Source organism: Pinus tabuliformis, chromosome Q (genome assembly GCF_031772625.1).
Source record: "Pinus tabuliformis cultivar Carrire ecotype Pingquan chromosome Q, CPIR1, whole genome shotgun sequence".
In the NCBI taxonomy this organism is placed as follows: domain Eukaryota; kingdom Viridiplantae; phylum Streptophyta; class Pinopsida; order Pinales; family Pinaceae; genus Pinus; species Pinus tabuliformis.
The window spans coordinates 954,205,521-954,349,699 of NC_142296.1; positions in this window are offsets into that span (position 1 = coordinate 954,205,521).

Below are 144,179 nucleotides of genomic sequence, written 5' to 3' on the forward strand. Positions count from 1 at the left end.
ATTCCAAGAAATAGAATCTCCTAAAGTTAAATAGGACCCTATCAATTGGATAATTCTCATAATGATCTTTCCAGTAGTATGTGGAGGCCCAAAAATGGACTTCAGGATCAAAAGATATGGCTTGTTGAAGTTTCCCTTTGACAATCAGAAAACAAGGAGAAAATGCTTAAGTGTAAAACCTTGGGTCCCGGCACATTGGCAATCCCGTAAATTAGAAGTCTCGACATATCGAAGGTCCCACACATCGAAAGTCCATGGCGTATAGTATATTGGCGATCGCGGGTCCACGAAAATCATAGATCAATGGTCACACTCATAGGAGCATGGCATATCAGCTGGGTGAATCAGCGATCGAAGATCACACATTAGGGTTACATCGCATATTGGCGATCACAATTCATAACATCATGGCCTATCGACACTTCGCTCATTATGGTTATGATAAATCAGAGGTCTGGGTTGAAATCAACGATCACAACAGCACAAGACATGTCGGAAATCGAAAATCAACAATCTTAAAGTGATCACAATGAATAAATTATGGGAAAAGAGTGTCGATGGTGTTAAAATGTAGGGAAAGGCCGAAAATAATTTAACAAAGAAATTCAGTGCAAAACCAAGTTTAGGCAAGCCTTTTCTCTCTCCTCTAGGGGGCCATGTTGCAGATTATTATTGCATATGGTAAAGACATGATGGCATTGATGTCAATATCACATGGCATTGGGGAGGACATGTGGCCTTTTCAATGGTCCATAAAGGGAATATCTGGGTGACACATGTCACCACTCAGGAGGTGCCACGTGGCATGATGACCTCACATCAACAATTGTAAATTTGAGGTTGAGGCTTATCGAAACTTTGTAACACAATGCACATGTGGGAAAGTATGATAAAGGGGCTCCGATAAGGGGGCTAGACCACAGTCACATAAAGAGCTGAGGAACCAAGGGGCTAAGAATGGAGGGTGATCGGATATCGAAAATCGACGCTTGCAGTGTGTTGTGCATCAAAAGGGAAATCATCGATTGTTAACATCCGATTGGGGGACTCTAATAAGGGGGCTAATCCGCGATCACATAAAGAGCTGAGGAACCAAGGGTTAAGCACAAAGGATGATCAATGATCACACATTTCAGGAGTATGCACCAAGGACATTAATAGGAAATCGTTGATTTTCTGACCTCTAATATTTGGCCAAGCACCAAGTCACAACCCCCCGATCATATGAGAATAAAGACAGAAAGGGTCTAAACCAAAGGGAACCAAAGGAAATTGAGATTTGTTGTTCTATAATGTTTCTTAGCGTGAAAGTCCTGATACAACGATGCCCCAATAGTATGGTACAAGGCTTTGAAAGTGGATGGGTCGGTAGTTGAGACATTGAATGAAGGCATGGTGCAGTGGTAAATTAGTATGGGGACTGAAGAAGACTTAATGCCTTAGCATGGAGATCCACCCAGTCATAAATGTAAAGGAATGCCTGGACAAGCTCTGCTTCTGCTCTGTGACAAGCAAACACAGTCGATCGCTACGAACTCCAGAGAGTGGTGAAGCTAGACAATTATGGTGAAAGTGACAAGAACCAGCCGAGCAATAGGAAAGGCACATCAATGTAGAGATGTGGCCTGATCAAGGGGCTTCACAGGTAAAAAAGAAGGACATTTTCCTCCATCATCATTCAATTTCCCTTGTTTCTATTTTATGTTATTTCTATTTATTCTATAGTTTTTATCTATTTTCAAGAAACAAATTGAACCCTTTAGAATCATTTTGGGCAGCATAGCTATCGTACACCGAGACAGCTAGTCAATTAGAAAATTGGATGCTCAGGCTAAGATATTTTTGTAATTAATTTTCTAGCTCTCCCTCTCCTTATAAAAGGGAAGAAGAAACACTCAATATAGGTTCAGGAATTTCGCACCTGTAGTGGTCCAAATTCTGTGATTCCACTTTGGTTCTATGAAGCTTGTTCATGGGGGACTCGGGCTATAGATGGTTGAATGTAAATGGACTGGTGAATGGGACTCATTTCTAAGATTAATGAAAATATTTGGTGATTCCAATCATGGAAATGCGTAGTATGTTTCTCCTTTGCAAATATCATTTCATATATGTTTTATTTCTCTGAAATAGTGTGATGAAGTCACAAGTTTCACCCTTGTTCATGATTTTTTATTTTTTATTAAGTAGTAACAGTGCCCATGTTAGCTACATATTTACCATGTACCTGTAATAGGAACAAATTTACATATGCTTTTGGTGAGAAATGTACCCATGAGCTATATAGGATGAAACCTTAATTCACACTCCACTCTTTCTGCTCTTTCATCTCCTTCCTCTTCCATATTTCTGTCAGGATATCATTGCTTAGGATATTGTATTACAATCAGCCCTACACACCGTATCCCCTCCTCCCTTTCTTCCTATTCACTTTACTATAATGTCAATATTAAGATTGCCTGTTGTTGTGTGTCGGCCACTAGAAATAGACATTTCTCTTTGAGGTTGGCCCGATTTACCCCCTGAACATTTGGATCCATGTGTTGGATTGCGTTTACCTTAATGAAGGCCTATTGGACCAAGACTCCTTTATTATTTTTTTAATAACGTAGCAATTGGAGTGCAATACAAACCCCTCATTGATAATATTCCATGCTCTCCTCTCTTTAAGATGTCCTACACATTGGTCTACAATCAACCCAGAGGTTACCTCTGGGAATATTTCTATATCACCCAAAGAACTTGTGTTATAGGTGCTAGAAAAAGCAACAATATCTTTCTGGCGCCGTTGACGGGGAACATATTAGAACATTTTTCCATGGGTATGCCAATTTTTACATTCCCTCTATTAGGAGAGCAAGGGAAGTTTGGGTTGAAGACCTTTCACCTTGGTGACTCCACTGTTTCAATTTTATGGTAAACATACTGGTGACTCTACTATCCATATCTCTATTTGATCGTCTTGGCTTTCAAACAACCTCATACTCACTCTAATGCTAAAACAGCCGAAAAATTTCCCTACATTTGAACTTGAAATCACCAACCTAGGAAGGTTTTCAAAATGGCCATTCCTGAATTACTGGACAAAACAATTTCCCCACTAGATTTTTCTTCTATTGCTAGTTATCCTAATTATGCCCCTTCAGTTCATGAATGGAATACCTATTTGCCTAGATTCAGTGGAAACATAGATAGAAGGCCTGACCAACACCTCAAAGATTTTCATGAATGCATGGAACAATAGGGTATTTTTCTTGAAGATATACAAATGAAAATTTTCATGTATGTTGAAATATGGCAACAAGAATATTCCAATTTAATTTGTCCTTGAATTAAATTGTGAATTAAAATCTAATTTAGTCTTAACAGCTACTTGGAAATAATTAATTAAATTATTTTAAATTAATTAGTTGGAGAAACTAAAGTTAGAAGTCTTTCTGAATTCATGCAAGAGTTATCCCTTAAATTAAGGAGATAAGATTGAGTTATATTTGAGTTGTAATTAGTTAACTCAATTTATTGAGTTAAGTCTAGTTAAATTTGTTCCAAACTGTTTGAGGAACTAATAGTGTGTTAACAGTCAGTTGATGCATTAATTCACTCAACTAGTGCTACTCCAGTTAACTGAAGATTCCCTCATCAGAAACTCATGCATGTATATTATGAGAAAGACCCAGTTGAGATTAATTTTCAAGGACAGTGTACTATCAGTTCCATGTGTTTTATCATGGAGAAAACTCATGCATGTAGTTAAGGATTTATCCTTGAGGATTGCGCAGTTTTGAAGGCTTTATTTTCCACTTGGTAATAGGTAAATCATCCAGAAGGAACAACACAAGGAAATAGGAGCTTGGAGGGTAGAGTGGAAGGCTAGAGAGAAGCCAAGATTTCCTGTGAGCATCTATGAGGATTGTATTGAGAGCTAGTTAGCTGTGAGAACTAAGGCTTTGTATAATTCCTATGTATTTCCACCATGTATGATAATACAATAGTGTGGGGTTTTTATCTAAGTATTTCCCCAAAGTATTTTCATGTGTATTGTGATACCGATTCTTCTTCTTTTGGTTATATTGTTCAACTTGATCTTTAAGCTTCCGCAAATTGATAGTAGAAGTAGGTTATAGTATTCTGCTTTGATTTATATTGCATTATCGGGTTAACCTATCACATATTTTCTACATGGTATCAGAGCTGTGAATAGTATACCGAGAAGATAATTCGAAGTTTGATGTTCAGGGTTACAGGTGAAAATTGAATTCATATCATACTTCAAGGTTGGCCAATGGCGTTCTATGGGTTGAGACTCGAGTCTGCCTTGGAAGGTAGCTCGAATTACATAGCATGGAAAGATAGAATGGTGGTTGTATCAGAAGACAATGGCTTGAAGGAATTCATTGATCAAGAAATCCCAAAGCCTGCTTCAACTAATGCACAAGAGTTGGCTGAGTGGAAGAAGTGTGTGGCGAAGGCGAGATGGATCATCCTTGAGGGAGTTTGAGACCATATTGTCTCGAGTCTCCATGGGAAGGATACTCCATTTTTGATGTGGAAGACATTAAAGGACCTCTACTGGAACAATATCAACCTGAGGAAATTGGAACTCAAGGATAAGCTTCGAAGAATAAAGATGGAGAAGGGCGATACTATTTCCACATATTTGAACAAGCTCATCACTTGAAAATATGAGCTTGGAAGTGTGGGAATAACTACTATCGATGATGATATGGTGAGCCTTTCTCTCCTTGGACTTCCAAAGAGTTGGAATAGCTACCAAGGCTCTATGAATGGAAGGGAGAAACTGTCGGATTGGGAATGACTGTGGTCGGATCTTATGAAGGAGGAGCACATGAGATGGTTCTTCATCCAAGAATGTTGATGAAGAAAATTTTGCCTTAGCAAGTAAGGCAAGGAACGGGAAGGGGAAGGCTTCCCATTTTAAATCGAATTCTTCTCATGGAGGGAAGAAGGGTGACATGTCTAAAGTAAGATGCTTTAATTGTCACAAGATGGGACATTATGCGACTAATTGCCCAATGAAGAAGTCCAATAAGGGATCCTCAGAAGGATTGGAAGGTGAGGCATTAGCCTCTCAGTTCGAAATGAACTTTACCCTCATCGCATGCCTGGTGTCATTGATGATGGGTTGTGTCTGGTATCTTGATAGTGGAGCCTCATTCCACATGACCAGTGATAAAAATTTATTCAGTGCCTTGGAGGAGAAAGACCTTAAGATGCACATAAAGATGGGTGATGATGGAAGGTATGGTGTTTTAGGAGTGGGCACGATTGCTTTTCAGAGGGAACATGCAGATCCTCTCACTTTAATAGATGTGATGTACATGCCTGGACCGAAGAAGAATTTGGTATCAGTCATGATGTTGGAGGACAAAGGCTACGATGTTGTCTTTAGTAAAGGAAAGGCGCTCCTAAGACACATAGCCACGGGTCAGACCAAGAGGATAGGGATTTGGGTGAAGAATCTATATAAACTAGAGGTAGATGATTGTGCAGCATTGAGTACGAAAGCAGAATTGGTGCAAACCCAAGACATTGCTGAGTTGTGGCATAGGTGGTTGGGCCATTTGCATCATGGGGCTTTGAAGATAATGCAACAGATATCTATAGGACTTCGTAAAGGTAAACTTGAGCAAGTTGACACATGAAAAGGTTGTACCTTGGGAAAGTACACCAAGTCTTCCTTTCATGATCGAGACAGTTGCGCAAAGGCTATCTTAGAGCGAGTTCATACTGATATGTGTGGACCATTCTCGACGACATCCATAATGAAGCAAAGGTATTCTGTGATTTTCATTGATGATTATTCTTGTAAATGTTGGATTTATTTCATGCAGAAGAAGGACCAAACTTTCACAAAGTTTTTTGAGTTCAAAGCTTTGGTTGAGAAAGAGTCAGGGAAGAAGATCAAGGCCTTGAGAAGTAACAACAATGGAGAATGTGTCTATCAAGAGTTTAAGGAATTCTATGTAGCGGAAGGAATTAAATGAGAGTTGACGGCACCTCATAATCCACAGAAGAATGGGGTGGCCGAGAGGAAGAATAGAACTATTGTAGGGGCATGACGGGCAATGCTGCATGACCAAGGCCTACCACTTCACTTGTGGGCTAAGGCATGCAACATAGTGGTCTATTTTCAGAATGAAAGCCCGCATCGCATACTTGGGATGAAGACACCAAAGGAAGCTTTCTTCGGTAAGAGACCAGATGTGGGTCACTACAGGATCTTTGGCTCATCGGTATATTGCCATGTGACAAAGGATGCATGGAAGAAGCTTGAGCTAACAACAGATTTAGGGATATTTGTGGGGTACGCTGATACACCTCACAACTATCCGGTGTGCTTGCCTACCATTCAGAGGATAATGATTCGCAGAGATATTAAGTTTGATGAGCAGAAGGCCATGTGAGTTTCCCTTGAGAGGGAGCTCTAACTATAGGCTATGGAGGAACTGTTGGTTCCTAAGGAGAAGGAGCCTCAAACTGATGCGGAGTAGCTGCATGTTGTGGTTCCAGGAATGGAGACATCCAATCAAGAAGAGTCTTCCAGAGATGGACGAAAGCGTGCAAGAGAAGCTGACAGATTCTTGGAGGATGCGAGATAGAATGTGGGAGCACCATATTCTCATCGCAGATAGAGGAGGTCACCTGAGAGGTACACTGGATACATGACCCTTTCTAGGGAATGTGTTAAGACCAAGCCATCTTCCTTTGAGGAAGCAATGCAGCAGCAGATTTGGGTTAATGCTGTGGTGGAGGAGTATCACTCCATAAATCGTAACAGTTTTTGGGACGTAGTTCCGAGACCAGAGAACAAGTCAGTTGTGAGTTCCCATTGGCTTTATAAGGTAAAGCAAGCTGCTGATGGTAGTGTTATGCTCTTAACTTGCAAGACGATACCAGAATACCAAATATGCAAAGAAATATACCCAGAAAATAGAACAATGAGAAAGAACAACAAGTATTTTATTATTCAGAAAGCAATGTTCACTTGCCTCTTCGAGGGGGCAACCTCCAATAGAGCAGAGCTCAATACAAAATAAGACATGATGTTCCTCGAGGGGAATCTCTATCCTTTATATAGTATTCATACATGAAATACCATGGGGTAATACCATGGTTCTTATTAATATCATCTATCTAATACCATGGCCCATTTGCAACTAACTGTGGTCCATTCATTAAATGCAGGTTAACCACTTACAATTATTAATATGGGCTTTATTGACTCTTTACTTAACTATAACTATGACTCGATCCTATTACATAAATAAGGGGGTTAGGGTGGGACCCTAACATGCCCTCCCCCATAAGAATAGCCTTGCCCTCAAGGCTGAAGTTGCGGAAACTACTGAAGAATAGTGGCTAGTTCCCAGGTTGCATCTTCCAGAGAGGTGTCTTTCCACTTGACGAGGACTTCCTTGATCATGTGGCCACGCAGGTGTCATTCTCGTGTGTCAAGAACCTATTCAGTTTGGAGCCAGATTGGCCCTTCTTCATCTAGTTCAAGTAGACTGGTTTGAATTCTGCAATTGTTCCCAATCACTTCCTTGAGGCATGAGACAAGGAAGACGGGATGGATTTTTGTAGTGGGTGGCAAAGCTAGCTTGTAGGCAACTTCTCCAATGCATTGAAGTACTTGATACGGTCCATAGAATTTTGGAGATAGTTTCTGACAACCCTTGGCTTTGAGTGATGTTTGCTTATATGGTTGCAGCCTAAAAAATACCTGATCCCCTTCTTGAAATTGGCATTCTGAGCGATGTTGATCTACCTATTGCTTTATGTGGTTTTGAGCCTGATGAATATTCTCTCTAAGGTGGGCTAACATGGTTGTGCAGTTCTGTAGGAGTTGATCCAATACTTGTACCTTCGAGCATCCCTTGATATAAGAAGTAGGGGAAGGAGGGAGTTGACCATAAAGTACTTCATATGGAGTCATTTTGGTGGTGGCATGTTAGTTGGTGTTATACCACCAATCAACTAGAGGTAACCACTGTACCCAGAGATGTTGCTTTTTTGAAGTGAAACACTTAAGGTAGGTTTCCAAACATTTGTTGACTGCTTCAGTTTGACCATCAGTTTGTGGATGATAGGAAGTACTGAGTTGTAGTTGGGTACCTTGTAGCCTGAAGAGTTCCTGCCAAAAGTTACTAGTGAATACCGGGTCACGATTAGACAGAATGGAAGTAGGCATGCCATGCAATTTGAAGATCTGATCCATGAAATATTGAGCAACCAAAGTCGGTGTAAAAGGGTGGGGTAGGGCGCAAAAATGAGCATACTTAGAAAGTCTGTCCACAACCACCATGATGACTGACTTATTTCCTAACTTTGGAAGACTTGTAATGAAATCCATAAAAACCTCCATCCAGATTGAGGTCAAGATGGGCGATGGCTGTAATGTGCTTGGGGATTTGACTGTTTCTCCTTTGTGGCATTGACAGACATCGCATTCAGCTGCAAAAGTAAGAATTTTCTTTTTCATGCCTGTCCAAAAAAATGATCTTCGAGTGTGAACATACGTCTTCTGAAAGCTTGAATGTCTTGCAGTGGGAGATGAGTGCAACTCCGCCAAAATGTGGCTTTTGAGGGTGGATTTTGGTGATATTATGACTCTGTCCTTGTAGCAAAGAATCTCATCCTGCCACAAGTAGCCCACTGTGGAATTTGGATCTACCTGTAATTGATTAATGATTTGGGAGAGCCAGGGATGTGAAAACCATTCCTTGCAAGCCTCTTCAATCCACTCTAGAATGGGAAGGGAAATTGCGAGCAAGGTACTTTCCTCCTCAAATTGGCAGGATAACACATCTGCTACAATATTTTCATGCCATTTCTTGTAAATGATCTCATAATCATATCCCAGCATCTTGGCAAGCCATTTATTTTGTTATTGTGAGGATAGGCATTGCTCCAAAAAATATTTAAGGCTTTGATGGTCTGTGTGGATTTGGAAACGTCGCCCCAATAAGTATGGTTGCCAAGTATCTACTACATGTAAGATGGCCATCATCTCCTTCTCATAGATAGATTGTCCCAGATTCTTCCCACTTAGTTGTTGGCTCATGAAGGCCAAGGGTCGACCTTCCTACGTTAAGACTGTCCCAATACCCGTACCCAAAGCATCACATTCAATCACAAAAGATTTGGTGAAGTCGGGTAGTGCTAAGGTTGGAGTGGAACACATGGCATGTTTGAGAGCTGTAAAGGACTGTTGTGCTTCATCATTCCAGAGGAATGAAATTTTTTTGAGGAGTTGAGTGAGGGGCCTAGCAATGCAACCTTAATTGTGAACAAATTTGCGATAGTAGCTTGTGAGACCCAAAAATCCTCTCAGGCTCTTCAAGGTCTTAGGTTGAGGCCAATCCTGCATTGCCTGGACCTTTTTGGGGTCTACCTTGACACCTTCACGCCCCACAATGTGGCCCAAATACTCAACTTCTTCCATGCCAAAAGAACACTTGAACATCTTGACAAATAATTTATGCTTGTGGAGTAGTTGTAAGAGCATATCTACATGTTGAAGATGTGCAGCCCAGGTGCGACTATAGATGAGGATGTCATCAAAGAAAACAAGGACAAACTTTCTGAGATATGGTTTGAGTAGGTGGCTCATAAGGCTATGAAAAGTGGATGGGGCATTACAAAGACCGAATGGCATGACTAAGAACTCATAATAGCCTTCATGAATTCAGAAAGAAGTCTTTGGAATTTCTACTTCTTTCATGCGAATTTGGTGGTAACTTGAGTGAAGGTTGAGCTTAGTAAAGCATTGAGCCCCATTTAGTTCATCCAACAAATCATCGACAACCGGGATGGGAAATTTATCTTTGACTATCAACTCATTAAGGGCCCTGAAGTCTGGAAGTCTGGATACATATGCCATTCCCCATCTTTCTTGAGCTCCATGATCACCGGCGATGAATAAGGACTAATGCTGGGACGAATGACACCTGCTGCCAAGAGTTCCTTGATTATTTTTTCTATTTCATTCTTTTGGGCGAACGAATATCTATATGGGTGCACATTTGGTGGTTGGGCCCCTGGGACCAAAGTAATGCTATGATCATGTTCCCCTCTCAAGGGTGAAAGCTCATGAGGCTTGTCAAAGACTGGCAGATGGTTGTTTAAGATCTATTGCATCTCAGGATGAATATGAAGAGAATTGGGTTCGAAGACCTGGATGGCATTAAATTGAGCTATAACTCCATGGTGGCCCTTTTTTAACAATTGTTCCATTTGATGTGAGCCGATGATAGAGGGAGCTCCCGCCTGAAGTCCGCAGAGGGTATGTGTGTGGTTGTTATGCTTAAAGCTCATATATAACTCCTGGAAATCCATTGTGATTGGGCCAAGTATGCAAAGCAATTCAGCACCAAGGACAATGTAGCACCGTCCCATGTGTATGGAAAACATGTTTGTCTTTAACTGATAATCCCCCATTTGAAGCTTGACATTTTCACAGCGGCCTTCACATTTCATTGTTCCCCCATCAGCAATTTGGACCTAGAAGTTAGAAACTGCTCAGACAAAACAATGCACTTCTTCCGCAACTCTTTGATGGATAAAATTATGTGTACTTCCACTATCAATCAAGACTACTACTGGGCAATGCTTAATAAAACCTCTGATTTTGATAGTTTGAGGTGAAGAAATCTCTGCCAAAGCATGCAGCGAGATAACTGGTTCTTTAGGTACATTGTCCTGCTGGTTGTCCTCTTCTTCCTCCTCTGGTTTCTCAAGTGGTGGGGCTTCTTCCGATGTACTGTGATCAGTAGCATCAATTTGAAATAATTTGGGCTCCTTGCATTTATGCCCAGGGGAGTATTTCTCATCATTGTAGTAACATAATCCTTGCTTTCTTCTTTTCGCCATTTCTGCTAATGACACCTTTTGAACTTTGAGTGTTTGGGTAGTGCTTTGAGCCTAGGGGGGGCGACCCTTGGCGATGAAATTTGGGCGATTGGGTTGGGTCGCTAACACATGTTCAACTTCACGAGCTATCCTGCAAGCATGTAGCCATGAGCTAGGGTGGTGCAGTCAGACTTGGGCTTGTATGGATTCTTTGAGACCACTGACAAAACACTCGATGTAGAACTCATCGTGTAGACCTCCAGTGTGGAAAGCTAAGGCTTCAAAGGCTGCAATATATTCATTCACTGTGCTTGTCTGTTAGAGCTTAGTGAGATGACCCAAAAAGTCAGATTTATGGTCAAAGTGATCCATAAGATATTTTTTTGAATGTCTCCCAAGTCAAGGGCCTTCTATAGCAACGTTGATGCCATTGCCACCATTTCCATCTTTCATTGTCCGAGTACATGATACCCACACTAAGCTAAGTCACATTATCCAGGATGTAATTCAGTGTGAAATATTGCTCCATTTTTGTTATCCATGTGGCCGGGTGAGAGCCATCAAATTTATACATGTCCTGCTTGGGTGGTCACGGATGGGATTGTTGATGGGTGCCAAAGAGGTGAAGAGACTGGCTAGACTCACCCTCACTGTTTTCATTTCCAATACATGGCTCCTTGTGTGCCTCTACCTTTCCCTTAGAGAGTTGTGCATTTAAGTTTTGCAGCTGTGTCACGACCTCTTTCAAGGTTGATTCAAGGTTGTCCATCCTCTCATTCACCATAGCTTGAGCTCTAGTTTGTACCATGCACTGAGCCGATGTACTTGAAATTTGGGACTGCTTGAATTTTTTGGCACTAACAATTGAATGGTACCACCTTGCTCAGTTTGTCATCTTGATTTTACTCCGAACAGAGTTTTACTCCTTGCTTAGGAATACTGCAGTAGCTGAATCCCAGAAATGTCACTGCTGCAAAAAGTCCTGCAAAAATCATGCACAGTGGTGGGCTCCAGTATTGTAGTAATAATGCTACAACTCCTGGAGCTTCCTTCTCTAATTTTATCAACCCGGTAGTTCGTAACAAACTTGGAAGCGACGGTGCTGTATGCACAAGTATTAGCTCTTGTCGCAGCTGTCACTTGGTCAGCTGGCACAAGTCCGCTAGGGCTCAAGCCAACTTCTATATGTTCTCAGAAGAAGCTTTTTAAGTGATGAACGAAAGCTATCTCAAAGGAAATTAACCTACTTTGCAAGAATGAACTGAAAGCCAACAAAACATGGAAACCCTACTAAACCCTAATTTGACCAGCTTAATCCTTAAGATGCAATGGTGGGAATGCAAATTCTAAAAATCATGCCATTACTTCTAGTGAGATGAGATGCATGAGTCTAAACTACTTTCATCTGAAGAGAACATGTTTTTGTATTTTTGCTCAAGTGGTTGGAGTGATTAGGATTGTGCTTCTTACTGGGTCTTGACCGTGCAGGGGTAGTTCAAGGGAGGAAGGCTTGGGAAAGGTCAGGAGGAATCTGAGAGGTTCCAGGGGATCCCTAACATCATTCCACAGAAGTTCACAACGTTCAGGTGCCTGGCAACCGTGTTTGCAAGCTTCTACAGGATGTCTGCAGGGGATCCTACAGGAAGCTCGGGATTTCTACAGGAAGTCTGCTAACTTCTACAGGATGTTTTGCAATCAGAGGTTTGGGTGATGGAGGAGTGAATGAGATGTATGGGTGGATAGGTAGGATGAGAGGGGAGCTTGTGATGGCTTATGAACAGAGAGATGAGATGGAGAGGGGGTGTGTAAAGCTGGTTGGTCGATAGAAGGGTAGAGGCAATGGAAGGCCGAAAAGATAAAACAACGTGGATAATAGAAGAGTTGGTGGGAAAATGATCTAGCTGGGAGGTAAGGAGATGGCTTAGGCACGACTGAGAAGGATAAGGAAACGATAGAGTGGTGCTGCGCAGTGTAAATGAAACAAATCACCTCTGTCTTGCACAAAACCGAGAATTCATCAACCTATTCTAACTGTTTTATTAAAAACCAAAGAACAACAATGTAAATTAAGAGAGAAATCGTGCATGGTGCTGAAACAAAGAGTTATTGCTCAAGATCTAAATGCATGGACACTTCTACCAATGGAAATACTACTTTAAAGCTTGCATGAACATGTAAAACTGCGTTTCTTGGTGGTTGGCACGGTCTACACTCCCAATCTCTAAACAGAGGTGGAAGTGAGTGTACGATCAACCTTTTCTTGGAACTCTGATGAATTCTAATCCTCCTACTCTAATCTAAACTGCTGAAAGCACTTTATCCATAAAACTAACCTACTTAATCACATCAAGAAATTCGAATCAGCAGACTGTGTTTTCCAAATGCATGTCAAGGCAAAGAAATGAAATGCTGAAAGGAAAGACAAGTAAAAATACAAAGAAAGGAGGCCTATTGCTCTCAGGTTGGGCCCAAACCTAAGAGCTATAGCTCCTCTAAGAACTCAGAATTGAACTCAAATCTGCCTGCCTTTTATTAAAAGATCATAATCATAAGTCTAACAACATGCCAAAAATGGCTTACAAAGAGCAAAACAGGGCTATAGCTCGTGATTCAAAATCTGCAACAAAGGTTCAAAGTTCCCCATCGAAGGCTACAACCTCAATATTTATACATTATGAGGGCCAAGCTGGCCTCCTAAATTAGTGGGGCTTGGCTGTCCAACTAAAAGTAAACTGTTGTTCATGTAGAATCCATTGGCTGCCTTCTAGCTCGGTGGTGATAGTTGTTGGAGCTCGGAGTTGGGGTGGAGATCACGAGGAAGGTCATTCAAGGCTGTGGACGACCTTCCTACAAACCCGCAATGCCACCTTGGTTGTCTCCTTGCCTCCATCTGCGTGGTTTTTGCTCCATTTAATGTCAAAAAACCTGAAATAAACATGTATTAGCCACATAGGCATGATGACTGCCCTCCTTCCTACAAATAACATGAATATACTAAGAAATGATGCATAAGTGATAAAAAATGAAGGGTTGAGCAAGGTAAGTAAGCCAAATGAGCCCAAAATGTTACCAAAATTTGGGGCTCATCATCACCCCCCAGCTAAAATATTTTCTCATCCTTGAGCAACTAGTCCAACTCTTCATCCTTCATTGCCTTTACTGCCACCCTTACATCCCAAGCCTCTGTAGTAGTGTCCTCCTTGCTGATATGAAACCCAACCCTTCTGTTTACCTCTTCCCACTGTTCATTATCATCTTTCTTTGTGCTGCCTTCCATCAATCCTAGCAGCAGTGGTGGGCTTAGCTTAAGGCCAATCCAGCTGGCCTGGAGATTTTTCATGGATTTCTTATAGAGGGCCACCCGTACTAGAGCTTCCCTCATCCGAGTTGGGGTATGGTACTCTCTGATTTTCAGACTGTGGGCCAATGTATTCCATCTGCGGGTGCATGCTTGGACAACGTTCTCTCCTAACAGTCTCTCCATGTCCTCAAAATGAGCTATGGCTTGGGCCTGTTGATCCATATATCTTAATGAAGCTTGAGGGTCAGTGGACAAATGTTAGTGTGCCAAGATTAGTGCAACTGGATCCCCTGGTTCTAGTCTGATGAGCAATGGCTCATTCAGCTCTCGGTTCATGACCGCTTTGGCTTCTGCTGCTCTTTTGTCCTCATGGTTCAGCCATGAGGCAAATGCCATTAATTGCATATCTCCCAAGGCCGTATTGGGATCCCATGAAACTACATTAGGCAGGGCCAGATTATGGAGGTAGAACTCTGCTAATTTGGCCTTATCCTCTGATGAACTAGTACTGCATACTTCAGTGAATTGTTGCGGGTCTTGGAGCTGAGAGATACCTCTTTGTGCCAAGGTATTGATTTGAAATTGCAGCCATTGGTCTTTCAAGTACAGGCCATAGGATTTGGCCGGCTGCCTGCATTGTATAGCATCCATGCCCCAGCTGGCCATGCAGGCCAATTGTGCCTCTTTCTGCTGCAGCTGTTATATGAGAGCTTGCACCTCAATTTGTGCTTGTTGTTCTGCTTCCTATAGATGTGTAGTTGGCTCCCCAAGACCGGTGTCCAGTTCCGTTTTTGCCTTGCTGTTCTGTTGTGGTGTCCTTGGAGGATGTACCTGTCCCTGCCCTTAGCTCCTGTAACTGCAATCTCAGCTTTTGGTTTTCTTCCTGTAGGAACACTCGTTGGAAATTTGCCACTTGTTTAGCCATGGATAATTCACTTCTGGCCTCCTTGAGCTGCTCCTGCAAGGGACCTATGTCCGCCACACCCTTTGACTTGGCTATTTTCATCCACGTGTGTGTACGGACTCTTTCTTCCTCCAATGCAAAAAACAGTGGCACAGTAAATTTCTGAGGTATAATTTTTCCAGCCTCTAAAAAGTTGTAATATGAACTTAGACTTGGCTAAGGGCTGGGCTCTGGTATATGCTCTTTCTCCACTTCTTTTGGTGGCTCTACTTCGCCCTCCCTCGGTGGTGATGAGGGTGCTTCTCCTTCCATTCTCTCAGTTTCTTTAAGCCTGGCTAAGGTTTCCTGTAGAGCATCCTCAGCATCCTGTAGCTGAGCTTTTGTAGTCAATTGGTCTAACCTTTCTTTCCAAGTAGTTTTCTTCGGGCTCCCCCTCTCATAGGCGACTGATATCCTCGAGGGGGACCTCTCCTTGGGCGAAGTAGGGGCATCTTCGATAATGATTGGGCTGTTGGACGGAGGTTGTGGCTTGCCCGTCTTTATTCTCACACTTCTCCTAGCTTTAAAATATAGAGGGGTCTCCCTATTTCTCTTCTCCTTTGGCTTAGGAGGTGTGCTGAGGGCGGCCAGCACAGCTGCTGCCTCCCTTGCAAGAATGTCAGCTTTCTTCTCCTTGGGTTTCACTTTTTCAGGGCTTCCTGTAGAAGACCCTGTTTTAGTTAATTTCGGGCTTCCTGTAGAAGGCCCTTTTTCAGTTAATTTCGGGCTTCCTGTAGAAGCCGGTTTTGGTTTTCCTGTAGCAAAAGGTGTCACCGCTTTGGTTTGTTTTGCTGCATGAGTTTTGCTTTTTGACTTGGTTGCGGTTGCTGTCGAGGCACTTTGGCTGATGTGGACCTTCTCAGCCTTGTCCACTCTGCTTTGCAATCTTTTCTCTCTTGCCGTCAAAATGGGTGTGTCATCCTTCTCTTTGGCACCCTTTTTCTCTTGTTTCTTCTCTTGCTTTTTCTTCTGCTCCGTGGTCGTGGTCTTCTGGCCTTTTTCTTTCTTCCCTGCGGGCACTGACTCTTTCTCCTCACTGCTAGATGAACCGAGCTCTTTGGTCCGCATCTTTATATCACCATCCTTGGTCAAATTTCTGAAGACTTCCCATGAGAGAAGAACCTTGTATGTGTGGAGCGCATCCTCCACGAGGAGTTTGATGAGTCCATGGTGGGCTACCTGGTTTGGTGTGCCTTCTTTCAACTTGGTAGCACACTCAATCAGAGACTGTAGTAGAAAGTAGGGGAGACTGAGTTTGTTTTCTACAGGTAGGTCCATTTGATGCCTTAATTCCGTGAGTAACCAAAAATGGTACCCATATACAATGCTAAAACGGCCTTCACAGGTGATGTACTTCATAATCTACAGGCTAACTTCACTCCACGGTGGCAGTAAACTGGTTCTACGAACCCCATTTTTATCTTCTGAGAATTCCTCCTCTGGTGGAAAGAATTCTTTCTTAGCCTGTTGGCCCAATTTTCTTTCTTCTTTATCCCATGGTAATCCCATTGGGAGCTCAGTAACTCGGCTGATGAATTGTGGGGTGAGTCTGAGACTCAAACCCCTGAAGTTAACGGTGGCCAATGTTTTGGGTTTCAGCCTCAAAGCTTGCAAGAACTCCTCTGCCACCTCGTCGTCATAGCCCTGCAATTTGTCACAGAAGGATATCCATTGCGCTCGCGTGAAGAGCTCCACCACCTCAGGATTTTCTCTTAACTTCGCTGAATTAGTTGGTTCCCTTCTGATGAACCCACCCGGCATGGTGAAAAACTGTTGCGTTAGCTGGAGGTGGCGAATGCGGAAGAAAATTGGCCTACTGGGACAGAGCGTAGAATTACGCCTCTGTCATGCATACAATTCACGAAGCTTATCTCCCGAGGCCCTTAACACAGCTTAATTATACTAACATCCTGTAGGAGGACAATTCATGCAACGGCATACAATATTTGCAAAAATTTTCTACGACCAGACTGTAGACGTCGATTCTGCCACCCTCAAAACCAATTGCATGGAGAGTTCAAGCTTACCTTTTTAATCTGCCACCTTTTGACGTGAGGAACCCGATTTCCTGTAGAAACAGCGTTCCTGTAGAAGCAGCGCACGAATTCTGGAGGATACTGCAGTGGGTCTGCGCTCTCGGTGTTGCTTAAAAGGCATTTGAACAACCAAAGACTTGGAGTGTCGAGCTGCAGAGGGATCCGGCTGATCACTCGAGTTTCAAACGGTAATGATAAATGCGTGGGGTGGCAATCTAGCCGATTAGATTTGAATTCGGCGGAATCTGTGGCGCGGGGATGAGCTGTCCCTGTTGGACCGTTGGACGACGTCACTCCATCATTCGTCTGCGAGTTCCCTTACTGCCACATCATTCCCCGCAGATCCGCCGTCGTCACTTCTGTTAAAACTCGTTTTTCCCGACGGGATGGCTCTCACTTGTGCACTGCCCGTTCCTTTTGCCACGACCACCGCCCAAACATCCGACTAGACCACTAACTGGTTGACGTGGCCAGTCGAATGGCCATACAACTGCTCAACCCATTCACTTCACAATTGCAAACATTTTCAAAGTAAAATTCATGCAATTCGACGGAAGAAAGGGTCGAGGCACTTACCTGTGCGGCCGCAACACGATTTTTCAGGCTCTTGGATGACGATGAGTGGATTTATTTGCTGCTGGTGGATTTGCACAGGCCCGGGGGTTCATATTCACAGGCCGCTAACGATGAATTTGATGCTTCGGCTGCATGCACCCGCGTTTTCATTGCATGTGGCAAGCGCTTTGAATGGTGTACACTCTAGCGGGCTTAACTGTTACGGGACTCCTGCAGGATGTCCTGTAGCAGTTTTTCCTCCTCGGGTGCATGCTGCACGACGAAGGCAGTGGCCTCACGATCACGCTCACAGAGCTCATGGATGGCTGGGATGGATATGGTATGACATCTCAGCGTTTTTTTTCATTTTAAAAATTTCTTTCTCTTGATAACTCAATGATCTGCTTTGATGGTGCAGGTAACTTCATTGCATGTCGACAGGGGTGGTAGAAAGAGGTGACAACAGTGTGTAAGGGTGACAATAATAGCTTGCATGCATCCAAACCGATCCTTGGTCGTTAGATCTTCTCATACAATGAATTCTGGGTCGTCCCGAACTTCTACAGGAAGTTTCCAGTAGAAATACAGAACTTCCTGTAGAAAGTTTGCACCTTCCTATAGAAAGTCTGCACCTTCCTGTAGAAAGTCTGCATCTTCCTGTAGAAGACTTAAGCTGTGATGAAATCGTGCCCATACCTTGGAGAAGATGAGTATTCTTGGAGGAGGTGCTGGTGAGGTCTCCTGGCAGCATGATAAGGATCCTTGGCTTTGAGTTGAGAGACCTCCTCTCCTTCATAGAACACCTGCAACCTGCATGCATTTCCACATTATAAACTTGTTGTCCCTGTTTTTTTTGCTTATTGTTTTCTCTTTTTTTTTTTTTGAAAGATAGCAGGGGTGCCTCAATGAGGTTTTCACCCTTGCCATCTGCCTTAAGTGCCTCGGAGAGGTTTTCACTCAAGGATCTTTTTTCTTTTTTTTTTTTTTTTTTTGAAAGACAATAGGGGCGCCTCAATGAGGTTTTCACCCCTACCACCTGCCTTGGGAGCCTCAGAAAGGTTTTCCCCCAAGGATCTTTATTTTTTTTTTCTTTTTTTTTTTTTTTTTTTTTTTTAGATCTTTCAGGGTATGCCCAAAGCAGAGGCAGAACCCTTCTCTATGACCAACACTGATTTCTCCACAGTTTTGATGAATTCTTGTCTTGAGAGAGGTTTCCTGTAGATCTTCAGTTGATGCCCATTGACAAGCATGGGGATGAATTCCTCATCAATGGTCCGAATAAGAACAGATCCATTGTCATGATATTTTTCCACTGCATATGGTCCCAGCCATCTGGTTCTCAGCTTCCCCTTGAAATCTTTGTGCCTGGAGTCATACAACAGTGCCCAATCTCCTGGCTGGAATTGCTTGTCATTGAGGTGTTGGTCATGCCACACCTTTCTCTGAAGTTGAACCACTTCTAAGTGAAGGAGGGCCTACATCCGGTGCTCGCCCAATCCATTCAGCTGCAATAAGCTTTCTTGTTGTGCATGGCTGAGATCTAGGTCCAGCTGAGCTGCCATCCTCAAAGTGTTGTATTCAAATTCAATGGACAACAAAGCTTTCTTCCCATATACCAGCTCATAAGGTGTGAAGTCGGTGGTGGTCTTCCAGGTGGTGTTGTAAGCCCATGTGGCCTCAACCAGGCGATCTTCCTAATCCTTCCTACTGCTGCTCACCACCTTAGTCAAAATCCCTTCCAATGCTCTGTTGGTGACTTCCACTTGCCCATTTGCCTGTGGATGATAGGGGGTGGAAGTCCTATGCTTGATTTTGTGATGAGCTAGTAGGTCTTCAATTAAGTTGGATGTGAACTGGCTCCCTTGATCGGTGACCAGCTCTCTTGGGTAGCCAAATTTGTAGAAGATGTTCTCCCTTAAGAACTCAGCCACCTTTTCTTCTGTTGCTGCCTTGATTGCTTTAGTCTCTGCCCACTTTGTTAGGTAGTCAGTGCACACAATGATGTAAGACCTTTGCCTCGAAGGAGGGTTGATTGGACCCACAAAGTCCATACCCCACTTCTCAAATGGCTCAAGAGTCACTTGAGGTTGGAGAGGCATCTCATCCCTTTGAGTCGGTTTCCCCATTCTTTGGCATCGGTCACATTGGCTGTTATACCTTCTGACATCTTGATGAAGTGTGGGCCAATAGTAGCCTGCCTGCAGGATTTTGAAGGCAGTCCTCTTTGCTGCAAAATGTCCTCCACAAGGCCCATCATGATAGGTGAGGAGGATATCAAAGACTTCCTCCTCCCTTACATAACACCTTAAGATCTGATCAGGGCCAAGTTTGAACAGATTGCCCCCGATCCAAGTAAATGAGGCACTTTTTCTGATGATTCTGCTCTTCTCTCTTGAAGATAGGTGCGGAGGGAACTGTGCTGAAACAAGGTAGTTTGCTATATCAGCAAACCATGGAGAGAGTACTGAGATAGCAAACAGATGTTCATCGGGCATCTGTTCATCCACTATTCCATCCTCATCTGCAGACAAATCCAATCTAGATAAAAAGTCAGCAACAACATTTTCTTTACCTGGTTTTTCAACAATGGTCAAATCAAACTGCTGCAACAAAAGTAACCATCTAATAATACGAGCATTCACATCTGGTTTATTCATTAAATATCTAATTGAAGCATGATCCGTATGTAAAAAGGCTTGATAGCCAGTGATATAATGTCAGAACTTGTTCAGTGCATGGACCACAGCCAAGAATTCTTTCTCGGTTACAGTGTAATTATGTTCAACTTTGGATAAGTTTTTGCTAACAAAGTAAATGGCATATGGAAGTTTTTGTTCAACTTGTCCTAAAGCTGTCCCTATGGATTTGTTTGACGCATCAGTGTGGATGTGGAAAGGTAAGGCCCAGTTTGGACCTCTCAAGATTGGGGCTGACACCAACTTGTCCTTTAATTCATTCAAAGCCCTCTGACAATCGTCAGTCCATTTAAACTCCACATCTTTTGCCAACAGGCCAAACAATGGCGAGGCTAGCTTGCTGAAGTCTTTAATGAATCTCCTGTAATACCCTGCTAATCCTAAGAAACTCCGAACATCCCTTACCTTTTGGGGAGGTGGAACCTTCTTGATGAGAGAAATTTTGTTAGGATCCACTTGTAACCCTTGACAAGAAATGGTATGGCCTAGCACGGTCCCTTCAGTCATCAGGAATTCACATTTTTCAGGACTAAGGGATAGGTTCATCTCAATGCATTTGGTTAGGACTTTTCCCAGATTGGACAATGATTCCTGGAAGTTGGACCCATAAGGAGTGAAGTCATCCATATAGATTTCCACCGCATCATGGACCAGCTCCGAGAAGATGCTCAAGACAGCTCTCTAGAAGGTAGCAGGAGCATTGCATACCCCAAAGGGAAGAAATCGGTAGGCAAAGGTACCCCAAGTACAAGTGAAGGTGGTCTTATCTTGGTCTTCCGGGGTGATTTGGATTTGGTTGTACCCGCTAAACCCATCCAGGAAAGAGAAGAACTTCTTTCCTGCCAGTCCATCCAACACTTGATCTATGAAAGGTAGAGGGAAATGGTCTTTCTTGGTAGCTTTGTTCAGTTCTCGATAGTCCACACAGATTCTCCACTTCCCATTTTTCTTGGGAACCAACACCAGAGGGGACACCCATTCACTATCTGAGATGGGGTAAATGAATCCGGCATCCAACAGTTTTTGTAATTCTTCCTTGACAATGTCCTTAAGGGCTGGATTCATTCTCCTCTGAGGTTGCCTAACCAGTTTGCAATCCTCTTTGATGTATATGTGATGGGTACAGACCGAAGGATGGACTCCTTTCAACTCCTTATAGCTCCAAGAAAAAGCATCTAGATGACTGGCCAATAGGCTACACAGCTCCTTTTCCTGGGAAGGAGATAGGGAGGAGCTGATCTTTAACGTTCTCTCAGGGTCGAACTCCACATTCTTGACTCTGGGAGTGACAGGGTTGGTGGCACAAGGTCCACTAAGGTGCTGGCTTGGGCATCCTCCACCAATTTCTCTAAGGATAGTGCACTGGGAGGTGGATTCTGGATCAAGGTCTCAATCAAGTCATCCTCGGCTGGGGGGTCTCTTCTAGTGGTGTCTAGGGTGCACAAAGGTGCTGAGTACACCTCATCCTCTTCTCCTTCCTCCAACCAAAGTGGTAAGTCATGCTCTAAGGAGGGTTGGGTAGGAGGGTATAGGACTAGCTGCTTGGACATAGGACCATTTTTGATGGTCATGTTTCCTGCACGGCAACTTATGTAAGCATCTGCAGTGTCTAACCAAGGCCTTCCCAAAATGAGAGGGTATCCAGTAAGCTTTGCCTTTGGTTGTAGAACCAAGAAATCTGTAGGGTATTCCCAAGAGTCGACAGAGACCAAGACATCCTCCACAATCCCTTCGGGAGTCATGGTGGAGCGATCTGCTAGTTGCAGGACTGTCGAGGTCTTCCTCAAGGAACCCTGAAGATTGAGTTTGAGCATGGTATCCCTGGTCATCACATAATGGCATCCCCCAGATCAATCAAGGTGTGAGGTATGATGGTGCCATTGATGTGGACATCTACTACAGGACTCCCAGGATCTAGGTACTTTGGGCAGATGACTTGTCCTAACATAAGGTCAGACAGTTGTCCTAAGACATTGATGGTTGAAGCATCTCTCTTTCGCCTGCCTGGGTGTTTGAAACACTTTTCCTTAACCAGTTTGTTGTATATTGGCACATCCTTGAGGCTTGGAGAAGTGGTATTTTCACACACAACTGCTTGAGCTCTCCCAGAAGCTCATCCTCCTCTGGGTTGGGTTGTGTGGTGGCTGTTAGTCTCTCAGGAAAGGGTGGAATAGCCTTTGGTTCACTTTCCTATCTGTCTTCCTCGTCCTCTGGGGGAGGAGGTTGGCGATCCGGAAGAGTCTTTCCAGATCGAAGATTGATCTCCTGGATCTCCACAGCATAGGTAGGGCATGATGTTTCCCCAGTGTATACCTGCTGGGCCTGTCTATTGTTGGGGTTCAGGTTCGGTTGAGCAGACATTTGAGGTTTCCTTGGAGGAGCAGGAGGTAATGGTTGAGGTTGAACTGGCGGTGGAGGCAAAATGGGGGGAGGAGTGTTGTACTGGGGCCTCCACCCCGACTGAGGTGCATTCCATTGAGGCTGTGGCTGGGCATGTGAGTGATATGAATGAGTAGCGGGCTGAGTAGGGTACTGAGGTGGATAAGACCATGGAGGAGGCATAGACCAGGAAGGATGAGCAGGGGGACCCCAGGAAGGCATAGGAGTCGATTGGTTGGGGCTGTAATAAGCTTGGGGTGCCCCTTGCATCCCCTGCTGGTAAGGTCTAGGTCCTTGTGGCCTCCTTTGGTTGAGGAAATAGAGAGGTTCAGTGGGGGCTTCTGTCCCTTGGTACATAGCTTTAAGCCCAGGTAAGGTTGGACATTGATTTGTGGGATGGTCCTCCTCACAAACGAAACACACTTCAACCGAATGCAATGGGCATTCGTTCTTAGGGTGTCTCCTTGTACATCTAGGGCAGAAGATAGCCAAGGCCCTCTCAGCTTCTTCCTTCTTTTGCTGGATCCTGAATGTGTCAAGTTGCATGGCAATGGTTTGTCTCACCTCACTCTTAAGATCTTCTAATTGATTTGCAAACTCATGCTTGGAGAAAGGAATACCAGCTGAGACAAGGTTTCCTCTACCTCGTTTTCGGGCTTCCCTAGAGTGGTTCCTAAACACAGTGTTGATGTCCACATAAGGCAATTGGTAAATATCTCCTCCAGCTAACATGTGAAGGGTATCTAAGAGGTCTTCAGGGACTCCTCGGAGCAGGACCAACTTGATGGATTCAGGGTCAAGTGTGCACCTGGCCCATTTATAGCTAAGTTGGAACCTTTCCTCATAATCCTCTAAGGACTCATCATTTCCCGAGGTCATCCGAAAGATTTCTCCCTTGGTTTCCTTGGACCTACAGTAGTCCAGGTACTTGGTATTGAAAACTTGCTGCATCTGAGCCCAAGTGGTGATACTATTCCCAGGTAAGCCCATGAACCAACATAATGCTGCATCCTTAAGAGTTGAAGGGAAGAGTTTCAGCTTCTGCTCATCTTCAGTATAGTCATAGGTTCGACAAAGGACAACAAACTCAAACAGGAAGGTATCAGGATCTTCAGTAGTCAGTCCATGGAAGTGAGGTAGAGCGGAGGGACTAATGTTTTTCATTTTCATGTCTCCATTGGTTTCTCGGATGGGGAAGGCACCTTCTATTCTCTCATCTTCTCCTCTATTGTCAGCCATAGCTTCAGATGGGATGGTCTCTAATTCTTCTTCTGCTATAGGATCTTCGTATATCTCAGGGGGTTCACCTATAGGTTCTTCTGGATCACTGTCACCGAAGAAGAGAGAAGGGTGACTCAGTGATGTGGTGGGGGTGTTAGGTAAGAATTTGCCTGTTTTATCTCGATTCCTACGAGGCATGAAATGGAAATACTTTTTTGATTGCTTTTGTTTTTTTTCCTTGGTACCTGCAAAACTGAAACAAATTGATCTACAACTAACTATCTTGCTGAAATAAAAATGCAGAATTGAAATGAAAGCAGGAAAGAACTAATCTACTTTGCTCAAATGGAATTGCAGGAATGGAAATGCTAGTCTACGCTTGCAGAATTGAAATGCTAATCTATGCTTGCAAAATTGAAATTGTGGAATTGAAATGCTAATCTATGAAAGCAGGAAATGTCTATGCTACTTTTGCAGAATGGAAATGAAATAAACTACTTGGCAGAAGGTGAGAGTAGGAAAATAGAAGAAAAGCAACAATTACTAATACTCTGACGCTTCCCCGGCAACGGCGCCAAAAAGATGGTGGGCTCCAGTATTGTAGCAATAATGCTACAACTCCTGGAGCTTCCTTCTCTAATTTTATCAACCCGATAGTTCATAACAAACTTGGAAGCGATGGTGTTGTATGCACAAGTACTAGCTCTTGTCGTAGCTGTCACTTGGTCAGCTGGCACAAGTCCGCTAGGGTTCAAGCCAACTTCTATATGTTCTCATAAGAAGCTTTTTAAGTGATGAACGAAAGCTATCTCAAAGGAAATTAACCTACTTTGCAAGAATGAACTGAAAGCCAACAAAACATGGAAACCCTACTAAACCCTAATTTGACCAGCTTAATCCTTACGATGCAATGGTGGGAATGCAACTTCTAAAAATGATGCCATTACTTCTAGTGAGATGAGATGCATGAGCCTAAACTACTTTCATCTGAAGAGAACATGTTTTTTTATTTTTGCTCAAGTGGTTGGAGTGATTAGGACTGTGCTTCTTACTGGGTCTTGACTGTGCAGGGGTAGTTTAAGGGGAGGAAGGCTTGGGAAAGGTCAGGAGGACTCTGAGAGGTTCCAGGGGATCCCTAACATCATTCCACAGAAGTTCACAACGTTCAGGTGCTTGGAAACCGTGTTTGCAAGCTTCTACAGGATGTCTGCAGGGGATCCTACAGGAAGCTCGAGATTTCTACAGGAAGTCTGCTAACTTCTACAGGATGTTTTGCAATCGGAGGTTTGGGTGATGGAGGAGTGAATGAGCTATATGGGTGGATAGGTAGGATGAGAGGGGAGCTTGTGATGGCTTATGAACAGAGAGATGAGATGGAGAGGGGGTGTGTAAAGCTGGTTGGTCGATAGAAGGGTAGAGGCAATGGAAGGCCGAAAAGATAAAACAACGTGGATAATAGAAGAGTTGGTGGGAAAATGATCTAGCTGGGAGGTAAGGAGATGGCTTAGGCACGGCTGAGAAGGATAAGGAAACGACAGAGTGGTGTTGCGCAGTGTAAATGAAACAAATCACCTTTGTCTTGCACAAAACCGAGAATTCATCAACCTACTCTAACTGTTTTATTAAAAACCAAAGAACAACGATGTAAGTTAAGAGAGAAATCGTGCATGGTGCTGAAACAAAGAGTTATTTCTCAAGATCTAAATGCATGGACACTTCTACCAATGGAAATACTACTTTAAAGCTTGCATGAACATGTAAAACTGCGTTTTTTTGGTGGTTGGCACGGTCTACACTCCCAATCTCTAAACAGAGGTGGAAGTGAGTGTACGATCAACCTTTTCTTGGAACTCTGATGAATTCTAATCCTTCTACTCTAATCTAAACTACTGAAAGCACTTTATCCATAAAACTAACCTACTTAATCACATCTAGAAATTCGAATCAGCAGACTGTGTTTTCCAAATGCATGTCAAGGCAAAGAAATGAAATGCCGAAAGGAAAGACAAGTAACAATACAAAGAAATGAGGCCTATTGCTCTCAGGTTGGGCCCAAACCTGAGAGCTATAGCTCCTCTAAGAACTCAGAATTGAATTCAAATCTGCCTGCCTTTTTATTAAAAGATCATAATCATAAGTCTAACAACATGCCAAAAATGGCTTACAAAGAGCAAAACAGAGCTATAGCTCATGATTCAAAATCTGCAACAAAGGTTAAAAAGTCCCCATCGAAGGCTACAACCTCAATATTTATACATTATGAGGGCCAATCTGGCCTTCTAAATTAGTGGGGCTTCGCTGTCCAAGTAAAAGTAAATTGTTGTTCCTGTAGAATCCGTTGGTTGCCTTCTAGCTCGGTGGTGATAGCTGTTGGAGCTCGGAGTTGGGGTGGAGATCACGAGGAAGGTCATTCAAGGCTATGGACAACCTTCCTACAAACCCGCAATGCCACCTTGGTTGTCTCCTTGCCTCCATATACGTGGTTTTTGCTCCATTTAATGTCAAAAAACCTGAAATAAACATGTATTAGCCACATAGGCATGATGACTGCCCTCCTTCCTACAAATAACATGAATATACTAAGAAATGATGCATAAGTGATAAAAAATGAAGGGTTGAGCAAGGTAAGTAGGCCAAATGAGCCCAAAATGTTACCAAAATTTGGGGCTCATAACACAGGTATAGGAATCCACACACTACTCAGATATGGATTGTGGATCTGATGGATCTGAGAGATCTGAATGGCTAATCTAATAGATCTGAATGATGGAACTGATTTTTTTTGTGGATCTGACAGATATAATAGATTTGAATGCCTATTTTGATAGATTTGAACAGCGGAACTGATTGCTGTTGTTGCGATGAAACCCCACTTGCGAGATCTGATCTGGCAAACATTATGCGTGATCCAGAGATAGAGAAGGGAATTATAGTCTCCAGGAGTGTCAGGTGCTATAGATCGCAATATACATAAGGGTTTAACAGTAGTACTCGGCCCAATTTTTCAGGGCAATAACCAAGGAGGATCAACTATACCCTTAGTCGTACAACCCGACTACCCTATCGTACGCGTGAGTAATCTCTCTGAGTGTTGTTCTTAGTGTAATGTAGTAGCAAGACAACCAACAGTTTATCCATGGCGCGGTTTCAAGGGAGCTAGGGGGCTTCTAATATACCCAAAGGGTACTTGGAAGAAAATCCGTGTGCAGTTCTGTCTAATGCGCTACTACTCGAAGGGGTACCCATAGGGGTTATAAGGGAGTCCAACAAGCGTGACCACCTCTTTTATTTCTTGCATGCATGCCTCCCAAAATCCACAGGTTTATATGCTCAATTACAGATCTCGTGGTTTAAAGATACCGGAACACGTCTCTAGCCATTTTTTTTTTTGCTAAAAACTAGAGATCCCACCGGCCTTGGAAAGCGCTTTGATACCACTTGTTATGTTCTTAACCTGCAAGACGATACCAGAATATAAACTATGCAAAGAAATATACCCAGAAGGTAGAACAATGAGAAATAATAGCAAGTATTTTATTATTCAGAAATCAATGTTCACTTGCCTCTTCAAGGGGGAAACCTCTAATAGAGCAGGGCTCAATACAAAATAAGACACGATGCTCCTTGAGGGGAGTCTCTGTCCTTTATATAGGATTCATACATGCAATACCATGGGGCAATACCATGGTTCTTATTAATACCATCTATCTAATACCATGGCCCATTTGCAACTAACTGTGGTCCCTTCATTAAATTTGGGTTAACCACTTACAATTATTAATATGGGCTTTATTGACTCTTTACTTAACTATAACTATGACTCAATCCTATTACATAAATAAGGTGGTTAGGGTGGGACCCTAACAGGTAGTGTGGAGAAGCATAGGGAAAGATTTTTTTCCCGTGGCTTTTCATAGATCATGTTGTTGCGGTATATTTCGATAGAGGAGCAAGATGCTGACATTTTGACAAAGGCATTGTCAAAGTGTAAATTCAAGTTTCATAGAGACAGGATCGGGGTGGCAGATAATCCCTTTATTGTTAGAGGGAGTGTTGAAATATGGCAAGAAGAATATTCCAATTTAATTTTTCCTTGAATTAAATTGTGAATTAAAATTGAATTTAGTCTTAAGAGCTACTTGGAAATAATTAATAAATTAATTTTAAATTAATTAGTTGGAGAAATTCAAGTTAGAAGTCTTTCCGAATTCATGCAAGAGTTATAGCTTAAATTAAGGAGATAAGATTGAGTTGTAATTAGTTAACTCAGTTTATTGAGTTAAGTCCAGTTAAATTAGTTCCAAACTGTTTGAGGAATTAATAGTGAGTTAACAGTCAATTGATGCATTAATGCACTCAACTAATGCTACTCTAGTTAACTAAAGATTCCCTCATCAAAAGCTCATCCATGTCAATTATGAGAAAGACCCAGTTGAGATTAATGTTCAAGGATAATGTACTATCAATTGCATGTGTTTTCTCATGGAGAAAACTCATGCGTGAAGTCAAGGATTTATCCTTGAGGATTGTGCAATTTTGAAGGGTTGGTTTTCCACTTGGTAATAGGCAAATCATCCAGAAGGAACAACACAAGGTAATAGGAGCTTGGAGGGCAGAGAGGAAGGCTAGAGAGAAGCCAAGATTGCCTGTGAGCATCTGTGAGGATTGTAATGAGAGTTAGCTAGCTATGAGAGCTAAGGCTTTGTATAATTCCCATGTATTTCCACCATGCATGATAATACAATAGTGTGGGGTTTTTATCTAAGGATTCCAAAAATTATTTTCATGTGTATTGTGATATTGATTCTTCTTCTTCTGGTTATATTGTTAAGCTCGATATTTAAGCTTCCCCAAATTGATAGTAGAAGTAGGTTATAATATTCTTCTTTGATTTATATTGCATTATCAAGTTAACCTATCACATATTTTCTACAATGTATTCTTTAGAAGAGGATGCTAGAGTTTGGTATAGGACAATACCTCATGGTAGAGAGTTTGAGCCACATGCATTTCTTCTAACAATGTTGATAGCCCATGTCCCCTTGGAATCCCATATTTATTACTCATTCGCTTGATCTAAGAGAGACTTGTACTTCCTTTTTACTTTTGGTTCAGTTAGTGGTGGCACCATCTTGTCACCTTTTTTCAAATCTTTTTCCATGTCACCTTTATGTTTCATGGAGTCTATTTAGCACCAAATCAATTCCTATTATAGTATGTCATCAACTCTGTGAGTTGTACCAATAATATATTATTGATATCTGACCTATAGATGTCCCATTGATTTATTGATATGTCTATGAAATGCATCTATCTAGTAATTGATCATTTCTCATTGAATTATTTTAGTTGTTTCCAGGTCAACCATGCATGTCATGCTCTAAACAAGGGAAGTCATAAGTCCACTCATCTATCCATTCTACCCCAATTTTTTTTAGTATTTCTAGTTGATTTATACTCTCTACTTCATTTCAATGTTGAGGATTCATCATTCCCTTAACTCTAATGAATCTTCCCCTATCGAATTTGATGCCATAGACTCATATTCTTCATTAGTTGGTGATTTAGATAAAGTAGAGGGATACCTTAATTCCTTATTACTTGATTGTATCTCATGTTGTCAACTCCAACCCATCATCACATGCTAGACAATGATACACTTGACGGTCTAGTGTCTAGAGGATTTGTTATTTTACCTAAAGAAGGGGTTTCCCTTTAGGTATTCCCCCACATTCCTAACCTCAAACAGTTCATTATCCATGCTTATATGTGATTCCTTTGATTATATTATATTAGTTCCACCATTATTAAAACCCTCAACATGAGCTTCTCTTTAGTTATCTCATTCATATATTTGGAGCCCCTTCCTATTTAGTAGGGTTTCTTAGGTTCTTTTCACCCCCTCCCCTTTGTGAAGGGGAATTCAGTCCCATGTATACATATCAACAACTTTCACAATATCCATATTGTCCCCTTCCATACAAGCACATGTATGCAAGACTATGTATTTCATTGTACTATATTATAACCCTGTGATATACTATATATTCATTTTTCTCAACCCCATTCTGGTGGGCACACCATTGTATTCTCTGTACTGATTTATCTCGATGGTTATGGGTATGCCTCTCCTATCTCATTGAGATCACGTATGCCAACTTTGAGACTTTTGGTTGAAAAATGGTAACCTCCCAACAACCTCACGTATGGATCATTCTTATCATTGTGGTGACTCTTTTTCTCTCTCTTCAAATTTGTCCTTAATCTAGTGAAAGAAAACTACCATGCATTTTGGTTATACTATGCACTCCTAACCTCATACATTAGGGGGTAGTATGTTATCACACAAGAAGTGATTACCTAGACAAAATTTCCAGGATTATCGAAGTATACCCTTGTAGTATGGTTTCCCACATGAAATCCCAATTTCACATTATAAACCCATGAAAACAGTTGAAGGAACCAATTTTTGTAAGCTATTTTCATCAATTTCACTCATTTATGTGAAAATAACCCAAAAAATGAATCCATTATATATCAATTTTTTTCAATTTTTTTTGTTTTGTTTTGACCCATGGGGATTTGAACTTTGAATCTCATTGTTTACATTATACTTCATAACACAAAGATACCCAATTTAGCTACCCCCAATGGGAAGTTATGGATTTTTTTCATTAAATTAACTTGAGAAAGCTAGTTACTCATAAAAAGGTCATAAGCCATCTTTTTAACAATTTCCTCTCCTATTTAATCAAAATAAAATAAAATAATAATAAAAGATAAAAGGGGGTTATACATTGATTTGGTCTAGTAATAATTTCTTATTTTTTGTACAACATTAACTTTAGCCACTATTTTTCTATAAATATAATAGGTTTTCCCCCACATTATTTATGACCATTTCATCTCCAAAGCTTTGATCCTATGCCATTTGAACTCATACACATTGAAATATCACACCACAATTGCTACCTTTAACCATAGAAGAGAAAGATAACTATCATTTGTGAGTACAAGATTCATAATGAACCCATCCAAGGAGGAAGTTGAAAGGAGAACCTATTACTATAGAGGCCTTCCCAAAAGTGTAATTCAAGCATTTTTCTGTGCAACATAAGTCTAATTATTCTTTCTTATTTTTTTGTTTTAGTTTATTTATTTTTACTTAAGTGAATAGCATCTGTAAGAAGGGTAATCGATTTAATTTTAGATATCCTTTTGGAGTTGAACCATGCAAGAAAGTTGAAACGTCCAAAAATATGCTTCGAGTAGACACTCTACCCATCTTCAGGGACAAGATAAACTTATAGAATGATAATGAAAGAGTTATGAGGAAAACATAAAGAAGGTATGAGATCAATGGTAAAAAAACTAGCCACTGGAAATAATAATTATTATTATTAAAAAATAAACTAGAAATAAGGACTAAAATAATAATAATAATTAAAAAAACCTATAAATAAGGTCAAATTAGCCTAAGGGAGTAAAATATTAGTAATTAAAAGTAAAATTAACAAGGTGGGTAGAGGTGTTATAAATTTGAAAGAACAAATTAAAAGGAAATGAGGTTTAAATTAAGGAGAAAAAATGGGGAGGATTAAGTTGAAGCAAAGGATAAAGTTTTGATATATCAAAAAAAAAAAAATTGAGAGAAAAGGGACCCTTGAAATTTTCCATAATGATTTAATTAGGATAGGGAAAAAAAATATAAGAATGGGGGTTAAAGGAAACTAAAAGATTACAAAAATATGATAGAGAAAGAAAGGTGTGAGAATGAAAGAAGAGGGGGAGGAGGGGGGGAGAAGCAAGGTAAAAGGCTTTTGGAAAAAGAGAAATAATAGATAAGGAAAAATTGGAAGAAGAATCAAGGTAGTTCCAAGAGAATTTGGGAGAAGAATACTGATGGTAAAGTTAAGAGAAAGAGATAGAGGGAGATAAGAAGAATAATGTGATAAAGAGGGCCCAAAAAGGTCAAGAAAGGGGGAGGGGAAGACAAGTAGTTAACTAACCCAAAGAGGTTCTTAAAGAAAAAAATAGGGATGCTTCAAAAAGAGACAAGATTCAAAGGAGGAAGGAAACCAACAAAGGATGAAATGAACAAAGGGGGGAGAAAAAGGCCAAGTAGAGAAGATTAAGAGTGTAGTTGACGAATGACAGGTTTCCAAAACTGAATTAACTTATAACCATCTTCTCGATTGAATTTGTTCGGGTGCTTTTCAATTTTGATAGCTTCCCAAATGATACGATATTGGTAGTAAGAATCCGAGGCCAAAATTTTAGCCTGATCAAAGTAAATTAGATGTTTGGAGATTTGAGAGTGTTCAACATGTTATAACCTTCTCTTCTTTCCTCTTATTCTTTATATAGAAAAGGGGTTGAGGTGCATATTATAGAATATTTTGGAGCTATTTTTAGAGGATCATATGAGCTTAAATATCACATTAGACCCATTCAATAAAAAAATTCTCTAGAAGAGATTTCCATTGGTATAAAGAGGTATACAAATGGCCTCCTAGATCAAGATATAGTGACAGTCAATGTTGGGCCCATAAAATTCAAAATCTCAGAGACCCCATGGCCTTGGAATCTTGTAAGTCATTAGAAAATAAATTTCAAATATATTTGGGGATTACGGATAAGGGATTTTTCAACTATGAAAGATGGGGTTATCTACTGATGAATCCCCGTAACAGAAATTAGAGGCCTAAATCTCGGAATCTAGGGACCCCATAACCTTTTGCTAAATAAATTTTTGAAGGCATTGAGATTGAACCATTAACAGAGAAATTTCTCACAACAAAGGATCGAGGACCCTTCTCTCTCTCCTTTGACTGGACAGGTGGCAACATGTCATTGGAAAAAGGTGGCATCAACAACCACCCACTTGAAGGTGGAAATGTGGCAAGAAGTTTTGAAATTTTCAAGTACCTAAAGAGCCCATATATGAATGACACTTGGACCAATCATAGGTCAACACATGGCATTTTTGACGTCAATATGATTTCATCCTGATGACATACCTTGGAAGGTCTAAACCCCATAACAATTTCCAATTATATTTCAAAAGGATTCAGGCTTCTGGGGACTAGGGGACCAAAACACCAAGGCCTGTGGTTTTCCACCTCAGCAGTGAGGAAGCCTTAGACAACACTATTTCCATCCCAAAAGAGCCACTAAGTGGTAGTGGACCTTCCACCCACTTTCCAGATGTATACGTTTAAGTAACTACCACCCAACGAAGTAAATCATCATCCATAATGAAGAAACCTTGTCTGGGAGCATGGGGGGCACCTCATGAGATTTTGGCCCACATGGGAAGTACACTCCCATTGGAGCAGATTTGGTGTAGAAAGTTTGATTTAGGCCCACATGGTAAGTACACTCCCATTGGAGCGGATTTGGTGTAGAAAGTTTGATTTAGGCCCACATGGGAATTTTGGAGGCATATTAACAAAAAGAGGAAGGACCACTCATTTTCTCATTCATTCATCATTTGAAAAATTGTCTTTGACAAGAGCACGCTTTAGCTTAAGCCAATTATGCAAGTGTTGTTTAGCACACGAGTGTATTTGAGCAGAGATCTTAGCCCTTGCTTCGGTGGAATTCAAGTGCCATCCCAAGGAGGCAGATTTACCTTTTTCATTTCGCACTACTAGCAGGAGGTTCGATTTTCTAGGATAGGAGAAACTACAACAACGCAGGGATTGCACAGTTCTTGGTCGGGGCACGGGAGGTGGAGGAGTGAGGTGTGACTGAGGCTAAAACTTTATGTGGAGGATGAGGAAGTACTTTGAGGAATATTGTAGCTATTTTGGAGGCCTTTCGTAGTAGGAATTATAGCTGGGTCGATTTGCCCAATAGTTGACTCAATGAGGGGAAATAGGGCTGAATTTCTGAATTCAATCAATGGTGAAATACTTCATGGGTTTTTCTAGGTATTGGTGGAGAGTTCAGGATTAATTTCCCATATTTTTCTAAGCACTGGAGAGGGCCCTAGAAGCAAATATATTAAACCAGCAACATATTTTTGAGCATCTTTAGTGCAAATATAGAGAAGCATAGCAATAAATTAGAGGAGGGTATCTTATATTTGGGGCTTTTCTAGATTTCCTTGAGCAAGGCCAAGTTTATTCTTTCCAACGCCTTATTTTACACCCTTATTTGAACAATATACAGAGCTCATCAACACAGTTTTTGGTGCAATTTATGGTCGAATTGTGTGTTCACTATTTTATGGAGTTTTTTGTCTATGTTTGCTTTGCATATTTATTGTTAATTTTCCCTTAGGAACATTATAGTAGTATCAGAGCTCATAGACTCGGCATAACCTGTGTGAGCAATGCAGTCTATGACACTGAAGGATAGGGAAAATGTGACATGCCGAAGGCAAACGTATAGAAGCATAGAGAGGAAGTTGCAGATTACCCCTAACCTTGTGACAACAAATCCTGAGAGTGTAGAAGAAAACATGGGGGACAATAAGCGAGACAAAAGGAGTGAGAAAAATGACTTTTCCCATATTTTGTTGAAGGAAATGTAATACTTGTCCCGGAATATTGAAGGAATGGGCCAGAAAAATGGCAATGAAAACAAGGGTAAGTGAGGATATGGGTTTAACACTTAGCAGAATCATGCATCCCTTAATCACAACATGCCAATAATTCCAAAAATACCTTGTAGATCTAATATTCCCATGTTCCTAACATCTGGAGCTTGTGGGCAACTGGAGCATGAGGATGCACCTTATGGGGACTATTTCTTGTCGTACCAGTCCTATGGATCTGATTTTGGGAAGGTCATTACTTTCAGGGATTTATTCCAATTGAAGGGCAATAATAGGCCCAAGGGATAGAGTGGAGGAGGCTACATGCAATATATAGACTTGAAGTGCATAGTGGGGAGGTTGTTTCTCCCAAATTCCTATGGTTCCTCCAAGAGTTCATCCAAGGCATTGGTTGAAAAGATGGATGTATATTTCCAGCTAAATCAGATGATGGAGGGAGAGGAAATCAATATTTCCACATTACATCTAGAGGGGGAAGACCATGACTGGTGGTTCCATGGGCTAACCACATTGGGACATGCAGGAGTGACCAGTTATGATGATTTCACCAAAAGGGTGTTGGAGTGGTTTGACAGGAAAAATCCCGAGAAACTACTTTGGGGAGCTGACAAGGTTCAAGCAGATAGGGATAATGGGGTAGCACATATCAGTTCTGGTGGACAATGGGGCTACCCACAATTTCATTGAAGCTCAATAGTTCAGAGGAGAGGCATCACAATTAAGGAGTTTGAGAGATTCTCAGTTCTTGTGCCTGGGGACCAGACTATGCAGTGCACTTGCTATGTTCCATATTTGATAGTAACCATGGGGAACTACATGATAGATCACTTGTTTGTAGTAGATGTACCAGACACCAACGTGGTTTTGGGAGTACATTGGCTCTATTCGCTTGGCAGAGTCACGATTTATTGGAGGAAGTTGGATATGGAGTTTGTAGGGTAGGATGGAAATCTATTGTTGCTACGGGGAATGCACTCATACCCACCATAGACTGTTTCAACCCACATGATGGAGACTAAATTGAGTCATGAGGAAATTGAGTGGGTTGTGAAGTTGAGGATATTAGAACCTGGGGGAAATCCCAAACCACCACATCCACAGATAAAGGCTTTCCTATATAGGTACCCAATAGTGTTTGGAGACATACCACCAAATCAACCTCCTAAATGAGGGTTTAAGCATACTATTGACGTAGAGATAGGAGTGTATGCCATCATCACCACTCCTTACTGACATCCCAAGACATATCGAGATGAGATAAATAGGGATATCCACAAGCTATTGGTGCTTGAACACATCAGGCCCAATTCCAGCCTTTTTTCTTCATCAATTGTACTGGTGAAGAACAAGGATGTGTCCTTACACATGTGCATAGATTACTAGGCTCTCAATAAAAGGACACTAAAGAATCACTACCCCATCCTGCGTATAGATGATTTTATGGATGAGTTGAGGGGGGGGGGGGTAAATTAATTTTGAAGATTGATTTGGGGTCAGGGTACCATCAGATTCAGGTGAAAGACCAAGATGTCCCAAAGACAAAATTCTAGTGCCATTATGGGCACTTCGAGTTCTTGGTTATGCCCTTTGGGCTGTCCAGTGCACCAGCTACCTTCTAGTCATGCATGAACCACATGCTGCATGGGTAGTTGAGGAAGTTCATGATAGTGTTATTCGATGACATACTGATTTATAGCTAGACTTGGGAGGAGCACTTGTAGCACATTGAGACAGTGTTGCGCATTCTGGAGGAGCAGTAATTTTATGCTAAACTATCCAAGTGGAGTTTGGGTTGACTGACATGATCTATCTAGGTGTTTTAGAGGCTACAACCACCCTCCAAAATTTTTCATTTTCTTCATTTTGGAGCCTCCCTACTCAAATCACAACATCTCATCTTACGTTGACCTAGGTACTTGTACTTTAATTGAGTTTTATATTCTACTTCCGGCGTGTGTTTTATAACTTGCTTTTTTGTCTAACCCGCAAGCCCATATCTTGACTTGGTTTCAACTTGGTTCTATGCCAGCCTTAGTGAACTATGGTATCATTAAGGGAAACCAGCCTTGAGTCTAAGAATTGTGCAGTCCAATCTCACAGTGAGCTTTTGGCTCCATAATTGCATAGTCCAAGCTAATAGCTAGCCTTCAGCTAGGAAACTATGTAGACCATGAGAGGCAGCCTGACTCACTTAGCCCAGAAATTGCACAAAACCTTTTCCTCAACAATTGCCAAATGCATGAGTCCGTGAGTTTTCAATCCTTCCCAAAATTGTGCAATTCCCCCAGACATGCATGGCCGCTTTTTTACGAAAAAGGAAAAAAAAGAAGGAAAAAAGTGAAAAAGCATCCCAAAAATATAGGGATTTATTTTAGCAATTAGAGATACACTTGAGTTATTTTTGGAAACTCCCACTAAATATCTCTTTTTCCTAGATTTTTGGCCTTCACGTCATAAACAATAAATCAAACATAGCTCATTTTCACATTCAATCTTGCAGCATTAACATTTTCAAGGAGATATAGGAACCTTCGGCATAGTCTTCATAGCTTTTCCGACTAAGTCTTGTTTTTCTTGTCTTTTGTTGCTTTTTTGTCACTTTTGTTGGCTTGGCTTGTGAGAGTGCTCTTTTACCCGTTTTATTAAACAATAGTTGGCATTTTTATTTGTTTTAACTTTTAGAAGTGTCATTTTAAGTTTTACATTTCTTTTCTTAAGTGTCACATGCATAACCCAGTTTTGGCACTTACATTCATTGTTACTACGAGTCTCTCCACAAGCTTTATTGTTCTTCAGTTTGATTGATTCCTGCACTTTGTTTGTTTTCATACATCATCATACACTCAGATCTGCACCCACCTTCACTTACACTTTCAAATCTGCTCGTTTTCATGTTGCCATTGGGTATTTATGGGCTTCCTTGGCCCGGATCTAGGTCTTCCCAGCCATGCACTGTGTATTTCCAGATCTCAAGGCTCTGCCTTGGCTCTAGGAATTGCGCAAAGGTTGCCAAGGCCTAGCTCCAACTGTGCACTGTGTAGTCCCAAGAGCCAAACCTGAGCCTTGGCCACTGGGATTTTGTAATGTGCAGTCCCAACTAGGCCTCAACCCAACTGAACTGCACATTGCATAATTCCAGTCAGTAATACCTCCCCACTGGTAGCTGGGACCATGCAATGCATAGAACCAGTTGGTAGTTAGTCACCTTTGAGAGCCAGTATTGCACAATTATTCCCAACAGTTACGCAATTTGTTATTTGATTTGTTATTGAAGTGCTTTTGGTTTCAAGCTAATATTTGCATGCCATGAGTGTCCTCCTTGTCTTCGAGTACAACAATTGTTGAGAAACTCTCCAAAGTTATAGGTTACATAGCTTCCAAGAGAGTTACATCAAAGGATACATTTGAAAGTAGCACTAGGGAAGCAGTTGAGTAGGTGTAAATGGATTTACTAGTTTATGAAAACACTCAGCTATTTATTGAGAATGGAATGAAGTTAACGTGGCAGGAAATCAACGATTTATCTGCAGGAGACTTCAAGGAAAATCTAGAAGATCGATAGGTGTATATCAATATCCACTGGTCAAGATTACATGCAAGCACCTTACATTCCCTTATGCAGACATCATCCACTAGATTTTCTCAAACACAGATCCTGAGACTATGACATTGAGCAGTGCTAGTGGAACACATCTTGCTACCTTTAGGATAGAGAATTATCATCAAATGTATCACTTACCTCAGCCAGTGAACCACATGGATGAACTTTCCTTTGCCACCCACAACTATGTAAACACTAGGGATATTATAAAGCGCTGGGTGAAGGAGCCATCAAAGTTTAGATCCACGCCCAATCATGTTTACAAGACAAAGTCACTCAAAAAGTCCTACCAGATCTTAATCATCTTTGCATGCCGATTGTATGGTCAAGATAGCATGGAGACCTTTCCAGAGAATTGGGTAGTAAGGTTGGACCAGTTGGTGAATGACGAAAGGCCATTCAAATAGTCAGGTCTATTGGCTGTTTAGTTGAAATTCCATGTGAATAATGCCCGGAAACCATTGAAGGATGAGAAAGCGATATTCTACATGTCTGTGTACTTTCTTGATGCAATTTTTGTCCAACATCAGTTTCCTAGAATGGGTTGGATATGGACACCGTAAGAGCATGCAATTAATATTTATTGCAATTTTCTTTCTAAATGTAGCTACCGAGGATTTATGGCAAGGCTAGCTGACCATTTCATCACCCTAGTGTACAAGTTGATCTTTGAGTAGGATCCACATTGCATGTCCCAAGGAGCGATGGAGGCATTATTTAACATTGTAAATTGGTATGCCTCACACGGTGGCACCTTCATCAGGATGTTTGGTGGCACAATGTACAAGTTGGTCATGCAAGAGGTCGTATATCACATCTCCATAGGGTTATTAGCAGGGTTGCATAGGAGGAAGAAGGCACCATCGCATGTTCTTCCTTTGTAGATTGAATTGTACAAAATTAAGAGCTTGAAAGAGGCAAATGTTGAAGCTAAGGAAATAGTGAAGTTTGAGTTTGGCACCAAATATTACAATTCATATGATCCCAATGATATTTTCAAGAACCACTCTGCAAGATTGTATTATCCATTGATCCACGGGGCATGTCATCAGGCAGAGGAGGACACTTGGAGGTATTTTTACAACTACTCCAAGCTCAGTGAACCGATCAGCATAGACACAACATGGAAAGATGCTTTGTAGGTAGCAGCACCACAAGAAGGAACAAAAACAACTATAATAAGCAGTAAACCACCGCAAGATAAGTGTAAGAGGAAGATTGTTGAGAACCCAAAGGCTGAGAAAAGTTGAAAGTTGAAAGAATATCATCTCATTGAGAAAGTATATGTAGGTTTTAACCCCATACATAATTACTTGCATATGAATTCTAAAACACAAAAAATAAACAATGCAAGAGCATAACACATAAAACACATATACAGAGATTTTCCCCTAGATCCCAAAACTAGGACTACCAGCTTGATTTTTCATTATGTTTCTTTCAATGTTACAATACATCTTTATACATTCTAAAGCATCCAATACCATGGGCCGAAAACCATCATGTCCAAAACCATGGACTGAAAACCATCGTGTCTAGAACCATGTGCAAAAAATCATGCACAAAACCATAGGTAGGTCCGTCCAACCTAATATAGGGTCCAAAACCAAAATTTTCCGGGGCGTTGTCCTAGAACCCATAGAGTGGGGTTACCTGCACCCCTCAAACCCCCTGTGACTCCCCCCGCTATGCAATCAATGCAACAAAGGGGGGGATTTTCCCCCCTTCTAACCCCCGGTTAACTAAGTGGGCTAGTCATGGAAAGAATAACACAACCCAACATTCTCCCACTTGTTTTTTTCTTTCCACAGGGGGCCACAAGAAAGCTTAGTCATTTATCCAGCCCTACAATGCCCATTTTTTCTCTACACCAAGAGAATTTCTCAGAGCTCACAGATTTTGTGAATGCATCTGCAGTATTCTTCAAAGTGTCCACCTTTACCAGAAACGCCTTTTTGTCTTGTATATCCATCACAAAGTGATACTGAACATCAATATGCTTTGTCTTTGAATGATATGTAGGGTTATTTGCCAAGAAAATTGCACTTTGGCTATCACACTCTATCCTTATAGCTCCCTGTACTAACCCCATACTTGAACACAATCTCTGCAACCAAATTTCTTCCTTGCTTGCATGAGTGGCTGCCATGTATTCTTACTCTGTAGTTGATAGTGCCACTACAAATTATTTCTTACTCATCCAACTAACTGCACCTCCAAATAGGTTAAACACATACCCACTTGTAGATATTCTCTGATCCAGATCTCCATCCTAGTCTGCATCAACAAAGCCACGAATATCCAACACTCTGTCCAATTCTAGTCTTCCTTGGTAGCACAAACCATAATCACTAGTGCCACGCAAATATCTGAAAACCCATTTCACTGTTGTCTAGTGCTCCTTCCCTAGTTTTGACATAAACCTACTCAATACTCCCACTGCATGTGCAGTGTCTGGTCTAGTACAAACCATTGCATACATCACGCTACCGACTACACTTGTATATGGAACACGGGACATGTCCTCTTCCTCTTCTTATGTCCTCAGACACTATTCAGTAGATAACTTTACACCTACAGGAATAGGAACCTTCACCAGTTTACTATCCTGCATATTAAACCTCTGTAATATTGTCTCAACATACTTCCTCTGGTTTAACCAGATCTTCCTCTTTGTTTGATATCATTTAATTTCCATGCCAAAACTATAGTTTGCAGCACCAAGATCTTTCATGTCAAATTTGAAGGACAGATGGGTCCTCAAATTTTGGATAATTTCTTTGTCATTTCCAACTAACAACATATCATCCACATACAAGACCAGATAGATAACATGGTCACCAATTAATTTAAATTACACACAGTGATCTTCTTTGCTTATGGTGAGGCCAATTCCCCATATAAATGAATCAAATTTATGATACCACATCCTTGGTGACTATTTTAACCCATACAGAGACTTCTTTAACTTGCATACTAGTTCTTTCTTACCCTTCACCACAAAGCCTTCAGGTTGCTTCATGTAGATATCCTCTTCCAGATCCTCATGAAGAAATGTCGTCTTCACATCCATCTGTTCTACCTCAAAATCAAAAGCAGCAAAAATAAATAAAAGTAATCTAATAGAAGTTACCTTGGTAACAAGAGAAAAAATATCACCAAAATCAATTCTCGGCACCTGGGAATAACCTTTTTCTACCAACTGAGCTTTGTATTTCTCCACCTTTCCTTCTGCATTTGTCTTCTTCTTAAACACCCATTTGGTGCCAATGGGTTTCCTTCCAGCCGGAAACTCTACCAGATCCCAAGCCTCATATTTGTGCAAAGATGCCATTTCATCAACCATGGCCTCTTTCCAGAGTTTTCCATCCTCTGAATCTACTACTTTGTTCACTATTTCGGGATCATCATCAGTAATAGATAAATAAAAATTTGAACAGAAAGCAGATGAACTATACCTTTCTGGCTACCTTCTTTCTCTAACTGATCTTCTCACACTCGGAGTTTGTGGCTCTTCATCTTCTGAATCCTCCTCTGCTGTAGAGTCTGATTCTTCCTCCTTTAGCTCAAACTCTATATTCTCAGGTTCCTTTGGTTGGAATTCATGTTTAATAACATATTTTACCTCTCTGAACACCACTTCTCGGTTGTACACAACCTTCCTTGTTACTGGGTTCCAAATCTTTTAACCCTTTAAACCATCCTTATACCTAATAAAGATGCACTTTTCAAATTTACTATCCAACTTGGTTCATTTCTCCTTTGGAACATGTACATATGCATCATATCAAAATTCCCTCAGATGTGAAAGAGAGGGTTTCTTACCAGTCCATACCTCTTGTGGAGTCTTATCCTCCAATGCCGATGAAGGTGATTTGTTGACCAGGTAACATGTTTTCTCCACCACCTCTGCCCATAATTCTTGTCCTAACCCGGCACCACTGAGCATGTTTCTTGCTGTCTCCATCAACATCTTGTTCATTCTTTCTACTACTCCATTTTATTGAGGTGTATATGGAGTAGTCTTTTACCGTGATATACCACACTTCTTACAGAATTCTTCAAATTCCTTACTGTAAAACTCTCCACCATTATCTGTCCTCAGCACCTTTAGCTTCTTCTTTGTCTGGTTTTCCACTAGAGCCTTAAATTATTTAAACTTGTCAAAGACTTCAAATTTATTCTTAAGGAAATATATCCATGTATTCCTTGAGAAGTCATCTATAAATGATACTTAGTACACAGACTTACCTAGTGATGGAACCTTCACAGGTCTAAACACATCACTGTGCACAAGATCTAATATATGTTTCGCCCTCTTACCACTAGAGGAGAAACTCCTCTGATTTTTCTCCCCATATACACAATTTTCACAGAAATAAAAATCCAAAGAGCTATTACTCATACCTTCTACCATACCTTTACCATGAAGTATTCGAAGGCCCTTCTCTCCAATATGTCCAAGCCTTTGATGCCAAAGCATGGTCTTCTCTCCAAAGACCACTAGATTTTCTACTCCACTTTTAGGAACCACAGAACTATTGCACCCATCAATAATAGTGATACCTTGTAGCTTGTACAAAGTTCCATTCCAAAGTCCCCGCATCAATACCATTGCTCCCCCAACCATTTTGCAAGTATCCTTCTCAAACATTGTTTTTACACCTGCATCATCCAACTTGCTTACAGAACTCAGATTTCTGGCCAATGCAGGAATATGCAGAACAACAGGAAGTGTTCTAACTTCCAACTTGAAAATTCAACTTTACTTTTCCATGACCAATGATTCTAGACTTCCTATCATCCCATAAGAAGACATCACCACCATCGTATTTCTCATACTAGTAGAACCACTCGATATGGGGAGTGAAGTGAAAGGATGCACCTGAGTCAATTAACCATGCCTCATGGTCTACATGTGTACTTGAAGCAGCCAAGTACACATACCCACGTTCATCTGAGGTGGTTTAAACCTATGCAGAAGGAGCATCATCAAATTTGTTTCCTTCATCAGGAGCTTTAGATTTACATTCCCTTTTCTAGTGCCCTTCCTTTCCACATTTCTAGCACACCACCTTCATAGGTTTTCCTGGAGATTTAGATCTCCCACTTGACGAATTATTTTTGTTTCTGTTCTGGGACCATCCTCATACAGACAAGGCATCACCATTCTAGCTCTTCATATTTTTCCGTCTCATTTCCTCGTTAGCAAGGATGAGACTATTTCATCAAACTACAAGGTAGTTGCATTGCTACCTATTGCAATAACCAGACTATCCCACAAATCTGGTAGAGAACACAACAAACTAATGCACTTATCTTCATCTAAAATTTTAATGTCAATAGATGATAACTGACTTACCATAGTATTAAATGCATTCGGATGCTCTATCACTAAGTCTCCATCTTTCATCCTCAGGTTATACAACTTTTTTCGTAGGAACAATTTATTCACGAGAGACTTAGATTGGTATAAAGTCCCTAACTTGTCCCACAAAGCCTTCATCGTAGCTTCCCCTAATACATTGAGAAATACTGAATCTGAGACACACAATCATATTGTGCTCTTTTCCTTATGATCCAACTTCTTCCATTCTTCATCGGACACTCTCGTTGGTTTAGTACCTGGATCTACCAAGATCCACTGATCTTTATCCACGAACAGATCCTCCATCTTGAGTTTCCATAACTCAAAACTCTAACCATTAAATTTATCGATCTCTATCTTTCCACTACTTTCCATCTTCTTTCACCACTAGAATCGATCTCGTAGATCTCCCACTGAACAAGGTCTACCACAGGCCTGAGCAAAACCCCTCAGCAACAAAGGCGTCCCCTTGAAGCCAAAACAGCTCTGATACCAAATGTAGGTTTTAACCCCATATAGAAATTACCTGCATATGAATTCTAAAACACAAAAAATAAACAATGCGAGAGCATAACACATAAAACACATATACACAAAGATTTCCCCTGGATCCCAAAATTGGGATTACCAGCTTGATTTTTCAGTATGTTCCTTTCAATGTTACAATACATATTTATACATTTCGAAGCATCCAATACCATGGATCGAAAACCATTGCGTCCAAAACCATGGACTGAAAACCATCGTGTCTAAAAACATGTGCTAAAAATCATACATAAAACCATAGGTAGGTCCAAGAAACCTAATATAGGGTCCAAAACCAAAAATTTTTGGGGCGCTGCCCCAGACCCCATAGAGTGGGGTTACTTGCACCCTTCAAACCCCTGTGACTCCCCCCGCTATGCAATTGATGCAATGAAGGGGGGGCTCCGCCCCCCTTCTAACCCCCCGGTTAACTACGTGGGCTAGTCATGGAAAGAATATAACACAACCCAACAGATTTGGAAAAGGAGGAAAAAAGGTAACAATGCATAAAGAGAGCAGAACATAGGAAGAGAGAGAAGCAAAAAGGAAGTTGTAGGAAATAGAGAAAATGTTGAAAGAAGAGAAGGAGCTAAGAAGGATAGAGAGGGAAGAGAAGCAGAAACATGAACAAGAAGAAAGTAAAGGCGAGATGACAGAGAAAATTATGCCCATACAGGTTGAAGGCTCAAAAAAACCAATAGATGAAGAAGAGGGTGAGCAAATGCAGGTTTGGGAGCTTTCTCAACATATTGAGAAAATGGTTGAAGAAACAGACATGGAGTTGGGACAAGAGCCACATGACCAAGATACTGACCTCATGCTAAGAGGTTGTTCTCCTTTATGATGATCCAGTGATGGATGTGTACAATCTGTCATTTGATGAGTTAGCAGAGGATTGTACATGTGCAAAGAAATAATTTCCTGGATAATCATGTGTCACCTACATTTATGAAGAAAAGCATGCTAGTGCCAGATGTTAGGAAGAATCCAATCGCCATGGCCGATGCCGCTATGGCTTATGCAGGAGACACGAGCTCAAATGTCAAGTTCTTGTTAGCAAAGAATTAATAGATGACTAAGAACTTACAAGCAGCTAGGAAGAAAGCATAACAATCCGCAGGATTCGCAATGGAATAAATGAGGAAGGCGATTCTTGATGAAATATTAGCTCTTCAGGCCACCATATGGAAACTCTATGATGGATTTGTCACAATGCACAAGGAGTTTGTCCATCTTTTTGGTTTTCAGTGGCAGAGAAGAAAGATTGCCCAAACTCTTAGAGACATACACACTACTATATCCCCTGTGCAAGAATGGATAATGAGATACAAGGGAGCCTCGCTTCACTTCCCCATGATGTTGAAGCTGCAAGCAAAGCTGGACAAAACAAAGATCTAGATTTAGATCCAGAACTATGAGCAGCTCGCCCCATTTTTAGTAACATACAAGCTTCATATGCACGGTTTTTCAAGAGTTTGGATGTGATGGTGAGGATGCACAGGATATCGTCAATCGGTTCCCTCACCATAGGCAAGGAGAACAACCAATTTAGATTAGAGATTGACAAATACATGTAGTAGCTCAAGCGAGAGGCTACTAACGATGACTTGGAGATGAGCACAAAAAACATGCATAAGTACATTGGTGGTCTTGTCATACTCAATATTGTGTTGCGTGTGCTTTAGGATGAGTTGGACAAAGGTTCCATGACCATCTAGCCATGAGCTATGGAGGAAAGAGTTCGCTACCAGAAGGACACTATCAAGCAGTATGGGGACACCATAGTGTAGTGCCAAGCCTGGCACTAGTAGGTCACAAAGAGTCATCAAGTGGATGTTTCCAAGTTGGTCTTTCCCAAAACTTTCGAGTCATAGTGTTTGTCTTGTTAGGTTGTCTCTAGCCTATTTTTTCTCACATGGGTGAATGTGGAAAATGTGTATTATTTGTAAATATGTTGTAAGTGAAATTCCAAGTGTCATTAGTGGAATTTGAACAGTCACCATGTAGTGTAATGAATTATTTGTAAAGAAGTTGAAGAGTCATGAGGGTAGTCAAAGAGTGAAAGGGGAATGTCAAGGTTCACCCCACCCTTTGTTATAAATAAAACCTGATAACTCATAGAAGAGACTTTTGGGAGCCAAGCTTTTGTCTAGGCTTAGGCTTAGAGAAGGCTTGGGAGTATTGTGATGAGCCTTGGCTTCTCCACAGTATAGAGCGAGTATACTTCTTTCGAGGAGCAGGTGTTCATGATTGTAATGTTCCACTATTGGGGCTAGTGGTTGTCAATGGTGGATGTATGGATGGAACTTTCACTTATAATAATATATAACTGAGACAACACATTTTCATGCATATGTTTTTATTGTAGTTGGACTATTTTGGTTTCCTTAATGATGCATGTTGTTTAACTTATACATTTTCTTATGAACAATTTCGTTTGTATGAATCTTTTTGAATGCATGTTGCTGGATTAACCTGCAACTTTATTTTGTGGACTATTCTGCATTGCATCTTGTGATGTCATTCCCCTCATGTGTTCCTTTTAGGCTGCATACTATTACAGGCCTCTAAGGGACACACTTCCTTTTCCCTTTCATGTGTTAGAACTACCCATGCATCTCACTTAAATTGCTAAAAGGTCACACACTTTCTTCCAACTAAAGTCATCATACTTATCTCTACGTGCTACCATGGTCAAAGCACTACATTGTTAGAAAATTATATATTAAAAGGCAATGGAACACATAAAATATTGCAGAAATATAAACATAGAAAACACATAAAACAAGAGAGACATAGATATATGTGGTTCACCGAGTTTGGGCTACGTCCACGGAGAAACAACCAGTCCTTATTTTTATATTATCCAGTAAACTAAAGAGATACAACCTATAGCAGATCCGCTGTAACTCCCTCTTCGCTTTAAATCTCCTCTCTCTTCGTCACTCAGAATACATATCTTCAGATATACATAGACACAATAGAATTCCACCATATATAGCAAGGAGTTGCCTTCTAGGGAAAAAAAACCCTAAATTAAACATAACTTCTACCGTCAGATCATCCGCCTAATGAACGACCTAGATTGACTAGAAATTACTATAATTTTACAAGTAAATTTTACATCTATTCTAAGCTTTGGGGGCGTTGCCCCCAATCCCCATGCTAGGGTGGGGGGATGCAACCACCCCCCTGCTGGACCCCCCCTGTAACGAATATTTTACGGGCAGCATTGCTGTCCCATTTCAAACTGGGTCCAATGCTGTGATACCTTTGAATACAGAATATAATCAGGCTCCACACCAAACATACATTACCACCCACTGCTAGGACTCCTACTCTAAATGATCTAATTTCTAGTTGGGACTTCTTACTAAGGAGATCCCCTTAAATTTTGGCAGGTCCAACACCATCAACACTAGGGAACATCATTGGGGTGGACAGTGTAAGAGTACATGATTAGAAGATTCAAGTTATCTAGGATGGGCCAGAGCCCCGGAATGTGACTGAGATGAGGGGATTCATGGGCATCTACACTTATTACAGAAATTGTTTGAAGGGCTTCTCCCATCTAGTAACACCCCTCACTGGCTTGACAAATAAAGGGAAATTTGAGTGGACCAATACAGTGCAGGAGGCTTCTAAGCACCTCAAATAGGTCATGAGTAGCTATCTGGTGTTGGCACTTCTTAACTTCACTTAGCCCTTTGGGTTGGAGTGAGATGCATTAGGAGTGGGTGTGGGGGGCCTTTCTGATGCATGGAGGGAACCCCATAGATTTCAAGAGTTGGAAGATACTACCCCATGAGTTACTATACTCCATATATGACAAGGAGATGTTGGCCATCATGCATGCACTGGCTAAATTTAGACAATATTTGGTGGGGAACAGATTCAAAGTCAAGATAGATCACAACAGCCCCAAGTTCTTCTCGGAGAAGAAAAAGTTGCAGGAAAGGCAACAAAAGAGGGTTAGAAAGCTCCAAGAACATGACTTTGACATCGAGTATGTCAAGGGAAAGCACAATGTGGTGGCTGATGAATTTGCAGGAGGTGAACCACTCTCTATTTGATGAGAATTTCCTCAGATGGAGGGCACAACTACTAGTGGAGTACTCAAAGGATCGATTCATATGTGAGGTCCTTAATGGGTTGGTGATAGATGAACGTTACAGGGTGATGAATGAGGTAATCTACTTTTGAAACCAGATTTATTTGGTACCAAGCTCCCAACGAAGGGAGAAGATTCTAGATGTTGCCCATGACTTGCCACTAGTGGGGAACCAGGGGTCCATGAAGAATACAGGGCCATTAGAGAGTGCTTTGCATGGAGGGGCATCAAGGATAATGTTTTGACACATATTAGGGAGTGTGACACATGCCAGTGGAACAAGGGTGAGCATACACACGCCATAAGCCTATTGCAGTTGCTTCCCATTCCCGAGGGGAAATGAGAGAGAATATCAATGGAATTCATTACCGAGCTTGCCACAATATAGGTCAAGCACTACATTTACGTAGTGGTGGATCACTTGACGAATTTTTCTCATTTCTTTGCCATATCAGCCCAGTACTCAGCTTCATAGGTGGCCGAATTGTTCTTCAGGGAGGTGTTTCAGCTACATGGTATCACAAAGACCATTGCTAGTGACCAGGATAGTGGTTCATGGGTGGATTCTGGTATGATCTATTTTAGTTAGTGGGCATTAAGCTCACTTTGAGTACTACTTATCACCCTCAGATAGATGGAAATAAGGAGATAGTTAACAAGTGGTTGGAGTGCTACTTGCGTAAATATGTGACAAGTCAACAACAAGCATAGATATGGTGGTTGCACTTGGGTGAATACTACTACAACAATACATACCACATGTCCATACATATGTCACCATTTTGAGATTTGTATGGTTATGATGCATTGCATTTCACTGACATTATGTTTGGAGACAGTAAGGCCCCAAGGGCCAAGGATTGGATACAAAAGAGCCAAGACATTTTGAGGGATCTTAAAGACATCATGCGGATGGCTCGATACCAGCAGAAGCTTTATGAAAATAGGGGCAGAGTTGATAGGTAGTTCAAAGTATGGGACTTGGTCCTCTTGACGATTCAACCATATCAGTAGTCTTCACTTAAATAAAAGTGGTCTGAGAAGCTCAAACCCCACTTATGTGGATTGTATTGTGTCACTTGGAGGGTTGGGGAGGTAGCCTATGAGCTAGAGCTACCCCCGGGGAGTCCAGTACACAACATCTTTCATGTTTCTTGCCTGAAAAAGGCATTCGGACAACACGCTATAGGAGAAACAAGATTACCTCCTATGGACAATGAGGGGCATTTAGTGTTTAAACCAAAGGCCATTTTGGATACCTGGGAGAGGCATTTGAGAAACCGAGTCATCAAGGAGTTTTTTATCAGATGGAGGAATCTACCAGATGAAGACGCCACCTGGGAGGGGGAGAAGATACTTCAGTATCCTTCATTATAGTTTCTTGAGGACAAGCAACTTTTTGGCAGGGAGGACTGCAATATTCCCACTTAGAATTTTGCTAAGTGAAATATCAATTTTGATCAATTTATGTTTATTACATGGATGCACTTAGGAAAGGCGTGCTTAGAGGACCCACACATGATTTTTGGCTTAGAACGTACCCAAATATTAGAGCTGGAGGAAAAATGAGGCTTTAATGGAGCATGGGGTCCACCTCATGATATTCTTAGCCCACATGGGAATTACGCTCTCATTGGAGCGGATTTGGTGTGGAAAGTTCAATTTGGGCCACATGGGAATTTTGGAGGCATTTCGAAAAAAGGAGGAAGGAACATTCATTTTCGCATTCATTCAGCATATGTAAAATTGTCTTAACAAGAGCATGCTTGAGCTGAAGACAAGTATGCAAGTGTTGTTTAGCACATGATTGTCTCCGAGTGGAGATCTCATCCCTTGCTTTGACAGACTTTGAGTGCTAGCCCAAGGAGGGAGATTTACCTTTTCATTTCATACTACCAGCAAGAGGTTCGATTTTATGGGAGAGGAGTAGCTACAATAGCACAGGGATTCCATAGTTCTTGGTGGGGGCACTACAGTAGGTGGAGGAGTGAGGTGTGAATGAGGCTAAAACTTGGAGTGGAGGTCGAGGAAGTATTTTGAGGAGTATTGCAACTATTTTGGAGGCCTTTTGCAGCTGGAATTATCAATGGGTCAAATTTCCCAATAGTTGAGCCATTGAGGGGACTAGGGTCGAATTTCCAAAGTCAATCATTTGCCAAACACTACATGGGTCATTCTAGGTATTTGGAGGAGAGGTCAACATTAATATCCCATAATTTTAGGAGTATCAGAGAGGGCCCTAGCAATAGATCTATTCATCTAGCAACGTATTTCTGGGCGTCTTCACCCCAAAGCTAGAGAAACATAGCAGCAAATCAGAGGAGGGTGTCTTATTTATCATTTGGGTCTTTTCTAGCTTGCCTTGAGTAAGCCCAGGTGCATTATTTCTAGCACCTTATTGTAAACCTTCTTTTATAAATTAAAAGAACTCATCAAAGAAGTTTTTGGTGCAATTTATGACATGATTGTGTGTTCACTGTTTTATGGTGTTTTTTGTCTATGTTTGCTTTTCATATTTACTGTTAATTTTCCCTTAGGAATATTACAAAAACTATTAATTGATATGTTTGGATAGGGTCCCTAGGGTCAATTTTTGTTAGTTTAATTAGTTTTTGGTTAGAATTTTGTAAAGAATGTGAAGTCTTCGTGAAATGTGGAAACGGAATGCACTGTTAAGTAAGATTCAAGGGGGCTTTAGCCCCTTGTATGGGTAAGTGATAGGATGGTTTTGAGATTCACCCATAGGCTACGGGCCATGGTATTGTAATAGAAAGGCAATAAATATTTGAGTCATAGCAAGTCTAGAAATATAACTTTGGGTAAAGAACAACTGTAAGGGAAAATTTCCAAGTTAGGAAAGCTTTGTTTCTTGTACTTAGGCGAAAGGGCAAGGCTCATGTAGCTGAGTGCACGGAGACCTTGGAAAGTTTGCAACTGAGTGCACGAGCCGCTATAGATGGGTGCACAGGGTAGAAGAGTCTGTAAATTGAATGTTGAACCTAATAAAGATGATTTTGGGTTGAATCAATTGTATTTGTGCTTTGTATCTTCTTTATGTAATTTGTTTCCTATAAATAAATGTTTTCTACTGCATGAATCTATTGAATATTTAATATCTATGAATGAAACAAGTAATGAACTATTTTTGAGAATATAGTAACAAGATTCGTTATGATAACTGTTCGGACAAATAGATCTATGCGAAGGAAGATCTAGGGCTGCAAGTGATTAAGAGAAAGTCATATATCCGTCTCTTTTTTGTCTGCTAAGCATGATTGTATACCTTTGTGAAGACCTAAAGGTCAATTGCATAGAGTTGCAAGCTTGGATAGAAGGAAGGTTTAGATCTGCGTGAAGGAAAATCTGAGCTATAAGGGCCTCATAATACACATCATACAATCTCTGGATGAAAAACCTGGTTCTAGCATCCCCCAGTACTGCTTCCGGTGAGACTACAACCTACATTATGCAGGTGGTTTCCAAAAGGGCTAGAACTTAGGGTTTTTTTGGTTGGCGTGAATAACTTTGAACCTAGTTCAGGCCCCCTTAAGCCAACAAATGGTTCTGTTGTTGGGACCGAGATCTATCTAAGAGATGTGTGATGTTGAATAAATGGTTTTCAACGAAGAAAGAGATCGAGAAATGGATTGACCGAAAAGTGCACACATTTGCGACTTAAGAGAACATAAGCCCTAAATTGTCTAAGGAGCAGTGATTATAGAGATATTTGTACACAAACGAGACTGAATCATTCTTATGTTTCTTCCCTGACGAAATACATGAGTGGTTGTCTAGATTAGTAGATAGTCAAGGGACATGGAGGCTCGACGGCCCTATAGTGTGGGCTCCAGAACTGGTGCGATGTCTAGAAGAATAAAAAAGCAATATTGTGTGGGCCGTGAATCATTAGATTGATCACACACTTGGAAGTTTTGTGACTGAGTTCGTGGTTGATCGAACTATCAACTATAGTGAAGCAGAATGTAGGCTCTTCAAGGGACAACAAGGTAAGTATTTGAAATCATTGAAGACTTGGATTAAAATGTTGTTATGTGAAAAGCGGGTTATGTAATTACCTTTATGTTTGGAGCTATGAAAATTGGTAAATTATTCAGAAGAAACGAAGGAATAATCTCAGAGTACAGTCCGCTCATTGAATCCCCCTCAAGTGACGATGAAGGGATGGTGTTCACCACATCGTGAAGTGCAGTATAATTGATTAAATAGGGTATCCTGCAGATACCTCATCCATCCACTCCACCTCCACCTCCACCTCATATGCCTACACCTTCAACTCCACCTCCACCTCCACCTCCAGTGTTGGGTTCTGTTATATTCTTTCCACGACAATCCCACATAGTTAACTGGGGGGTTAGAGGGGGGGGGGGGGGGGGGGGGGCGGCGGAGCCTCCCTTTATTGTGTCGATTGTGTAGAGGGGGGACACGTGTTATGAACCCAACTCAAGAAAAGATAGAAAAGATAGATCAACGCCTTAGAATTCAGCCTCTTTGAGGGGGCAACCTCCTTTACATTACATAAATGGACAATTCTTGGATGATACAAATGAAAAAACCTCCTTTCTATATATAGGAGTCTAAGGAGTCACAATATAATCAAGCCGACCTAACAATAATAATATAAAGCCACAAAAATAACAATAGAGGGATTATATGGGGCACAAAAATAACAATATGGGGGTAATAGGGGCACAACAATATAAATAAGGGGTATAACTACAATAGTAATGGGGTAATCACTAGTATTATAGGGACCCAACATGCCCCTCTCCTTCAAAAAAGTGTTGTCCTCAACGCTTGAGTAGTTCTGGATACTTCTGCATAAAATTCTCATCCTCCCATGTGGAATCTTCAGCGGATAAGTTCTTCCACTTGATAAGATACTCTGAAATTGATCGATTTTGTAGCTGTCGAGTTCTTGTTTCTGTGACTGCTTCCGGTTCCAATATAATTTTTCCTTCCTCGTCAAGTTCTGGAAATATTGTTTGAATTGGGAGCTTGTCACCTATAACCTTCTTTAAACATGAAACATGGAAAACTGGGTGCAATCGAGAAGCTGCAGGAAGCTCCAATTTGTATGCCATAGTACCAATCTTTTGCAACACCTTGTACAGACCATAATACTTTGGTGATAATTTATTATCCTTCTTAGCTTGCTTTAGGGACATTTGCTTATATGGTTGTAGCCGTAGGAATACCCAATCACCTACATCAAAACTTATTTCACTGCGATGTTGATCTGCCTGTTGTTTCATTCTATTTTGTGCCAACACGAGGTTATCCTTTAAGATTTGGAGGACTTGTTGTTGATGTTCGATGTGATGTTCCACTACATGAACCTTAGAATTTTCTCTTAAATATGATGTGATGGATGGTGGTTGATACCCATAAAGTGCCATAAATGGGGTCATTTTTGTTGCTGTATGGAAGGAAGTGTTATACCACCATTCAGCCAGAGGCAACCATTTGACCCATTGTGTCTGTTTATCAGATACAAAGCAACGAAGATATCCTTCCAAACATTTGTTTACTATCTCAGTTTGCCCATCAGATTGAGGATGATAATATGAGCTATGAGCTAACTGAGTACCAAGACAAGAAAATAATTCTGTCCAAAAATTTCCAGTGAAAATGGGATCTCTGTCACTTACAATAATCTTTGGGTTTCCATGTAGCTTTTGAACTGTTTCCATAAATGCAGTAGAAACTGTACTGGCTTTAAATGGATGTGATAATGCAAAAAAGTGTGCATACTTGGTAAGTCTGTCAACTACCACCATGATGACACTCTTTCCCTCAGACTTGGGTAAACCTGTGATAAAATCCATTGAAACCTCCTCCCAACATTGGCTTGGAATGGATAAAGGTTGTAATAGACCCAGTGTCTTAATTGTTTCAACTTTATTTTGCTGGCAAACCATTCTGCCACAAACTTTTGAATATCTGATTTAAGGCCATCCCAAAAAAATTCCTTCTTAACCCTGTGGTAAGTTTTTAAAAATCCTGAGTGCCCTCCTAAGGGAGAAGTGTGCAATTCCATAAGAATCTTTTGTTTTAGCTGGGAATTCTTACAGAGGTATAAGCGATCTTTGTACCATAATGAATCATTTTGCCAGCTAAATGTATCAGAAGTACTGGAATCTTGTTGTAGCTTTCGAATAAGTGCCCACACTTCTTCGTCATTCTTCCATTCCTCCCTTGCTTCGTTTATCCAATCTGGTTGGATAATAGAAATGGCACACAACAATGCTTCCACATCCTCATCCTTTCTTGAGAGTGCATCTGCCACCACATTTTGCTTCCCTTTTTTGTAGATGATTTCAAAGTCATAACCCAACATCTTTGTGACCCACTTTTGTTGCTCTTCAGAGGATAATCTTTGTTCTAAAAAGTATTTAAGGCTATCATGATCCGTTTTTACCTTGAAGTGTCTTCCCATTAGGTAGGGTCGCCATTTCTTAAGTGCATGGGGTATTGCCAACATTTCCTTCTCATAAATAGCTTTGCTTAAAAACTTTCCCTTGATTGGACGACTTTCAAAAGCAATGGGTCTTTCATCTTGCATTAGAACAGCACCAATTCCATTTCCTGAAGCATCACATTCCACAATAAAGGTTTTTGTGAAGTCCGGTGTAGCTAAGACCGGTGCTTGGCACATTGCCTCTTTAAGATGTTCAAAGGCCTTTGTTGCTTCCGGAGTCCATGAAAATGAATCTTTCTTCAATAATGTTGTTAGAGGTGCTTCTATTCTCCCATAATTCTTAACAAACTTGCGATAATACCCTGTCAACCAAGAAATCCTCGCAAATGCTTTATGGATGTGGGGATTTTCCATTCCTTAATGGCTTTAATTTTGCTAGGGTCTACCTTAACTCCTTCATGAGATACAATATGACCCAAATATTCCACCTCTTGGACTCCAAAGAAACATTTGGATCTTTTTGCATATAATTGTTTCTCCTCCAATAGTTGTAGCATCCTGTCAACATGTTCAACATGATCCTTCCAAGACTTGTTGTAGATTAGTATATCATCAAAAAATACTAACACAAATTTTCTAAGGAATGGTTTGAAAATTGAATTCATCAAACCTTGAAATGTTGAAGGTGCATTGGTAAGGCCAAAAGGCATGACCAAAAATTCATAATGACCCTCATGAGTTCTAAATGCCATTTTCGGAATGTCTTCAATCTTCATTCTGATTTGATGATATCCCGAACGAAGATCCAACTTGGTGAAGTAAATTGATCCATGCAATTCATCCAGTAATTCATCAATAACAGGAATGGGGAACTTATCTTTAATAGTGAGCTTGTTGAGCTCCCTATAATCTAGACACATGCGCCATGATCCATCCTTCTTGTGCACCAATACTACTGGAGCTGAGAAAGAACTTTGACTTGGTTGAATTATACCAGCCTCTAGCATTTCTGCAACCATACGTTCAATTTCACTTTTTTGGACATAGGGATATCTGTACGGCCTGATGTTTGGAGGAACACTTCCTGGAATCAGATGAATAGCATGATCATGATCACGCATAGGTGGGAGACCCTTGGGAGTATCAAATACCTTAGAATGATTTTCCAAGAATTTTTGGAGATCTGGAGAAATAGATGATTCCAATGTGGAAACATCTAGCGAGCATAATTGTGCAATTACACCTCTTTGCTCCTTTTTTAGAAGCTTTGTCATACCATGAGAGCTGATTATATTTCCTGGTTTCCCTGCAATACCCCTTAATTCAACTTCCGTTCCTTCCATAGAAAATTTGATGAAAAGTTCTTGAAAATTAAAAGCTATTGTACCCAAGGATTGTAGCCATTGGACTCCTAGTACAACATCCGTACCTCCCATTGGAATGGAAAGCATTGGGCTAGTCAATACATATTCTACCATGGATAGCTTGATATTATGGCACTTTCCAGAGAAATTTATTGTTCCTCCATTTGCAATCATCACTTGACACTCTGGTGCTGGATATAGGAAGAAATTCAATTCTTTTGCTACCCTACAATGAATAAAATTGTGGGTTCTTCCTGAATCAATCAACACTATTACCTTTTTCTTCTTGATTTGTTCTTTTATCTTGATGGTTTGAGGAGTGGTAATTCCCGCCAATGCATTACAAGATATGGTCAGATTTATTTGTTCTTCATCTAGGCTTTGTTCCTGGAGTATATCTTCTTCTTTTGACCTTTCTTGCTCCTTTTCTTCTTCCTCTTCACAATCTATGTAGAATAATTTCTTCTCAGCACACTTATGACCTTTAGTGTATTTGCTATCACAACTGTAACAAAGCCCTTTTTCTCTTTTTTCTTCCAATTGTTGTGGTGTCAACCTTATAGGTTGTGGAAGACTAGGGGCAACAACACTTCCGTCTTTATAGTTGTGAGTGGTATGCTTCCTGGTTGCCATAATTTTGCTTTCCATTTTTCTTGCTAACCTGAATGCCTTCTCTAATGAATCAGGTTCCCAAAGGTGAGCATCATGTTGGATATTATCCTTTAAAGACCCTATGAACACATCAATCCTATGCTCCTCTGGAATATCTTTTACCCTTATGTTCAATTTTTGGAACTCCTCAATGTGCTCCATTACTGAACCCTTTTGTTTGAGACTTATCAATTGGCTAAAAAAAGTGTTGATTTTTGTATCTTCATAATGTTCTATCAATTCTTCTGTAAAAATTGCCCAAGTGATAAATTGTTTACGAGAGCAAAGCCATTGATACTGTTGTGGGGAAAAGTATCCGACGCGGATGACCCTATCCCTACTCTAAAGGTGACAGTCTTTAGCAACAACTGAAAGTAAAGCTTTGATGTTTTCCTTTATGAAAGTACAGAGAGAAGGAAGAAAAGATTAACCAACCTGGTGTCTTTCGCTTAGTCGATCCTTGTCCTCTCTCTTTGTCTCTTGTTCCCAGCTCCTTGCTCTCTTTGCCGGTCCAGCTACACACAGATCCTGCACAAAACAAGAGAGGAAACTACAAGATACAAGTACTCATAACTGATGCATGGATTAGAGTGAATCAAATATACATGTAAATACAATAGATCAATGCAATACAAGTATATAGGAGAACATGCAAAACTTTATTGATAGAAGTAACAGGGTTCTGAGAAGGTTACAACCAATGATGGCTCCAATCCAGCAGCAAGAACTCTCCTCTTCACCTCTAGTAAAACAATCACCCAATAGCTCTAACTGTAAACCAACAACACCTCCTTGCTTTACACAAAATTCCAGCCTCCCTAGACCTCATAGAAGAGCTCTATATATAAGAGAGAAGAAGAGAGGATGAGTCAGCTTGAGGCTGGCATAGAGCTGACTAGTGTCCTCTCCCTCTTCAGTTAAACTTCAGTCCTTGAGTCCACTTGGAGATCCTTGCTTACACATGGTGATCAAGTACCTCTTACTCATCACAGGGCGAATCTCATGAACCAAGTGTCAGTTTGGAAGCTTCCTGGGCAGTTGACACCTTGCAGAATGACTGTGCCACTTGGCTAATCTCGCCCAGCGCAGGTAGCCTTCATTAGATTTGACTCTCAGCGCAGGTATAAGGAGGAGCAGTTGCATTCCAGCGCAGATGCTCAGTGGAGCAGCTGACATGATCCAAAAATGGCCTGTTTTTGAGTGTTTTCAGGTGGAGAACTGATTGGAAGTGCTGTGGTTTGATGACCTTGTTCTTTTAGGGGTAAGAACAACATGTTTAGGGACTGAGGATCCCTGTAATTTTTGACATTTCATGCTCCATGTCGCGGGGCACAAAAATGTCTATAACAGTTGCCCCCTAAAGTATGAGGCCGTTTATCGGGTGAAATGCTTTATCTAGAGGGTCCGAAGTTCATTCCAGTGCTGAGGAGGCGCCCTGTAATACAATACAATACAATACATTATTTTTCATTCTGTTTTCATGATCTAGCTGAGGCGGGCATTCCCATGCTCAGCTTCATAAATACACTTTGGTACATATAACAGACGATCGTCTGATGGTAGACTGATAATTTTCTGCTGAAATTATCATCCTTTGAATAGGATGATCATCTGCTGTAATGATGTACATGACAAATGCTTTTATATTTCCTGAATATACATCGCAGCCCGGATGGATGAAACTAGATCCGGGGTCTTCAAACTCGTTCGATCTTCACTCTAAGTACAAGTCGATCCATGTGAGAATTGCGCTGAAGTCGAACATGGAAAGACATCGCTTGATTGCCGGCCAATAATGAAAACCGTTAACAAGCGCGAGAGGAATCACCGATAATGATAATGATCCTCAAGGTACTGCAGTACAATTCACGTGGCGTGAATAAAGGACTTGGCGTCGAACGCCACGCAAAATCTTCTGGTCGAAGGTCATTGATGTATACCTGTCGCCGGAAGTGAGAAACTTGCCATTGAGGCATGCAAGCTTCAAAGTACTGATGGGGTTGTTCCTAGATCAACTTCTTGGATAATGAGCTGAAGTCGACAAGAAGCGATCCGTCAAAGGAGGGCCTCAATGAATCCCACATCAATGACACGGAACGGAGCTAATGATTTTAGTGGAGGTGAAAACAAACTGTGACATATGATTCAGGGTGGCGATCATGAATGGATGAAGGATAATGTATGGCAGTGGATGGGACACGGTTGACACTTTCAGAATGACCCCTCTTGAACATATAACGACACTGATGCGATGGATCGGTAGCATTACCCCAAATGTGGATGGTTTGGCGAGGACCATGGTGATGAGACCGGTGAATGAAACAACCCAACCCGATGTGGTACGGAGGAAAAGTGTCATGTTCAAGAGTGACTTGCTACCATTAAACTTTGATGTTCTCCCAATTTTTCCCCAATCATTTCTGACCAGTACCTCTTTATTTTTGTCAAGCTTGAGGAGGATAACATATGCTTGTTCTATAACCTGCCCTTCGGGCAAGCCCATCGCTATGATTTAACGAGCCTAGCGATAGGGAAACTCGTTCTCGTCTAAAGACAAGTTTGTTGCTATTTAATCATTTTAACGAGTCTAACGACAAAGAAAACTCGGTCCTTTTCATTTTTAGAGAGTCTGAAAAGGTACAGAAAGTTAACTCCATGATTCCTTTTTCGTCATTTAATCCCTTAAGTCCAAAAAAGTATAAAACAATACAGAAGGGATGAATTTTCGATTGCTTTAACGAGCCGAACAAAACAAGCGCTCGATCTTTTTGTGCAATAATCCCTCAGGTCCAAAAAGATTAAAATCTAGAGGAGGGATAGCTCTTCCGGTCGTTTAACGAGCTGGAAGGCCAAAACTCGGCAAACTTTTCATATTTTACGAGTCAGTGAAAAGAGCTCAAAGAAGACTCGTCTTTTGAGGAACGAGTGATAAACAGGGGTAGCAGCAGATTCCAGGTACATGTTGGAATTTTCCAATCACGGCAGTGTTACAAGGATGGCTAGGTGAAATCACTCTTCGCAGCTGTTTCTCAAAAGAGGTAAACACACAAATGGAGGTGAATGATCGGCCAAATGAACAGTGGAGGTGATGGATGAAAACACGACCAGGGCTTTTATGGCAGATGAGGTTACATACACAATGGTTATTTACCGGGATGGGTTCATTTTTTAATGAGCTTGAATGCGCCAAAACACTGCTCAAACTTATGTTTATTTTTTAACGAGCATGAACTATGTGCTAAAACTGCTCGGATTTTGCATGCCCCCAGCATCATAATAACGCATGTCAAAGGAGGGTGCCCCCCAAGCTTCATTGCATTCAACTTGGTGATTGGAATGAAGGTTTACCTTTGAATTTTGAAAAGGGGATTTGTTTCATTTTTTAATGAGGTTGACATAGTAAAAGAACTATCCTCATAACTCCTTGTTTCATTTTTTAACGAGGTTGACACGGGATAAGAACCGTCCTCGGAGCCGACAAAATATCTAGGAATCTTCCGAATCCAACCAGAAGATTGGATTAGATTTCATTTTGTAGGTTTCCACCGTGGCCACTCCCGCCAGATTACTTGGGGGCGGTAGGGCGAAAGTACCCATTAAGGCAGGGTCTTTTAGGAGACCTACTCCGATATTTTGGAGCAAATGATTCCTTCCGTGGATCATTGGAATGCTTCCTGTAACTTGTGAACTGTCGGGGAGAAAAGTTTGTTGGTCGACGATTGTAATTCCTTCTTGGAATAGAAATGCAATCTTCCTGAAGTAGGTCGACACAACCGCGGCCATGGAATAGATCCAGGGTCTTCCTAGTAGAATGTTGTAATCGAGGTTTCCATCAATTACTTCAACATCAATTCCTACTGTTTTTCCCCCCAGTTCAACTTGCAACTTACTTAAAATCCCGTATGGAGTGTATGATCGTCCATCAAATGCTTTTAACGTCGTCGACGATTTCGACAAGGGTGGTGAGCCTAAATCTTTCCAGCAACTCATCGACATAATACATGTAGATGCCCCCTCATCAATAATTGTTCGATGAACAGTTTTGTTGAGGGCTTTCACTTGAATAAGGAAAGCCAGTTGAGCTGGTAACTGAGGGTCATATCCCTTATGATCAAAGGCCACAAGATTGGAATCCATTGAGCCAATCCCACCAATTGCTGATAATAAAGCTTGCTCTTGGGAGGGGCAATTTTGTGGTACCTCAAGCGTCGACATAGTGGACGGCGATTGGGCCAGGTCCTTTACTATATTATAATTCTGTGCTTTTTGGGCACAAGGATTAAATGTCGATTTGTGTACTACTCCCTTTGGCGACTTTATTATTGGCTCAGGAATGATGGGTGGCACAACTTCAGTCAGAGTTGTTGTTGAACTACTAGGTCGTTCATTAACCTTGTTGTTCGACAACTTTGGATTCCCGTAATCTTTACTCCTTGTCAAAGCATTATTCTGTTGCTTGGGGGTAGACAGCATAAGCACTTGGGATCCGGAAGCATTTTGATTAGCAACCAGATTTTGACTTGGATTAGGAAACGGATCAGTCAATACTGCTGGGGTTTTTGAACTCTTGAAGAGTTTCTTAACTTCAGCTATATGTGGACAATATTTCGTCCAATGATCCTCATCGCATATATGACACCCTGTCGGGGGTTTCCTTTTTCTTCCTGTCTTTTTCTTCTTGCCCCCTGGTTGCTTCAGTTGTTTGCCTTTGTCGGTCGACATGGCATTTACTTCTGAGGCAAGAAGTTCTTCATTTGCATTTTGACTAGAGATTTTGCGTTTTCCAGTTATGCCATTACTGGCGTGAGAGTTAGTATTCGATCCAGGAGGGGGAGGAATTGAAAATTCAGGTCTAGGGGCGTCAGGTATTTTGTCATAGAGCGTGCCAGACTGAGTATATACTAAGTCTAAATACTGGGCACGAGCAATAACCTGCTCCTCTGTTACGACTCCCCTTTGGCCACATCTTCCGTTATAGCAGGAAGTAGCGACTTTATAAACCACTCAGCTAATAGCTGATCTGGAACATAAGTTTTCACCATTCTGCGACGACGACGCCACTCATGTATATGATCAGATATGTGAGTGGCTGTTGTCTGTTTGAAGTTGGTAAGGAGTTCTGTTCCTGTTTCATACCTTATCGGTAATTGAAAATGGGTTAAGAAAGTAGTGGCTAGGGAACTAAAATTGTCGAAAGAGGCTCTTGGCAATTCAATGTACCATTTAGCCGCTGGACCTGTCAATGTCCTCTGGAAGAGGCGAAGTCTTATCGAATCATCATTCAAGGTATTCGACGAACACCACAGATGGAATGTCATCACATGATTCGACGGGTCTTCACCTGGATTTCCATTAAATTTAGGAATATCTGACGGAAGTTTATGTGGAATCGCTGGCCACCAAGGGGCATAAGCAATTGGATCATTCGTCAGCCGGTTTAGATCTGGTAGTTCTAGAGTTGCTACAAAAGGCAACTGTTGGTTTAGGTTAGGCGAAGCATATCCAGGATAAGATGGTATCGCCTGAGCAATGGGTCTTTGCAGACCAGCATTATGCTGACAACTTTGACAAGGTTGATGGGCGTAACCATTATAGTATGGTTGCCCATTACTTACAAAGACTTGTTGCTCAGGTCCTTGATATGATTGCTGGAAAGGCGGTTGTTGAGATTGAAGCAGCTCTGGTTGTTGGACCATTTGCTGTTGACCAATACTGGATGATTGACCAGGATGAGGAGTCACAGTACTTGTTTGAGCCTGAGTCGCTCCAGATAAGGAGGCACTACCCTGAGATTGTGATTGAGTCGCTGAGCCAAGAGGTTGTTGTATTACAACAGGTAACGCTTGTACTTGTGACACATTCGCTATAGCAGGTGTGGTGGTAATATTTGACACAGGGTGGACTGGTTGCATAGAATATACAACTCCTGGTTGTTGAGGCAGTATTAGTACCCAACTGCTGGATGTAATTCCAGTTTGACTGAACTTTGTTGTGAACTCACGGATGGGTATCCTCCCGGAGGAGGTAATGAAAAGGCATACTGCCCCCCATATGGTATCAATCCGGAACTCAAGGGGATCGATTGCCCAGGTTGACCTCCAAATGGATCAATTTGGCGAGTTTCAACATAAGAAATACCAGATGATAATCCAGACGAAGAAATAGGAACTAACCATGTCATCGTCCCTGATGGGACTCCGGCTTGCTGTTGACAACTTGCCGGGACAGATGGTATACCAGCGAACATCGTTGGAGTAGCAGTAGGAACCTCTGCTGCTGTTGTGTCGGACGACACAGTCCTAGATGTCGACGGTTGTTCAGACATATCTAGTCTATCCAAAAGATTTCTTAGCGATTCTACAGGAACTTCCACTTGTGGTGGACTAACTTCGAAGATCAACGAGGGAATGGTGATGATTATTCCGCTTAAAATAAATTTTATTAACGACACTTTTAGACACAAACTTGCTTTTTCATGTTTTAAGAGTCGAGAAAAAGCTAAAGATGACTCTAGTCGCCTTCGATGTATTAACGAGCCCGAAGTGACAAATGCTCGGCTGGACTTTTTCAGTTATAGAGTTTGAAAAAGGCCAAAAGAAACTGCTCTGGAGATCTAGGCAGAGGGTGTGCCAAACCTTTCGCGAAACCACAGAATACGTTTTACGGTACGGGTGGTCGATCTTCGTGAATGCTGTGTTCACTGCATCGCGATCAGTAGGGCGGCCGACACGGCTTCCTAAGGATAAAGGATAAATGCCTATAGGGGTCTCCCAATATACGCGACGGTACGTGGGAGCGCAAGTCCATATTAGTGCCGCCGACTCTCAGGAGGAATCACCCACCTTCGTAGAGATCGACAGTCACTATGTTTAACGACGCCGGAACACGTCTCTACCTAGACCTCTAGATGTTTGCGTTATGTTACAAAGCGTTGTTATGTAAATTGGGTTTATTTTAATGTTGATCTTGCTTAACAGTTTTTCTTTCAGGATCACCACGAGATGTATAGGTACAAATTCCTAAATGCAGCTAAAATGATAAACAAGCTTTTACAATCTTTTTAGCTTTGAAAATCCTAACTACTGAGGGGAGAGAAAAACACTGTCTTTCCACACAGAGCACAAAGCACAAACTAATGCACTTTCTCCTAGATCAATCACGCAAACTTATCAAAAAATGCAAATGTAAGATGCATGTATTTCTTTTCTTTTCCCTCAATGTTGATGTAGACAAAAGGAAACTGTTGTATAATTTTCGAATTCAATTTGAAGCGTAAACAAACAAGTTTCGTCTAAAATGAAAAGACACCTTACAGGTACTTGTTTCAACACTAAAAATATATGAATTCAAACCATAATATGAAAAACAAACAAACTCAAACAGCCATGAACAGTAATGAAACTAACTCTTAAGATCATACAGACACTTTTACAGTTCAGGATCTAAGAGGCCACAGCTATACTGGTTCGCTTTTCACAATGGGAAACTGTAACTGAAACAAGAAATACTGAAAGAACATTCACAGTTTCATCACACAACTGAGGCAGAATAATGTCAAGGAAAGTGGTTTACAGCAAGTACAATGACCAGCAAGCAATCAGCAAAAATCAGTGAAAACAGGGCTAAGACACAGCAGGAAACCTCTGCAAGACACTGGCTAACTGGACCAGCGCAGGCTCTGGTCTGTCAGTTTGATTCTCAGCGCAGTTCCCGAAGGGAGTACCTGCGCTGGAATGCAGACTGCCTGTGGACAGCCTGCACTGAGACACGAGAGTTGCGTTTCTAAGGAATTCCGGGTCATAAAAAGCTCAAAAATGCACTGTTTTTGCTGAAATAAAAAGCTATAGGTCAAGTACAAGCTAAGGGATGATCAAGAGGATGAAAAGCTATCACAAAGAGTACAAGAGTCTTTTGTAGATCAGCTCTTCAAATCATGAATCTGCTCAGTAAATGAGCAAGAGTAACAACCCCTCTACTTCGCTTTTGATATAGTCAAAAGCTTTTCGATTTGGTACTCTTTTCTTCAAGAAATGAATAGCAAAATACTACAAACACCAACAAGATACTAGGCTCCCCAGTGGAGTCGCCAGTTTGTTGTGGGGAAAAGTATCCGACGCGGATGACCCTATCCCTACTCTAAAGGTGACAGTCTTTAGCAACAACTGAAAGTAAAGCTTTGATGTTTTCCTTTATGAAAGTACAGAGAGAAGGAAGAAAAGATTAACCAACCTGGTGTCTTTTGCTTAGTCGATCCTTGTCCTCTCTCTTTGTCTCTTGTTCCCAGCTCCTTGCTCTCTTTGCCGGTCTAGCTACACACAGATCCTGCACAAAACAAGAGAGGAAACTACAAGATACAAGTACTCATAACTGATGCATGGATTAGAGTGAATCAAATATACATGTAAATACAATACATCAATGCAATACAAGTATATAGGAGAACATGCAAAACTTTATTGATAGAAGTAACAGGGTTCTGAGAAGGTTACAACCAATGATGGCTCCAATCCAGCAGCACCTCCCCAGCAGCAAGAACTCTCCTCTTCACCTCTAGTAAAACAATCACCCAATAGCTCTAACTGTAAACCAACAGCACCTCCTTGCTTTACACAAAATTCCAGCCTCCCTAGACCTCATAGAAGAGCTCTATATATAGGAGAGAAGAAGAGAGGATGAGTCAGCTTGAGGCTGGCATAGAGCTGACTAGTGTCCTCTCCCTCTTCAGTTAAACTTCAGTCCTTGAGTCCACTTGGAGATCCTTGCTTACACATGGTGATCAAGTACCTCTTACTCATCACAGGGCGAATCTCATGAACCAAGTGTCAGTTTGGAAGCTTCCTAGGCAGTTGACACCTTGCAGAATGACTGTGCCACTTGGCCAATCTCGCCCAGCGCAGGTAGCCTTCATTAGATTTGACTCTCAGCGCAGGTACAAGGAGGAGCAGTTGCATTCCAGCGCAGATGCTCAGTGGAGCAGCTGACATGATCCAAAAATGGCCTGTTTTTGAGTGTTTTCAGGTGGAGAACTGATTGGAAGTGCTGTGGTTTGATGACCTTGTTCTTTTAGGGGTAAGAACAACATGTTTAGGGACTGAGGATCCCTGTAATTATTGACATTTCATGCTCCATGTCGCGGGGCACAAAAATGTCTATAACAGATACCATACAAACTGATTTGGTTCCAAATATACAGTTGCCATACGTACCTTTTGTGCGTTTTTCACATTATTGAGATCGAAGAATTGCTCCATCTGTAATATCCATGTAGCGGGATCCTTGCCATCAAACTTCCTCATATCGATTTTTGGAATATGGTGATTGTTCGATCCAACATTAGCGTCTATGGAATCATGATTAACATTTCTTTTGTTCTCATCATGAGTTTCCTTTACTACCTTTTCACCATTAGTGACCCTTTCTTGTAGCAACTTCTTCAATTCTTCCATGTCTGTCTTCAAATTTATCTTTAAATCTGCCATGTCTCTCTTCAAATCTGTCTTCAAATCATCCATCTTAGCTTCCATGCCCTTTATCTTAGATTCCACGCCACTTATCTTAGCTTCTGTTAGCTTTTGTGAGCGTGACATTTGTTGCACTTGTTCTTGTAATTTTGATATATCATGTAGCATTTCTTCCTCTTCTTCATGAGTCATGCTAGAGCTTTCAGGTTCCTTACTAGGTGTTTGCATTTTCTTCCCTCGGGGCATCAGTTACCGATAATAATTCTTTACTATGCCCTTTGAATTTCGTTAAACCAAGCTTACACAAAAATTTAAAAAAAAACTACACACCTTTTCTCACTTTATAGAATCCTGATATTGAATCTGATATATCTCTGTAATTTCGGATCATACAATTATAAAATTGCTACTTGTAGTAGCCTTCTGCGTCCTCTTTCCAATGCACATGTCTGAGCCAAATTGGATTCTCCAAGGAAGAGTTATGTGAAATCTCCCACAGTGACTTGCTTTTAGACTGGTTCAATAGAGCGAACTTGTATGATGTGCCACGAGTCACTGTTTCAACCTTTGAATCTGAAACACACACACAAGAAACTACAGTTCGTCCTCTTTCTGTACCTTCTTACGAAATTTCAATTCGATCCCCAGAGAGAAAGTTATGACGATTTTCCCCAAGTCACCTGTTTTGAATGTAATTCAGGAGTCTGCAAAAAGACCAACTTCCTCAGATCATATCTTCGCAAATATCGCACGAAAAACTCTGAAATTTGGACCCAAGGTTCAACACGATTTCTTCTCAAATGGGTTTTTTTGTGACGTTTGAAACGTCACAGAAAAAACGTTATAGCGAAAATGCCACGATGACCTGTTTGGAGCAGCGAAACCCTAGAATCCAAAACTCTGATACCAAATGTTATGAAACCAACTCAAGAAAAGATAGAAAAGATAGATCAACACCTTAGAATTCAGCCTCTTTGAGGGGGAAACCTCCTTTACATTACATAAATGAACAATTCTTGGATGATACAAATGACAAAACCTCCTTTCTATATATAGGAGTCTAAGGAGTCACAATATAATCCAACCGACCTAACAATAATAATATAAAGCCACAAAATAACAATAGAGGGATTATATGGGGCACATAAATAACAATATGGAGGTAATAGGGGCACAACAATATAAATAAGGGGTATAACTACAATAGTAATGGGGTAATCACTAGTATTATAGGGACCCAACAGCACGTCACAAGGGGTTTGAGGCATACCCATAACCCCACTTTATGCGGTCCAGGGCAGCATCCCAGAAAATTTTGGTTTTGGACCCTATGTTAGGTTGGGCAGACGGGCTATGGTTTTGTGCATGATTTTCACGCATGTTTTTTGGATGCAATGGTTTTTGGTCCATGGTTTTGGATGCGATGGTTTTCGGTCCGTGGTATTGGATGCTTCGACATGTATAAATATGTATTATAACATTGAAAGGAACATAATGAAAAATCAAGCTGGTAGTCCCGGTTTTGGGATCCAGGGGAAAATCTTTGTGTATATGAATTTTATGTGTTATGCTCTCGCATTATTTAGTTTCTGTGTTTTAGAATTCGTATGCAGGTAATTTCTGTATGAGATTAAAACCTACATTTGGTATCAGAGCATTTTTGGCTTCAAGGGGATGCCTTTTTTGCTGAGAGGTTTCACTTGAGCCTGTGGTAGACCCTGTTCAGTGGGAGATCTGTGAGATCAATTCTGGTGGTGAAAGAAGATGGCAAGCAGTGGAAAGATAGAGATTGAGAAATTTAATGGTCAGATTTTTGAGTTGTGGAAACTCAAGATGGAGGATCTATTGGTGGATAAAGATCAGTGGATCACAGTAGATCTTGGTACTAAACCAACAGGAGTGTTCGATGAAGGATGGAAGAAGTTGGATCAGAAGGAAAAGAGCACAATACAATTGTGTGTCTCAAATTCAATATTGTTGAATGCATTAGGGGAAGCTATGACGAAGGTTTTGTGGGACAAGTTTAGGGACTTTGTACCAATCTAAGTCTCTGGTGAATATATTTTTCCTATGGAAAAAGCTATATAACCTGAGGATGAAAGATGGGGACTCAATGACAGAGCATTTGAATGCATTTAATATTGTGGTAAGTCATCTAGCATCTGTTGATATTAAAATTTTCAATGAAGATAAGTGCATCAGTTTGTTGTGTTCTCTACTAGATTCGTGGGATAATCTGGTTATTATAATAGGTAGCAATGCAACTACCTTGTAGTTTGATGAAATAGTCTCATACTTGCTGACAGAGGAGATGAGACGGAAAAATGTGGAGAGCCAAAATGGTGATGCCTTGTTTATACGAGGACGGCCCTAGAATAGAAACAAAAATAAGCCATTGAGTGGGAGATCTAAATCTAGAGGGAGATCTAAATCTCCAGGAAAACCTATAAAGGTGGTGTGCTAGAAATGCAGAAAGGAAGGGCACTACAAAAGGGACTTAAATCTAAAGCTCTTGATAAAGAAAAGGGATCTAATGATGCTCCTTCTGCAGAAGTGAAAACGACCTCAGATGAAGGTGGGGATGTGTACTTGGCTTCTTCGAGTACACATGTAGATCATGAGGCATGGTTGATTGACTCAAGTGCATCCTTTCACTTCACTCCCCATAGAGAGTGGTTCTACGAGTATGAGAAATACGATGGTGGTGATGTCTTCTTGGGGGGTGATAGGAAGGCTAGAATCATTAGTCGTGGAAAAGTAAAATTGATGCTGCAAGGTGGAAGGGTTAGAACACTTCCAGGTGTTTTGCATATTCTTGCATTAGCCAAAAATCTGACTTCTGTTAGAAAGTTGGATGATGCAGGTGTAAGAATAGTGTCCGAGAAGGATACCCGGAAGATGGTTTCGGGAGCACTGATATTGATGCGGGGAGTTCGAATTGGAACTCTGTACAAGCTGCAAGGTAGCACTATTATTGATGGGTGCAATAGTTCTGTGGTTCCTGAAAGTGGAGCAGAAAATCTAGTGGTCTCTGGAGAGAAAACCATGTTGTGGCATCAAAGGCTTGGACATTTGGAGAGAAGGGCCTTCAAATGCTTCATGGTAAAGGTATGGTAGAAGGTATGAGTAATAGCTCTCCAGATTTTGATTTCTGTGAAAATTGTGTATATGGGAAGCAGAATCGGGTGAGTTTCCCCTATGGTAGTAAAAAGGTGAAACAAATATTAGAGCTTGTGCACAGTGATGTGTTTGGACCTGTGAAGGTTCCATCACTAGGTAAGTTTATGTACTATGTATCATTTATAGATGACTTCTCAAGGAAGACATGGATATATTTCCTTAAGAAGAAATCTGAAGTCTTTGACAGGTTTAAAGAATTTAAGGCTCTGGTGGAAAACCAAACAGAGAAGAAGATAAAGGTGTTGAGGATAGATAATGGTGGAGAATTTTGTAGCAAGGAATTTGAAGAATTCTGTAAGAAGTGTGGTATAGCATGGTAGAATACTACTCCATATACACCTCAGCAAAATGGAGTTACATAAAGAATGAACAAGACGTTGATGGAAAGGGCAAGAAGCATGATCAATGGTGTCGGGTTAGGATAGAAATTCTGGGCGGAGGCAATGGATACTTCATGTTACTTGATCAACAGGTCACCTTCATCAACGTTGGAGGATGAAACTCCAGAAGAGCTATGGAATGGTAAGAAACACTCTCTTTCACATCTGAGGGTATTTGGATGTGATTCATATGTACATGTTCCAAAGGAGAAAAGAACCAAGTTGGATAGTAAATCTGAAAAGTGCATCTTTATTGGGTATAAGGATGGTTTAAAGGGGTATAAGTTTTGGAACCCAATCACACGGAAAGGTTGTGTACAGCCTAGATGTGGTGTTCAGAGAGGTAAAAGATGTTATTAAACATGAAGTCAAACCAAAGGAACCCAAGAAGATAGAGTTTGAGGTTAAGGAGGAAGAATTAGACTCTACAGTAGAGGAGGAATCAGAAGATGAAGATCCACAAACTCCGGGTGTGAGAAGATCAGTTCGAGAAAGAAGGAAGCCAGAAAGGTATAATATATCTACTTTCTATTCAAATTTTGCTTTATCTATTACTAATGATGATCCCAGAACTGTGAAGGAAGCAATAGATTCAGAGGATGGCAAACTCTGGAAAGAGGCCATGGTTGATGAAATGGCATCTTTGCATGAAAATGAGGCTTGGGATCTGGTGGAGTTGTCGGCTAGAAGGAAACCCATTGGCAGTAAATGGGTGTTCAAGAAGAAGACAAATACAAAAGGAAAGGTGGAGAAATACAAAGCTCGGTTGGTAGCAAAAGGTTATTCCCAAGTGTCGGGAATTGATTTTGGTGATACTTTTTCTCTTGTTGCCAAGGTAACTTCTATTAGATTACTTTTATCTATTGTTGTTGCTTTTGATTTTGAGGTAGAATAGATGGATGTGAAGACAACATTTCTTCATGGGGATTTGGAAAATGAAATCTACATGAAGCAACCTGAAGGCTTTGTGGTGAAGGGTAAGAAATATCTGGTATGCAAGTTAAAGAAGTCTTTGTATGGGTTAAAACAGTCACCAAGGATGTGGTATCAGAAATTTGATACATTTATACGGGGACTTGGCTTCACTAGAAGCAAAGCAGACCACTGTGTGTATTTTAAATTAATTGGTGACTGTGTTATTTATCTAGTCTTGTATGCGGATGATATGTTGTTGGTTGGAAATGACAAAGAAATTATCCAGGATTTGAAGACCCAATTGTCCTCCAAATTCGACATGAAATGTCTTGGTGCTGCAAACTATATTTTGGGCATGGAAATTAAAAGAGACCAAGCAAAGAGGAAGCTCTGGTTAAACCAAAGGAAGTATGTCAAGACAATACTGCAGAGGTTTAATATGCAGGATAGTAAACCGGTGAAGGTTCCTATTCCTGTAGGTGTGAGGTTATCTACTGAATAGTGTCCCAAGACATAAGAAGAGGAGGAGGACATGTCCCATGTTCCATATGCAAGTGTAATTGGTAGCCTGATGTATGCAATGGTCTGTACTAGACCAGACATTGCACATGTAATGGGAGTATTGAGCAGGTTTATGTCAAAACCAGCGAAGGAGCACTGGACAACAGTGAAGAGGGTTTTCAGGTATTTGCATGGCACTAGTGATTATGGTTTGTGCTACCAAGGAAGATCAGGATTGGATAGAATGTTCGATATTTGTGGCTTTGTTGATGTAGACTGGGCTGGAGATCTGGATCAGAGAAGATCTACAAGTGGGTATGTGTTTAACCTATTTGGAGGTGTAGTCAGTTGGATGAGTAAGAAACAATCTGTAATGGCAATATCAACTATAGAGGCAGAATACATGGCAGCCACTCATGCAAGCAAGGAAGCAGTTTGGTTGTAGATATTGTGTTCAAGTATGGGGTTAGTACAGGGATCTATAAGGATAGACTGTGACAGCGAAAGTGCAATTTTCTTGGCAAAGAACCCTGCATATCATTCAAAGACAAAGCACATTGATGTTCAATATCACTTTGTGAGGGATATGATAGAAGACAAAAAGGTATTTCTGGTAAAGGTGGACACTTTGAAGAATACTGCAGATGCATTGACAAAATTTGTGAACTCTGAGAAGTTCTCTTGGTGTAGAGAGACAATGGGCATTTCAGGGCTGGAAAAATGACTAAGCTCTCTTGTGGCCGCCTGTGGAATGAAAACAACAAGTGGGAGAATGTTGGGTTGTGTTATATTCTTTCCATGACAAGCCTACATAGTTAATTGGGGGGTTGGGGGGGCAGAGCCCCCCTTCGTTGCACCGATTATGTAGCCGGGGAGGGGGGGGGGAAGGGAGTCATAGGGGGTTTGAGGCATACTTGTAACCCCACTTTATGGGGTCTGAGGCAGTGCCCTGGAAAATTTTGGTTTTGGACCATATGTTAGGTTGGGCGGACCCACCTATGGTTTTGTGTGTGATTTTCGCACATTTTTTTTGGATGCGATGGTTTTCAGTCCATGGTATTAAATGCTTCGAAATGTATAAATATGTATTATAACATTGAAAGTATCATAATGAAAAATCAAGCTGGTAGTCCTAGTTTTGGGATCCAGGGGAAAATCTCTGTGTATATGTGTTTTATGTGTTATACTCTCGCATTTTTTATTTTCTATGTTTTAGAATTCGTATGCAGGTAATTTCTGTACGGGGTTAAAACCTACATCCATCTCCACCTCCACCTCCACTTCCACCATTCAACATGGTGAACACGATGAAGATGGCATTTTTTAAAGGGGTAGGGAGCGAAGACCCCAAACAGTTCTAGTTTGTTGCAGGAGTTGTATGGATGACATATCAAATTACAGATCATAACATCAAGAAAGTGTATTTGGTCATGGAACTATAAGACCGAGCTTTAACCTGGTATATCAAGTACTACACAGATCACCCCAACGCGACATTGGCAGAGACTCAACAAGCACTGAATAAAGAATTTAGAGAGCCTAAGTCAAAAGAACAATACGTAACTGAGTTCAAAGAAATTTGACAAAGGAGAGATGATTCATCGTGGGACCCCAATCAGAGGTTGAAATACCTAATCAAGTAGGCCAATATGGTGATTACATATTCCCAGCATCGAGACTAGTATATCACGTTGCTCTTGCCACACTTAAGATTTCTGTTGTCACAAAAAATATAGCAATGAAAGAAGAAGCCTTAGAAATGCAGTGAGGCTAGAAGCCTCACCCATACAGGATACAAGCCTTGGAGTGCAACAAATTCACTCACAGCTGGAAAGCCTGAACTTGGATTTTCAGAGCCTAAAGAAAGGAAAGGAAGCCTAGCCTGAGGTCCATGCTAAAGTCTGGTGCTTGAAATGCAAGGGCTATAGGAATGATAAGGACCATTGCCCAGTTTATCAGAATTATCTTAATGGGGGAGGGATTGTTCCCATAAAACCGGAGAATACCATTGGGTTGAGCGCGAGAGCTGTGCCATGGTGCGATATCTATCAGGTTATAGGAAAACATGCGAAAAACAATTTTCATCTGCTATAGAAGTTTGTACAGATCCCTCAGTAGTTGTTTTGCAATTTCTGCAAGTTTGTAGGTCATGATGAGCGTCATTGTCAAATCTATCAATTGATGATGGACAGAACCCCTACCTACCTCATGCAGGCAAAAAAATGTCCTCAAGAGGAGGGTGTGGGTAGAGTGTGCAGAGGATTCCAAGATTAGGGAAGAGGAAGAGGAGGAGGGGCTAGTAGAGGTCATGGACAAGTGATGTGTTATAACTCTAGCGAAGTTGGACATTTCACGTGTGACTATCAAAACCCAATGCATATTTCATGTCAATAATGTAGATAATTTGACCATGTGATAGAGGAATGTCTAATCCTTATAGCAAAGATGCAAGAAAAGAATACACAACCCTAAAAACCTACGCAAAACATCCAGATGATGAGGGTTGAGCCCCACGAAGAAGATCATAACAAAAATATAGTAACAAGAAGTGGTATGGCCACTAGTGCAGGTAAGGGAAAGTAGCTTGAGACTTATGGGTGGGTGTGCAAGGCTGCCGATAAATAAATAGAATTTGATCTCAATTGAGCTAAAGAGACCTTCATGGAAGCAAAGAAGAACTTCACTGAGGCCTCCACCTGAGGAAGACAGGAGAAAATGCCGGAAATTACTATGAAATAGGAGGTAGATCCTTTGGTATTATCTACTTTTCTAAAGACCTGTATGAAGTTGCTGCACATTGAGAGAGCAGTAGAAGGACTCCAAGAACTAATAGAAAAGTGTGTAGATAAGACTAAAGTTCCTTTGGAATAACACACTATAAGGAAACTCGGTAAGAATAAGAAGAGGACAGGGTGCGAGATGAGGCTGACTACGTAGATAGGTGAATATGAAATCAACTAAGTTATCCTAGATTTGGGTTCTGATATGAATGTACTACCGAAGCAGATGTGGGAAAGAATCGTGAGGCCTACGCTACAGTGGTCTCCTATTCATCTATGCATGGAAAATCAACAGAAGATTATTATGATGGGGCGCTTATATGGTGTGACGGTTGATATTGAGGGACTAGTGCACTGGCTGACTTTGAGGTCATTGGAATAGTGGATGATAGTAACCATTACCCCGCAATATAGGGGATTGACTAGGATTTTTACATGGATGTAGTAATCAACTTGAAGAAGCAGAATATGACTTTTGAAAGGAAGGTGCTCCGGGTTGTAGTACCACTAGACCCGGCCGAGGGAGCACACTATACTAAACCTATTCATGACCTTGTGGAGGATGATGAAGATATGGATCATATATACAAGATCACAACACAAGATGAAGATCGGATCAATCCTACAGCCGACGGATGAATTGTGTGGGACAAGGATAGTTCTTGCACCTCAGACTCAGATGAAGAACTTAAGCACTGGCAGATTTGGTTGCATGAAGTATCTATTCTCAAGTATAACATGATGACCAAATCACTGAGGTTTGTTTCAATTGAGGTAAGAAAGATTCCACATTATGATGGTTTGACTGATGTGGATCTATTTTTAGATCAATTTGAAAGGGAAGTACCTGAATAACATCGCCTCTAGGCACTGGAGTTGGTACTGCATGCTATGCCTTCCAATTGGTGGGGTACACACAAGGAGAGCTTCACTGGATGGAAGGAATATCGAAGAATGATGAGATTAAGGTTTGTATATGCTAATACCCAGATGATAGAGAAGTACAGTGGGAAGGATGATCTGCATGATCATTTGGCACAATGGACTAAGGACTTGGGAATGGAGCCACAACCAAAATGAGTTCACATTTTTTTCATAACTTAGATCCAATTCCTATGAACTGGTATTTAGAAACAGAGCTTCGCCATGGGACAACAGAGTGGAACATATTAAGAGAAATTTTTCTATTGAAGTTCAACTTTGAGGATGGGTTTGAATGCATTTACAAAGTTCTCTAGGAGATAAAAGTTGCTATATTCAGATAGCCTAAGGAACTAGTAGAATAGATTAAGCCAAATTGGAGTACATAGTTGTGCCATGCACTGGAATGCTACAATGTGACAAGAGTTTGCTTCACTGTGGCAATGAAGGATCCAGAGAGGATCATGGAATCAAATGTCTTTTGGATCTTAGTCGAATAAGTCACCGGACAAGGTTGTCTCCCACCTTGTTCAAGTAGTTGAGGGCCTTCGCGGAGTTTAAGGCTGAATTCATAATGTCTCTATCCGGGAAAGGCGAGACCCTAAGCAGAACTGGCACAAGTTTCCACACATTTCAGAAATAGAAGTGCATGAAATTGTGGGGAGATGGCCAACAGAGTGGTGGCAACCCATGGATGTGGGTGCAGGTACCAGTTAGGGTGGAGAAATCTCTAATGCGTAGAAGACAGCTGTGCAGAAATTAAAAGAAGCATCACAAGTAGTAGTGCAGGCATTGGCCGAGCAAAGGAAGAAAGAATTTTCCGCTAAGGAAACTGCTAAAAAAGAACATGCTGAAAAAGAGCGTGATTAGAAAGAGCACACTAGCCAAAAAGACACAGTGGAAGTCGAAGCATCAATTTCCCAACATACTGAAGAGCAGGAGCAGTCAGAGGAGGAAGGAGGCAGGGGTGACTCGCAAAGCAATCCTTTTAGACTATCGAAACGACAAAAGGACACAACTTTTGGGCCAAGAGAGAAATACAAATTAGACAAGCAAGCGAGCATTAACCCCAGGGTTCTCACAGAAGGGGACATTGGTGAAATTGGGGATAAAGTCAAAGATACCACAACGAAACTATGGTAACAATTTGAGCAGCAATACATGCAGATGCTAGGGAGCGTCTAGAAGGATATGCGTGAGATATAGATCCAAATAGGTAGGATTCTAGCGAGCGTAGGGCAAGCGCGTGGGGTGCAAGTGAGCCTAGCACAAGTGAGAGAGAGTGTGTTGGAGACAGAAAGGACTCTAGACCTCAGAGTCGTCTCCTTACCAGAATGATAAGTCCGCATAGAAATAGAGGAGGAGCATGCTCAACTAGGAAAGATCAAAGGTATGGGGGTGAAATTTGTAGAAATTCCCACTATAGATCAACACATTATGCAATATACTAATGCAAAATACAAGATCTACTTCTACAACAAACTTTGAGGAAGCTTAATCGAATATGAGAAAGATCAAATAGAACACATATAATTGATAACGAGAAATCAATCACACATGAACACAAAAGAATAACCCGGGGAAAGCCTCAGCTTAAAACCCCAATCTTTGTATTATCATACAAGTGGAAATATGTTCAAATTACAAAAGGAATCAGCTCACAAGCTATCTTGCTCTCTCTGCAATCCAACTGCTACTCATAGACAGTCAAAGGCTTCTCACAAACCTTCTCCTCTGCCCTCCAAGCCTCCTATTTCCTTGCGCAGTTTCTCTTGGGGTCCAGTGCTGCCACCTGTGTGAATTGGCCTCTTCACACACTCACTAACCTCTAATCTAACTATGCAATCCTGAAGGAGATAATTCCTTCTGCATGGATGAGTTTCCTATATAGGAAAAATCCTCCAACTGATAGTACACTATCTCTTCCTCTGATCTCAACTGGGTCTCTGACTGAACTTACATGCATGACTTATTTATGAGAGAATATTCAGTTATCTAAAGTGCATCAGTTACATGCAAGCATGCATTAACTAATTGAACTTACAATTAGTTCAAAAAACTATTTGGACTAATCTAACTGGACTTAATTCAATTAACTAAGCTAACTAATTATAATTCAAATTAAAGCTCATCCTTATCTTTTTAACTAAGGGATCAATTCCTCAATCAATGGAGAAAATGTTGCATGTCTTCACATAGACTTCATGTTTGATTTCTTGCAACTAATTAACTCAAGATGAATTAATTAATTATTTTACAAGTAGCTGCTAAGATCAAATTCGAATTTTACTTCTCTATTTTAGTTTAGGGACTAACTAAAATTGGAATCCAACCCAAAATACTATTTATAGCAATGTTATTTTTAGCACTTCCATTTTTCATTCCTTTTTGCTATGTCCAAGACTGGTACCCGAACTACTATTTATAGCAATGATATTTTTAGCATTTCTTGTTGCTATTTTCAACACTTCCTCTCAACAAGAAAGGAATTCAACTCGAACCCAATCTTGAACCTTTGGAATGTTCTGCATGCAACACTTCTCCCACGTGTTATTGCTTCAGCAACTTTAGAAAAACAAAAAACTCCCAACTGACCTCCCTGTTGGGCTAGAAACATCCTCTGACGCTGAAGCTCCCTCTGCCACTAACAAGTGCTCCCTATCTGACCTCTAAGCTGCTGAAACACTCCATGCATCTCACACCATTGTACACCTCTCTGTGCCATCCAGCACTAGTGCAACACTCCTGTGCCTCTCACATTGTCGCAGCCTGCTAGCTCTGCACTGTCTTGGGATTCTTGCACTGTAGCTCTCTTTGCCGCTCCATTTGCATCTATCTCTACCCACTTAGCCTATCATTCTACTCCTTGTCGAGGCTCCCGTAGTAAGGTCTAATCAAAGAGGTTGAGTACCTTAATGATCCTACCCCTATTCCAGCCTTCTTGGGACTGTCAGTCCACATTGCCCCACCTCCTACCTGGAGGTATGGATGCATGTGATCCCTCTGCCCACTTGGCTCGAAATTTCCCCCTACTAGAGGTCTCTACATGAGTAGATGTCGCTACTCGATCTCATCTCAACTTCTCTAATGTGGCTGCTCCAAAACCTCCTGAAGCTGCTTCACTAATTGTGGTTCCTCCACAATTGTCTGAGACTTCTTCTAGCATTACATGTTGAGAGTTAATGTACTCTCCCTCTCAACCACCAAGTTTCCATCAATTGTCTTGCTCCTCAAGGCTTTGCATGCATCTTGAACCTCAAGAGCATACAAGTTCTTGACTCGTGAACTGATCTGCTTCACCTGTCTAGTAGTGATGTGTCAAAGGAAAACCTTTCCCTTACTGAAGACTACATCATAGCCTTTATCTTCTAGCTTTGTGATCGACACCAAATTTTTCCTCAGTCCTGGTACATACTTTACATCGGTCAAAGTAATGCAAGCTCCATGCTCCCTCTGAAAAACAATCATGCCTACACCTAAGACACTATACTTTTCATCATTACCCATCGCTATGAGTATCTGGAGATCTTTCTCCTCCAAGGTATTGAACAAACTCCTGTCTCCGGTCATGTGGAATGAAACTCCACTATCAAGAAACCAACCACATCCCACCATGGATGAAACCATGCATACAATGAGGGTGAAATCCAACTGGAACTGTGAGGCTAATGCCTCACCTTCAGATCCTTCCTTGGATCCCATCTTGGATTTCTTCAGTGGAGAATTTGTAGCAAAATGGCCCACCTCATGACAACGAAAGCATTGCACTTTCAACTTGTCAAACTTCTTCCCACCATAGGAAGAACTCGATTTGGAATGAGAATCCTTATCCTTCCCTTTCTTTGCCTTACTCACTAAGGCACAGTTTTCTTCATCCTTCTTGGATGAAGAACCATCTCTGGTGCTTCTTCATATCTCCTCCTGTATCAGATCCGACCAAAGTCGTACCCAATCTGGCAGTTTCTCTCTTCCATTAACCAAGTCTTGTTAGCTATGCCAGCTCTTAAGAATATCGAGGAGTGCAAGACTCACCATGTCATCATCGGTTGTCGTGATACCTACACTTCCAAGCTCATCCCTGCAGGTGGTGAGCTTGTTCAGATATGTAGAGATCGTGTCGCCATTTTCACACTTGATTTTCCGAAGCTTGTCTTTCAGCACCAGCTTCCTCTGATCATTGTTGTTCTTATATAGATCTTTCAATGTTTTCCACATCAAAAATGGTGTCTCCTTCCCATGGAGGCTCGAGACAATGTGGTCTCGAACTCCCTCTAGGAGAATTCTCCTTTCTCTAGCCACACATTTCTTCCATTCCGCCAATTATGTAGCTTTAGTTGTTGCGGGCTTGGGGACTTCTTGATCAATGAAGTCCTTTAGACCATTATCCTCTAATACTGCTTCCATGCAATTCTTCCAGGCTATATAATTTAAGCTGCCATCAAGGGCATACTCGAGTCTTAAACTGCTAATCGCCATTGGTGAAATTGAGATGTGATAAAACTCGATTTTTATATTCAAGAACCTCAAACTTTGAACTTCTCCCTTCTTGCATATTGTTCTTTCCTTTGATCACCTTTTCTCCAATACCATGTAGAAATTCCCACTGTAGATCAACAGATTATGAAATATACTAAAGAAAAATACAAGATCCACTTCTACAACAAACTTTGCAGAAGCTTAATCAAATATGAGCAAGATCAAATAGAACACATATAACAGAGAACAAGAAATCAGTCACACATGAACACAGAAGAATAAACCAAGGAAAGCCTCAGCCTAAAACCCCAATCTATGTATTATCATACAAGTGGAAATATGTTTAGATTACAAAAAGAATCAGCTCACAAGATATCCTACTCTCTCTACAATCCAACTGCTGCTCATAAATAGTCAAAGGCTTCTCACAAATCTTCTCCTCTGCCTTCCAAGCCTCCTATTTCCTTGTGCAGTTTCTCTTGGGGTCCAGTGTTGCCACCTATGCGAATTGGCCTCTTTACACACTCACTAACCTCTGATCTAACTACGCAATCCTGAAGGAGATAATTCCTTCTGCATGGATGAGTTTCCTATATAGGAAAATTCCTCCAACTGATAGTACATTGTCCCTGCCTCTAATCCCAACTAGGTCTCTGATTGAACTGACATGCATGAGTTATTTATGAGAGAATATTCAGTTATTTGAAGTGCAGCAATTACATGCAAGCATGCATTAACTAATTGAACTCATAATTAGTTCAACAAACTATTTGAACTAATCTAACTGGACCTAACTCAGTTAACTGAGCTAACTAATTACAACTCATCCTTATCTCTTTAACTAAGGGATGAATTCCTCAATCAATGGAGAAATTGTTGAATGTCTTCACATAGACTTCATGTTTGATTTCATACAACTAATTAACTCAAGATAAATTAACTAATTATTTTACAAATAGCTACTAAGATCAAATTCAAATTTTACTTCCCTATTTTAGTTTAGGGACTAACTAAAATTGGAATCCAACCCAAAATACTATTTATAGAAATGCTATTTTTAGCACTTCCATTTTTCATTCCTTGATGCTATGTCCAACACTGGTGCCCAAACTGCTATTTATAGCAATTCTATTTTTAGCATTTCTTGTTGCTATTTTCAACAGAACTTAGCCATGCTACCACTTCAAATCCTCCATGTGCTTCTTGAGGGGGTCTCGGATAAGCTTCGAATCAGAGAGCAGTGCACACTTTCAGTGGTCAGTGAGGTTAAGTTAAACAATGAACAAATATTCATTGAGAAGGCTCAAGCCCTGAAATAAAAGGAATATTTTTAAGCATGAAGTCGAAGCCTGGAAATAGAAATTACACAGGCGTACAATTCAATGCTAGAATTACACATTCCGGAAGATGCCGCAACTACAACGAAGATAAGGAAATTGGGTGTTGTAGTGTGAGAATCAAAAGATGAGATAGGAAGATTCACATTTGACGTTCAGATGAAGATATCATAATTACACGTGAAGCTATAGCTGACTACTCCGCCAGAGTTCAGGGAGTAGTGCGGCGCAATCATCAAGGAGTACATGTCTAATTTGGAGAATGCAGTCAAAGGATGTGACTTCCTTTTTAACAATACCATGGAGTTATGGGACACTTTGCAGGAGGACCCAAACTTGTAGAGATTGAGTACAGCAATCAGAGAGGCCCAGTACAAATATGATGAGATCAGGGCAACTGCATGCACATTGGCGCCAGTCCGGTGCTTCGCACACCTACAAGAAGGGAAGTTGATATAGGCACAAGTTTAGGAATTGCAGCAAAAGAATCAATGTTAAAGGCTCGGCTTCAACCTTAGACAGAAGAGGCCAGCCAGATTTCTTAGACTATTCAAGAGAAACTGAAAGCTTTGTAGCAAACTCATAGGACCATGCGTCTTGCAGTAGAGGGGCCAACTATAGAAAAGTTGTCAAAGAGGTGAACCGAGATGCAATACAAGGCATTGCAGAGTTGGAAGCATTGAAGCAAGATTTCAGTGAGCTTTGCCACAAAGTAGAGAAGTGATCCAAGTGACTCGAGGGCGAGTCACCATATTTGTGTTGGGGGCGTATTGGGATAGGGTCCCTAGGGTCAATCTTTGTTATTTTAATGAGTTTTTGGTTATAATTTTGTTGTAAAGTATCTACGAAATGTGGAAGTGGAGCGTGTAGCTAAGTAAGATTTAAAGGGGCTTTAGCCCCTTGTATGGGTAAGTGATAGGATGGTTTTGAGATTCACCCATAGGTCATGGGCCATGGTATTGTAATAGAAAGGCTATAAATATTTGAGTCATAGCAAGTTTAGAAATATAACCTTGGGTAGAGAAAAAGTGTAAGGGAAAAGTTCCAAGTCAGGAAAGCTTTGTTTCATGTACTTAGGTGAAAGGGGAAGGCTCCTGCAGCTGAGTGCGCGAAGACCTTGGAAGGTCCGCAGTTGAGTGCACGGGGCCCTGCAACTGGGTGTGCAGGGTAGAAGAGTCTGTAAATTGAATGTTGAACTTAATAAAGATGATTTTGGGTTGAACCAATTGCATATGTGCTTTGTTCTTGATATATTCTTGAGTTAATGTATCTTCTTTTTGTAAGTTGTTTCCTATAAATGAATGTGTTCTACTGCATGAATCTATTGAATCTTTAATATCTATGCATGAAATGATTGATGAATTGTTTTCACGAAGATAGTAACTAGACTTTTTATGATATGTTCGAAAGAATAGATCTGCGTGAAGGAAGATCTAGGGTTGCAAGTGATTAAGTGAAATTCATATATCGATCTCTTTTATGTCTTCTAAGCACAATTATGTACCTTCACAAAGACCTGAAGGTCAATTGGATAGAGTTGCAAGCTTGGACAGAAGGAAGGTATATATCTGTGTGAAGGTAGATCTAAGCTATAAGGGCTTCAGAATACACATCACATGATCTCTGGATGCAAAAACCTAGTTCTAGCATTCCCTAATATTGCTTTGGGTGAGACTGCAACCTGCGCTATGCAGGTTGTTGCCAAAAGGGCTAGCAGTTGGGGTTTTGTTGGTTGGTGTGAATAAATCTGAACCTAGGTCACGCCCCCTTAAACCAACATGATCCTACGAAGCATCTTTATCATTGAGGCCTCTAATTTCTTCATTTTCCATTATTTTCCTTCATTTCCTCCTCACATGCAACCTATCACCTTTCACCTTCCTTTTCTCCTATTTTCATAAATAAAATGCCAAATAATGCCTCTTTTCCTTTCCAAAGCCCTTTTCTTTTCCATTTCCAATTTCCTTAGTCATAATAAATCAATTGAATGACCACTGGGATGCTTTTCCCAACATTTAGCTTGGAATATGTGTCTCATGACCTTGGTCTTATTTTTCCTTTATTAAATTTATTACATGAAATTTTAACTGAGGGATATAACAGACCCCTCCCCCTTAGGGGAAAATCATCCTCAGTGTTAAATGACACCTATAACTAGCAAAACTACTAAAAACCAAAACATACTGGCCATGGAGCTTAATAACATAGCTCAATGTAGTGTTTAGAATGAATAACCTACTGAAAAGAAACGAACATGGAAAACATAAAAACATGAAACCCAAACCACTTATTGGAGCTTTATAACATAACTCTTTGTGATATTTACATCCATATACATATATACATATACCAAAACTTATTTTCCTCTACCGAAAAACAATGAAGGATACATAGTTCGCATCCAATCAACCATCTCCCTTGTAGCTTCTTCAGGTGCAAAGTGATTCCACTGCACTTTATCCTACTCGATTTCTCAGTTCCAGAGCATCAACATATTTCTATTCAAAATATATTGACGTGCTAGAAGGAATTATCCTTATGGTTCCGCCTAAAATATAAACCAATCAATAACATTATCAACACCCTTTACATATCTTTTAAGCAATAAAAATGGAAAACATCATGGAATTTCATTGTTAGAGGCAGTGCAAGTCTATAGGGCACTGGTCCAATCATCTTGAGGATCTCGAAAGGTTTGTAGTACCAAGGTACCAACTTTGCACATGACCCAATCCTCAAGGATCTCTTATTGGTCTTGATGCGTGATGAGCACCAATATTGCAGCAAGAATGCTACAACTCTTCGGCTACTAGCTTTACTTTATCAACCCAGAGTTCATACAAACTTGGAGGTGATAGTGTTGTATACACAAGTAAAAGTGATGGTTCTTATTTTTGTCACTGTTCAGCTGGCAAGAGACCACAAGGGTTTTCAAACCAGAATTCTATGGATTTATAAGAAGCTTGGTTCCTTGATGAAAGAAATAGAAATTTACTCTAAGAGAGAGTTGATCTACTATAATAATGAAAAAGACTAAAATTCAATGCTAAGGCATTCCATTTCCTAATTAACTTCTAAGAGCTATGCTTTGAAATGATGCCAAATTAACATGAACAAAATGCTACTATCCTAAGCATGGAAGTTAAAAACATCAAACACAATGGTTATGCATGTAAAGGACTATAATAAATCTTTTTTTCCTTTTCATGTTTTTCATGACAAATCAGGCGTGCAAACTAATCTCTTTTGGTGATGTGGCAGGTGTTTTAGGGATGCTGGTGGATGGATGGAAGGTTCAGGAGATGGTTGGAAGGTTTGGGGGACCCTTGCATGACCTTGGGAGACTTCCTAGAGGTTTTCCCTCAATTCAGCCTCAAAACAGGCCACTACAGGAAAACCTACAGGATGTACTAGAAACCTACAGGATTCCCTGTATTTCTATAGGATACAACCGTGAGCAAAACAATGGGTATTGGAGGTGATGGAAGGATGAGGGAAGGTGGTTTATGGGTGGAATAGAGTGAAAAAATGCATAGGATCACTTAGAACCCAAAACTAAGTTTAGTAGATGGTTGGATTCGCTCAAAATGCTTGAGGAAATTTCTATGTAAAATGATGAAATTGGTAAAGGTTTTGATGAAAACAATGAATGCCTATGAGTGGATGAATTTGGAATGTGGTTGCTTACTATGAGATATTTTGTTACTTCTGAAGCACCTGCTCTACATCAAACATGTGTAATTTCCAAAAAGTCATGTAAACAAGAAGAATTCTTGTGAGCTAGAAAAGCATAATTTAATGTACTAATTGTCTACCTTATGCATGAAGAAATTGTTGAATAAAATGGAATCATGGATGAGATCTACTACAAGAATTAATATAGAAGAGATGGCAATGAAATCCTACTTTGAAAAACTGATCAAATGCTAGTTTAAATACAACAAAATCTAAATATCATGAAAGTAATGAAAATCTGTCTTTTTGGGCTGCATGAGGGTCTTTTCCTCAAATCATGATCCCAGAAGGAAGAAGTGAGGCTGATCCAGGTGGATATTGGTGGCCACCCAATAATTCCACTTGGATCCCCACCAATGCTTCTTTTAGTTTTTTAGTTTCCTTAATTATAGCACAATTTACTATTTTTAGCAGTTTTTCGTGTCCTAAACTTCCGAAGTTGTTTTGAGGCCCTAAATGACCTTTTTTGGGAAATCTACTACTTACGATATTTTGTCTAAAATCATATTTTTTGTTGTAGTCCTTGGAGAGATCTTTCCAATGAGCTATCATGTGTGCCAAACGGAGATAATATGACCAATTTGCGACCCCGGGAAGTTGGCTGTCCAACTCACCCCAACGGGGCCCACAAACACTTGGTGTTACATCTCCTCGGGTTAGGGTTTTAGTTGTTTATGGTTTTCTCTTATTGTTCAATAATAAAAAGGCCTTTGAGCCTCATTGTAAGACAGTTCAGAGGCATGTAGCCGCCACATCTCTTCTTAGAGATAAGCTACCATTGCCCTAGCCGGTTTATTTCCATTTCTGTTTGTAAGCATATTTCAGTATTTTACAGTAATGAAATGAAGTATTATTTCTGCTGCATATCTGTCTATATGGTTATTTCTGTAATTTATTGCATTCCTGTTTAAATCCGGATCAGTGGTACCGAAGCGGTCTGCTTTTCTTCTCTGTTTTTCTTTGCATGTCCCCAACGAGGTCGGGATATAAGGAGTTAGGGCTTGAACTGGTCGAACCTTTGCAAGACCAGCCTCGCAAATCTCGACAGCCTCCCATGGTGGATGAAAAGAAATATGAGCGAGTAGGAGATCCTATCAAAATCTTGCTTGAAGAAGCCCTCGAGCGAAAAAGGAATGCGATGATGGACAACTTTTCCCAAATCTTTCAGCGGTTACCCAGGGGCGACGCATCGGCTTCCAACAGCAACTTTGGAAATGCCACACCATTTAAGGTACAAGTTAATTTTGAAATCCCCATATTCGAGGGTCAGATAGACGCAGATGCCATCGATAAATGGTTAAATGTGCTAGAGGGTTATTTTTCTGTTCATGATTTTTCAAGTCGGGAAAAGATTATTTTCGCTCTTCTCAAAGCAACACCCCACATCAAGGATTGGTGGGAAACCTACTGCGAGCAGAAGGATGAAAGTACAGGCTCACTAGTTTCAGTCACATTGACTTGGAATTAATTCCGGGATGCCATCAAGGAGTAGTACTACCCTATCGGAAGCTATGAGGATCAATACATAAAGTGGACCACGGTACGACAGGGAAGGGACCAAGACGTACCAGAGTTTACCAATATTTTCCATACCCTTCACACAAAGTTAGGTATCAAGGATACAGAGTAGCATTTGGTACTCAAATACCGTGGTTGCCTGCACAAGTACATCTAGGAAGAAATAGAATTTCTGAACATCTCCTCGCTCAGCACGGCATACCGATATGTTGTCAAGGTTGAGAAAACGTTTAAACAAAATAAGCGAGACTTTGGGTCTGCGAATCTGAAACAAGGGAAAGGTGCCCCCAAACCACAGAACAAAGGACATAGCCAAGGCGGGGCGGCCCAAGACAACCTACCAAAGCTGCAAGCAAAGAACAGCGCCACGAAGCCGAAAAAGGACACAGGAAAGTGATGTGAGTTCCATAAGAGCTCCACTCACAACACAAGTGAGTGTCGGGCCAAGCAATCACTGGTGGCCAAGATAAAGGTTTCAAAATCAGACGCATGTTCTGACTCTGAGTCAGAACTTGGTAAGGGGAATGACAAAGGGAAGCAGATTATTGATGCGGAGCCCAACGCCACTGTTGCCACCACGAAGATCTAGAAGGAGGAACCCGAAGATCCAGAGGAGGAGGAGCATCTCTTCCACTCCCATATGTGGGTAAAGTGCTCCCCGCTACAATTCATTGTCGACAGCTGGAGCCAAAAGAACCTCATTTCAGCAGAGGTTGTGAAGTGGTTGGGCTTACTGACCACAGCACATCCACAACCATACACCATCAGGTGGCTGCACCAAGGACGGGATCTTCGCGTGAGCCAACAGTGTCACCTTCCATACAACATCAAGCCCTTCACGGATGAGGTATTGTGTGACATTTCTCTCCTTGAAGTTTGTGATGTGTTATTAGGACAACCATACTTGTGGAAGCGACATGCTGCGTATGAATCAATGCCCTGTGCTGTTATTGTTACTTTGGGAAATAATTTGTACAGGATACCAGAGGTAGCACTGCCTACCGCCATCTCGTTGTTTACTGCAAAACAATGCAGTAAGCCCATTTCCAAAATCAGGAAATTTGTTTTCCCGATGATACACCTTCAAGAAAATAAGAAGACAGTGGCCATGACCTCGAGACAGGGCCCCTCCGCATGACAACTACAGATGGACAAGGTCATGGAGGAGTATGAGGACATCTTCACCTCTCCCGTAGGGGTTCCTCTGCACTATCAAGTCAAAAACTCCATTGATCTGACTCCAGGTGCATCATTTCCCAATGGACCAATCTATTGGTGCTATGTTCTAGAGAACGATGAAATCAAGAGGCAGATTCAGGAGCTGCTGCAAAAAGGTCACATCTAACCGAGTTCATCACCCTGTGCGAGCCCGATCATGATGGTACAGAAGAAGGATGGGAATTGGAGACTCTGTATTGACTATTAGACACTGAACAAGATCATTGTCCGTAATAGGTACCCAATCCCACGGATTGATGACCTCCTGGACCAACTAAAAGGGGAAAAATATTTCAGCAAGATCGATTTGAAGTCAGGATATCACCAGGTACCAATCGAACCCTCTGATGTGTGGAAGACTACCTTCAAAGCCAAGGAGGGCCTTTTTGAATGGTTAGTTATGCCTTTCGGATTGACAAATGCCCCTGCAACCTTCATGAGGCTAATGGATGACATCTTGCGGCCATTCACCAACTCATTTGTAGTGGTATACTTGGATGACATCTTAATCTTTAGCAAGAGTTGGGAAGAGAACCTCCACCACATCCGACAGGTTCTCCAAACACTGCAACAACACAAGTTATGTGCCAATTTGGAGAAATGCACTTTTGGCATGACCCAGGTTCAGTATCTAGGATACATTATTGATGAACGGGGGGTGCATGTGGATTCAGCCAAGATCCAAGTCATTCAGGATTAGCCATCTCCAACCACTTTGACAGAGCTTCGCAGCTTTCTAGTCCTTGCCAACTTCTACCATAGGTTCATGTTGGGATTTTCTCATATCACTTGGCCCCTGAGTCAAGTCACCAAGGGAGGAGCGAAAGTAAAATTCTTTTGGTCTGAATCTCAACAAAAGGCATTCATAGAGTTGAAAGGTTTCCTGTGCTCAACACCAGTTCTTGCATTACCATACTTGCAACAACCATTTGAGGTCGAGACAGATGCCTCTGACTATGCTATTGGGGAAGTCTTTACTCAACATGGGCATCCAGTGGCATATTATAGTGAGACACTTTCAGACACAGTCTGGAAGTATCCCACTTATGACAAAGAGATGTATTCCATTGTGTAGGCCTGCCGACAATGGAAGCATTACATTTTGGGGAACGAAACGATCATCCACATAGACCACCGACCCCTGCAGTTCATACAGACCCAAGGGAAATTGCAAAATGATCGCCATCAGAAGTGGTCCACATACCTGCAACAGTTCCATTTGAATATCAAGTATAATAAGGGCAGCACCAATAATGTTGCAAATTTCCTTAGTCGACCACCGATCATGGCGTTAACCACCGTGCTCAACTCTTGTGGGCACAAGACTTCTGATTGGCCACTGCTCTACAAAAGTGACCCAGAATTCGGCCACACTTACCAGACACTCTTGGAGGGTTAGCATGTTCCAGATTTTCACCTCTAGGATGACCTGTTATGCCACATGGGTCACCTTTGTGTTCGTTTAAGCGAGCGTGCCAAGATGATTTGGGAAGCACACTACAGGCGGGCTGTTGGGCATTTCGGTGTCAAAAAAATGGTGGCAGTACTACAAAAGTATTTCTTTTGGCCGAATCTTTGACAAGATGTCGAGAAGTACATCAGATCATGCACTACCTGCACCATTGCCAAATTGACCATCAAGAAGTAAGGCCTCTACACCCTACTGCCTACCCCTATTCGACCTTGGGAATCCATCTCCATGGAGTACATGTTAGGCCTTCCTTCCACTAAGAATGGAAATGACTGTGTTTTTGTGGTCATCGACAGGTTCTCGAAGATGGCCATTATGGCAGCCTGAAAGCAGAATATCACAGCAGAAGCCACTACTAAACTCTTCTTTGAATGAGTGTGGGTACACTTTGGGATCCCACAGTCTATCATCTTAGATCAAGACAGCAGGTTCCTCGGTACATTTTGGTCCAGTCTCTGGTTGATGCTAGACACCAAACTCACTAAGTCCACAACCTTCCATCCTCAAACTGATGGCCAGATAGAGGTTGTCAATAGGATGATTGTACACATTTTGCACATGTACAACTCAAATATTCCACGCACATGGGACAAGAGCCTCCCCTATGTTCAGCACAACTACAACCGAGCTCTCCACAACTCGACTGGCCACAACCCTTTTCAGGTGGGCTTGGGATTCCAACCACTATGTCCCATCGATGTGGCCATGCCATTTGCAGCTACTCACGCAGATTTGGCTCATGTACAGTCTGAAATAGATAAGGCAAACAACTTCATTGAGCACATATAGCATATTTGCCAGCATGTCCATGACATTTTGGAGAAATCAAATTCCAAGTATAAGCAGCGACATGATCAACATTGGGTGCCACACAAGTTTCAGGTGGGCGACAAAGTTTGGTTGCATTTGCAAAAGGAATGCCTTACCGGAGCCTATTGGAAACTCAGACCACTCCAATATGGTCCTTACACCATTACCAAGGCTATGGGAGACAATGCATTTGAGCTCTGCATTCCCCCATTCCTTGGCCTGCACCCAGTGTTCAATTTGGACCACCTTTGGCCATACTTTCCACCATTACTAGACACATCCGACATTGTAGAATAGCTCACACCCACAGAGTTAAATCCAGATTGCATGGAACAAGTTGCAACTGATCGGATCATGGACACACAGATCAAGCACACTCGCTAGCAGAATATCCAACTGTATCGAGTTGTCAAAGCAGGCGAACTCCTTCACCAGGGCAATTGGCTCACCGGGGACCAAGTTCAACAGAAGTTCACTCATCTCATGGAGGAACTCAACGCAATGGGGACCATTGCTTCCTAAGGGGGGAGGAATGATCCAAGTGGATATTGGTGACCACCTGCTAATTCCACTTGGATCCCCACCAGTGCTTCTTTCATTTTTTCAGTTTCCCTAATTATAGCAGAGTTTACTATTTTTAGCAGTTTTTCGGGTCCTAAACTTCCGAAGCTATTTTGAGGCCCTAAACGACGTTTTTTGGGAAATCTACCACCAGCAATTTTTTGTTTAAAATCCTCTTTTCTGTCGTATTCCTCGGAGAGATCTTTCCAATGGGCTATCATGTGCATCAAATGGAGATAATATGACCAATTCGCGACCCCGGGAAGTTGGTTTTCCACTCACCCTAATGGGGATCACAAACTCTTGGTGTTACATCTCCTCGGGTTAGGGTTTTGGTTGTTTAGGGTTTTCTCTTATTATTCAATAATAAAAGGGCCCTTGAGCCTCATTGTAAGGTAGTTTAGAGGCATGTAGCCACCACATCTCTTCTCAGAGATAAGCTACCATTGCCCTAGCTGGTTTATTTCCATTTTTGTTTGTAAGCATATTTCAGTATTTTACAGTAATGAAATGAAGTATTATTTCCACTGCATATATGTCTATATGGTTATCTATGTAATTTATTGCATTCCTGTTTAAATCCGGATCAGAGGCTAAGATACCTATTGAAAAGTTTGTGGTGCCTATTTTATCCTTTATAACCTACTACTGAAGTAAGGCACAAATGGAAGAAAACTAATAAACAATTAATCAAATCTACACTAGTTGCAATGAAATACTTCTAAAAACAGTTTAACCATGAATCTATGAAATTAAGCTAAACATAAAGATACAAGAAGACGAGCCTTTGCTACTAGGGTTGGTCCCTAACCCAAGAGCTTCAGCCCTCTGAGTTAACTTAGTACTGAATCAAGAAAAAGCTCATTCTTATTACCAAAACAAAAAATTACATCAAAGTCTTCCACAAGTCTAGAGCTCGAAAATAGCTAGAGTTTTACAGCGAAAATTCAAATCCTAATGAGTCGCTAGGCCTCTATACTTATACAGCTAAAGTCCCTAATGACTTCCTTAAGTTTAAGGAGGCTCAAATCCCAAACTCGAGATGAACTAATTCTTTGTCTATCACTTGCTTGAATGCCTTCTAATCTTCATGACTTGGTTCCTTGCACTCTTAGCTGGTGTGATTAATGGAGGAATATTCGAGTGGAGGAGTAAATGAGGATGATTTACCTCCTACAATCTCTCTCCCTTGTCCCATTCGAGTTTCAAACCTTAGTCTTGCCAAAATTCATTGATTTTCTCTTCCAAACCTGCATTCAATGATTATTAGTCCACTACGCATAATATCTCACTTTAACTCATCTCATTAAACAAAATATAATCAAACGATGTAATAAGTTGTGATAAGAGTTGGTTTGACTAAGCTAGGAGATGAATTAAGGCCCATATAATTACCCAATGATGAGGCTCATCATCACCCCCTATTGTAAGTGTTGCTCATCCTCTAAGCAACTCAATCAATATCCATGTCTTTCATACCTCTAGTGGCCTCCCTGACATCCCATGCCTCTATTGTGGTTTCCTTTTCTTCTTCATAGAAACCTACTTTCTTTTCTACCTCCTCCCACTGCCTCCTTTCTTCTTCCTCTTTCCTTCCTTCTAGAATTCCTAAGAGCAGTGGTGCACTGAGTCTCAAGCCAATCTAATTGAATTTTTGCCTTTGGATAGATTGCTTGTACATGGGTGTCATGTTCAATGCTTCTCTCATTCTTTGAGGAGAGTGGTACTCTCTTATCTTTTAAACTATATGGAAATGTGTTCCATATCCTCAGGCAAGCTTGCATGCTGTCATCCCCTAACAACCTGAACATGTCCTCAAAATGTGAAATTTCTTGCTCTTGGGTACCAAGATACCTAGGTGCAAGTTAGGATCATTTTCAATTAAATTAAGTGTACTGATGAGGGCCATTGGATTGGACTGCTCAGCTCTGATCATAAGAGGCTATATTTGTTCTCTTGTCAATATCTTCTTCATTTTTGTAGCCCTTGCTTCCTCATGGTTCATCCATGATGCCAAAGCCATCAACTGTAAATCTCCTATCTTGGCATTAGAGTCCCACACATTCATGTCGTTTAAGGCCATGTTATGCAAATAAAACTCAGACATCTTGGCCCTGTCTTCCAATGTACTTTGATCACAAATATCAATGAAATATATATAATCCTGAAATGGCATAGTGCCTCTCTAAGCTAGGGTCTTGATTTGAAACCACAACCATTTTTCCTTAAGGTATAGGGCATAGTATTTAGGTGACATCCTGAATTGGATTGCTTCCAAAGAAAGAATGGACATACATGCCATTTGGTTCTCTCTTTCTTGCAACTTTCCTTTCAACCATGCATTTTCTTTCTCTAACTGATTTTGCATTATGGCCTTTCTGTCCCTGAAGCTACTTAGTTCTCTACCCATCTCCTTGAGCTTCTCCTCCATGTGACCAATGTCCTCCACCCCCTTGGACTTGGAAATCTGCATCCCTCTATGAGTTCTAGCTCTCTCCTTCTCAAGCTCAAAGAATAATGGAATAGCATTTTTTTGTGGAATCACCCTACCCCCTTCAATAAATTTGTAGTAGGAGTCAAGGTTAGGCTGGGGGCTAGGTTCCCTTAGCTTTGGGTTTTCTTTTTTAGTTTCTCATTGTAGGCTTCCCTCCTTATCCAATTTCTGAGTCTCTTGTAGATTTAGCAAAGTCTCCTGTAGGACTTCTTCTACTTCCTATAGGTCTTGATGTGTATCCTCTAGGATTTCTTTTCATTTGGATGAGGTGGATCTAGTTATAGGAATTCTCACATAGGTGATAGGAGGCTTAGGAGGAGGTATTTTATCCTGCTGTTTAGGTGAGCCCTAAATTACAGTGGGAATTTTGGTTGAGTTTGGGGTTTCCCCTGCCTTATCCTTGTTCTTTTCCTTGTCCTGAAATATAAGGGATCCTGCCTCTGTCTTTTGCCTTTCTGTTTTATAGGGGTGCTAAGAGCAATGAGGGCAGTTGTTTCTTCTCTCTCAGTGGGTTTTGGAGACACCCTAGGTGACTCCTCCTTGTCTTCTTCCTCCTCTTTTCCATTACCCTTTTCCTCTATGTTTATCCCCTCTTTTGCTCCTTCTAGATCCTCATCTTGTTTATCAGTCTCCTCCTTGACATCTTCCTCTATTTCCTCATCACCTTCCTTCTCTTTATCCTCTTCTTCCTCCTCATCTATCTCATCTTCATCCCTCTCTTCTTCTTCTCCATCTGTTTCAGTTTCTTCCTCATCCTATTCACTGGAAGTAGGACTAATGTCCTATGGGAGGGCTTTGATATCCTCCTCTGTCTACATGTCTCTGAAAATTTCCCATTGGATAGGAATTCCGAGGTTGTGGAGGGCATCTTCTATGATTATTCTAATTAACCCATGGTGGTGTTTTCCCTCCTGCACCTTTATGCTTGTGTCTAACAGTAATTGTAGAAGGAAGTATGGTATGTTGAGCTTGTGGTGAGGAGGTGTTTCTATCCCAAACCTCAATTCTTCAAGAAGCCTAAAGTGATACCCATAAACCACACTATACCTACCCTCACATGATATGTATTTGATAAGGTGGTAGCTCACCTCATTCTAGGGGTATGGTAGGCTTTCTCTCCTTACTCCATTTTTGTCCTCAATGGGCTCTTCTCCCTCTAAAAAGAACTTCTTCTTGGCAATATGGCTATCTCCCTTGTCTTCCTTTATCCAAGGCACTCCTAGGGGAAGTGTGGTACTTCTGCTTATGAGTTCAGGAGTGAGATCTATGGAAAGGCCTCTCAGCACAACAATGGCATGAATTATGGTCAGTGGAATGAGGGAGAGAGCAGAATCTCAAGCCACTTCATCATCATACCCTCATAATTTTTCAAAATACCCCATCCAATTATTCCTTGTGAAGATTTATATCACCTAAGGGTGTTGGTGGATTCTCAAAGTATTAATGGGCTCCATTCTATTAAATCCCCCTGTCATTTTGTTGGTGAATTTGGAGGAGCTGAAATGGTTGACACAATTTTTTTGAATGCAAAAGTAAATAACTAAAAGAACTATGGGGAAAATTCCCTTACACAGCTATCAAATTCACTCACTACTAGGGGATTTTCTGTTCAATTCACTTTGAAAAAGGGAAGTAATTATAGAGCCTATGTTGAGATTGCAACAAGATGATGGAGCTTAGTGAAAAGAGTCACCTTCACTAAGTGGGCCCGCAGGAAAATTATGGTGCAAGTTCTATTTTTGATCCCAGCAGGGATGATCACAGTGTGGGTGATCACAGTGTGGGTGACCACAGTGTGGGTGACCACAGTGTGGGTGATCACAGTATGAGTGATCAAAGTCTATTTTTAGACTGGCTGTCAAAAATAGAAAAGTCAAATATTATTGTCTCATAATAATATTTGGACTATAAACTTGATCTTATTCTCTTGGAGCACTTCAGTTTGAGCTACAGATGTGGCCCATGCAGCTGTCAGAAGGAAGTACACTTTTCTTATGAGTCAGTTGAGTTGTTGCATGCATGAATTCAGTTAGAACTCAATCAGTTGAGTTTGGTGGAGTTGATTGTGGAGTTGATGGAGTTGTGTTCAGTTTGACTTGGTTAAACTAGTTGTAGTTAGTCTAACTGCAAATAGACTAATGATGAGTTGTTAAACTAATTATTAACTCATAATACAACTATAGAATACATCAGTTAACTCAATTGCATGTCAGTGCATGTTCAGTTCAGCAGGGACAGGTGTTAGAGAGTCAGATTGCTATCAGTTGTGACTATAGTTGTGCATCAGATCTTGCACAATCAGAGGGATTGAGTATGCCAATGAATTGGCCAATATCAAGAATTTTAGCTTGTTCTCATGTCCAAAACAGGGTGAGTGATTCTTTGCAGGTGAAATACGAGTTTAGTAAACCATTCTCATCAATTCTTGAGCAGGTATTGAGTTGTGGAGGTAGGCAAGCAACGGGGGAGATTTGGAGATCAAATCTGAGCTGTGTTGTGTGTAGCATGTGGAGATAGTACTGAGTACTTGTGAGGAGTATTTTACTATGTATTGTTACATGATTCAATCACTATAATATACAGATAGTTGGGGTTTTTAGCGAGATGCTTTCCCCGGGAAAATACTGTGTTGATATGTGCGATTGATGCTTCTATGTGCGCGTGTGAATGTTTCTGCTTCTGTAAATTGATGATCAACGTAGAGGAGGTTATGTATTATGCATGTTCCACTTATAAGTGTATAATCAAGATAATCTTTGTGAATATGTGTCATATTATTCAAAATTTCTACATGGTATCAGAGCAAGCTAGATAATTGTAGAAAAAAATTCTACATGGTATCGGAGCTGCTTGATTTGTAGAAGAGATTTTTACAGGATATCAAGCAAGGATTGATCATCAGATCTACTATTCAGGAAGTGTTTAAATTCTATTTCTTCAGGAAAAGTCTGTAATCGGTCCAGGTAGCCTCTGGATTAATCCTTCCTTTGGAAGGTGAGATATCCGGTGAATGCCCATACAATCAATCTCTGTACGAGAAATAATGTGTTCTCATGAATTTTAGATCGGAAGCGGTTGAGTTGAGAGCTGGTGGAAATCGAATTTGCAGTAGTGTTGTTGAAATGTCTTTCAATGGATTGCAAATGTTATTCCAAAGAAAGAGAAACCTGGTGCTCAAGGATAAACTCAGAAACAATAAAGGTGAGAATGGATCTTCATCAAAGGTATCTGATGAAGAGAATTGCGCTTTGGTTGACAAAGCAAAGAAAGGGAAGAGCAAGAAATCTTCTCAGTCTGGTGTGAAAGGTAAGAAGCAGGATATGTCCAAGGTGAAGTGTTTTCACTGTCACTAGCACGGACACTATGCCACTAATTGTTCGCAGAAGAAGAAGAACAAGCAGGGTGCTGGATCTTCAGCAGGAGAGGCTCTAGCCTCACAGTTTGAGCTTGATTTTTCATTGATCACATGCTTGGTTTCAAGTGTGATGGGATCGGTGTGGTTCTTGGATAGTGGTGCATCTTTTCACATGATGGGAGATAGATATTTGTTCTCTGATCTGGAGGACAAAGATCTTGGGGTGCACATCGAGATGGGCGATGATGGTAGATATAGTGCGACCAGTATCGGTACCATTTCCTTTGAGAGGGAGTCTGGTAAACCCTTCGTATTAAAGGAAGTCATGCATGTTCCAGGATTGAAGAAGAATCTTATCTCAGTGGCGATGTTAGAAGACAAGGGGTATGATGTTGTTTTCAGCAAGGGAAAGGCTTTCCTGCACAACAAGACAACTGGTGAGACCCGGAAGATAGGGGTTCGAGTGAGGGATCTTTATCAGTTGCACGTAGATGGATGCGCAGCAATGGCGGGCAAGGCAGAAGGATTGGTGAGCCGGGATGACGGCAAGTTGTGGCACAGGAGATTGGGTCACCTTCACCATGGAGCCTTGAAGATACTGCAACAGATCACTACAGGGCTTCCTAAAGGCACACTTGTGCAGTCAGATCAGTGCAAGGGGTGTACTTTGAGGAAGTTTGTGAAAGCCACCTTTCACGAGAAGGATAGTCGCGCCACGACGATCCTTGAGAGAATTCACATAGACGTGTGTGGACCTTTCTTAGTTGCTTCAACAGCAAAACATAGGTATTATGTGATTTTTGTTGATGATTTCTCTCGTAAGTGTTGGATCTTCTTCATGCAGAAGAAGAGCGAGACATATTCAAAGTTCTGTGAATTCAAAGCACTGGTCGAGAAGGAGTCGAGGAAGAAGGTGAAGGCTCTTGGGAGCGATAATGGTGGTGAATACATCTCAGACGAGTTCAAGGATTTCTGCAAGGCAGAAGGGATTCATAGAGAGCTCATAGCTCCCCATAACCCATAGCAGAACGGGGTATCTGAGCAGAAGAACAGAACGATTGTGGGTGTTGCACGGGCAATGTTGCATGATCAGGGCCTACCCCTTCACTTGTGGTCAGAAGCATGCAATATAGCAGTTTATGTGCAGAACCGTTGTCCTCATAGGATACTTGGCATGAGTACACCCGAGGAGACTTATTCTAGTAAGAAGCCTGATCTTTCTCATCTGAGGATTTTTGGTGCTAACGTTTACATGCATGTGATGAAGGATGCCAGGAAGAAGTTGGAACCGACTGCAGAGGTTTGGATATTTGTGGGGTACACTGATACGCCCCACAACTATCGTTTGTATTTGCCAGACAGTGGTAAAATTGTTGTGCGACGGGATATAAAATTTCAGGAGGAGAAAGCCATGAAGTGTTCGCTTGAGAGGGAGCTACACTTGCATGCAGATGAGGAGCTATTAGTTCCTAAGGATGAGCTTCAAGACGTGGATCAACCACAGGATGAGGTTCATGGAGTGGAAGAGACCACTCATGCAGCGCCAACCATCAGAGGGCAAAAGTGCTTGACAGAAGCTGAGTGACTGGCTCAAGATGCAGAGAAAGTTGTAGGACCACCTACAGCCCAACGCAGGCAGAGACAATCACCTGATCAGTACACTAGATACATGGCTCTGATGAGCAAGTGTGTTGTGACTGAGCCATCCTCTTTCGAGGAAGCTGTGGAGGATCCCGCATGGGTAGACGCCATGGTGGAAGAGTATGATTCTATTGTCAGAAACAGTGCATGGGAGATTATTCCTAGACCGGAAGGGAAATCAGTGGTGGGTTCGAGATGGATCTACAAGGTCAAGCAGGTAGCTGACGAGAGTGTGGAGAAGTACAAGGAAATATTTGTTGCCCGAGGCTTTTCACAGATAGAGGGGATCGATTATGAGGAGACCTTTGCACCTGTCGCAAGGTATTCTTCCATACGGACGATTCTTGCTCTCTCAGCGCAGATGGGATGGCACATTCATCAGATGGATGTGAAGACTGCGTTCCTCAACAGATTCATTGAGGAGGAGGTGTACATTGAGCAACTCGAAGGCTTTGAGGTCTTTAGCAGCGATTCGCATGTGTGCAGACTCAAGAGAGCGTTGTATGGGTTGAAGCAAGCACCACGTGCTTGGTACACACGGATAAACAGCTATTTCACAGGACTTGGATTCTCCAAGAGCGAGGCGGATCCTAACCTATACCAAATTGTGGTGGAGGGTAAGTTGCTTATAATTGTACTACATGTTGATGATTTGATTCTAACGGGTGATGAGCTCTTGATACTGTCATGCAAGAAGGATCTTGCTACAAAGTTTGAGATGAAGGACTTGGGCCTCCTTCACTATTTCCTAGGATTGGAAATATGGCAGTGCAGTGGTGGACTGTTTATTTCTCAGGGCAAGTATGCTCGGGAGATACTGGAAAAGTTCAACATGCATGGCTGCAAGCCTGTTGATACTCCTCTTCCTGGAGGTTGGAGGAAGGAGGATGCCACTTCGGGAGAAGAAGTGGATGCCACTGTTTATCGACAGTTGGTGGGGTCGCTGATGTATTTGGTCAATACATGACCCGATATATGCTATGCAATTAACCAGCTTTCACAAGCTATGGTTAAACCTACCAAGCTCTTCTGGAAGTCGGGCAAGCATGTATTGCGCTACTTGAGAGGCACATCGGGATATGGTTTGTGGTACAGATAGGAGGATGAGGTGAAGCTATGTGGCTTCACAGATGCAGATTGGGTAGGGAGCCCAACGGACAGAAAGAGCACATCAGGAGGGGTCTTCAGTATTGGATCGACATCAGTTTCTTGGTACAGTAGGAAGCAGAGATCCGTGGCACTCAGTTCAGCGGAGGCCGAGTATATGGCAGCAAGTTTGGCTGAATGCGAGGCTATATGGATGAGGAAGATCGTGGTTGGTTTGTTCGGTTCTCATTTGGATCCTACTATGATTTACTGTGATAACCAGAGTTGCATTAAACTCTCGGCTAATCCTGTATTTCATGATAGATCTAAGCATATTGACATCAGGTACCATCATATCAGAGATTGTGTGCAGCGGAGGATCATGTTGCTTTCATACATTCCAACGGAGGATCAGGATGTTGATATTCTGACGAAGGCTCTCACCAGGAGAAAATTCGAGTACCACCGAGGCAGGATAGGGGTTGCTGATAATCCATATCTTGTCGAGAGGGAGTGTTGAGATTGCAACAAGATGATGGAGCTTAGTGAAAAAAGAGTCGCCTTCACTAAGTGGGCCCGCAGGCAAATTATGGCGCAAGTTCCATTTTTGATCCTAGCAGGGATGATCATAGTATGGGTGATCATAGTGTGGGTGACCATAGTGTGGGTGACCACAGTGTGGGTGATCACAGTATGAGTGATCAAAGTCCATTTTTAGACTGGCTGTCAAAAATAGAAAAGTCAAATATTATTGTCTCATAATAATATTTGGACTATAAACTTGATCTTATTATCTTGGAGCACTTCAGTTTGAGCTACAGATGTGGCCCATGCAGCTGTCAGAAGGAAGTAAGCTTTTCTTATGAGTCAATTGATTTGTTGCATGCATGACTTCAGTTAGAACTCAATCAGTTGATTTTGGTGGAGTTGATTGTGGAGTTGATGGAGTTGTGTTCAGTTTGACTTGGTTAAACTAGTTGTAGTTAGTCTAACTGCAAATAGACTAATGATGAGTTGTTAAACTAATTATTAACTCATAATACAACTATAGAATACATTAGTTAACTCAGTTGCATGTCAGTGCATGTTCAGTTCAACAGGGACAGGTGTTAGAGAATCAGATTGCTATCAGTTGTGACTATAGTTGTGCATCAGATCTTGCACAATCAGAGGGATTGAGTATGCCAATGAATAGGCCAATATCAAGAATTGTAGCTTGTGCTCACGTCCAACACAGGGTGAGTGATTCTTTGCAGGTTAAATACGAGTTTGGTAAACCATTCTCATCAATTCTTGAGCAGGTATTGAGCTGTGGAGGCAGGCAAGCAGCGGGGGAGATTTGGAGATCAAATCTGAGTTGTGTTGTGTGTAGCATGTGGAGATAGTACTGAGTACTTGTGAGGAGTATTATACTATGTATTGTTACATGATTCAATCACTATAATATACAGATAGTTGGGGTTTTTAGCGAGATGCTTTCCCTGGGAAAATACTGTGTTGATATGTGTGATTGATGCTTCTATGTGCGCCTGTGAATGTTTCTGCTTCTGTAAATTGATGATCAACGTAGAGGAGGTTATGTATTATGCATGTTCCACTTATAAGTGTATAATCATGATAATCTCTATGAATATGTGTCATATTATTCAAAAGTTCTACAGCCTACCTCTTCATAGGGTTTTTTGTAGCCAACCCTCATGTTTTCCCCACTGAAACTCCTCTCGGCCAATCCTGTAGACTGTCTATCTGTATCATGTAGTATTCTATGCGATCCTGTAGGAAGTCTTGCGTAGGAGACATAAGGAATTTTCCTCTTCTATAGGTTGCTTGGGTATGAGAGTGACTTTGCTAGAGTGAGCCTCAAGGAAATGAATGCATGAGTGCATGGGGATCAACGAGTATTTCCTCTTATGGCTGAGTTATGTGAGGTGGTGTGTTGGTAGAAGAGGTACATTTTCTATTTTTTTACTGTTGGTCCCCACTACCACCTCATCATTCCCCTCTCCTCGTAATCAACTCCCATTTCATGCCTGCGTAGACTTAGCTTCTTTTGACCTTCTCTTCTCTTTTTTGACTTAATTTTTTCCATGTGGGGAGGACCAATTGTTTTGTCTTCAACGACTGAATGAAGGTGGCCAAGTTAATTGGCCACCTTTTGCTGATAAACCAACTTACTCATAACCTTTACATATTTTGACTGCATTATGAAAATGAGAGAGTGAAGCGAGATACTTACCTATGGTGCTAATACCTTGTTGCAGTTGTTGAAGACCTGAGGTGCTTACTGTGTGTTGGCTGCATGCTATTTTCCATTCCTTTTTTTATTTCTCTCTGATGATTCCTTTGATGTGCAGGTACCTAGTGTTGAAGATGATGGTGGTGGCATGACTTTGGAGCTCCTTCTACCCTTGGATCTTTATGCTGGAAGCTTGCTACTACTCATGATTTTTATAATGTGGGATAGGTTGGTACAAGATTTCCTACAGGATGTCCTATAGTTGCTTCTCCCTTGGAACTTTTAATCATACACTCTGTTGGTATTTTGAGGATGGTGACATGGAATGAGAGGAAGACTAGGGGTGTGGAGAAATGAGAAATACTCAGGTGTTACTCCCTTCTGCTCTCTGTTTAATTTTTTCCTCTTTGTGTTTTCTCTTGAAGATTGTGAAAAATATTTATTTTTTTTAAACTAATTTTTTTTATGGTGAATGCATGGGTGATGAAAGTGAAGAAATGTATGGTAATGAAGTTGTGATGTATGGATGTCATTTATTTGACATGGCAGGTCATTTTCTCGCCCTAGGGTCACTTCTTGTAGGATTCTCAAGCCACTTCCTATAGGTTTTCAAGGGATCCTGTAGGTTTACAGGGGATCCTATAGAAAACATAGTGCCATTGTAAATTAAAGCAAAGGAGTGAAAAAGTGAAATAAATGGTGGAATGATGAATGACAATGAGTGGAAAAATAAAAATGTGAGTGAAACAAGTCCCTTTTTTATCCTCCTTTGTTATCTCATCATCCTCCTTGCTGACCTGAAAATAGAAATTTTCATGATTTTTTCTCTTCTTTTTTTTTTGAAAACAACTAGTCTGCCTCTAAGAGGTTTTCATCCTAGTTGTTTGCCTTGGGTGCCTCAAGAGAGGTTTTCACCCAGGGATCTTTTATTTCATTTTTTTTTTACACCATTGGACTGCCCCAAGAGGTTTTCAACCCAATAGTGGGACTTAGGCGCCTCATGGAGGTTTTCACCTAAGTCCTTATTTTTATTTTTTTCTTTTCTCAGTGATTTGATGAGGCAGGAACTGAAACTTACTCCACCACCATCACTATTTTATTGATACCATCAATGAACTCTTACTTTGACAATGGTCTTTTGTAAAATTTCAATCGGTGTCCATTAACAAGTAAAGGAATGGCCTCTTCATCTATGGTTTTGATCTGCACTGAACCATTATCGTGAGTTCTTTCTATAACATAAGGTCCTAGCCATCTTGTCCTTAACTTGCCTTTAAATTATTTATACCTGGAATCATATAACAAGGCTCAATGACCTTCTTGAAATTGCTTATTCTTGTTGCTCTTATTGTGCTAGATCTTCCTTCTACCCTTGGATCTTTATGTTGGAAGCTTGTTGCTACTCATGATTTTTATTATGTGGTATAGGTTGGTACAAGATTTCCTACAGGATGTCCTGTAGCTGCTTCTGCCTCGGAAAATTTAGTCATACACTTTGCGGGTATTTTGAGGATGGTGACATGGATTGAGAGGAAGACTAGGGGTGTGGAGAAATTAGAAATACTCAGGTGTTGCTCCCTTCTACTCTCTATTTCATTTTTTCCTCTCTGTGTTTTCTCTTGAAGACTGTGAATTTTTATTTTTTATTGTTCAACTGAATTTTTTTAATGGTGAATGCACGAGTAATGAAAGTGAAGACATGTATGGTAATGAATTTGTGATGTAGGGATGTCATTGTTTTGACATGGCAAGTCATTTTCTTGCCCTAGGGTCACTTCCTGTAGGATTCTCGACCCACTTCCTGTAGGTTTTCAAGGGATCCTATAGGTTTACAAGGGATCCTATAGAAAACTTAGTGCCCTTGTAAACTAAAGCAGAGTGAAAAAATGAAAGAAATGGTGGACTGATGAATGAAAATGAGTGGAAAATTAAAAATGTGAGTGAAATAGGTCCCTTTTTTATCCTCCTTTGTTACCTCATCGTCCTCCTTGCTGACCTGCAAATAGAAATTTTCATGATTTTTTCTCTCTTTTTTTTTTTTGAAAACAACTAGTCTGCCTCTAAGAGGTTTTCATCCTAATTGTTTGCCTTGGGTGCCTCAAGAGAGGTTTTCACCCAGGTATCTTTTTATTTCCTTTTTTTTTTTACACCATTGGACTGCCCCAAGAGGTTTTCAACCCAATAGTGGGACTTAGGTGCCTCATGGAGGTTTTCGCCTAAGTCCTTATTTTTATTTTTTTCTTTTCTCAATGATTTGATGAGGCAGGAGCTGAAACTTACTCCACCACCATCACTATTTTATTGATACCATCAATGAACTCTTTCTTTGACAATGGTCTTTTTTAAACTCTCAATCGATGTCCATTAACAAGTAAAGGAATGGCCTCTTCATCTTTGGTTCTGATCTGAACTAAACCATTATCATGAGTTCTTTCTATAACATAAGGTCCTAGCCATTTTGTCCTTAAATTTCCCTTAAAGTATTTATACCTAGAATCATATAACAAGGCCCAATGACCTTCTTGAAATTGCTTATCCTTGTTGCTCTTATTGTGCTAGATCTTCCTATGAAGTTGAGTTACCTCTGTGTGTAGCAGGGCCTGCATTCTGAACTCATCTAAACCATTTAACTGAAGCAATCTCTCCTTTTGTGCACTACTAAGATCTAGATCTAGTTGGGTTGTCATCCTTAATGTGTTATATTCAAACTAAATGGACATTGAGGCCTTTTTCCCATAGACCAACTCATAGGGTGTGAATCTAGTGATGGTTTTCTAGGTGGTATTATAGGCCTAGGTGGCCTCAACTAGCCTATCTGCCCAATATTTCCTGTTGTTGTTAACCACTTTGGTGAAGATGCCCTCCAAAGCTCTGTTGGTTACCTCCACTTGCCATTAGCTTGTGGGTGATAGGGAGTGGAGGTCATATGCTTGATCTTGTGCTGGCTGAGCAATTATTCAATCATGTTGGAGGTAAACTAGTTACCTTGATCAGTGACTAGCTCTCTAGGGTACCCAAATTTGTAAATTACATTCTCCCTTAAGAACTCAGCTACCTTCTCCATTGTTGCTTCCTTAATTGCCTTAGTTTCAGCCCACTTAGTTAGATAGCCAATGAACACAATGATGTATTATTTTTTCTTGGAAGGAGGCTCAATAGGTCTAATGAAGTCCATGCCCCACTTGTCAAATGGCTCGAAAGTCACTTGAACCTACAGAGGCATTTCATCCCTTGGAGTAGGCTTTCCAATCCTTCGTCACTGATCACATTGACTAGTATATCTTTTCACATCCTAATGAAGAGTGGGCCAATAATAGCTTGCTTGTAACACTTTGAATGTTATCCTCTTTGCTGCAAAGTGACCTCCACAAGGCCCATCATGAAAGGTTAGAAGGACGTCAAAGACTTCCTCCTTGCAGATACACATTCTCAAGATTTTATCTAGGCCAAGTTTGAAGAGATTGACCCCAATCCAAGTGAAGGGGGTGATCCTCCTTATAATCTTGCTTTTCTCTTTGGAGGACAAGTTTGGTGGGAACTGGGCAGATACCAAATAGTTTGCTATGTTAGCAAACCATGGAGAGAGAACTGAAATGGCGAACAACTGCTCATCCGGTAACTGGTCATCAACCATTCCCTCTTCACCTACAAGAAAATTTAATCCAGACAAAAAGTCTACAACAACATTTTCCTTACTAGGCTTATCAACAATAATTAGATCAAACTGTTGTAATAAAAGTAACCATCTTATAATACGAGCATTCACATCAGTTTTATTCATTAAATATTTGATTGCAACATAGTCAGTATGGACAAATGTTTGATAGCCTATAATATAATGCCTAAATTTGTTCAATAAATGCGCAACATCTAGGAGCTCCTTTTCAGTCATTGTGTAGTTCAGTTTGTGATCTAGACTTAAATAGGAACGCAACAAATTATAGAGATAACCATATACACAAAGATGCAGCAGAAATAATACTTCATTTCATTAATGGAAAATACTGAAATATGCTTACAACCAGAAATGGAAATAAACCAGCTAGGGCGATGGTAGTTTATCTCTGAGAAGAGATGTGTGGCTACATACCTCTGAACTATGTTACAATGAGGCTCGAAGGCCTATTTATTGTTGAGAAACAATGGAAAACCCTTCACATTCCAAAAGCTAACCCTAGAAGATGAAACGCCAAATTGTGGGCCCCGTTTTTGGGTAAGTTGGTACATCAACTTCCCGGGGTCGCGAATTGGTCGTATTATCTCCATTTGACGCGCATGATAGCCCGTTGGAAAGATCTCTCCGAGGACTACGACGGAAAAGATGATTTTAAATAGAAAAATTGTTGGTGGTAGATTTCCCAAAAAACATCGTTTAGGGCCTCAAAACGGCTCCGGAACTTTAGGACCCGAAAAAATGTTAAAAATAGTAAATTGTGCTATAATTAAGGAAACTAAAAAAACTGAAAGAAGCACTAGAGGGGATCCAAGTGGAATTAGCGGGTGGCCACCAATATCCACCTGGATCATTCCTCCCCCCTTAGGAAGCAATGGTCCCCATTACGTTGAGTTCCTCCATGAGATGAGGGAACTTCTGCTGCACTTGCTCCCTGGTGAGCCACTTGCCCTAGTGAAGGAGTTGTCCTGCTTTGACAACTCGATATAGTTGGATATTCTGCTGGTGAGTGTGCTTGATCTGTGTGTCCATGATCCAATCAGTTGTATCTTGTTCCATGCAAGATGGATTTAACTCTATGGGTGTGAGTTGTTCTGCAATGTCGGACGTGTCTAGTAATGGTGGAAAGTATGGCCGAAGGCGGTCGACATTGAACACCGGGTGTAGGCCAAGGAATGGGGGAATGCTGAGCTCAAATGCATTGTCTCCCACAGCCTTGGTAATGGTGTAAGGGCCATATCGTAGTGGTCTGTGTTTCCGATAGGCTCCGGTAAGGCGTTCCTTTTGCAAATGCAACCAGACTTTGTCACCCACTTGAAACTTGTGTGGCACCCGATGTTGATCATGTCGTTGCTTGTACTTAGAATTTGATTTCTCCATAATTTCATGGACCTGCTGGTGAATATGTTGGATGTGCTCAATGAAGTTGTTTGCCTTATCTGTTTCGGACTGGACATGAGTAGCTGCAAATGGCATGGCCACATCGATGGGACATAGTGGCTGGAATCCCAAGCCCACTTGAAAAGGGTTGTGTCCAGTTGAGCTGTGGAGAGCCCGGTTGTAGCTATGATAAACATAGGGGAGGCTCTCATCCCATGTGCGTGGATGCTTTGAGTTGTACATGCGCAAAATGTGTACGATCATTATGTTGACAACCTCTGTCTGGCCAACAGTTTGAGGATGGAAGGCTGTGGACTTAGTGAGTTTGGTGTCTAGCATCGACCAGAGACTGGACCAAAATGTACCGAGGAACCTGCTGTCCCGATCTGAGATGATAGACTGTGGGATCCCAAAGTGTACCCACACTCGTTCAAAGAAGAGTTTAGCAGTGGCTTCTGCTGTGATATTCTTCTTGCAGGCCACCATAATGGCCATATTTGAGAACCTGTGGACAACCACAAAAACAAAATCATTTCCATGCTTAGTGGAAGGAAGGCCTGACATTTAATCCATGGAGATGGATTCCCAAGGCTAACTAGGGGTAGGCAGCAGGGTATAGAGGCCTTGCTTCTTGATGGTCGGTTTGGCAATGGCACAGGTAGTGCATGACCTGATGTACTTCCCGACATCTTGTCGAAGATTCAGCCAATAGAAATACTTTTGCAGTACTACCACCATTTTTTCGACCCCAAAATGCCCAACATCCCAACTGTAGTGCGCTTCCCAAATCATCTTGGCACGCTCGCTTGAAGGAACACAAAGGTGACCCAGGTGGCATAACAGGCTATCCTGGAGGTGAAAATATGGAACATGCTGACCCTCCAAGAGGTTCTACTATGTGTGGCCGAATTCTGGGTCGCTTTTGTAGAGCAGTGGCCAATCAGAAGTCTCATGCCCATAAGAGTTGAGCACGATGGTTAATGCCATGATCGGTGGTTGACTGAGGCAATCTGCAACATTATTAGTGTTGCCCTTCTTATACTTGATATTCAAATGGAACTGTTGCAGGTATGTGGACCACTTCTGATGGTGATCATTCTGCAATTTCCCTTGGGTCTGTATGAACTGCAAGGGTCGGTGGTCTGTGTGGATGACCGTTTCCTTCCCCAAAATGTAATGCTTCCATTGTCCACAGGCCTACACAATGGAATACATCTCTTTATCATAAGTGGGATACTTCCGGACTGTGTCTGAAAGTGTTTCACTGTGATATGCCACTGGATGCCTGTGTTGAGTAAGGACTGCCCCAATAGCATAGTCAGAGGCATCTATCTCGAACTCAAATGGTTGTTGTAAATCTGGTAATGCGAGCACTGGTGCCGTGCAGAGGCGATCTTTCAACTCTATGAATGCCTTCTGTTGAGATTCAGACCAAAAGAATTTTTCCTTCGCTCCTCCCTTGGTGACTTGACTCAAAGGCCAAGTGATATGAGAAAACCCCAACACGAACCTACGGTAGAAGTTGGAAAGACCTAGAAAGCTGCGGAGCTCTGTCAGAGTGGTTGGAGATGGCCAATCCCAAATGAATTTGATCTTGGCTAGATCCACATGCACCCCCTGTTCATCAATAATGTATCCCAGATACTGAACCTGGGTCATGCCAAAAGTGCTTTCTCCAAATTGGCACATAACTTGTGTTGCCGCAGTGTTTGGAGAACCTGTCGGATGTGGTGGAGGTGCTCTTCCCAACTCTGGTTGAAGATCAGAATTCCATCCAAGTATACCACTACAAATGAGTTAGTGAATGGCCACAAGATGTCATCCATTAGCCTAATGAAGATTGCAGGAGAATTCGTCAACCCAAAAGGCATAACCAACCATTCGAAAAGGCCCTCCTTGGCTTTGAAGGCAGTCTTCCACACATCAGAGGGTTCGATTGGTACCTGGTGATATCCTGACTTCAGATCAATCTTGCTGAAATATTTTTCCCCCTTCAGTTGGTCCAGGAGGTCATCAATCCACGGGATCAGGTACCTATTACGGACAATGATCTTGTTCAGCGCCCGATAGTCAATACAGAGTCTCCAAGTCCCATTCTACTTCTGTACCAACACAATTGGGCTCCTGCAAGGCGATGAACTCGGACGGATGTGGCCTTTCTGAAGTAGCTCCTAAATATGCCTCTTTATTTCATCGTTCTCCAGAACGGAGTGCCGATAAATTGGTCCATTGGGTAGCGGCACACCTAGGGTTAGATCGATGGAGTGCTTGACCTGACAGTGCAGAGGAACCCCTACAGGGGAGGTGAAGATGTCCACGTACTCCTCCACGACCTTGTCCATCTGTAGTTGTCGTGCAGAGGGGCCCTGTCTGGAGGTTGTGGCCACCGTCTTCTTCTTTCCTTAAGGGCGTATCATTAGGAAAACAAATTTTCCAATGTTGGAAATGACCTTACTGCATTGTTTTGCAGTAATCTAAGAGATGGCAGCAGGCGGTGCTACCTCTGGTATCCTGGAAAACTGATTTCCCAATGTAATAATAACAGCACGGGGCCTTGAATAATACACAACATGTCGCTTCCACAAGTATGGTTGTCCTAATTGTTACACAAAAATATCATAACCATGACTATTTGCAGTTAGTATGGGGTCTATCATCACTTATACTGTCCTCCTAAGTAAGTCCCAGACCTCAGCTCTTCATGTCAAGCTTTGAAAATGAGAGAAAGACATTAAAAATCAACAAATCTCTGGTTTCACACTTTCTCTCACTGTTGCCTGCGGTCCCGCACCCCCTGTTCACATTACCTGCAGACCTGCCCACTCTGTCTCTAAAGGAGTGGGTGCGGACCCCTATGAAAGTAAAAAAGGTGCAAGTTTGTTCTAAAAAACTCACTTTGGGTTAATTCTAGATGATTCTAGAAGGAATTTTGACATGGATTGTTCGCTCTTAGGTGATTCATGCATCCCAAAAGAGAAGGAGCTAATCCCTTGATGAGAGGAGCTATCCCTTTGAAGGAGGGCTTTATCCCTTTGAAGGAGGACCTAGTAACTTCCCTCCTATGCACTATAAATTAAGGCATTGGGCTGGTTGCTAGAGAGGTTAGAAGCTGAACATTTTTTAGGGTAAATGCTGGTGGAATTGAGACTTCCTAGTTAAGCTTGAGAGGAGAGATCACATACTTTTTGGCTTCATTGGGAAGAGAGTGAAACTTGTCAAAGTAGAGGAGACTTCTTGTTGGACCCTGGGAGGAGCTTGTACAGCATCAAGGCACAGGTTGTAAAGTTCTTCTTTGATTTGAATTAATACAATCAGATTCATTTTTCTCAACAAATTGTCTTATGTCATTTGTTTCATGAATTCCTTGATCATAATGTTAAGTATGCTTTATTAAATTGGCTTTTCAGGTGCTATTTAATTTGTGTGCTTGTTTGTGTTTGCAGATTCACTACAAGGGAGCTCATTTGGACCAAAGGAGCAAGGCTTCCACAAACTTGCATTGGACCCAAGGTAGGCCTAAAACACTTGTTTGCCTTTGTTAATAAATTGCATATTTAGAGAAAGATAGTTTTTTATTGGCTTGCTTTTCACTAGATATCATTAGATACTAGGGAGGTCGATCTTGTCTGCAAGAATGACTCATTCCGTGTGACACTAATAATACATCACAAACTTCAAGCGGAGCAATGTCACACAATACCTCATCAGTGAAGGGCTTGATGTTGTATGGAAGGCGACACTATTGGCTCACGCGAAGATCCCGTCCTTGGTGCAGCCACCGATGGTGTATGGTTGTGTATGTGTTGTGGTCGGTAAACCCAACTGCTTCATGACCTCTGCCGAAATGAGGTTCTTTTGGCTCTCGCTATTGACAATGAATTGTAGCGGGGAGCCGCTTACCCACATCTGGGAGTGGAAGAGACGCCCCTCCTCCTCTGGATCTTCGAGTTCATTTTTCTGGATCTTGGTAGTAGCAACAGTGGCATTGGGATCCGCATCAATGATCTGCTTCCCTTTGTCATTCCCCTTGTCAGGTTCTGACTCAGAGTCAGAACATGCATATGATTATGAAACCTTTAGCTCAGCCACCAGTGACTGCTTGGCCCGACACTCACTTGTGTTGTGAGTGGAGCGCTTATGGAACTCACACCATTTTCTCGTGTCCTTTTTTGGCTTTGCGGCACTGTTCTTTGCTTGTAGCTTTGGCGGGTTGTCTTGGGCTGCCTCGCCTTGGCTTTGTCCTTTGTTCTGTGGTTTAGGGGCACCTTCCCGGTATGCTATGCCGAGCGATGAGATGTTCATGAATTCCATTTCTTCCTGGATGTACTTGTGTAGGCAGCTGCGGTATTTGAGTATCAAATTCTGCTCCGAATCCTTGATACCCAACTTCGTGCAAAGGGTATGGAAAAGATTGGTGAACTCCGGCACATCTTGATCCCTTCCCTACCGCAGCGTGGTCCACTTTATTTATTCGTCCTCATAGCTTCCAACAGGGTAGTATTTCTCCTTAATGGCATCCCGGAATGAATTCCAGGTGGGTGCGACTGAAAATAATGAGCTTGTAGTTTCATCCTTCTGCTTGCAGTAGGTTTCCCACTAGTCCTTGACGTGGGGGCCTACTTTGAGAAGAGCGAAAACAATCTTTTCCCGACTCGAAAATTCATGAACAGAAAAATAACCCTCTAGCAGATTTAACCATTTATCTACGGCATCTGCATCTATTTGACCCTGGAATATGGGGATTTCAAAATTAACTTGTACCTTAAAGGGCGTGGCGTTTCTAGAGTAGCTGTTGGAAGCCGATGCGTCACTTTTGGGTAGTCGCTGAAGGATTTGGGAAAAGTTGTCCATCATCGCGTTCCGTTGTCGCTTGAGGGCTTCTTCGAGAAAAATTTTGATAGGATCTCCTACTCCCTCGTCTTTCTTCTCATCTGCCATGGGAGGCTGTCAGGATTTGCAATGCTGGTCTTGCAAAGGTTCGACCAGCTCAAGCCCTAACTCCTTATATCCCGACCTCGTTGGGGACATGCAAAGAAAAACAGAGAAAAAGCAGACCGCTCTGATACCACTTATCCAAACTTAAATAGGAACACAACAAATTACAGAGATAACAATATACACAAAGATGCAACAGAAATAATACTTCATTTCATTAATGGAAAATACGGAAATATGCTTACAACCAGAAATGGAAATAAACCAGCTAGGGCGATGGTAGCTTATCTCTAAGAAGAGATGTGTGGCTACATACCTCTGAACTATGTTACGCTGAGGCTTGAAGGCCTATTTATTGTTGAGAAACAATGGAAAACCCTTCACATTCCAAAACCTAACCCTAGAAGATGAAACGCCAAATTGTGGACCCCGTTTTTGGGTAAGTTGGTACATCAACTTCCCGGGGTCGCGAATTGGTCGTATTATCTCCATTTGCCGCACATGATAGCCCATTGGAAAGATCTCTCCAAGGACTACGATGAAAAAGATGATTCTTAGATAGAAAAATTTCTGGCGGTAGATTTCCCAAAAAACGTCGTTTAGGGCCTCAAAACAGCTCTGGAACTTTAGGACTCGAAAAACTGCTAAAAATAGTAAATTGTGCTATAATTAAGGAAACTGAAAAAACTGAAAGAAGCACTATAGGGGATCCAAGTGGAATTAGCGGGTGGCCACCAATATCCACCTGGATCAGTTTGGCCTTTGAAAAATTCTTACTGATAAAGTAAATGGCATATGGCAATTTTTCATCTATCTAACCTAGGGATTCTCATATGGCTTTGTGTGATGCATCAACATGAATGTGAAAAGGAAGGGCTCAATTTGGGCCTCGGAGAATTGGGGCAGTCGTTAACTTGTTCTTTAGGATGTCCAAGACCTTTTGATATCTTTTTGACCATATAAACTTAGAGTCCTTGTTAAACAACCCAAATAAAGGAGAGGTCAACTTGCCAAAGTCCTTTATGAACCTTTGGTAGTATCGAGCTAACCTTAGGAAAATTCTGACATATCTTTGCTTTTGAGGAGGTGGGACCCTTTGGATGATAGCTATTTTGTTTGGGTCCACCTACAGTCCTTGCTGAGATATTGAATGACCTAGCATGGTCCCTACAATCATCAAGAATTCATCTCAATGAATTTGTGCAGTACCTTACCTAAGTTGGACAAAGCCTCCTCGAAATCACCCCCATAAGGTGAGAAATCATCCATATAGATTTCTATCGCATCATGGACCAACTTCGCAAAGAGACTTAGGATTGATCTTTGAAAAGTGGTAGGAGCATTGCATAGGCCAAAAGGAAGGAACCTATAGGCAAAAGTGCTCCAAGAAAAAGTGAAGGTGGTTTTATCCTGGTCTTCCAGGCTAATCTGGATTTGGTTATACTCACTGAATCCATCTAGGAAAGAGAAAACAAATTTCCCTGCCAGGCCATCTAGCACTTGGTCAATGAAAGGTAGAGGGAAATGGTTCTTCTTTGTGGCTTTTTTCAACTCCCTGTAATAGACACAAATCCTCCACTTACCATTTTTGTTGGGAACTAACACCAAAGGAGAGACCCACTCACTGTTGGAGATAATATTGTTCTTCTTTGACTATCTTTAAGAGCTAAACTCATCCTCCTTTGGGGTTGTCAGACTGGCTTGCAACCTTATTTGATGTAAATGTGGTGAGTACACACTAAGGGGTGTACTCCCTTCATTTCTTTGTAACTTCAAGCAAAGGCATCTAGATGTTCCTTTAGCATGTTGCACAACTTCTCTTGGAGAACAAAAAGAGATGGATTGATTTTCAAAGTTCTCTGAGGGCCGAATTCTATGGTTTTGACATGGAGAGGGTTGGAATCAGCCAAGTACAGATCAATTGGATGGTTGTTCTGGGTTTCCTTTACTACTTCTTCTAGGGACAATGTGCTGGGAGTCGTACTTTGGAGTAGGTGTTGAATCACATCATCCATCCTATTGTCCTCCTCCCATGGTTGTTTCTAAGGTATACAGTTTGGAAGTATAAACTTCATCTTATTCCTCCTCTTCCAACCATAATGGTAAATCATGTTCTAGAGATGGTTGAGCAAGAGGGTATAGGACTAACTGCTTGGACATATGCCCATTCTTTATGGTCATATTCCTAGCTCTGCAACTAATGTAAGCATTAGTAGTGTCTAACCAGGGCCTCCCAAGGATGAGAGGGTAACCAGTAAGCTTATCCTTAGGCTGGACAACTAGGAAATATATAGGGTACTCCCAAGAGCCAATGGAGACCATAACATTCTCCACAATCCCCTCAGGGGTTACTATGGAGCAGTCTGCAAGTTGCGAGACTGTTGTGGTCTTTATTAATGAACCTTGGAGGTTGAGCTTGAGCATGGTGTCCTTGGTGATCACATTAATGGCAACCCCAAGATCGATCAAAGTGTGTGGGACAATGGTGCCATTGATGTGCACATCCACTACAAGGCTTCCAGGGTCCAAATACTTTGGACAGATTACCTACCCCAACATTAAGTCAGACCGTTGTCCAATGACATTAATGGTAGGAGCATCTATTTTTCGCCTCCTTGGATGCTTGAAACACTTCTCCTTAATCAACTTGTTGTAAATATGTACATCCTTGATGGCTTGGAGAAGTGGAATCTTGACACATAGGTTTTTCAATTCTCCCAGAAGTTCAGTCTCTTCTGGGTAGGCTAGAGTGGTTGAGTTAATATCTTAGGAAAGGATGGAATTACTTTAAGAATGCTTTCCTCTCTTTCTTCTTCAACCTCCCTAGGTGGAGGTGGAGGTTGGTTATCCAAGAGAACTCTCCCAAATCTCAGGTTAATTTCTTGGATCTCCACAACATAAGCTCGATATGATGTCTCTACACTGTATACTTGTTGTGCTTGTTTGTTGTTTGCGTTCAGATTTGGATGGGCAGGCATTTGAGGTTGTTTAGGTGGAGCAGAGTGTAACACCTGTGGTTGGGCAGGTGGTGAAGGCAATAATGTTGGGACATTGTTGTCTTGGGCACCTCCACCCCTTGGGTGGTGCATTCCACTATGGTTGTGGTGGAGCATATGGTTGAAATGATTGGCTAGCTAGCTAGGAATGATATTAAGATGCAAAGGACCGGGGAAGAGGTGTAGACTAGGAAGGATGAGTAGGGGGACCCCAAGAAGGTATGGATGTGTTCTGGTTGGGGTTGTAATATGCATGAGATGACCCTTGCATGCCCTACAGGTATGGCCTAGGCCCATGAGGTCTCCTTTGGTTTGTGTAATAGAGCTACTCAGTGACCCCTTCAACTCCTTGACATAAAACTTTGAGTCCAAGAAAAGAAGGGCACTAATCTTTGGAGTGGTTTTCTTCACAAACTGAGCAAATCTCAATAGAATTCAATGGGCATTCATCCTAGGGTGTCTCCTGGTGCATCTAGGACAGGAAATGGCCAAGGCTCTCTCTACTTCCTCCTGATTTCTCCTAATGTGCATAGTGTCCATCTATAAGGCAATGATTTGCGGCATCTCACTCTTGAAATCTTCCAGCATGTTTCCAATTTCACCCTTGATGGATGAATTTGAAGAGGATGTGTTGAACATAGGTTGACATTCCATACCCTTTTTCCTAGTTGCACTAGAATGGTTTCTAAAGACACTCTTGATATCCTCATAGCATAACTGGTATATAGCTCCTTCTGCTAACAAGGGTATGGTATCAAAAAGTTCTTCCCTTACTCCTCTAAGCAGGACCAACTTCAGTGACTCAGGGTCAAGTGTGCACATGTCCCTTTTGTAACTAAGCTGGAATCTTTCTTCATAATCTTCTAAGGATTCATCATTACCTAAGGTCATCCTAAAAAATTCTTCTCTAGTATCCTTAGACCTATAGTAGTCTTGATACTTGTTGTTGAAGGCTTGTTGCATCTGAGCCCAAGTTGTGATGCCATCCCTAGGTAAACCCATGAACCAGTGCCAAGCTACATCTTTGAGGATAGATGGAAATAGTTTCAACTTATTCTCATCATTTGTGTAATCATAGTTTCGACATGTAACATCAAACTCAAATAGGAAAGTGTCGGTATCTTTTGTGGTCAGGCCATGGAAATGAGGAGGGGCAAAGGGGCTTATATTTTTCATCATAGTGTCCCCATTTGTTTCCCTGATAGGGAAGGCACCCTAAACTCTCTCTCTATTCCCTCTGTCATTTCTGTTTTCAGCCATTGGCTCAATGGGAATGGGTTCTTCTTCTTCTTCTTCCCCTGTAGGTTCTTCAAATATGTCTGGTTGCTCACCTAAGGATTCCTCCAGTTCATAGCCACCAAAGAAGAGGTAAGGTTAGATTTTGATGAAGTGGAGGTATTTGGAAAAAATTTCCCTAAGTTATCCCTATTCCTATGAGGCATGAAAGGAAATGTTTTTGGTTTGGTTTTGTCATTTTTTCAAACTTTCAAAGTGCTTTATAGAACTGAAATTGTAGATTGAATGAAAACTACTGACTGAATGAAAAACTAATTGCTAAATTGAAATATAACTTGCAGAATTGAAATTGCATATTGAATAAGAATTACTGACTGAGTGAAAAGATTAACTACTTGCTTGAAATCTAACTTGCAGAATGGAAAGGAAAGAAAAAAATTCATAATGAAAAGGAAGCAAACTAAATTACTTTTTCAAAAATGAAACTAATGGCAGAATATTAGAAGCAAGAAATAGAAGAAAGAAAGCAGTAATCACACATTAATTAGACACCTCCTTGGCAATAGTGCCAAAAAGTGATGAGCACCAATATTGCAGCAAGAACGCTACAAATCTTGGGCTACCAGCTTTACTTTATCAACCCAGGGTTCGTACAAACTTGGAGGTGACAGTGTTGTATACATAAGTAAAAGTGATGGTTCTAACTTTTGTCACTGTTCAGCTGGTGAGAGACCACTAGTTTTTTCAAGATAGAATTCTATGGATTCAGAAGAAGCTTGGTTCCTTGATGAAAGAAATAGAAATTTACTTTAAGAGAGATTTGATCTACTACAATAATGAAAAAGACTGAAATTCAATGCTAAGGCACACCATTTCCTAACTAACTGCTAAGAGATATGCTTTGCAATGTTGCTAAATTAACATGAAAAAAATGCTACTATCCTAAGCATGGAAGTTAAAAACATGAAACACAATGGTTATGCATGTAAAGGACTGTAATAAATCTGTTTTGTCTTTTTATGCTTTTCATGAAAAATCAAGTGTGTAAACTAATCTCTTTTGGTGATGTGGCAAGTGGTTTAGGGATGTTGCTGGATGGCTAGAAGGTTTAGGAGATCGTTGGAAGTTTTGGGGGACCCTTAGGTGACCTTGGGAGGCTTCATAGAGGTTTTCCCTCAATTCGGCCTCAAAACAAGCCACTACAGGAAAACCTACAAGTTGTACTAGAAACCTACAAGATTCCCTGTATTTCTACAGGATACAGCCATGAGGAAAATGATGGGTGTTGAAGGTGATGGAAGGCTTAGGGAAGGTGGTTGATGGGTGGAATGGAGTGAGAAAAGGCCTAGGATCACTCATAATCCAAAACCAAGTTTAGGAGATGGTTGGATTCGCTAAAAATGCTTGAGGAAATTTCTATATAAAATGATGAAAGTGGTGAGGGTTTTGATGAAAACAAGGAATGCCCATGGGTGGATGAAGTTGGAAGGAGGTTGCATGCTATGAGATCTTTGTCTACTTCTGAAGCACCTTCTCTACATCAAACATGTGTAATTTCCGAAAATTCATGTAAACAAGAAGAATTGTCATGAGCTATAAAAGGAGAATTTAATTAACTAATTGTCTACCTTATGCATGAAGAAATTGTTGAATAACATGGAATCATGGATGAGATATATTGCAAGAATGAAAATAGAAGAGATGGCAGTGAAATCCTGCTTTGCAAAATTGATCAAATGCTGGTTTAAATATAGCAAACTCTAGATATCATGAGAGAAATGGAAATCTGTCTTTTTGGGCTGCATAAGGGTATTTTCCTCAAATCATGATCCCAAAAGGAAGAAGTGAGGCCAAGACACCTATTGATAGCTTTTTGGTGCCTCTTTTATCCCTTCTAACCTGATACCGCAATAAGGCACAAATGGAAGCAAATTAATAAAAAATTAATCAAATCTACACTACTTGTAATGAAATACTTCTAAAAACAATTTAACCATGAATCTATGAAACTAAGCTAAGCATAAAGATATAATAAGAGGATCATTTGCTAATAGGGTTGGGACCTAACCCAAGAGCTTCAACCCTCTAATTTAACTCAGTATTGAATCAAGAAAAAGCTCATTCTTATTACCAAAACAGAAAATTACATCAAAGTCTTCCACAATTATGGAGCTCGAAAATAGCTATATTTTTACAACAAAAATTTGAATCCTAATGAGGCTCTAGGCCTCTCTACTTATACAACTGAAGTCCCCAATGAATTTAAGGATTTAGGGAGGTTCATCTCCCAAACTCGAGATGAACTAACTCTTTGTCTATCACTTGCTCAGCTTCCTTCTAATCCTCATGACTTGGCTACTTGCACTCCGGGCTTGTGTGATTAATGGAGGAATATTTAAGTGGAGGAGGATTAAATGAGTATTTACCTCCCACAATATCTCTCCCTTGTCCCATTTGAGTTTCAAACCTTATTCTTGCCAAAATTCATTGATTTTCTCTTCCTAACCTACATTCAATGCATATTAGTCCACTAGGCATAATATCTCACTTTAACTCATATCATTAAACAAAATATAATCAAAACATGTAATAAGTTGTGAGAATAGTTGGTTTGACTAAGCTAGGAGGTGAATTAAGGCCCATATAATTACCCAATGATGAGGCTCATCAATGCACAAGTACACATGCTCCCCAACCTAAAACTCCTTCAATGCCCTGTGTTGGTCTACATAGCTCTTTTGTTTATCCTATGCTTCCTTTAGATTTTGTTTGATAACCAACATTTCATGTTCCATATTTTCCAACATGTATGTTCCTATCAACACCCTATTCACTAGATCACTCCAACTGATGGGAGTATTACAACTCCGCCCATAGAGTGCCTCAAACAGGCTCATCCTTAGTGACTCCTAATACCCATTGTTGTAAGAAAACTCAACCAATGAAAGATACACTTCCCACTTTCAAGGTTTATGCATCACACACATCCTCAACATGTCCTTCAAAATCCTATTGACCCTCTCTATCTATCCATCTGTCTATGGATGATAAGTTGTGTTAAAGGCCAAATCTGTAACCAAACCTGCAAATAACTCCTTCCAAAACCTAGAAGTGAACTTAGCATCCCTATCTGATACATTATGCTTCATAATACCATGCAACCTCACTATATCTCTGATGAAAATCTATGCTACATCACTGGTTGAATACGTAGACTACACCAGAATGGAGTGTGCTACCTTTGTCAAACTGTCAACTAGAACCATAATAGAATCATGTTGTCTAGATGTCCTCAACAAACATATGATGAAATCCATAGAAATGACCTCCCATTTCCACTCTGGTATTGGAATCTACTATAATGTTGGCTTGTATGGGCCTGACCCAGGTTCAGAGGTGATTTAGCCAAGAAAATCCCGGTACTACTAGCCCTTTCGGCAACAATCCGCGAAGCGTAGACTGAGGTCTCACCCGAAGTAGTATGGGAGGGTGCTAGAACCAGGTTTCTGCACCCTAGGAATGTTTGATGAGCTTCTGGAGGTCCGTAGTTTGACCCTACATGCACGTCACTATGCACACTTGTTAGTCCCTCTCAACCTATGATGTTGCTTCCGTGCAACCCTACTCGGGGTGCAACCCATATTATACCCAAGTTCCTTACTATTTAATATGTTATTACTTGATTACTTAACTTATTTTTGTAAGACTAGTGATTATTACAGCATATCCAACAATCATATTAGTGCGTGCAATAAATAAGACAATATAGATGTAAAGAAGGCAATGTACAAGCAGATACACAAAAATTGGAATAAGATTCTCTTTATTATTCTTCGATCAAGATTACAAAGTCAACATCACCCTATGCACTCAGCTGTAGGGGTCTGCGCACTCAGCTGCAGACTCTACTAGGCCTCTGTGCACTCAGCTACAGAGCCTCTTCCTACTGCTACGACCCAATACACTTAGACTCTTACTCTATGCTCGAACCATGTGTATTCACCCTAATTCTCTCATTCCTCCTTCGCTATCTTTACAACTTAGAGCCTTGCTCTATTTATACAATCCCATGGTCTGTGGACCATGGGTAGGCCGACATGACATTACATTACTTTACAATACTTAGGGCAGACAACCCTATGACTCCACCTATACTTTGCACTATGCACCCGTAATTCATGGAGTCTTACAATACATTTGACCAAAACTTGGGCTTTGAGCCCCAAAACATGCTGTGGGGGGATTCCATGCCCAACAAGCTCCAAACACAAACATTGTGACTCATCCCGAGTCACTCGGTTGGTGTGGCAATCTTAGCGCGGAGCCCCTCCAACTGGTCCTGTACTGCTCAGAGGTCCACGACGCACTATTTTGCAGTTTGCTGGACCTGCTACATGTGCTCTTCTGATGCTTCTTTGTGAGGATCAGCTGCCTGCCTTAGTGCATAGATTCCCTGCATCTGTACGAGCTTTCCCTCAATATCTGCCGTAATGGTGAAGGCCTCATTAATCCTTGACTGGACGTGCACTTTGAGAAGTGCCTCTTTCTATCTTGCGGCATCCACATACTCTTTCAGTGCCCTTGCTTACTGCATCTTTGCCAGTCGTTGGGTGAGAATGATTGTCTACGTAGTTCCCCTTACATTATCATACTGCTCCTAAAGCTTGCGCGCCTTTGTTTCTAAGCACTATATGTTGGGGTCCTCCTGCAAGGATGTGAGGACGCCAAAGGCTTGGTCCAACATACTAGTACATTCCTGCACTTCCCGTTTAATTTTTTCCAATCCATTTTTAATAGCATTAACACGCTGCTCTCTAACTTCCAAAGGAGTGGAAGGATGCACCTTCAGCCGTAACTCGACAATCTATAGATTCAACTCCATCTGCACATGCGTTGTTTCTTCATGTGCATTTCAGACTCCACTTGCCAGACAGTGGATCTGCATCTCTATTGGTAGGTCTGCAACGATGGACAACTCTGGGACTCGTCGGCATGCTTCATCAATTGTCTGCATGATCTACTGGTTCTATGAAACAGGTTTGTCATGCTGCAAGCTGATCTGTTCAATGTTGATCTTTTTCTCACTCGTCGCTTGAATCGTGCGGCTCTCCCTAGTGCGAAGCTCTGCTATTATGCCATCTAAGTCCCTTGATCCTGCCCACCACGGCTTTGTCGTCCTCTTTCTCTATTGTTAGCGCTCCTTCTGGTAGCACTCAGGTGTTGGCCATATTTGTGCATAACAACTACTCTGCTACTGATGTGCCTGTTGCACCATAGGTCGTTACGGTTCCTTCCTATGGGGGCCGCACCTGTAGTTCCTACAACTACACCCTTAGGGCCCCCAACGCAATCTACTGCTCCGACATGGCTTCCTAGAGCGCTTCCTTGGTGACCTCACGAACCATGTTGCTAATGTCATAGAGGCCGCCTTCTATTAATGTGATTAGGTTGATGGCTAATTTGGATGCCTTGACCTTTTTTCGTGGACCCGATCTCCATGTGACACACGGCCTTTTCAGTTGGGTGGAAGTTGTGTCCGGGTCTGTGCCTTCTTCAGTAAGGTCTGTGTCCTTTGCTTCCTGCCTTGTAGACAATTCCTGGCCCTCCTCGTCCTTCATTGTGGTGGCCCCTGTTGCCGGTGTTTCTACTACTACTTCAACGACCTTTGCCTGCTCCACGGTTGCCATTGCTACCTCACGAACAACCCTTACCTCCATGGCTGCTTTTTCATTGTGCCTCTTCTCAGCCAACTTTGTGACATGCAACTTGTCCTCATCCTTTTTTTCTATGCTGCTGTCCTATCCAGCTTTGCTAGATTGGGGGTGCACCACTCGGGGGGCCATGATTCTAACACTGAAAAGATTGCATCATCAATGGCGATGAAGGGGAGCTTGGCCCATTGCTGCACTAGATCCCTACATGCCTTGATGTAAACATTATGCATGTCTGCCTTGAAGTCTGCAAGGCTCCGCAGACTATTGTGCACTGTGGGAGATAGGTGCGGCCGTCTATTAATCCACATCTGGATGCTCGCTTCCATGAGCACCCAAAATATCTTTGTTTCACAAATCTGCTTTGTGTCCTTGGTAGCCCAGGGGGACGCGTACTTTGTAGCCTCTGGTTAGTCTTGTTTAATTCTAGGGAATTGACTGTCCTCGAGCAGTTCTCCTGTTACCAGCAAAATGGACAAGAGCAACCACATGTAGTGGAAGGTCTTGCCCTACTACTGGGCTTCCTTTCAATTGGTCAAGAAATACTCGCAGAGGAACTTGGCCCAGTTTAATTGGACCCCCTATTTTCATTGTTCATCTAGTGTAACTACTGGCGCTGGTACCTCATCGCCACGGAATTTTCTCATTACCTTCCCAGCCAGGAGTTGGGTGGCTATGCGCACCCCTTTATCTTTGATGTTGTTGATTATGTAACTGCTCTTTTTCTTCTCAAGCTTATATTTTTTCTTCATGGCCTCATCAAGTGCCAAATCTCTACTTTTTCCTGCTATCACCGCGGGGTCCTTTCCCTTACAAGGGAGCTGGGAAATTCTATGGATGAGATCTGCTGGGATGGGAACAGGCTCCTCGAGCCATAAGTACCCATCATGCACCAAGCAAAGCAGCTGCCTGATGATGAAAATAGTGATATGCGCAATATGAAAGTGTGGAATCCACAACAGATGAAGTAATCTAGCCTTCTCCACACTGTGTAGCCATTTTCGCGACTCTAGTGTTGTGACTGGTCCCTCTATGCTCTGCTTCATGAGGCTCTCCATCTCTAAGTGTGGGAACTTCTCGCTATCCGCGAGGTCCCAATATTCAAAATTCATTGTGGTCACATGACCCAGGTGCGAGCCCTCAAACATAATTCCATCAGGGAGGAACGAGGTCTGGATTGCGCTCTTAGTGGCATCCAAGGCCTTTGGTATCTGAGTTTTCCCTATTCATGGAGGGATGTACTTGGGCAATTTCGCTGCAGAGCACACTGGCTAGATGTCCCCTTCCATGTCTTCTGCTTCCTCTATCTCATCAACGAGATCCTGTAGGTCCTCCTCCTCATCATCTGTCTCAATGGTGATAACCTTTCCCTTTCCTTCCATTGAGAGTTTACTGAACCGCAGATTCCTCGAGGACATGCGAACTGGTCCCATTGCCTGCTTATCTTTCTTAGGCCTCGATGTCTGAGGCAATTTCGGGATTTCTGGCATGAACCCAATGCCTCTGGAAACATCATGTACCATGGGGTTCTATGCAACCTCGTCGGTGGTTCCGTCTGCACAGCCCAATCCTCTCCTAGTAGTCGTCATCCTGTTTGAACTATCTGTGGTCGCTCGCAAACTTTAGGGCTCAAATATTTCTCGGCACTAAACACTTTGTGCTCTAATCAACTACTCAAATCTCAAGTGAACAAGTGTTGTCTTGTGGCTAGCCCCTGAAGTTTTATAGCACCTTTCGAATTCAAATTCGACTGTTCCCCCTAATTCAGGTCCATCAATGCTTTCTTGGCAGCAAATTGCCCCAAATCTTGCCCTTAATTCGTGTCTTAAATGCTTGCCGCCCACTCCCTTTTGCCTTAAATCGAACATCTTGTCATGAATAGTGACACCAATGGTCACTTCCCAGCCTACCCATGTGGTAGTGCAGCTCCCCGTGCGCAATCACGACCCTTGTGACATGCTAATTTTGCACTCACCTCCCTCATCGTACATCTCCCAAACAGAATATTTTATAGTCCCGAGCTCTCTTTCAACTACCTGGAGCACTGAGACTTTGCTCCTTACGGCTGGTCAGGTCACACCACCTGTGCGAGACTTCAACTCGTCTTTCAGTATAGTTCGTAGAAACTCCTCAATTTCCTTCTCGACATTCGGCGTCACGCATTCTACTGTATGTAGTGCATTCTCTTGGTTACTAAGTATGGTGAGGTGAGGTTGTAGCCATGATAGAAGAGTCATAAATTCTCGACAACAATCTTCTAATCCAGTGGTATGATCATCGGCACCTTGTCTTGTTATCCTTTGTTGATAGATAAGACATGCTTGCTTAATCTTGTTTTCCATCCTTTTGATCTCAGCGTCCATCAAAATGATTTTCTTCCATAGTCATACCCGGTCCTTTTCGATTTTGTTAAGTCTAAGGTTCCCTCGCTGAATGGCTTCCTGAATCTTTAGGTGTTCGACCTCGCATAGTCGTGTGATTTCTTTGTCTTGGTCTTCGCTTACTGTCACAACTACAGGAGCTATTACGTGCAGATCCCTAGTTGCATTCTCTTAAGAAATTATGGTCCCTACCCTGTTTCACACCTTCGGAATTGTTTCCGCAATTAGGGATTTTCACATGGTCCTATAGGCCCATCGAACCATTGGTACATGCAGGTCCCAATCAATGCGTATTGCCTCGTGAACTTGTTCAGTACTCCACACACCCTATCAAATGCTTCATCATGGATAATTGGTAGCATGCGTCTCCTTTCCTATTACTGTGGTTTGTTCTGATTCTCTATTCTGGGGGTGGTGTGCACTTATGCAGGCTATACAACATATGTATGTACCCATCGAGAAGGTGGGCATGCAAGTTGTTCCACCCCTACTAACTGGCTCTCATTTGGAGCTGGGGTTTTCCAAAATGTAGGCACATCATCCTTCTGCATCCACACCACTCCTCAAAATTTCCTGGATGCGTACCCCACCATTGTGTGGGCGTCGCGTGCAATGCCCACTTTAACTCATTGAACAATTGTTGTTCTGGTACTGCGCTTTCAAATTTTCTCAGGAATTCTCCACCACTAACAACCCATCATATGTTGGAAGATCCCTTGCGTCTATTGCCATGCAGCATAGTGATCTAACCTTCATGTTGCAATTAAGCGTTGTTACTTTGTGCAACCAATTTTGCCATTGCTCTATCTCTTCGTCTGAATCTGAGGTGCAGGAGCTTTCTCGCTCCCACTAAATCCTTCCATCTACAGTTAGATTCACCCAATCCTCTTCTCATGCAGTTATCTTGTAAATACAATCGAGATTTTCATCACTATCATCATCGCACGCCAATTCAGTGTATCGCGCTCCTTCGTATGGATCTAGTAGTACTACTACATGTAGTGACTTTTTCTCAAAGATCATTTTGCGCTTCTTTAGATTTATGAATCCGTTCATATCTGTGGCCCAGTCTATTCCTAGTAGCGCGGGATAGGGATTACTATCATCGACAATCTCTATCACTTCAAAATCTGCCTGCGTGCTTACACCTTCAATATCCATTGTTACCCCTTGCAATCTTCCCATGGGAAAGATCTTCTCGGTTCACCATTTGTAACTAAATATGAGACCACTATAGAGTGGGTCTGCCCATGCGTTCCCATGTTTTCTTTGGTAGTACATTCACATCTAATCCCAGATCCAGGATTACCTGATCCATTTCATACTCGCCAATTTGCGTAGTCAACCACATTTCCGTTCCTGTACGCTATGCATGTTTTCCAAGTTTTTGGACCATGCATAGTTCTCCTGACCCCGCGCACCTATTAAAAAGTTCATGTAGCCCTTTTACTACCTTGTTGTCGCATAGTAGTTTCATGCATGTCTTGAGAAAGGTAGTGAGCATTAAAGGATCCATCCTGGTTCTAATTGATCCTTATTACCTGAAGTGGAGGCCTCCGTGAAGCTCTTCTTAGCTTCCATGAATGTCTCCTTTGTGTGTTCTATATCAAATTCAGGTTCCTTTGTAGGAGCCTATTGATGCCTCTAAAATCACTGCATCAACATCGTGGAAAACCACCCGGTCCGAACCTTAGTGTAGCTCCTTTTCCGTTTGGTGTGGTGGCTTCGACTGGATGTAATGGGACTAGTTTCCTAGTGATATATGAGTTGGTGGGTGATTGGTTTGTAATGTATAACAAGAGTGATAACTGCTCTATTTTAAAGTGAAAAAATATACAAAGATAACTAATCTATCCTGGGTATTCTTCTAACAATGCGATTCTTGATTGTTTCTATTAACAAATAAACATAAAGATGACTTATTCATAACATATAAATAATTTAAAACATTATCGCATTGATTATAATATATCACTGACATATATATTTAAAAGATGAAAACCTTGAAACATTCAAAAGTGAGAAGTTAAAGACTTGTTTACAAACATATACATATCAATAATAGCAAAGTTGATAAATGCTAATTCACATAGAGAAATAAAGCGAAAACATAGATAATAGTACCATATGCATTTGGATCACCTTTTATGTAAATCACATTCAAATTCTGCCTTCTAATTTGGGAATGCCTTCATAGGATACAAAAGTGCAAATCTCATAAAAGCCTTCTTTGTCAAAATTCAGAATTCTAGTCTAGTCTTTTCTAAAAAATATATATCGGAAGTACATTAGTGCAACCTCCGATTTAAGCCTTAGTACAAAATTGTGGACCCTTTCTATAAACATGAAAGGGTCTTTGAATATTACAAATAACAACAAACTATGAAAGAAAGTCGATATGCGCTGGTATAACTAAAAACACATAAATCTGGAATCTATGTTGAAAATAGCAGTGCTGCAGTGGTCGAATGGATTCACTATATCGGCTTATCTTTTTGTGATCACAGTTGAAAATGGCAAGCATTGGTTGGATATTTGGTGGCTGACTCATCTGAGAGTGTAAATGAGTTGTATATGTGGCATTGTCAAGTTTGGAGATCATGCAGTTGATCGCCTCCGTGAGACACTTCATCGCCATTTGTTGATTGTGTGGTTTAACAAGGAAAAACCAAAATGTTTCCCATGTTAGGCTTTGAAAGCCTCTGATCAATTTTTCTCTTTGCATCAGCTCTTGTTTCGAATGTTGTTCCAACAATTTTACCTATGGGAGTTTCCCTGGAGAGAAATCTGTAATTAGATTAGATAAATGCAGACTGTTGTTGATTAATTGAATCAGATTATTTGTTGCTGCTCTGCATATGGATGTAGATCTCTCAACTTTCATTAATTGAGACTCCCATTCAGAAAACAATATTTCCTCATGTGACTCCTGTATCCTTGTCAGATTGGTAGTTTTTCCCTCTTTTGAATCTTTCTATGATAGAAAATTATTTAATCTTTCATTTGCCTTCTCTAACTCAAGTCTTGCATCCACTGATTTTTTAATCATAGCTACAGAAATATCACATAAGGGGACGGCCAATGATATATTATGACATAGAATATCCAATTTCCGAGACAAAGCCTTGGTTATTTCCAGGGCTTCAGTTCTGAATTCATTTACCTAGGGATATCCTTTGAATCACTCTATATGATCTTTCATTTGCGCGATTTGCTCTTCTTTTGATTTCTTCTCCTGCTCGCTCAATAGTTGTAGTTTGCTCAATGCTTGAGACAACTCATGTTGTTTATGGATGGCCTGTTCATCAATCCTCTGCTTTTCATGTTTTAACTGCTCATTTAATTGATCATTAAGATGCCTCTGTTCTATCAACTGTTGTTCAAGCTGCTCTATCTTTTGTTGTCATTATGCTAATTGTGCCTCTAGATGAGTGATTGCCTGGTCTTTTTCCTTCAACATATGACTAACCTATGAAGCCTTATCTATTGTCACTGTTGTATATGCTCCATCATACTGAGACAGTTTTGTTAAATCTTCGGAGGGATTTACCTCTTCTCTCCATACCACGTTCATCATTTCAATCTAAGGAATCAAAAGAGGATTGTGATCAATTTTCCTCTTCTTCCTCCATCTTTTGACTACATCCCTATGCTTAGGACTATAAAAGACATCAAGTGGTGGTATTTCTTCAATTTGCAGTACAATCTCCTCACTGGGATTTTCAGGGATAATCTCTATGTCTTTCTGGAACTTGGGTGGGCCGCTTGTTCCAACAATCAAAACTATGTTGACTGTTGATTTCTGCACTGTAGACACTTCTGGTGTATTGAATCCTTGGGTTTTCTCAGGGTTACTGATGATTGAATCAAACTGTTCCCATTCCTTGATTAACATGGGATCAATATTAATATCTGTATCAAGATGTTCGCTAGATGTTACCTTCTTCTGCTCCTTTTTTGGTGTCTTCTCCTTCTAAAAAATCTTTTCAATTTCAGGAGTCTGCTCAGTAATTTCCTTGTCACTATGGCCTTGTGGTTGTACCATAGAAGTTATATTTAATAAGTCCAGAGGAAGTGTTTCCAATCTCTGTGCTCTGAGATTATAGAATTTCTCTATTCCTTCTGCTCCCAATTTGATTTTGGCCATATGTTTGACTTGAGAAAATACTTCTGAACAAGCAAACAAGTCATCGAATCTATCCTCCTCATGATCAAATTTAGTGATTTTAGCCTGAGAGGTAACATTGTAGGCAACCTTTCTAGGATCGTACTGCCTGTTTGGGATAGTGGCAAGTTTTAACAACTTTATTTTCTCAGCCTCCTTCTCTACATGTTTAACATCATGCAAGGTAAAAGCTCCACATTGAAGGGGAAATGTCAGCCACATGTGCTTTTTAGAGTTCCTAAGGGTCCTTGACATCCCTTCAATTGTTATTTGATGTGCAAATTCCCTAGCCAACAGTTTATCAGGGATGTATAGAGGAACAAAATGAGGGTTGGCAAGGCTGCCGAAAAGTCTTATATAGGTGAATCTTTCTTCTCCAAACCAACTACAAATTGCAGTTAGGTTGACTGATGCTTCCTCGGATAACCTAGGAGCAGACTTATTGAATATGGCATAATACACAGGAAGAATAAAACCATGAAAAATTCTATACAGATGATTATTATAGTGGGCTTTCCATAGCTCCTTATGATAGATGTGAATGGGATTGGGATCCTGCAGAGCCCATTTCCATCCAAGAACGGGGTATTCGGAATTAAAACAGATAGTGTCCATGATATAGGCACTCATGTAAAAGGGAGATATCACCCGGGTAGACACAAACCTATTTTTTCTATATTCAAGTATCTTGGTGGCCATTTTATAAAACAAACTTTTTTCCTAGTCCATGATATAACCATTAATTGCATCCTCCATTAACGGGACCATATATATAGATAATTTAGTAGAATCATGAACTCTGAAGAGTCTGCACATCATTACACCAGCATAACAATAAGGAGAAGCCAATGAATCTACAGAGTACGTACCCGATGTCTCATGCTTGTGTTTGGTCAAAAAATATCTCCATTGTCTAATAGGGTCAAATTCAATTTCGTTCTCCTTGGCAAAGGCCTCCAAAACCGCTTTGTTATACTGCTTCTCCAGCTGAGGTAAATGGTACATTTTTCTAAGATCCTCTACTCTAAATGACCCGAAGAATTTTCCTTCAGCTGTAGAGAATTTATTATTTTTGGTCGCAATGCTTTCAAAAATCCACCTGACCACATCATTATAAGGTAAAACCTTGGCACGAGCTGCTATTCTATGTAAATATAAACAGGCCAATTCCTTAAGAGTATTCTGTGATTTTCTCTTGGAATCTGTTGTTGCTTCTTCTTCGAGTTCTTCAAGCTCCTATGCTTCTAGCAAATTGTAGATACTCTCCCAAGATGGTTTTCCTAAACTGAGGCAGGTAGTATCAGATATCAATCCTTTCTTATTTAGTTCATCTTTGGCTACGACAGGGGCCTTGGGTTTTTTCATCTTCTTTCCCATTTTCTCTGGATTGATCAGCTCAGAGTAGCTATACACAGAAAATGGAAAATGTAACAGAGAAATATACCTGCTCAAAGCTAATATGAAATGAAAAGAGTTATGGTAATTTATGCATGATAAACCAAATGCAATTAAGTATTACCATGGGTGAAATCCTTGAAGGATTCGCCATGAACTGCAAAATTAATGACCTCCATAACCGCCAATCGTAGTTAATAAGTGTAATAATTATCTATCGCATCGCACATATGCTTGATGGTCCTTTAAAACATATCTTTTGATCTTCCCACTCAGCGATTAGCGATAAATTGCAAATCGCAATCGGGAGGTTCATCGGTCAGACTTAACGTTTTGGGTTAATAGCTCCAATTGCGACAAAGGTAAGGAATTCAATAAGGCGGAGGGATAATCAGCAGATCGTTTTATTTATTGCTTTTTAGTTTATTATTCCTTTTAAGGTTTGTGCCTACTAATAATACCTTTTGACGGTCTTTCATTGAAACAGTGCCTTACTTTATGATATTGCAATTAGAGAATTCGTAAGGGCTTCTGCTATGTTTAATGTGATATGCGTGATTGCCAATTGTGATTACGTTATCAAATCAGAGGTTTAGTAAGACCATTTTGGATGCATCCTTGTTTAATTTTGCGATATGCGATCTCCGATCGCATAATCGCATCGGAAATTTGCTTATGAGGGCTTATCAAGGAAGAATATATCATATTATATTACATTTTAACAAAAGGTTTCGAATATTAGTTCTATCAGGTTGGACCTTTTGAAAAGGATTTCCATGTGTTATATAATTAAATCCAAGCATACAATTATTGTTGAATCATTGAATTTAACTAAGTTTTAAAAAGGGACCCATTTCTATTTAAAGCTTTTTATAGAAAATTTAGAAATGGGGGGGTTGTTGTACAACACAACAATTGGCGATTCACTGGAAGAAACAGTTATCTCTGAGAAAGTAATGCAATATTTTGACTTTCTTAATTTGGGAACCTTTGAGTATAGAGAAAATAATCTAAAAACAATTAGATAATCATTAACTCTGAATATAATGAAAAATGCTTCTGCAATTTCTTTCCCATCTTAAAAATAAAAACATTCCAAGTTTATTTAAGCCTTGATTGGTTGATAAAGATATAACAAAGGGACCTCTCCAACTTAGCTTATATGATGACTCTGTTGTCATAGGTAGAGCCTTTGCTACCAGCAAACATTTATAGTCTCGACAGAGTTACCTTTTAACCATTCAACCATTCATTATCCCATCCATCTCAGAGTATAATTTCTAAGAGTAAATCCAAAAAGATATGTTTACACGTATTTTCTTTTTATTTTTTTATTTTTGATCTTCTTTACTTCTTTTTAAAAGATAAAAAGCCATTGTCCTGGTTTGGTGGCCAGCTGTTGGCAATGCCATTCACTGGTTGTAATTGAACTGAACAAGCTGGCTCGTGATGAGACCCCTAGTATTTTAATTATAAGCCATTACCCTATTTTGATATGCAGCATTGGTAATGCCAGCTTAATTAGTTCACTATGATCATGGTAAGCAGGCTCGTGATGAGACCCCTTATCTTTTTAATCAAACATATTTTAGAATTACACTCTAAAAAATCATAAAATTTGTGGATGGGTTGAATGATTTACTCAAGAGAATATGGATGACAATTTAAGAGTTGTAGATGCTAGGTTTGGATAAGTCTTTGATTTCTATAGATAACCTCATTTAGGCTTTAAAAACTTGGGATGATTTACAGTATTTTCAAGGTTTGTAAAATATTTTACAAAAATAAAAAGGTTTTCAGAGTTTTATTTTTATCTAACTCCCTAGAACTTCCTTCTTTTCCTTTAAGGCTTCCATCTATCAAAAGTAAATATTTACACTTTTCTTTAAGCAACTTTCAAAATAGCAAAGGCCAATAGAAGGCTATTTACAACCTTATTTCCTAACAAACAAACAAAACTGCAAATTGAATATTTACAAGTAAGAAGGGGTTACCTTCTTTGGTAAAGAACTTTTTCAAGATAAGCCCATTGACATGAAGATAATATCTCTTTCCTGATAGATCTTGCAATATGAATGTTGATGGGCCTATCTTCTCGATGATTTGAAACGGTCCTAGCCACATTTTCTGAAATTTAGTGTGTTTTCTTTTATCTTCGTGGGCTTTGTCCCATTTCAAAACAAGATCACCAATTTGTAAAAATTTTGGACCCGTAGAAATTGTATCAAAAGAAGACTTAGTAACCTGTTAATGCTTTTCATGTGTAATTCTGGCTTTTTCCCTTTCTTCTTCTAATTTAAGGATTTGATTATATCTCAATTGAATAGAAGATGAGGGATTTTCTTCAATAAACTGCACTAAGGCTAGAGATGGGAGTGCTAAGTTTGTTGGTATGACAACTTCCTTCCCATACACTAAATTGAATGGAGAAGTGCCTATTGAGGCCTTCTGTGTTATACGGTCTGCCCATAATGCAAATACTAAAGACTTGTGCCAATTCTTTTGATTCTGATCAACAGTTCTCTTAATGATTTTGATAATATTTTTATTGGTTGATTCTGCTAAACCATTACCCTAAGGGTAGTAGTTTGCAGAATATTTCAATTTAAATCCTCTTTTAATAGCAAATTCAAGTATGGTATTTCCCTAAAAGTAATATGCATTATCGAAAATGAGATCATTAGGTACGCCAAACCTAGTAATGATGAATAGATCTATGAATTCAATAATTGCCTCAGAGTTGGCTGCCTTCAAAGGAATTTATTTTACCCACTTCGTGAATTAATCTGTGGCTATAAAGATATATTTGTACTTCTTTGAGGTATGTGGAATAATCTCTCCAATGATATCCAATCCCCATTATTCAAATGGTTGTTCAATGTTGACTAGTTGCAAAGGAAACACTGGCTTTTTTTGTCTTCCACTAGTAGTTTGACATGTTTTGCATTTCCTTGCATATTCATGGGAATCTTTGAATAACGTGGGCCAATAATAACCAACATGTATAATTTTTTGAGCTGTTGTATCATCTCCAAAATTTCCACCTGCTGGACCATCATGTAATTCCTGCAAGACCTTTTGCGCTTCAAAATTTTCAAGGCATCTTACAAAATCGAATCATAGTTCCTTCTAAACAATACATCATCAATAATCTTGAAGTGTTTCACTTTCAATCTTAAGGCATGTTTATTTTTGTAAGAGATATTTGGAGTGTACCCATTTTTCAAATAAAATAACAAATCCACATATTGAGATTCAGGATTGATGGTACTTATCTCATTGATTTCCTCAATATTGTTTGAACCTTCATTTTCCTGAATGTTAGAAGCTGCTGCTAACAACCTACAAAAACATTGACCTTTGATAATTTTCACTGGTTTAATGTCCAAATCATATTCCTGTAATGCTGTAACCCAGTTTTCCCTCTTCTCTCCTAATTCCCTCTGGACAAGTAATTGTCTCACTGCTGAAAATGGGACTATTACTTTTGTATGAGTTTTCAAGAGGAAAGGCCTAAAATGTTTAATAGATTTGAACACAATGGAGGCTTGCTTTTCTACTTCATATTAATTAAGTTCAACGCCTTGGGTATTTGAACTAAAAAATGATATGAGTGCTTCAACTTGCTGATCATTGATTTGTGTTGGTACAATTGCATAGGAAGTATCAGATGCTAAGGTGTATAAAATAAAATGATTGGAAAAATTTGGAGTGTTTAATGTAGAATCACTTATGATTGCTTTTTTGATTGAATCAAAAGTTTCATTTTCTTTATGCCCCCATTTGAACATTGAATTTTTCTTGGTCATGTTCTGTAATGGTAAAACAATCTGTGAAAAATCTCAAACAAATCTTTTTACAAAATTTATTTGACCTAAAAATGATTGCATTGATTTTTTATTGTCTGGAAGTGGAGTATCATAAATCTCTTTGATCCTTTCTGGATCGATATAAATACCATCTTTTGAGACGATAAACCCCAAGAGTTTACCTTGGTCAAGAGCAAAAAATGATTTCTTGGGATTCAATGAAATCCCATACCTTTTACAACATTCAAAGATTTGCTTCAAATCATGTAAATTATTTCCTCTTTTCATGGAGAAGACAATAATGTCATCCAAATAGACAACAACTGACTTATTAATTAAACCCTTTAATGCTATATCCATTGCTCTCCGGAAGGTAGCCCCAGCATTAATCAAACTGAAAGGTGTTTTTTGGTAGGTATATGTTCCCCACTTAGTTTTGAAAGTAGTTTTGAGTTTGTCATCTTGATGCACTAATAATTGGTTATATCCAGAAAAACCATCCAAGAAAGACATTAATTTGGAACAAGCTTCTGAATGAAGAGTTTGCTCCATTGTTGATAGTGGGAAGTTATCCTTTTGGCTAGCTTTATTAATATTTCTGAAATCAATGCAAATTCTAATGTCATTGTTCTTCTTTCTAACAGGCATTAAGTGAGAAACCAATTTTGAATTTCTAACAGGGAAAATTATCTTAACTTTCAAGAGTTTGTTTAACTCTACTTTAATTTGACTTTCTAGGTTCGGATGAATTTTCCTCAAATTCTGCTGCACTGGGTTCTCTTCAGACATCATTGGAATTGTATGATGTATGATAGAAGTGTCATATGTTTTCAAGTCATCATAATTCCAAGAGAAAACATTTTTATACCTATTCAATAGTCTGATAAGGGAAAATATTTCTTCTAAGGTAAGTCCTAATCCCAGATTAACATTTTGTGGTTTGGCCTCAGCGCCAAGATTTATTAATTCAAATCTCAAAGTGGAACTTTGAAGTTTTGAATTAGTAACTTGATTAAACCTATCCTTGATGTCATAAAGATCCTCAAGCTTGACTACTAATTTAGGTATGGAATTCTCATCAAGTTTTTGTTTTATTTGAATATTATGATCATTTTCATCAATAATTTGATCATCATAGGATTTCTTAGAAGTTAAGAAATTCAAAATTTCATCATCATGATTGAATACCCGCCAGTTAGTGACATTGTCTGGAATAGATGGTCTAAAAATTAATTTAACTGAAAATCTATTAGGGCTATAATCTTCAGATGGGAGGAGCTTAGAAGCAACATTGGCTAGTAAATCAGTTGTTGCATTCTGAGATCTAGGAATGGGAGATATATTAAATGCTAGAAAATAAGATATAAGGTCTCGAGCCAAGGACTGATAATGTTTAATATGACCAAAAAAGAAAAGTATATTATTCCTTACTTTCTTAATAACAATCTCAGAGTCACCGAATACTTTAACATATTGCACTTTCAGGCCTTTCATTGTAGAGTCCTTGGATCAATGCCTCATATTCAACAGTATTATTTTTACACTCAAATTCTAGTCTACAAGATAACATAGTTTTTTCCCCCTCAGGACTAACTAAAATACATCCTTTTCCTGCATCGTCATTGGATTTTGACCCATCAAAATATAAAGACCAAAATACAGGCTTATCTACAGTTTTATTTACAATTTTTTCAGCAATATTAACACACCTTGATGTATCTGTATGAGAAAAATCTTCTATTTGAGATGTGAAACTATTAATTGATAAAGGTGATGATTGAGCATTAAAATTACCAAAGAATGATTCTGATAAGTAATTTCCAAGAATTTTATTGTTGAAAGATATGGGCTGATTTTCTTGTTCAAACTCTATTACAATATGTGTCATATGTTTTTCCTAATCGATCTTAATTTGATTTGGTTTCCCTTATAGGGAAGCCACATATGAAACCAATCAGTAGAAATGTAACCATGGAGTTTCTCAGACCAATCCCTGCTTATAATTAACCTATAAAACTCAGGGATGTCAGCAATCAATATATCAATTCTTTGAACAACTCTAGGATCAGCTGATAACTTAATGGTGACTGAGTGTATCTCCCCTAATACTTGAACCTTAGTTCTATTTAACTGCACAATATGCACTGCAGATTTTTGGGGCTCAATATTTAGGTTTGAGAAAACTGAGGTTGGAATTATGTTTGATCAAGCCCCTGAATCTATTAAGCAATTATGTAGATTTCTATTGTAAATTTCGTAGGTCAAGATAAAAGGATGGGTATGAGAATTAGATCTATCTCCAATCAAAACAACATCAGTAGCTTCTACTCTATCGGATGGTGGATTACCTTTTCCATTAGCTACCTTGGATAGTACAACATTTGGAAGAGGAGAAGAAGGTACTGCATTTAATTCTTTGAGTAGCAATTTATGTTGATGTTTGAGCTTGCTAAGCTAGAATATAGAGATATTTGCTCTAGTCTTCTTCATGTCTTCGATAATGTTGTAATCCATAGAGTTAGCAACTACCAATGTCTCAGATGATGAGGGTGGATTGGAAGATGAGGGATAATTTTGAGTAGGCACTGTTGTAGTCTTCTTTGTGGGAGCCTTATCTTTGTTACTAGGACTCACATTTTTCTTCTTTTGAGTTGGTTGAATAGGCTCTGTAGCTACTTTACTCCTAGTACTTACTGGGAAAGCTTCCTATTCACTTTCGGTATCTAAATTGGGCAAAATGAAGTCCCACATACCATGACATTCAACAACCTCTTCTTCTTCAGTTTCTTCTAATGATAAGATTGTATCTTCATCTTCTTTGTTATCCAGATCTGATTCTACATTAGATATAGCATTAGGTGGTTTTGTTTCAGCTCTTTTGAAGTTCCTAGATGGATTTTTAGTGGAGGTCTCAGCTACTTGTTTTTTAATTTCTACCATTTCGTTTGACATAGTTTTTAAAACCTTTTGAAGACCCTCCATGTCATATGGATCTTTAGCCATTTTCTTCGTTGAATCATCTTTAAAAGTAACTTTTTTGTACTTTTTCTCTTCAAGGGCAGTTTTCTTTTCTAAGGTAATGATACATTTGTCCACAGCGATTGCTTCCTTCATATTCTCTATTAAAGTGCGCTTTGCAGCTCTATCTACGAAGATTTCTATATTCGAAGGTAAGAGAGATATATACCATTCACTTCGAACCTCTTCACTAGGTTTATATGCGGTAGGAATCTTCTTTAAGAGCTTATTAAATCGTGGGTTGAAATATTTGATAGGTTATCTTGATTCAGTTTTAAGATTTGAGAGATCATCGATTAATGTCGTTGTAGACCTATCATCACCAAATTTAGTCAAGAACTGCTCTTGGAAAATATTCCAACTAGTAATGGATCCTGATGGTAATGAAAAATACCAGGACCCAACTGCTCCTTGTAAGGTATATGGGAAAAACCTAGCAACTACATCTTCTTCAGTAACTCCGTTTAAGTGTACTGACAACATAAAGTTGTTTATGCGTTCTTCTACCACTATGCCTATATCCAAGTTAAACTTTGGCAGCCATTTTTCAAGATGAGCTAGCAATTGACTCAAGGGTGTAGGCATTGTGACTGCCCCTAGATTGTTCCATGGTCTCTGTGCCATTGTTGAGCTACTAACAGAGGAAATCACAGATGAAGTTACAAGTGGTTGGGAAGACGATGTTGAAGTTCCAGTACCCTGTTGAACAACAATGTGGAGTTGGGGAGTGGATGGTTGACTTTGTAATGGATTAGATGAAATGGATGATGATGATGAAAGAGTCTGACTATCAGACTCTTCAGGTGTCTTCCTTGCTCTTTTTCTTTTAGGTAGAGGGAATTTTGTGGGTTCAATACCAATATTTTCACTCTGTAATCTGGTAAAATGATGGGAAGGAATGTATTGCGAAGTCACATTGCTTTGAGATAACTCAGATTTCTGTGGTGATATTGAAAATCCTTGAAGTTTATGAATTAAATACTGAACTTTAGGAGATTCAAGAGTGGGTTTGTCTGATAAGTTCAGGTTTTCAGCAGTGCTTGTTTTCTCAACTTCTCTCCTAGAATTGGAGATTTAGAATGCCAGGGAGAAGTCGGAGGAGATGTTGAGGGATATTTACTCTCAGAATGGGCTATGTATTTTGATTTACTCGCCATTCACAGTTCAAGCCCTTCTTCTAGCTCCAAAAATGTTGATGCCTCTAAAATCACTACATCAACATCGAGGAAAACCACCCGGTCCGGATCTTAGTGCAACTCCTTTTCCGTTTGGTGTGGTGGCTCCAACTGGATGTAATGGGACCAGTTTCCCAGTGATATATGAGTTGGTGGGTAATTGGTTTGTAATATATAACGAGAGTGATAAGTGATTTATTCTAAAGTGAAAAAATATACAAAGATAACTAATATATCCCGAGTATTCTTCTAACAATGCGATTCTTGATTGTTTCTATTAACAAATAAACATAAAGATGACTTATTCATAACATAGAAATATGCATTCATATGATCATTACTTTGTTTAATTAGTTAAATAAAGTAATAATTTAAAACATTATCGCATTGATTATAATATATCACTGACATATATATTTAAAATACGACAACTCTGAAACATTCAAAAGTAACAAGTTAAAGAACTGTTTTAGAAACATACACATATCAATAATAGCAAAGTTGATAAATGCCAATTCACATAGAGAAATAAAGCGAAAACATAGATAATAGTACTGTATGCATTTGGATCTCCTCTGATGTAAATCACATTCAAATTCTACCTTCTAATTTGGGAATGCCTTCACAGGATGCAAAAGTGTAAATCTCATAAAATCCTTCTTTGTCAAAATTAAGAATTCTGGTCTAGTCTTTTATAAAAAATATATATCGAAAGTACAATAGTGCAACCTCCGATTTAAGTCTTAGTACAAAATTTCGGACCCTTTCTAAAAACATGAAAGGGTCTTTAAATATTACAAATAACAAAAAACTATGAAAGAAAGTCGCTATGCACTAGTATAACTAAAAACACATAATTTGGGATTTATGTTGAAAAAGCAGTGCTGCGAGGGTCGGATGGATTCACTGTATCGGCTTATCTTCTTGTGATCACAGTTGAAAAATGGCAAGCATTGGCTGGATCTCTAGTGAGTGACTCATCCAAGAGTGTAACTGAGATGTATATGTGGCATCAGCAAGTTTGGAGATCATGCAGTTGATTGCATCCGTGAGACACTTCATCGTCATTTGCTGACTGTGTGGTTTAACAAGGAAAAACCAGAACATTTCCCATGTTAGGCTTTGAATGCCTCCGATCAATATTTCTCTTTGCATTAGCTCTTGTTTCCAATGTTGTTCCAACAATTTTACCTTTGGGAGTTTGCCTAGAGATCAATCTGTAATTAGATTAGATAAATGCAGACTATTGTTGATTAATTCAATCAGATTATTTGTGCTTCTCTGCATCTGGATGTAGCTCTCTCAGCTTTCATTAATTGAGACTCCTATTCAGAAAACAAGAATTCCTTATGTGACTCTTATATCCTTGGAATATTGGCAGCTTTTCCCTCTTTTAAATGTTTCCATGATAGAAAATTATTTAATCTTTCATCTGCCTTCTCTAACTCAAGCCTTGCATCCACTGATTTTTCAATCATAGATGCAGAAATATCACATAAGGGGATGACCAATGATATATTATGACATAGAATATACAATTGTTGGGACAAAGCCTTGGTTATTTCTAGGGCTTCAGTTCTAAATTCATTTACCTGGGGATATTCTTTGAATCGCTCTATCTGATCTTTCATTTGCGCGATTTGCTCTTCTTTTTATTTCTTCTCTTGCTCACTCAATAGTTGTAGTTTTCTCAATACTTGAGACAACTCATGCTGTTTATGGATAGCATGTTCATCAATCCTCTGCTTTTCATGTTTTAACTGCTCATTTAATTATTCTTTAAGATGTGTCTGTTCTATCAACTGTTGTTCAAGCTGCTCTATCTTTTTTTGTCATTCTGCTTATTGTGCCTCTAGCTAAATGATTTCCTAGTCTTTTTCCTTCAACAGATGACTAACCTCTAAAGCCTTATCTATTGTCGTTGCTGTATATGCTCTGGCATACTAAGAGTTTTGTTAAATCTTTGGAGGGATTTACCTCTTCTCTCCATACCATGTTCATCATTTCAATCTAAGAAGTCAAAAGAGGACTGTGATCAATTTTCCTCTTCTTCCTCTTTCTTTTGACTACAGCCCTATGGTTAGGATTGTAGAAGACATCAAGTGGTGATATTTCTTCAATTTGAAGTACAATCTCCTCAGTGGGATTTTCAGGGATAATCTCTATGTCTTTCTAAAACTTGGGTGGGCCACTTGTTCCAACAATTGGAACTGTGTTGACTACTAATTTTTGCGCTGTAGACACTTCTGGTGTACCAAACGCTTGGGTTTTCTCGGGGTTACTGATGATTGAATCAAACCGTTCCCATTCCTTGATTAACATGGGATCAATATTAATATCTGTATCAAGGGTTTCACTAGCTATTACCTGCTTCTGCTCCTTTTCTGTGTCTTCTCCTTCTCAGAAATCTTTTCAATTTTAGAAGTTTGCTTAGTAATTTCATTGTCACTATGGCCTTGTGGTTGTACCATAGAAGTTATATTTAATAATTCTAAAGGAAGTGTTTCCAATCTCTACGCTATGAGCTTACAGAATTTCTCTAGTCCTTCTGCTCCCAATTTGATTTTGGCCATATGTTTGACTTGAGAAAATACTTCTGAAGAAACAAATAAGTCATCAAAGCTATCCTCCTCATGATCAAATTTAGCGATTTTAGCCTGAGAGGTAATATTGTAGGTAACCTTTCTAGGATCGTACTCCCTGTTTGGGATAGTGGCAAGTTTTAACAACTTTATTTTCTCAGCTTCCTTCTCTGCATGTTTAAAATCCTGCAAGGTAAAAGCTCCACATCGAAGGGGAAATGTTGGCCACATGTGCTTTTTAGAGTCCTAAGGGTCCTTGGCATCCCTTCAACTATTATTTGATGTGATAATTCCCTGGCCAACAGTTTATCAGGGATGTACAGAGGAAGAACATGAGGGTTGGCAAGGCTGCCAAAAGGCCTTATATAGGTGAATATTTCTTCTCCAACCCAACTGCCAATTTCAATTAGGTCGACTGATGCTTCCTCAGATAACCTAGGAGCATGCTTATTGAATATGGCATAATACATAGGAAGAATAAAACCATGACAAATTATATATAGATGATTCTTATAATGGGCTTTCCATAGATCGTTATTATAGATATGAATGGGATTGAGATCCTAGGGAGTCCATTTCCATCCAAGAACGGGGTATTCGGAATTAAAACAGATAGTGTCCATGATATAGAAACTCATATAAAAGGGAGGTATCACCCGGGTAGACACAAACCTATTTTTTCTATATTCAAGTATCTCGGTGGCCATTTTATCAGACAGAATGTTTGCCCAGTCCATGATATAACCATTAATTGGAGCCTCCATTAATGGGACCACATCTATAGATAATTTAGCAGAATCATGGACTCCGAAGAGTCTACACATCATTGCACCAGCGTAACAATAAGGAGAAGCCAATGAATCTACAGAGTACATACCCAATGTCTTGTGCTTGTGTTTGGTCGAAAAATGTCTCCATTGTCTGATAGGGTCAGATTCAATGTCATTCTCCTTGGAAAAAGCCTCAAAAAATGCTTTGTTATACTGCTTCTCCGGCTGAGGTAAATGGTACATTTGTCTAAGATCCTCTGCTCTAAACGACCCAAAAAATTTTCCATCAGCTATAGAGAATGTCCTATCTATGGTCACAATGCTTTTGAAAATCAACCTGACCACATCATTATAGGGTAAAACCTTAGCACAAGCTGCTATTTTATTTAGATATGAACAGGCCAATTCCTTAAGAGTATTCTCTGATTTTCTCTTGGAATCTACTGTTGCTTCTTCTTGGAGTTATTCAAGCTCCTCTGCTTCCAGAAAATTGTAGATACTCTCCCAGGATGCTTTGCCTAAACCAAGGCAGGTAGTATCAGATATCAATCCTTTCTTATTTGGTTCATCTTTGGCTACGACAAGGGCCTTGGGTTTCTTCATCTTCTTTCTCATTTTCTCTAGATTCATCAGCTCAAAGTAGCTCTGCACAGACAATGCAAAATGTAACAAATAAATATACCCACTCAAATCTAATATGAAATGAAAAGAGTTATGGTAATTTACGCATTATAAACCAAATCTAATTAAGTATTACCACGGGTGAAATCCTCAAGTGATTCACCCTTAACTACAAAATTAATGACCTCCATAGCTGCCAATTGTAGTTAATAAATTTAATAATTATCTGTCACATCACACATATGCCTGATGGTCCTTTAGGACATATCTTTTGATCTTCCCACTTAACGATCAGCGATAAATCGCAAATCGCAATTGGGAGGTTCATCGGTCAGGCTTAATGTTTTAGGCTAATATCTCTAATTGCAATAAAGGTAAGGAATACAATCAGGCAGAGGGATAATCAGTGGACCCTTTAATTTATTGAATTTTCTTTTATTATTCCTTTTAAGATTTACACTTTCTAATAATACCTTTTGACTGTCTTTCATTGAAATGTGCGCCTTACTTTATGATATCGCAATCGGGGAATTCAAAAGGGTTTCTGATATGTGTCATGTGATATGAGCGATCTCCAATTGCGATTACATTATCTGATCAGAGGTTTAGTATAGACCATTTGGGATGCATCCTTGTTTAATTTTGCGATATGCAATCTCCAATCGCATTATTGCATCAGAAATTTGCTTATGAGGGCTTCTCAAAGAAGGATATATCATATTACATTACATTTTAACAAAATTTTTCATATATAGTTCCATCAGATTGGACCTTTTGAAAAGGATTTCCATGTGTTATATAATTAAATCCAGGCATGCAATTATTATTGAGTCATTGAATTTAACTAAGTCTTAAAAATGGACCCATTTCTATTTAAAGTTTTTTATAAAAAAAAAATTAGAAATGAGGGGGTTGTTGTACAGCACAACAGAGCCTTATGAACCCACACACTTTCTTTTGGTTGCTTACCTTTTTCATCGCTAGTAGTCATAACGCTCCTGAGCATCATGATTACATTCAGGTCTTCTTCATGTGGTTCATACCTCATCATCTATAAATTCTGAGTCGGAGGGGGTTAAAGTACCGCTTCTTCACGCAGTCTCGCTATCAGTGTAGGGTAGTCATCCGCCTCATGGTCAAACTAAGTGCAGTACAAACATGATGTCCTCGTCGGGTTTGTACAATCACGGGCATAGTGCCTTGTCGCGATGCAATTATACAAATTAACTATCCATGACCCCTTCCTGGTCCCATTCCACCTCGACCTCAACCACGCCCCTGAAATCCAGTGCATGCCATTCCTGCATTCGAGGCGAGGGCTCGTGTTTTAGTCTGCACCCTGTAGGTATGGGTCTGATCCATCATTAGTTTTTTGCTTTTGTAGGTGCGCTCATCATGGCCTATTGACCTGCAGAAGTTACAAAACAATTGTTGGGATGTCTACGTATACTTCTGCAATAGATGAGAATTGTCCGTAGTGTGTTTTCCTCCTATCTAACAAATCATGCACCACAATGCAGGCACCGTGATCAGCCCTGCCTATGCCTCAAGTCTTAACAACATCATAGCTCCTCCTACCAAGTAGTTCACGAACATTGGACAATGGTCCTTGTTGTGCCCTTGGCCTTTTCATTTTATGGACCATACCTCCTCGCGCGCCTCTAGTCGAGGTGTCCTATCCTTTTTCAAACTGTGCATTTCCAGACACAGATTTTTCAATTGCACGTGGATTTTTTGGACTCCGAAACCAGGGTCTTGTATAGGGGTCTCATGCAATCTCATCGCTATTTCTAAAGCTTCGGCCTGAAGGGAAAGCTTTTGTTGTGACAACGCCGTCCTTAAGTGCAGTGTATGTGATTCTACAAACAAGGCGCAATGTTGTCCATCTTTCAACGTCATGTTAGCTTTTAGAATCATACCCTTTAGTATTTGGTCCTGATCTTAGGGAGTCTCACCCGAGAGCACCATGATTTCCTTAAACCCGATGATTGATTGTGTTTCTAACTTTGGCCTACTAAATTCCTTGTTCGTGTGGCCTAGATTTCTGCAATTCCTACGTTTGGATGGTCATTAGAATGCTTAATGTACCATGTTAATGCATGATCCTACAATGCACTTACCAGCATAACCTTCCTGACATTGTCATTCATGACACCTTGTGCTTCCCATACTGCTCTTACCACAAACTAGAACTAGTCTGGATCTTCATTCCCTACTCCTCTAAATAATGGTAGTTTTGATTGCACTCGCCATAATGAACTGTGGTGGTGACAGAGGTGGGGTGGGTGGAGATGGAGGAGAGGAGGGTGAGATAGGTGGCAGTGTTGGCGGAATGTGATGCCTTATCAGACTGACCGCGCTTCTCGGAGAAACTTTCGTGAGCTCTTCCTCGCTTTCCTGCTAGGGGGAAATTAAGGGAGTGGTTTCCAACTCTTCACTACTTCCGCTTCTGTAGATCTTCCCACTTCACGTAGTCCCAAATATTAATTTATTCACATAACCCACTTTTCACACAATAGAATCTTAATCCAAGTGTTCAAAGATTTTAATATACTTACCTCATGGTCCCTTGAGGAAATGTAGCTCTGCCTCACTGTAGCTAACGGTCATATCTACCACGAATTCAGTGACAAATCCTCCTCTAATTTGATTGAGCCAAAGGTCCATAGCTCCCGTGATCTTATCTCATAATAGTCTGTGCACTAACTTCGAAGTCCACGCGATTATTTTGTTGAGTCTACACCTCCCCTGACTGTCTGCTAGCTTTGCGATCCACTCATGCAGCTCAGAAGGGAAGGATGAAAAGAAAATTTCCTGGGTTTCCATATACAAGTAGCGCTCCAACCACTATTCCTTAGATACTCGTGGATTTCTATTTTCCTGTGCCGTGAAATCGTGAATCTTCTTGTCCAACCACTCTTCAATTTCTTTCTTTGTTGGGTTCCAGTGGCACAACATCAGACATCCCTTATGCAGATCCAGGTCCCAGTAATGGAACCATTTGTTGGTTTGTATGGGCCTGACCCAGGTTCAACGGTGATTTAGCCAAGCAAATCCTGGTATTACTAGCCCTTTCGGCAATGATCTATAGAGCGCAGACTAAGGTCTCACCTGAAGTAGTATGGGATGGTGCTAGAACTAGGTTTCCATACCCTGGTGATGTCTGATGAGCTTCTGATTGTCCGCGATTTGACCCTGCGTGCACGTCGCTATTCACACTTGTTAGTCCCTCGCAACCTATGATGTTGCTTCCACGCAGCTCTACTCAGGGCGCAACCCATATTATACCAAAGTTCCTTGCTATTTAATCTGTTATTATCCAATTGCTTAACTTATTTGTGTAAGACTATTGATTATTACAGCATATCCAACAATCATATCAATGCGCGCGATAAATAAAACAGTATAAATGTAAAGAAGGAAATGCACAAAAGATACACAGAAATTAGAATAAGATTCTCTTTATTATTCTTCGCTCAATATTACAGACTCGACACTGCCTTGCACACTCAGCTGCAGGGGTCTGTGCATTCATTTGCGGACTCTACTAGGCCTCTGTGCACTCAGCTGCAGATTCTCTTCCTACTACTATGGCCCAATACACTTAGACTCTTACTCTATGCTCGAACC